At 44.1% G+C, this 129,338-nt stretch overlaps 1 protein-coding gene and 1 long non-coding RNA gene across 9 annotated transcripts; one reads left to right on the top strand and one right to left on the bottom strand.

Moving 5' to 3' along the window:
- Window positions 1-19,451: 19,451 nt before the first annotated feature.
- LOC116471240 (uncharacterized) lies at window positions 19,452-88,888 on the bottom strand. 8 transcript variants are annotated; one of them, XR_009214195.1, is made up of 7 exons: window positions 88,618-88,699; window positions 85,261-85,383; window positions 83,389-83,497; window positions 81,211-81,341; window positions 56,921-57,077; window positions 38,390-40,251; window positions 19,452-22,224 (listed from the first exon to the last, which is right to left on the bottom strand). It is a non-coding gene; the product is annotated as an uncharacterized LOC116471240 (long non-coding RNA). The 8 variants fall into 8 exon arrangements; XR_009214193.1 differs by having other exon boundaries at window positions 83,389-85,383; window positions 88,618-88,888; XR_009214197.1 differs by having other exon boundaries at window positions 81,211-81,328; window positions 83,389-85,383; window positions 88,618-88,888.
- A 505-nt stretch (window positions 88,889-89,393) lies between these two features.
- CBLN1 (cerebellin 1 precursor) lies at window positions 89,394-92,930 on the top strand. The gene is made up of 3 exons (XM_032157296.2): window positions 89,394-89,659; window positions 89,819-89,938; window positions 91,262-92,930. Exons 1-3 carry the CDS (start codon window positions 89,396-89,398, stop codon window positions 91,457-91,459), a joined length of 582 nt encoding a protein of 193 aa, XP_032013187.1. The 5' UTR covers window positions 89,394-89,395; the 3' UTR covers window positions 91,460-92,930.
- The last annotated feature ends 36,408 nt before the right edge of the window (window positions 92,931-129,338 follow it).

Below are 129,338 nucleotides of genomic sequence, written 5' to 3'. Positions count from 1 at the left end.
CTTAAAACAAGAGAAAGATTTTACAGTTTTTGTGGGTCGGGAATCTGGGTGTGCTTTAGCTGGGTTCTCTGGCTCAGGCAACAATCAAGGTGGTGGCCAGGTTGCAGTCATCTGAAGGTTTGACTGGGGAAGGATCTGCTTCCACACCCCTCACGTGATTGATGGCAGGATTGGGTTCCTTGCAGGCCATTGAACAGAGAACATCACTTCTTTGTCACAAGAAACCCTTTGTTCCTTGTGACATGTGCCTCTTCATAGGTTAGCTCATGACATGCAACTTGCTTCATCAGCACAGGAAGGGGGAAGAACCAGAGAGAGAATGAGAGCAAGGCAGAAGTCAGTCTAACCTTGGAAATGACATCCACCATTTTTGCCATATTAGAGTATGATTTTTTGGAAGCAAGTCACTATGTCAGCTTCACCCAAAATGAAGGGATTACACAGGGTGCTAATACTGAGGACAGCATTTATAGCAGCCATTTTAGAAGCAGCCTACCATAGGAACACATTCAAACTTCAGTCCATTTTCTTGCTTTCTCTATTTTTTGCTTTCTACTGGGCTCTTTCTCATCTCCTCTGCATATCTGTGCAGCCTCAGAGTTGGCCAGCAGAGTCTGGCTAGATTGGGCACTTTCTGGTTTCTGCTATGCAACCACGCAGGTTTAGCCAGAAACATTTGCCCCAGTCATGACTGCAACCTCAGTCTAAAGGACTTTTTGGCCCTCCTGCTTTTCTGCCTTGGCAACTTTTACTTAAACCAACATGGCTGCCAAGAGTGGATGTTGCCCAGTGCTCTAAGTCAAGTAAGCTCCCTTTAACTGCAGCAGAGAAACTGCCTCTCCTCCCAGTGTGCCCCACCCTGGAGGAGCCTCCCTACTGACTTAGCTAGGAGCAGGAGATGGGAGCAGCCTTAGGCTAGAATGCCACAGATTCTCACTGTTGTTACCCAGATTTCTGCAGTTCTCAAGCATAAATGGTGCTCCAACTGTTGTATGCCTTCAGTTGATTTCTGGAGTGCTGTATGATGATTTTGACCAAATTTTTTGAGCTTTATAGTTGCTTTTTGGGGAGAGCTTGGCCATAGACAATGCCCCTTGCTAATGCCCTTTTAATACATTTTGTAATACCTTGTTTGCCATTTGGAAATGAAATCCATATAAAACTTATTTGCATGCATACATTTTAAAAAATTGCTATAATCCTCTAAACTAATATAAAAAGAAAATTTTAACAATACAGTCTCCTTTTGGGTGTATTTCAATATTGTAATGTCTGGTCACAACTAAAATAATTGATAATAATTTAGTCATTCCACAGTCTATCATCATGTTTATTATTAATACTTACAACTTTATTTGCCAATTTAAAAATATTGTAGCAAATTTGGGTTATGATTTTCCCCTAAATAGAGTCTTAGGATCTCTATTTTAATGTTAATGCTGGTTAGTTGTGTTGACCAGAAAAATAAAACTCTGTAGTACATTTAAAGAGTTTTATTCTGAGCCAATATGAGTGACCATGGCCCAGGGAACAGTCTCGAAAGATCCTCAGAACATGTGCCTGAGGTGGTTGGGTTACAGTTTGGTTTTATACATTTTAGGAAGGCAGAAGTTATAGGCAAAGGCATAAATCAATATATGTAAGATATGTAATGGTTCAGCCCAGAAAGGTGGGACATATATATATATATATTTGTTTGTTTGTTTGTTTTGTTTGAGACAGAGCCTCGCTGGGTCACCCAGGCTGGAGTAAAGTGGTGCGATCTTGGCTCACTGCAACCTCTGCCTCCTGGGTTCAAGCAATTCTCCTGCCTCAGCCTCCTGAATAGCTGGGACTACAGGTGCATGCCACCATGCCTGGCTAATTTTCTGTATTTTTAGTAGAGATAGGGTTTCACCATGCTGGCCAGGCTGGTCTTGAACTTCTGACCTCGTGATTTGCCCGCCTCGGCCTCCCATAGTGCTGAAATTATAGCTATAGTGTTGAGATTACAGGTGTGAGCCACGGCGCCTGGCAGGTAGGATATCTTTTTTTTTTTTTTTTTTTTTGAGGTGGACTGTTGCTCTGTCGCCCAGGCTGGTGTGCAGTGGCGCGATCTCGGCTTACTGCAAGCTCCGCCTCCTGGGTTCACGCCATTCTCCTGCCTCAGCCTCCCGAGTAGCTGGGACTACAGGCACCTGCCACCACTCCCGGCTAATATTTTTTTATTTTTAATAGAGACGGGGTTTCACCAGGCAGGTGGGACATCTTGAAGTGGAGTGGGGTGGTGCTTACAGGTCACAGATGGATTTTCTAATTAGCGATAGGTTGAAAGAGTTAAGCTAAAGACTTGAAGTCAGTAGAAAGAAATGCTTGAGTTAAGATAAAGGGGGTTGTGGAAGCCAAGGTTCTTGTCATGTAGATGAAGCCTCCAGGTAGCAGGCTTCAGAGAGAATAGATGGTAAATGTCTCTTCTAGACCTTAAAAGGTATCTGACTCTTAGCTAATTTCTTCTAGATCTGAGATAGGCCTGGCTGCATTAACGGAGGTTCTTTACAGATGCAAGCTTTCCCCTACAAAAGACAGCTTTGCAGGGCCATTTCAAAATATGTCAAAAAAAAATCTCTTGGGATAAAATAGTTTCATTTCCTTCAGGGTCTTCTATCTGTCATGTGATGCTATACCAGTGTCAGGTTGGAATTTGGTATCTTATTGCCAAAGAATCTGTTTTGTGAAACTTGGGATCTCTATTTTAATGTTAATTCTGGTCAGTTGTGCCTAAACTCCATAGGGGAGGGACTATACTGAGGCGTATTCAATCTTCCTTCTTATCAAGGCCAGGAATTCAATTTTTCAGGTTTCTCTTGTCCCAGAGAGGTCTGTACAGTCAATTAGGGGGACTTAGGATTTTATTTTTGGCTTACAAAGGTAATTCCCCAAATTTCCTAAATGTCTCTTAGGGAATGGTACAACCCCACTGAAAACTAACAGCATAATCAAAACTGTCTAGACTCTATTTCTGCAGTTCTTGTAGGGGGGCAAGTTCTGTTTTGAAAGTTTTCCATGGCTGAAAGTTTATCTTCCAAGGTCTATTTTTTCCCTGAACATTCATGCAAACAAATCAACTTTGAAAGAGAAACACACTTTCCTCAAAGGATATTAACCTTGGGCTGGAAAGCTTTATTATATTTTTTCTGACTGGAACACCTCAGAGACACTGGTGGTGGAAGGGAAACAGAAGCCCAGGTTAGTTTCCCAATGGGAAGGAGAGGCAGAGTGGGTCTGAAGTGACTTGGCCCAGGGACTAGAAGGCACTTTTGCTGGGCTCCTGGCCTTGTGGGATAAGGGTGTATTTAGAAGGCATCAAAGTCAAACCATGATGTTAGTTATGTCTCCAAGAGTAGATACTTTCTTCCAATGATCTGGGCTCTTTAATCTTTCAGATACTCTCCCATTTCACAAATGGCTCCTACTATTAAACTTGAGAAATACCCCTGGCTTTTCTTATTTTTCCTTCTTTCTAATTTCCAAATTCAAACTGAAGTAGAAACTCTTTTACGGCCTAGTCTCTCCAAGAAATATTTTCTAATTTTTATCCTGAAATCCTTTCCTTCTACTGAATGTACAATGCACATTGATAAGAGAAAAACTTCAGCTGAATTAAATTTAGAAGAGTTTAATTGAGCAATGAATGATTTGTGAATCAGGCAGCCTCCCAAGCCAGAGTAGGCTCTGAGACTCCAGCACAGCCACATGGCAGAAGAAGATTTATGAACAGATAAAGGAAAGCAACATAGAGAAAACAGAAGTGAAATACAGAAACAGCTGGATTGGTTACAGGTTGACATTTGCCTTATTTGAATATGGTTTGGACAGTTGGCTACATTTGATTGCCAAAACTCAGTAACTGGCACAAGTGTAGGCTACGGTCTATTTACACTTCCATTTGTTACAGTTCATGATGTACAGAAAAACCTTTAGGCCAAAACTTAAAATATGTAAGGAGGGAGCTTTAGGATAACTTGACTTAACAACATTGATATTTATTAATGTCTACCTTATACTTAATTGCATTCCATTCATGTTATTATTCATGAGGCTTTGAGAGTAAAGACCACACCTGGTTCATTTCCACATCATCTGGGGTGTCAGGCACAGGGTCTGCCACATAGCAGGTGCTTGACAACTATTTTTTGCTATAATAAACAAATGGTAAATCAATGTGTAAATGAATGACTGAATTATTCAAATGAAACATTGAGTAGATAAAACCAGTGAGGGCATCAATCATTGAGTTAAGGTTAGAATGAATCACTGTATCAATATCTGTACTAGTCAAAGCATTTTTAGATGCAGAGAACAGAAGCCTACTCAGACTAGCCCAAGTAAAAATAGCACTAGGAGATGGCAGGCTATTGCTTACCAACTCAACACAGTGTTTCTCTGCTGAGAAGGAAGGAAGTTTCCACAAGGACATAGAAGTAATGATACCATGTGAACTGGGCTGGAAAGCCCACACCCAAAATGTCCACTAGAAAATTTTACTGATAATCTTAGAACCCAAGGCTCCAGGGTACACAGCTGGACCTCAGGGCACTAGAACCAGAAACAGAACAGATGGGAGCCAAGGCTGAGGGCTCCACGTCCCTCTCATTCCTGTCGATCCGTCTGTCTAGCCGTTGTGCCTTCTCTCCTTGTATTCTGACTTTCTGCTTTTGTCTGTGTCACAATCAGGGTCTTCTAGATCATTTTACCTACATCCTTTTCTTTACAAGACATTTCAGCGTAGGCGCCTACCACTGTAACAGTGAAAAGGAGGTCTAGCATGACAAACTCTATTTTGCTTCTAATCTCCCTCCTTATGCGATGATTATCTTTTAGGTTACCTGCTTTTGCTTGCTTCTGTATGTAGGCTAAGCCAAGTATGGGAGCAATTTTAGCTTATAGTTTACCTTTAAAGCAAGGATGACAATAGCCCCTTCCCAAAACTAACCCCTGAGAAGATAAGGAGGGTGTACACATGGTTAATACTGTTGTGTTAAAGATTTACAGGAGCACTGTGACCTAACCAAGACAGCGAAAGTTACCCTTGCTGGTGCACAGATGTCTGTGGTCATCAGTCGCCTTTTGACCACCACCCTCTCCTTCCCCTCTTCCCATAACATTAAAGGAACCCCAAATTCATATGAGCTTAAGATGTCTTTAGGACACTAGTCCGTCATCTTCTTGGTTTGCTGGCTCTCTAAAATAAAGTCACTTTCCTTGCCCCAAGACCTTGTCTCTTGACTTATTGGCTATTGTGCTGCGAGTGGTATGAGCTTTGGACTTGATGACACCAAAAATTGCATTTTTTCTTGGTTCAAATCCTCCCCCAATACTCCCTGAAAAGAAAGAAATCTAAAGGACTCAGTCCACTCTCTTTGGCTCAGACCTGATTTTCCTCGGGGCAGCTGTTATCCCAATCTTATCAAGGGTGGTGGGGGTGGGCTCAGGCCAGCAGGGCACAGTCACATGGTCTGTTCCCATTCAGCAGGCCTGTAGGTAGGGGAGGCACAAATACAGCCAGCGAGTGAATGAATGAGTGAATGAACAAGACGTGGGGGTGACTCTCAGGCTTCTTCACCCAAGGTTGCTCTTTCCCAAATCTGCAGTAGAGACCAGCAGCTACATGTTTAGGAAGCATTGCCCCTGTCTCCACAGAAGGCAGCTGGAGGCCTTGTCGGGGGCTCGGGTGTGGATTGGGTTACCAGAATTCTACTCTTGCAAATACAAATCATTAGCTCTCTCTTTCATCTTTTAGAGACAGGGTCTTGCTCTGTCACCCAGGTTGGAATTCAGTGGTGCAATGATAACTCACTACATCCTTGAACTTCTGGGCTCAGGAGATGTTCCCACCTCAGCCTCCTGAGTATCTGGGTCTACAAGCATGTGCTACCATGCTCAGCTAATTTGTGTACTCCTGGCCTCAAGTGATCCACCGATCCACCCACCTCAGCCTCCCAAAGTGTTGGGATTACAGGCATGAGCCACTGTACTTGGCCTTTCTCTGTTATTTTAAAAGATACCAAAGGCCAGGCCCACAATGCCCCAGATGGTCATCTGGTACTGTTAGACATAGTTAGACAGGCATGAGTGGGGCAGGAGCGGGCTCTCCCCAAAGCACTAGGGATGTTGGGTGATGGTTTGGCAATCATCACGTTGCGTCTCTACAAGTGATAAATTGGCAGCTGGCACCAGGGAGAGGCCATTTCTTGATGGTCCACCTCTGTTGCACCAAAGTGTTAATTGAATGCAGGTACCAGGGAGAAGCAACTTCCTGGGCACATGCATTAAGAGATAAAATGGTGGAGTATAACCTTCCAGGGGCACACCACAGGAAAAGGGAAGAAAGCCTCAGATGGGCATGCATACAACTTCCTAGACACACTACGTGTGCTCACCTCCCAAGGGTAAGGAGGGCACAGCGCACATGGGCAGCCCATCCTAAGGGAAGAATCATGGGAAAGGGGTGCAGGATGCTGGAGGTTGGCAATATGAAGACTTTTCATGTCTATTGTGCTAGGCCATGGGTCTCAAATTCAAATGTCAGGCAGGTGACATAGAGGAGTGAAGCTGGCTGAGTATAAGGCAGTAGGGAGTGTGTGGAGTGGGGTGAACTGTCAATTACATGCCCTTCCTAAAAGGGTGGCTGTCACTTGGTGTCAGGTGGTTGTGGCCATGTGGGAAGGTGAGCCCAGTGTGGCTAGATCTTCTGATTTTTTTTTGAGAAGCTAGAAATTTTGATTTGTATGTGACACTTGTTGGAAACAGTGTTAGTTCATTTTGTGTTGTTATGAAGGATACTTGAGGTGGAGTAACTTATGAAGAGGTTTATTTGGCTCACAGTTCTGCAGGCTGTACAAGAAGCATGGCACTGGCATCTGCTTGGCTTCTGGTAAGTCCTCAGGAAGTTTGTATTCATGGTAGAAGGAGAAGGGGAAACCAGTGTGTCCCATGGTGAGAGAAGGAGAGTCAGAGAGGAGGTGTCAGGCTCTTTTAAACACCCAGCTCTCATGTGAATTAATAGAGTGAGAACACATTCATTAACTCAGGGGTGGCACCAAACCATTCATGAGAGATCCACCCCCATGTCCCAAACACCTTTCACCAGGTGAAACATTGGAAATCACATTTCAACCTGAGATTTGGCGGGGACAAATGTCCAAACTGTAACAGGAACAAATTTGAAAAGAAATGTTGGCCGAGAGCGATGACACATGCCTATAGTACCAGCACTTTGGGAGGCTGAGGTGGGAGAATTACTTGAGGCCAGGAGTTATGAGGCCAGCCTGGGCAACATAATGAAACCCTTGTAGCTACAAAAAAATACAAAAAATTAAAAATTAGCTGGGTGTGATGGTGTGCACCGATAGTCCCAGCTACTCAGGAGGCTGAAGCAGGAGGCTGAACCCAGGAGTTCAAGGTTATAGTGAGCTATGATTGTGACACTGCACTCCAGCCTGGGCAATGGTGAGACCTTGTTGTAAAAAAAAAAAAAAAAAGACATGCTAATTTATTATTATTATTATTTGGACAAAACTCATGTGATCATGCTCAGGCCGATCTGCAGTCTCTGCCTCGTTCAACCCTCACCACAGTTAGGAGGCACATCAGGCCAAGTGACTGCAGATGAAATTGAAGCACAGAGATGTGGAGGCCACTTATTCAAGTCTACTCGGCTGGGAATAAGAACAGTCAGGACTTGAACCCAGTTCTCCTGGCCCCAGTCCAGTGGGGTTCCACAAGAGAAGAGTCTGAGAAACAGGGCTCAGGCAGCAGTCATCGCTCAAGGATGAGGGGGCCTTGAAAGTGAAGAAAGGTCTGAACACATCTCCAGCCCTGGGTGTTGATGGCAGTGAAATCCACAGGATTTTTCACCTTGGTGCTGCACAATTCCTGAAGAGATGGGGCAGATGTCTTGTTCTTATTTTGTCCTACTTTCTGCTGTTTTAATATCCAGTATCATTGCAGTAAACAAAAACCATCTAAAGAATATATAATTTTATTAGTGAGAACTGGCTTCCCTGTGGCTGATCTAAGTTCCAGAGACAAGCCATTGGTCCCCCTGTCTTAGCAGGGCATCTCAGGTGAGTGGCTCTGACTCTTGGAATGCCACATCTGCCCTATTTTCTAGGACATTCCAAGCAAATGTCTCAATTAGGCCGCAGGATGGATGTGCTGTGGAGTGTGCTGTGATTTACATATTCAGAGCCCTGCAGTCTCTTACGCCCTAGTAATGTCCTTCCTTGGCTCTGCAGGGCCCTTGAGGAGACTACTGGCTTCCCGGGGGCACAGGACTTGGGGCTGGATGCCTGTGAGGGTGATGTTAAAGACCAGGCAAGTAGCAATGTGGAACTGTGGAGATCAGGCTGATCCAGGAGCCAGGGATATTCTATGAGGCCTAATGGGCTCTGTGTCCATTTGCTGGATGACCCTGGGCTTGCTACATGCCCTCTTTAGTCTTGCCCTTCTGCTATGAAGTGAAAAGGATTCGATTAGGGGTTGCAAACTGGTGCAGGTTGTCTTAGTTTGTTCTCACGCTGCTAATAAAGACATGCCCAAGACTGGGTAATTTATAAAGGAAAGAGGTTTAATTGACTCACAGTTCCACATAGCTGGGGAGGCCTCACAGTCATGGCGGAACATGAATGAGGAGCAAAGTCACTTCTTACATGGATGGTGGCAGGCAAGAGAGCTGGTGCAGGGGAACTCCCACGTGCAAAAACATCAGATCTCCTGAGACTTAGTCACTACCAGGAGAATAGTATGGGGGAACCGCCCCCATAATTCAATTATCTCCACCTGGCCCCACCCTTGACACATGGGGATTATTACAATTCAAGCTGAAATTTGGGTGGGGACCCAGCCCAACCATATTAAAGTGATATTTAGCCCACACATGTATTTTATTCAACCTGCAAAATGTTTTAGAAATCAGGGAATTACACACACACACACACACACACACACACTCTCAGATTTCTGATTTGTTAAATAGTCTGATATGACTGGGCCTGGATAGCACTGGCTCCCTTGAGCAGTGGGGGTGCCATCTGTTGCTATAATCCCACCTGGCCAGCTTCACCTATCTATGGAATCTGCTTGTCCCTTGAAGACATTTGTGTTTGTGACCCCTGGATTAGGTAATAATCCCACCCACTTTACTGTTACAAAGTTATATCTCCCTATCTTTGATCTGGAGAAGTAGAGATTCTTATCTCATTTTATAGGTTTGGAGCCCAAGGCTTCAAGACACGAGATCACCCAGGCTGTCAGTTACTATGTGGTGCAGCTGCACTCACACCTGTCTGAGCTCAAGCCTCATCTCCTTCCAGGCTCTCATTAGGTGGGGGATTTATCTCCAGTGCATACCTGAGCTGACTGAGGCTAAGGGTCCTACTAGGTCTCATTGCCAGTGAAACCCTGACACTTCACTGCTTGCCACTGGGAGGAGAGAGGGAAAGGCTAAGGGGTTGGGAACGCCTGGAAAGTTCTCTGGTGCACCTGTTGTTGCGTTCCACAGGGGGACTAGAAGGGAGAGGGAGGCCTTTGGGATGAGGGATTTACAGAGAGGCTGGGCAGGGCAGTGGGCAGAGTGCAGGGCTGGGCATCAGGGGATTCACCGACTCTGTTCCTTTCCTTGGGGCCTCCCGATCTCATGACTATAGGGAGGCCAGTTTTTCATAGACCTCATTTTCCTCATCTGTAAAACGGCATTGACATCACCCTTGCTTCTCTTGTGGAGGTGCTCATGAGACAACTGAGGGCTTTGCAAAGTTGCAGAAACTCAAGGCACGTGATAGCATCATGATGACACAGCCTCAGATTTAAGAGCCCAGGCTCTGTAGGCAAATCCACCATGTGCCAGCTGTGTGCCCTCAGGCAGGTTGCTTAACCTTTCTGGTCTAAGTTTTGTGTCCTGTAAAATAAAGTCAATAATAATCCCTATTCCGAGCAACTGTGAGCATCCAGTGAGATATCTCTACCAGGTGCCAGGCACTCAGTAGGTGCTTCATATAGAACATGGACAAACACATGGGCCTATGATGACCAAGGGTGGGAGTGATGCTGAAATGCACAGAATGAAGGCCCTGGGAAGGCCAGACCAGGGGGACCGGTGCAGAGGGATAAGCACAGAAACAACTTCAGCAAAGTCCAGGCAATGTCCTCGCCCTGGTTCCTCCTCCTGCAGGTCATCAACACCACAGCTGGAGCAGGGAGGCAAGAATCCATGAGGCAGTGCTTTGGGGCTGGGCATAGACTCTCGGAGGGTTTGTTCTGCTGTCCAGGATGATAACTCAGGGCTCATTTCCCTCTATTACCAGTCTCCTAGAGAAAGCCCAGCCTGGTAGGCTAGAAGTCTGGCCCAGTGGGTAGACAGAGGGTGACTGACCCTAGATTCTGGGCAACTTGATCAAGTGGGGGTGGTTTAGTCTGGCCACCTTAACCTAGTCCTGCTCCATACTGGTGGCCTGGTTGGCAAGTTCCAGCCCGGTTATAATCATTGTAATTTAAGTAGTAATAACCCCTAACCCTCTGCTGCCCTCAGGGGAGTGGCCTCTTATGGCAGCGCACACTGCAGGAAGGGATGCCGGAGGCATCTGTTTTATAGGAAGCCATCCTGCGGAACCAGCCTTGCAATTCTTTCCTTGAAAAAAAAGCCCTGGGTGTGAAGTCTTTGTGCATAGAGGTGGGGAGAGGAGGCTGAGCTGACCCCTGCTCATAGGTGTCCCAGCTTTCTTGTTGTTTGACCCTAGGATATGAGAGTTGGGTTGAGAGTGAGGGTTGGGGCTGGGATTAAGGCTGCCAGGCCCTGGAGGAAACATCTGGGGTGTGATACGAGGCTGATACTGGTTCTTGGGTGCTGTGGTCTCATCCACTGCCAACCAGGCACTATGCTAGATGTTTCCATATATTTTCTCATTTAATTCTCCCAACGAACTGGCAAAAGAGGTATTATAATCCCCACATGATAGCTGGAGAAATCAAGTGTCAAGGAGGTAAATTTGCTGACTGAGGTCCCACCAGTGGCAGGGAGTAGAGTCCCCATTTCTCTTGCTTCTCAGGAAACTGTAATTCTTTTCCTCATTGCATAGCTGAAGAGACTGCAGCCCAAGAGGGGAAGCAATGGTGCCACAATCAATCAGTGGAGGGTCAAGAATTTAAGCAAGCCCCCAGGTCTCGAATCCACAGCCCTTTCTAGTTAGCCCAATGGGGAAGGCCCTCATGATGGAACTGCCAGCTCCTTTGAAAAGCTTCACATAGGTGTTTTGCCACTTCTTGTCCCCAGAGCCATCTCCTCTATGCAGTCCTGCCAAAAAAGAGGCCAACTTTTCTGTCCTCTGGCAGGGGCTAATGGAGTGTAACAGGCACGTGCATGAACTCGGAGGCCAAGTCACTAAGACTTGAATCCCAGCTCTGCCACTGGCCATCTGTGACAAGTACAGAAATAACAACAATAAAACCCTTTCTGCCTCCCTCTCCTCCTCTGTAAAATGGGATAAAAAGATATGACAAATCTCATAGATCATTGTTTAGGGTTCAGAAATCAGGCTATAGGTGTGAAGTGCTTACAGCAGTGCCTGGCATATGAAATTGCCAGCTGCCATTGTTTTGGTGCATGTGAACGGTGGTGTGGAGCTGCAGGGAGAACATGGGGGGCTGAGTTCCCACCCCCAAGCCCCTCCACTCCCTGAGTCTGAGTTTCCCTGCTGCTGCTCAGTTTCTTAGCACCCACTCGCCTCCAATTCCGAATCTGCAATTTTGCTGTGCCAGAGGAGTTTCTCAGTGACCCAGCACAAGCATTCATCTTTTCAATGCATGGGACACACAGCATCACACGGGTCTCCCTCTGTAGCGCGTGAGCCCACGTGCTCAGCTCCCCCTGGTATTCCATGGCTGCACTTATTTCACCTCCTCCCTCCCACGTGCTCAGCTTCCCCTGATATTCCATGGCTGCACTTATTTCACCTCCTCCCTCTCACCTGTTCCCACAAAGCATCACTGAGACCCCGTGGGTGCCAGGCCCTGCACCAGAGATAGACGCTGCCCTGCAGGAGCTCTCATCCGGGGATGATTTTGCCCCCTCCAACCTCCAGCAGTTAGCAATGTCTGGAAACATTTTTGGTTTGGTGGGTGCTACTGGCATCTGTGGAGCTCTGCTTACTTGGAATGCGACCTGGAGGGAGCTCCTACCTGTCTTTTTTGTGCTGCCCTGGCCCTCCCTACCCCAAGGCTCTGTGGCTCTCAGTCCCCAGCTTTCTTCACCTAGAAAGATCACCTGGGACATGGGAGCCTAAGACACAGCTCGTGGTTATGGCCCTTCCTTTCTTTACTGTGAAGAAGTGTCTCTCTGCTTTGCAAGCTAGTAGTGTTGTTAATAGTTCCCACATGCTTACTGTGTTCAAAACCTTTACGTGGAGTAATCCTCACCACCACCCTGGGAGGTAGGTGTTATGATTAACCCAAATTTTGCAGGTAAGGTAATTGAGGAAGAGAAGTTAAAAATTGTGTCTCTGGTGACACGGGCAATAAGGGAGCCGTGGTGTGCACTCCAGACAGGGATGTCGCTAAACACCCTGCCAGGCACGGGGCAGCCTCCATGACAAAAAATTATTCAGCCAAAATTGTCCATAGTGCCGAAGTTGGGAAATTCTAGTCTGTTGGACAACACAGACATGTGGCTGAATGGTTAAATTAAACGAGAAGCCTACGGCAGAAGTAGGGACAGAATTATTTCGAGGTCCAGAAGTGTGGGGAATAACCGCATCAGAGGGAAGCAAAGGCAGTGCCCATGGGGCAAGTGAAAACATCCCTGTCTCCTCTGTGTCTCAAATATGTTCCCAAGCTTCAGTTGATTTTGTAGAGCCTGTAAATACAGCCCTTCTGACAGTTGAAGCCCCATCTGCTCTGGTAATTTCATTTGTACTCCTGGATCCAGCCATGCCTGAATTCTTGTGCTCTCTGTTCATGTGGCAGCTCTAGGTTTCTTTATTCCTTAGACTTGTTTGAGTTTAGTTCTAATAAATAGACAAACATTATGCTAGTAACACACTCACATATCTTGGGCAGAGTTTGCTTCTCCCCTAAGTACCTGATGGCCCCCCAACTCATATCTGCTCTCTTCCTCCTTCCTATGGTGTATTATTTATCCTATGGTTGGTGGCTTCCATTAGGGCTGCAGAAGTGGCAGCTGCCATCCCTGCAGCATCAAAATATCCAAGCATCAATTGCGTGATTGAAGTGTTCCATCAGCCCGGACTGGGGATGTCATGATCAGATGTGGTTCGTGGAACAGCTGCCCGTGCAGGGCTGGCAGTTAATTAAAAGCCCCACGCACTTAGTGATTAACTAATCACAGCATGGTGGCAGTCGGTGATGAGGCGGTGACTTCTCTGCTGGAGTCAGCTGAGAAGCTCCAAATGTCTGCCTTCCGGCGGCCGGCCCCAGCAGGGGGCTTTGGGAGCCCCAGTGTAGGCGTCCCAGCAGTTTGCCTAGCAGATTCCCAGCTGTGCCTCTTGTTTAAAGCTTACAGGAGAGAGAGTGAAAGGGGACTCTGGTGGGAGGAGGAAGGCGTGGCCAACACTGCAAGGGCAGGGCAGGGTGGGGCTGCAGAGGAAGGGAGGGGGCGCTTTCAGCATTTGGGGACCACTGTGCAGGCAGAGGCTGAGCCTGATGAGATGTCAGGAAGGTGGCAAGAAGGGAGGGAGTTGGCCATAGGTCCTGGGTGGAGTCTTGGGTTGAGCTCAGGGTTGGGAGAGAGGACACAGCCCTCTTCATCTTAAGGCAGTGTGGTCCGAAGTTTAAGGGTGTGCTAGAACCAGACTGCCCGAGTGCACAATACGGCTCTGCCTCTTACTGCCCGTATGACCATGGACACAATTTTTAACCTCTCTTCCTCAGTTTCCTTACCTGCAACATTTGGGTTAATAATAACACCTAGCTCCCAGGTGGTGGTGAGGGTTAATCCACCTGAAGTTTTGAACACAGTAAGCATGTGGGAAATAGTAAAGACACTATTAGCTTGCAGAGCAGAGAGACACTTCTGCCCAGGAAAGAAAGGAAGGGCCAGAAGCCTGAGCTGTGATTTTGGCTTCAGTGTCCCAGGGGCTCCTTCCAGATGAAGAAAGGTGGGGACTGAGAGCCATGGGACCTTGAGGCAGGGAGGGCTGGGGTGTCTGAAAGGCAGGTGGGAGCTGCCCCCATGTTGCATTCTAGGCAGAGCTGCAGGAAGCAGCTCAGGCTCTGCGTCTCCATGAAGGACCCTGGGCTGGCACCCCTGGAGCCATGCGGGTTGGGTAGCTGGCTGCCCCTTTCCCACTCTGTCCTGCCCTCGAACCCAGTTCTCCGGCTCCTGATTCTGATTAAGTGCCACCCTACATGATTGGGAGTAGCTGTGACTTCAGCGTCACGAATGCTGCCACCCCGCCTCGCCCCCCGCCAATTCCCCATGGTCCAACAGGAAAAGTTCATACGAGGCTTGTGGGCGTGTGGCCAGCTGGGTCTGAACTCCTCCAAGTCTCTCTTTGCTGGGGCTGGCTGGGCCACTGGGCAGGCACTGGGGTTGCAAGCCCCAGCCACTGGCCCTGACTCACTTGGACCAAACACATTTGTTGGAAGGAGCTGGAGTAGCTCTCAGAGCAGCAGGAAAATGTGGAAATCTGGGTCTTGGGGAGCCTGAGCTGGGGGCAGAGCCATGTGTCATCTGCCTCCACTGGCTGTGCCATCTGTGTGTCCCTCTGCTCGAATTTTGGTGGGGGACATAGCTGACCAGCTTGGCTGCTGGTCACAGGATACCCCTCTGTCAGGGGAGGGCAGGACCCTTGACAAGGGACTCAGAATGTATCCCATGAGGAAGGGTGGTTCCCCAAATCAGGATTGGGGTGCTAGCATCAGAAGAGAAAAGTGGATACTGAGGCATCCCCTCAACTGAGCTAGGTCCAGGTTTCTGGAAGGGACACGTTGTGGGGTCCAGAGCCCCAGGAAGATGCCCTCCCTCTGCCTTTACATCTGTCCAGGCCCTTCTTTAAGGGGCTGGGTCACAGCAGGGCAATGGTCAGCAGGTGCATGTCCTTTCCTGTCCTTCCTACGTCTACCACCAAGGGCCCGAGTATCTGGACCATTTTCCACATTCTGAGGAATGTTGAAGGTGGGCGGACACAGTGTCCTGCTATCAGAAGACGAGGAGGGACACCACCGCTCTCACTGCCGTGTGACCTTGGCACGCCCTCTGAAGTCTCTGAACTCTTGTCTCCTCACTGGGGATAAGGAGACTGCGTAGACAGGGAATGCTTTGGAAAGTGTGAAGTGTGTGGGTTTGGTGACACCTTAGCAGGGAGTTGCTTTTGTCAGCCCCACTCCCCACAGTGTCCTCCCTCTCCTTCCTTTCCAGCCGTTCACCCTGGGGGCAGGACCCTGTCCCTGCATTCCTGCTGAGGCGGCTGCTCTGGGAGCTGCCCCAGCACCTTGTCACTTCGTCGCCCAGCGAGAAGACCTGGCTGAGAAGTCAGCAGAACTGGCGGCATGCAGGGTGCCTGCAGGCAGAGGCCAGGTGGCCACGGGTGAGGGTGTGGGGGCATCTGGGGAATGGCTGATGTGATGATGGCTGTGGAGGGCAGGCAGGTCCTCGACACCTCGGACAACCTGGTCCCCACAGTCTTGGTGCTGCACAGAGGACATTCAGGGCACGTTCCCTACAGAAGAGTCTCAGGGATGGATCTCTCAGCCAGAATTGCTGGAAATAAATACACATCCTGGGCTCAGAGACCGTCACTGATTTGGTGGAGAGCTGTTGGTTTTAAAGATTGATCACTCACCGGATCATACAGATAAGTACCTCATCTTAATAACTTTGGGCTGCTGCAACAAAAATGCCACAGGCAAGGTGGCTTACACAACATATTTCTCACAGTTCTGAAGGCTGGAAGTCTGAGGTCAGGGTTCCAGTGTGGTAGGTTCTGGTAAAGGCTGTCTTCCTGGGGTGCAGACGGCCGCCTTCTCCTTTTGTCCTCACCTGGCAGAGAGAGGACGAATGCTCTCTGTTTTTTTTGTTTTTTTTTTTTTGAGATGAAGTTTTGCTCTGTTGCCCAGGCTGGAATGCAGTGGTGTGATCTCGGCTCACTGCAACCTCTGCCTCCCAGGTTCAAGTGATTCTCCTGCCTCAGCCTCCTGAGTAGCTGGCACTACAGGTGCACACCACCACGACTGGCTAATTTTTGTGTTTTTAGTAGAGACAGGGTTTCACCATGTTGGCCAGGATGGTCTCGATCTCCTGACTTTGTGATCCACCTGCCTTAGCCTCTTTGGCTCTTAGCCTCTTTGTCTCTTTTTATAAGGACACTAATCCCACTCACAAGGGCTCCACACTCATGACCTCATCCCCTCCCACAGGCCCCACTTCCTGATCACATTATGGGGTTAGGATTTCAACATGGATTTTTGGGAGGACAAACATTCAGTTTGTGACATGACTCTACACTTTACATAACGTGTTCATGCCTACTTTCTTATTTGGCTTTATCTGCATTTCACAGGTGAGAAACTTAAAGCCACCAAGGCCAAGAGGCTTGCCCAAGTGCACATGGCAGTGACTTACGCTTGGTAGAAGTTTCTGTCTTCACTTACAGGGTGAGGTGATCCAGAGCTGGCCCTCAGCTGTACTGGACACCATGTGGCCTATGAAAGACCAGCTGGGAAGGGGAGGGAGGTCTTATGTTGGGCTTCCAGAAATCCACCCAGGGAGGACTTGTGTGAAAGTAATTCACTGAGAAGTGTTCCAGGAAAGACCAGCAGGGACTGGAGAACGATCTGCGTGAGAGACAAGCCTTGCCCTGTGGAAAAGGAAGCCATGGTGGCTGCTGTTACGGGGCATATGGCCTTGTGTCCTGCTGGGACCCAAAACTCAAACAGAAGAGAGCAGGTCGGTGGGCCAGGGCTGGCCCAAGCCCCCTTTATCCTAGGCTCCACTGTCCTCAGTTCATGGCTTCTTCCTATGCGGTGGCATGTGCACTGGCCATCGTGCCTGCTTTCCCAGACAGCAGGAATGAGGGAGGGAGAGGAAAGGGGGCACTGCTCTTCATAAGGACACTTCTCTGAAGCTGTACATGATGTTTTGACTCTGGGTTTTTGGCCAGATCTAAGGTCACAGGCAGCCACAGCCAGCAAAGGAAGCTAGGAAATGAGGGCTTTGTTCCCAGCAGCCTGTGTCTAGCTAGAAAACGTGGATTCTGTTAGTGAAGGAGGAAAAGAGAAGGATGAAGGGGCACAAGTTGCAGCCATTGTCACAGCCAGAGAATGCAAAAATTGGACTTGACCCAGTCTGATTTCCCCATTTGCCCAGCAGCCCTGCATCTGCCCAGAACTTTCTCTGTGGGGTCAATGTGGAGCCCATCTTCAAAAGAGGTGGGCGCAGCTGGACCCTAGGAGTTCTGGGTCCAGTGAGGCCCTGTCCTGTGGAGCCAGTCTCCCCTCTAGGAGCAGCAAAGGATGGTGGTATAGACAGAGCTCCCTGGAAGCTTCTTGGGGGTGGGCAGCAGGGGGAGCTGTACTGGACTAAGCCCTTAGCTGGGAGCTTGGCTTTTGAATTCCTGGTTCACCTCTAGTTTGCTAGATGGCCTTGGGCAGGTCTCTTAACTTCTCACATTCCTCAGGCTCAGCCCCATCCTTTGTAAAATGAAGATGATATGGGGAATTCAAAGCTGGACATGGGTGAGACAAGAAGCTCCCAACTCATGCATAAAATTGAAGAGAGCACCAAAAAAAAACCTCAGTAATGAAGATAAATAATCAAGATGAAGAAATCATGCAGTATTTTTTATTGTGGTAAAGTACACATAACATAAAATTAGCCATTGTAACCATTTTAAAGTGAACAGTTGAGTGGCAGTAAGTGTATTTCCATTCTGCAGCCATCACCACCACCCATCTCCCCAGCTCTTTCTCTCCCCTATTAAAAAACTCCACATTCCCCCTCCTCCCCAGCAACCACCATTCTACTTTCTGTTGTTATGAATTTTACGACTTTAGGTATCTCATAGCAGTGGAATCACACAGGATTTGTCCAGCTGTATTGTAGCCTGTGTCAGGACGTCCTTCCTTTTTAAGGCTGCTTATTATTCCATTGTGTGGATAGACCACATTTTGTTGATCCTTTCGTCCGATTATGGGCACTTAGGTTGCTGACACATCTTGGCTGTTGTGAATAACACTGCCAGGAACATAGGTGAACGTGTATCTGTTTGAGTACTCACTTTCGTTAATGTAATATTTTGTAAAAATATTACATTGATTTTGTAAAAAATCAAAATTTATACAAAAAATCCACAATGAATAAATATCATTTTTTTTGAGAAAGGGTATTGCTTTGTCACCCAGGCTACAGTGCAGTGGCACAAATATGGCTCACTGTAGCCTCATCCTCCCAGGTTCAAGTGATTCTCCCGCCTCAGCCTCCCAAGTAGCTGGGACTACAAGTGTGTGCTACTACACCCAGCTAATTTTTGTATTTTTTTTTTTTTTTGTAGAAATGAGATTTCATTATGTTTCTCAGGAAGGTCGTCTTGAACCCCTGGGCTCAAGTGATCTGCTGGCCTCGGCCTAGCAAAATGCTGGGATTACAGACATAAGCCACTGTGCCTGGCCTCAACATTTTAGATAAAGACAAGATCAGTAACCGTGGTCACTGTACTGAGCCATATCAGAGCACAGGCAGTGGAGGATGGGCAGTACTTGCTGTGCATGATCCTGTTATTACGCCCCTTTTGAGGCTGAGCCTGAGGTGGGCCCTCCTCTCCTTACCCTCAGCTTGGCCCTCCCTCCAGAGATTGAAGTGAGCCTGCCAGGCCTGGGAGCCTCATCTTCCCTAGCCTCACTGGGCCAATTTAGGAACTAGGGCCAAGGAGGAGGTTCAAGGTTGCACAGTGAAGCTGGGGTTCCCTCTCCCCTTGGACAGATCCATCTTCACTAGCCCATCAGATAACAGCACCTCCCAGGCAGCTGAACTGTGGCAACAGCCACTGTGTCTTCCCTCCCTTTGAGTTGCTTTGCCAAGTGACAAAGCAAGAGATGTGCGTCCCCACTCAGAGTTGGTTTGCAGAGATTGGTTTGGGGCCAATGAGACAGGTGATGATGCTCTCGTCGGTTACCCTTTAGGTGGCCTGGGGCTGTGTGCAGGGGATCGAGTGTGGGGACACCTGCTTGTGAGCCTGAAGTCCAACCAGGAGGAATATGCCTGCTTCTGAGCTCACAGCCCCAAAGAGATGAAAACCAATTCAATCCCCCAAAGAGAACTGCCTCCTTTAGTCATTGAACACTTGGTGCACTCCTACTGGATGCCAGGCACTGAGGCGGGGGGGGGGGGGGGGGGGGGGGGGGGGGGGGGGGAATGAGGGTTGATGATAAGGAGTTGGCCGTGGTCCTGACTTTAAGAAGCGTGTGGCTCAGTAGAAGTTTTGCCCATTCGTCAGGAATTGAGATGTCTGGGGAAATGTGTACGGAGGGCAAACCAGGGAGTGGTGAGAAGCCAGCTCGGCGCATCCTTGGCTGGGGGTGTGTGTGTGTGATATGTGAGTGGAGTGGGTGGTAGGTGTTTGTGTAACGCATGTATGTTAGTTTGTGTGCACATGTATGAGTGCGTTTGCATGTGTGAATGTGTGAGAATGTGCATGTGTGTGTGTGCGAGTGTGTGATTGTGTGTTCACATGTGCCAGAATGTGCAGGTGTGTGTGAGTGTAAATGTGTGTGGGCATGTGTATGAGTGTGCCCGTGCACTTGTGTGTGTGTATGCGTGTAAATGTGCATGTGTGCATTGTGTGTGTGTGCCTGTGTGTATGTATGAGTGTGCGCGTCTGTGCTGTTGCATGTGTGCATGTGTGTATGAGTGTGTGCGTTGTTGGGGGGGGCGGGGTGCTGGCTGTGGAAGGGCCACCCTTGCCTTGGGCTGCCCTAGAGGAGACAGCGGCTCCGAGGCACGGACCTTGCCTGCTATCTTGAGACGGACCAGCAGATGGCGGAATTGCAACGGGAAAGTCCGGGACCTCGCGTGCTGGGGAGTCGGAGGAGGGATGAGAGGGAATGAGAGGGAGGAGGGAGAGCATCTGAATCTGTTGGAGCTGCCATGACAAAATACCATAGACTTGGGGGCTTAAGCAACAGAAATTTATTTATCACAATTCTGGAGGCTAGGAGTCAAGATCAAGGTGCCGGTGAAGCAAGGCTTCCCTCTGAGTCCCCTTCTCTGGCGTGTGGGTGGCTGCTGCCTCGCTGTGGTAGTCCCTGCATGGGGAGGGACCCCTTTTCCTCTTCTCATAAGGGCCCCAGTCCCATCGGCTCAGGGTCCCATCTTTACAACCTCATTTAACCTCAGTTACCTCCTAAAGAGCCTGTCTCCAAACACAGTCACATTGGGGGTTAGGAAGGCATTGGCGGGGAATTCAAACATTCGGTCAATAGCATGGGGAGAGGAGAAAGAGACAGGGAGAGAGAGGGAGAGGGGAAGGAGAGGGAAGAGAAGATGGGGCAGACCCTGTGGCACTGGTACAGGTCCGGACGCCTGGTGTGGGCAGCCTGGCCGTGACTCCACTGCGAGGCTGAGAAGCTCCTTTTCACTTTGAGTAGCTCATCCTCACCTCTAAAGGAGGTGAGGGCCCACCTGCACCTTTTCAAGTAGCAACAAACTTGCAGAGAGCAGCTTTCCAGTGCCTCCCTGCTTTTACACTGAGTGACGCAGCAGCCTGGGAGGGGCACTGCCACTGTCTCCATCTGCAGACAAGGTTGGGGAAGTGAAGTGGCTGCCCACAGCCCCACAGCTTCGTGTGGTCTAAGCGGTAGGGCGGGAGCTCTGAGGGGGTGGAAGGTACAATACAGACCTGAAGGAAACTCAGAACTCCTTGGCACAGACCATGTTGACAAGCTGGGCCCCCACTGGGGGTCCTTCCTGAAGTCTCCCCAAAACCTCTGAGAAAGGGCTGGCTTGATGGGTGTCCGTTGCAGTGAGCACAGGTCCTGGAAGCCGGCCCGGAGACGGAGGGTGCAAGAAAGCACTCCCTGGACACACGGTTACCCGACAAAGCTGCCCAAGATGCGGGCCTCTGTCCAGCCTGGGCGCGTTGGATGGAGAAGCCCATCCAGCTCTTGGCTCTCACTGTCGGGTATGCAGGGCCGAATGCAGGGAGGAGAATCTACTCCTCCTCTCTCAGACACACGAGGGACGCCTAAATCTAATAAGTTAATCTAGACTCCTAGAAACAAGATTAAATTTTCAAATAAAGGCAGGCTCTGACAGCTAAGGCATAAATCTTTTATTTAAAATAGAGACTAAACCCATTCAAATGCGATCAGCGATGACAGATGCAGGTAGAAACAAGCTCTGATGGGATGGATGCAGTGCGGGTTTGTCTGCTCCTGATGACAGATCGCCAAGGGTGACCTTAAGGACAGGGTATAACTGTCAGCAAACAGTGGTGCCTCTGCATCCATTTCCATATGGCTTGCTGGCCCAAGGTGGTGCTGGGGGCAGGGATGTCCTAAGGAAAGTGCCCATGCAGGTGGGAAGGAGCCACCTTGGATGTCTTGGTCCCACTCCTGCCAGGTCAGCTGTCACAAGAGGGCAGAGGAGAGGGGCTCGCCACGTTTGGAGGTGCCTGAGCACCAGCAAAGGAGCTGGAGATGTGGGGAGCTGTCAGGAATAGGTCGGATGTGGTTGAGGCAATAGGAGCCACATGGCAGTATTTCCTGGAGCCGCCAGGGCAGAGGGTAAACTCTGCACGGACCAAACCCAGATGGGCCATTTACTGCCTTGGCTGTTTATGGTGGATGCTTCCAAGTGCCAGACATTGTGTTTCCTGCATGATCTCATTCAATCCTCGCATCAAGCCCTTTTTACAGATGGCAGGCTGGGGCTCAGAAGGGTTAAGTGCCATGCCCAGAGGTACATAGCCAGTTAGCGACAGAGCTGAGATGCAGCACCAGGCTGCTGGTTCCAGTGTACACGCTCCTCCCTTTGACACTCTAGGGCTCCCAGGCACCAAGAGACACCAGCAGCTGCATTTGTTCTAACTCAGGCCAAGCGATTTCTCCTAAATATTGCCCCTTTTTGGAAGTGTTCAGATGCTTGCTGCCAGAATGCTTCACAACGGCACAAACTCGAAGACACCACCATGAACATACATCCTGTGAGGACGAGGGTTCCCCAACGGGTAGTCTATGAATCTGCATTCAGGAAACATGTAATAAGATGCTGCAAACCAAATGAAACTCCCACAGACACAATGCTTTTATTAAGTAAATCTGGGAAACATTGCCTACTCTAGCCCCTTCTAGAGAGTCACGAAGCATGTTAGAATATTAAAGGCTCTGAGAAGTCCTGCAGAAAAAAGAACCCCATCAAACCTTATTTAGTCCAGCATTTCCCCAACTAATTTGAACATGAATATGTTTTTGTTTCCCTTGCTGGACATCATATCATGTCAACCTGTATTCCAAGGAACACACTTGGGAAAACGTTGATCTGAGATTTTCATCTCAAGTTGGCCTGTAACTTCCTGCTTCTCCAGAATGTGTATTATGGTACATGATATTTCACCTTAAAACCTTGAAGCTATTTACAGATGCCCATAGGAATCAAAATTGATGTTGGTGGTTGTCAGTCTCTTTAGAATAAGTCTCCCTGAGTAATTTGATGGAAGTTGTAGATTTTTTCCTGTGGGGAAAGGAGATGCACTCACATCCATATATGCAGACTGATGAATTCAGATTCAGGTGTTCTTCGGTTACCCTGAGGTCATGAACCCCTGTCTTAAGTCACTGTCAGTTAATGTCCTTGGCGTCATTGGCAGCCAAGCACTGGGCCCTGCTGGGGTGAGCCTGTGGGGGCAGGGATGCTGAGAGGGTCTGAGTAAAGGGGTCAAATCCACTCCTAGCCTTCTGACAAAGGAAGGCAGGAGATTCATGCCAATCACACATGTTCAGTGGACTGGCACCTTCCAGCTGCCCGCAGTGTGGGCCAGGGTGCTTTGAGCAGGTTGGTGAGCAGAGACCCCCCCGAAGGTCTGAAAGACCATCCCACATCCTGTGGGGACCTCAGGGCTCCCATGCCTCTCTGAGCCCTCCACAGTCTAGTGCCTAAGAATTCTGCTGCTGATGCTGGCCCAGCACCCATTCCCTGCCCCCCTTCTTCTAGGAAGGGCACCCCAGTTGTCCTTAGGGAACCACCATGCCCCAGACCTAGCTCGTGTACATTGTATGGATTGGACCTCATATCAGACTCATGGGTGGGCTCATGACCCAGGCCTGGACAATCAGAGGATACCACGGTTTTGGTCACAGTGGTTGGTTCAGGGATAGGAATGGGATGGAGCCAAGACAATTAGTGCCAAAAAATACACTGTGGGATTTTACTAAGAAAGAGAAGTTCTCCTGGGGCTGTTGATAAAAAGAGGTATCTGGAGCTTCTGGTGGCCACCTTGACTCATGAAGGGAGCTACCTGGGATGATCAGAGGTGGGAGGGAGGGGGTGGGTATCCCAATGAGACTGTTGGAGTCTGCATCCAGCTGTGCCTGACAGTGGATCCAGACCCTGGTGCACTTATAGGAGTCAATACATTTCCTTTCTTGCTTAAGACTGTGTGAGCTAGATTTCTGTCACTTGCAGCTGAAACAATCCTAATGCCCCTGTGTCAAAAACACATTCCCAGGCCTGTGAAGGTAGCTTAATTAGAATTCCAGTAATATGACATATACCTGTATCTGTATCTTTCTGGGGAATCTCATGATCTAACAGCTCTTGCTTGAAAAAGTTTCCTCTGACGTTCTACCATGGAGTGTGCAAGAAGCCCAATTGGGAAATCCAAGATTATCCACAGGTAAAGATGGCTCAGGCTGAATGCATCAGCAAGCCCAGGAGTCAAGGTATTTTACATGATTTGTCTTTAATCTATTCCTGCTCTTAAACTCTCAGATGGGACTCACAGTTTCTGATTGTGGCAATTTCTCAGCTTTGGACAGGAGGGAGACAGAGTTCTGTGGTTCTGTGATCAGTAAGACCCATTTCCTCATCTTTCTGCACTCCCAGTCCTCCATGTATGAGCCAAAGTGATGTGTGCCAATTTTAGGCTTGGCTTATACAAATCTCCCTGGGTTTATTTATTCATGATTTTTTCCTCTGGATTGACACAGATAAATACAATGACCTTAGAAGCCATGTCAGAGGTGGCAGAGCAACAAAGAGCAAGGGGCTTGGGCGCCAGAGTGTGCCTCAAGACAAGTGCCAGGCAAGCCTTTTGACAGGCAGCAATCCCTGTTTGGGGCTTTACACAAGTCAGAAAAAATGTCTATTGTGTTACACCACTGATTTTGGGGTTTGTCTGTGATAGTCGTCTCCTTAACAGTGAATTTTTATAAATTCCAGATAACTTTCCCACCTATTGATTCATCTGAGCCTTTTATGAACTCTGGGTGGCAGTCTGGGAGTGGCACTTTATGGATGACAGTGCTTGTCCTGTTTATGTCCTTGGTGGGAGGCTAGAAAATGGTTCTAAACAGAAGGCAATTTGATACACATGTAAAGAGATGACCATGATGTGTCCTTCCTTAGCTCTGACTTCCCTCCCATCATTCAGGCACTTTGGTGGATATGTATCTTCCCTGGGACTCAGCACCCATCTTCCCACCCTCTGCCCCCATCCCACCTACAGGGAAGACTGAGGGCTCTGCCTCTGTCCGCGGTGCTGAAATGGGTGGTAGTTACAGAGCAGAGTAGCTGAACGGGCCAGAACTTAAACACTAGACAGAACAGGGCTTTCTGTCTAAACATGTGTTTCCTTGAGTGGTCTTTCTACCTCTCCAAATGTTAATTTTTTGGTCTGTAGAAAGGGAATATTATACCTTCTTCATGGGACTGTTCTGAACATCAAATAATGTGGAGAAACTATTGATGTAGTTGTGTTCTTTTCCATCCTCTGTCCTCCTTTTTAATACTGAACCTTGTCTTCTACCAAAAGTAGCCTTCAAGGGCTAGACCTCTCATTCCCAGAGGCTTGAGTGAATTAAGAGAAAAACCGAATTGACTCTAGAGAGATTGTGTCTCATGAATCTAGCTGCCATAGGCTACAGGGGGTTATAGGATATCCTAAGAGTTTAAAGGGAATCTGAAGCTTGAGGGAAAGTATGGGTTTCTTTGTTCCTCAGTTTCTCCTTCTTTTGTAAAATGATGGGTAGTGCGTGGTGGCTTAGGGGCTTCCAATCCTGCAGAACGAGAACATCTTTTAGTATTCTTGCAACCCATTGATCCCCATCTTTGTAAAAATTTTGTTAGCTAAACACACTGCACTTATTAAAGAATAACAAATTCATTTCCCCAATTTTATTAACAAAAGACATTTAGAAATGATTGTGCAATAAAAACAGTATTAAGCTTCCCAGTTTAATGAGGTGGCTGATGCTTTAGTTAGTCTGTATGGCCTCATTATCAGCTAATGCATTGATTCCCTTAGGTTTTCTGAATTTTTGCCAAGAATTCACAGACCCCAGTGCTACTCCTGTGAACCTCAGCACAGAAGTCATTATTTCTGTGGGCTCTCAGGATCCTTCCAGCTTTGACCCGATCCTGTTGAGCTCTGATGTACTAAGCGGGGTAGATTGGAACCACAGAAACCTCCCCTGGTATGCAGTTTAATCCACACCTGGGAGATGTAATTCATAATCCCCATGATTGCCTTCACAGTGAATGGAGGATCTGGAGTAGTAAGAGGCATTCTGAGTGTGTATGTGTGGCTGGAGACTTAGTTTATTAATGAAAAATATGACAGCCAAGGGAAATAGTCAATTGGCCCCATTTCTGTCCACACACTCTCCCAGTTGCACATGGCATGTGAAGCCAATTTGAAATCAGAAGGATGCTTGGTGGGCACAAAACTGGAGTTAGGAAGTTATCTGGATGGTCTTAATGACATTGTCTGCAAACTATGATGGCTGTTGGGAACTAACTTCCCAGAGTTAGATCCACTCAGGCCCATTGAGGCACCAAGACCCCACTGTGCCCCAGATGATGCTGGAAGCAATCGGCTAACGCTTTGCCTCTGGGATCTGAGATGCTCAGGCTGCTGCCCTTGTTACCTGCATTCAGGTTTGGGGGACAGCTGAGTCTGCTCCTGCAGTGGGGTGGGCACCTGGGCTGGTCTTCCCGCACTGGCACAGGGGACGGCAAGCCCCTTCCTCGTGCTGCCAGCCTCCTTTTAGGATAGCTTGTTGGTTTGTTTTTGCCTCACAAGTGCCACCTTCAAGTTTGGATGACAGCCATGGACAACTAAACCATATTAGTCCTGGTGCAGTGACAGAGGACAGGCATTTACAGTGAAGGGCTGATCAAGCCTGTTCATCCCATCGCCACCTGAGGAGATGGGGAGATTGCCATGAGACGTGAGGATCCAAGGAGGGGGACATCAAGGCTGACTGAGAGGATACTGCCTGTTGCCAGCAGGTGATGTCTGCATCTTAAACTCAGGTTGTCTCGCCATGCCCTGGACCTTCAGCGAGGACTTGCTTCATGTCGCCTCATTTCACAAAGGATGTGTGATAATTTACACAAGGGACACACAAAACAGGACAAAGCAAATAGATGAGTAAACTAGGGCAAGAATAAATTAAGAGTCTTCGCAGTGGCCTGAAAATTTGGGTCTGAGCCTCCTAGTGGAGGAAAACATGATTGGTCCCAGAATGACAATGCAGTGTGGTAGAGGATTACAAAGAGCCTTTCTGTGGGCACATGGAGAAAAGCTCTTGACTTGGCCAAGAGGGAGAGGAGGAGGTGATACCCAAAACATGATGCTGTCTCTTTCAGGGATCTTTGGCACAAAAATGACTGACTTTTACTGGACAGAGCCTGAAGGCTGGGGCTGCCTAATGAGTGGCCACTTCCTAGTGAGAAATTTTCAGTATAATAATTGTATTAATTATTGATGCATTACAAATCACCCCAAAACTTAATGGCTTCAATAAAAAAATGAACATTTGTGATCTCGCACGGTTTTTGCAGGTCAGGAATTCACGAGCTTAGCTAGGTGGTTCTGACTCACACTCTCTCATGAGCTTGCAGAGAAGATGTTGGTGGGAGCTGCTGTCACTTAGGGGTTATCTGGGGTGGGGGAGTCTTCCTCCAAGCTGCCTCGCTCACAGAGCAGGTAAGTTAATGCTGGCTGTGGGTAGGAGGTCTCGGGTGCTCACCATGCAGACTTTTCCATGGGGATGCCTGAGTGTCCTCATGACATGACAGCAGCCCTCCCCCACAGCGAGTGACCCAAGAGACTCAGGCGAAAGTCACAGCATCTTTCAGGACCTAGCCTTGGAAGTCACATTCTGCCATCCCCACAATCTCCTGTTAGTACACAGATCAACCCTATTCTGGTTGAATAGCAGGCGTGAATACCAGGAAGAAGGGATCACAGGGGTCATTTTGGAGGCTGGCACAATTAAAGTGTTAATAATAATAAATGATTTAAATGATAAAGATAACAACCACAGCCAATATGCAGTGGGAACCTAGGCATTGATCTAACTCTTTTACTTGTATGATCCTCATTGAATCCTCTCAATGACTTATGGTTTGGGTACTATTATCAACCCTACAATATGGAGGGGAAACAAGAGCTCAGAGAGGTTGTGTGAGTGGCCCAAAATCACACAGCAAATAAGTGGTGTGAGTCTAAATTTGAACTGATGTTTTTATGAGTCCAGAGCCCATTCTTTTGACTGCAACCCTATACTCCCTCCCTAAGGTACGTTTCTTTTCAACTCTAGAGGCACAGCTCCTCTAGCCCTCTCTTCAGAAAGCCAAGCCAGAGGGCACTGGGAACTAGAGCAGGAGAAGCCACTCCCCTAGGCTGGCCGGCCCCGAACCTAGCTTTGCAGGCCTTGGCAACGCAGAAGATTTACTCACCTCCTGAGGAAGTCTCAGGCTTTGCTTCTTTACTGACTTATGAGCTGTGTAAGTGAAGTGTGTGTCTGACCTTTTCAGTTACTTCTCCTCACGATCACTATAGCTGCTGCAGAGAAATGAACTTCCTTCATGCTTTCCCAGCTGCTGGCATGGGACCCCACCTTCCTGCATCCTGATGGCTGCCATGGCCCGGGTGCTCAGCAGAGGCAGGACAAGACCGCCTAGGCTCAGGACTCAGGATCTCCCAGGAGGGTCGAAACTGACAGGGCCACATGGGGTCCATCGAGGCCACTTAACTTTAAATCTGCTCCCAAGACCCCACTCTCCTCTCCAACTCCCACCCCCAGCCCCTGGTCCAGGTCTTCCCCAGGGAACCTGCCCCACCACCATCCCAAGCTGCTGTCTCCCAGAGAAGGCAAATCTCCCTTGCCTCGGGGGGTCAGCGCCCCCTGTGTCCTCTCAGGCCTCACCTCCTCGTGTCCCTCTGCTCAGAATGAATTCTCTCTCCTTGCTGTTCACATTGTGTGGTATTGTTCCCTCCTCTACTGTGGCCCCCTTTACTTTCAGCTGTGCTTACCTGCAGGCTTTCTTCCTTTTTAAAAAGACAAATTGCCATGGTATGTATCTGGAGAAACTGTAGAACCCTCCTCATCTTCTTTGTGCATTGCTCAGTACATTTCTAGTCTCTACCCAATGATCTGTTAAGGTGAGAATGTTAATTTATCCTGGTGGGAGTATGCCAACATCACCCCAAGATAAAGATGCTGGCACTCTGAGATGCACTTAGAATAAAACCCCAAATCCTTGCCATGGCTGACAAAGCACTGCAGGGTTTGGCCCTAGCCCACCTTGACCTTGCCTTCCATCACCCTCCCCCTGGCCCACTGAACTCCAGCCACACAGCCATGACCCTGACCCTGCTCCTGCCCAGGGCCTTTGCTCTGCCACTCCCTCTGCCAGAGCACACACCCTGCTTCTCTGCAGCCTGGTTCCTTCCCACCACTTCTGTCCAGCTCAGCCTTCCCTGACTTCTCCGTCTTGCTCCACAATGCCCAGCATCTCTCCATTGTAATATCCCACTGTCTTTTCCTCACTGCACTAAACAATTTCAGAAATCCCTCTTTTAAAAATGAGTTTCACTTTATTATCTTTTTTTTCCTTTAGAGATAGGGTCTCCTTTCTCCCAGGCTAAGTGCAGTGGCATGATCACAGCTCACTGCATCCTCCAGTTTCTGGGCTCAAGTTGTCCTCCCACCTCAGCCTCCAGAATAGCTGGGACTATAGGAGCACATCACCACGCCTGGCCAATTTATTTCTAATTTTTTTGGATGTGTGTGTAGAGACAGGGTCTTGCTATGTTGGCCAAGCTGGCCTCGAACTCCTGAGCTCAAGAGATCCTCCTGCCTTGGCCTCCCAAAGTGCTAGGATTACAGGTGTGAGCCACCTCGCCTGGCCTATTATCTTTAACCTCCAGCAGGACATAAGCTCTAAATGGACTGGGATCTTGCCCATCTTGCTGGCTGCTGTGTCCTCAAAGCCTCAAAGAGTGCAGGGCATGTAGGAAGTTCTTTATGTTTGCTGAATGAATAACAAGTGGTCACACACAAAGTACTCACATGCAAACCTCTTTCCCCTGTTTGGGAGTCTCCATCCTAGCCCCTAGTGTCTTGCCTCTAGCATGGAACACATAGTGAATGAAATGAATTAAGTCACTTGCCCACTGGCTTATCTTCTTTTTAAGGGGACAGACCAAATCAGGTGTTTCTCCAACCCTCTAGCATCTTGAAGAGCCACTGCTTAAAGCGCTTGTTCAATTGAATAGAATCCTTTGAAACTGTTGTGTCACCAACTTTGCTAATTGAAGGAAAGGGGTCTGCCTGGTCCTTCCAATGTGACTTGTTGGAGAAGCTAACACCTGGAGTTCTCATTCTCAGGTGTGGGTTCCGGATCCTGTGAGTGCAAAGGCCACACCTTACACAGCAGACGTGTTGATAGAAAACGGGGCGCATCTGCCTAAGATGCCAGGTGTCAGAGGAGCGGCACAATATCCTTCTGACACTTGAAAATTGCAAATTTGAAAGGTTCCTTCTCACTTGTCAGCTGTCCAGGCCTCCCCTGAACAGATGGATTCCAGGCCTCGCCCTCCGAGGCTGAGCGTCCCACTGCCCAGGACCAGCCAGCAGGCATTGTTAAGATCCCACAGGGGGCAAAGAAGCTCAGGTGTCCTAGGCACTCGAGTCTTAGTGTTTTATCAGGATTATTTCAGTTACAAGTGGTTTTAAAAAGGGATTATATTACCTTAACCACTGAAAAAATGTTGGGTAGAAGTTGCTTGAGGCATAGCTGGATCAGAGCAAAAGACTGGATCTCTCTTTACTTAGTTTATTCTTCTTATGGGGAGAGGCAGATTGGGGGACAAGGTGGCCCCTGGAAGCTTCAGACTCACTTGTTTAATTTAATTATCCAATAATCATCCACTCATTCCATTCCAGTCATTCCTTTTTTTTTCCCCCTGAGATGCAGTCTCACTCTGTCACCCAGGCTGGAGTGCAGTGGCGTGATCTTGGCTCACTGCAACCTCCACCTCCTGGGTTCAAGCGATTCTCCTGCCTCAGCCTCCCAAGTAGCTGGGACTACAGGCATGTGCCAGCACGCCCAGCTAATTTTGGTATTTTTAGTAGATATGGGGTTTTGCCATGTTGGCCAGGTTGGTCTCAAACTCCTGACCTCAAGTAATCTGTCCACCTCGACCTCCCAAAGGGCTGGGGTTACAGGCATGAGCCACCGTGCCCGGCCTCCAGCCATTCCTTTTATTTCTGGTCCTCAAATAAAGCAGGCACACTCCTACCTTAGGATGTTGGCACTAGCCAGTCTATGTGTCTGGAAATTCCTAACGCCCACTCCTGCATAGCTACATACCTCATTCCCTGACCTCCTGCACAGCTTTGCTCACACTTACCTTCTCAGTGAGGCTGATCCTGATCTCCCTATTTAAAATTAGAACTCCTCTCCTCAGCCCACCCAGTCCTTCTTACCATGATCGATTTCCACTCCCTCATAGCAATTATTGGCATTTTTTTCTTTGAGATGGAGTCTTGCTCTTATTGCCCAAATTGGAGTGCAATGGTGTGACTTTGGCTCACTGCAACCTCTGCCTCCAGGGTTCAAGTGATTCTCCTGCCTCAGCCTCCCGAGTAGCTGGGACTACGCCTGCCTAATTTTTTGTATTTTTAGTAGAGACGGTGTTTCACCATGTTGGTCAGGCCGGTCTCGAACTCCTAACCTCAGGTGATCCGCCCACCTCAGCCTCCCAAAGTGCTGGGATTACAGGCGTAAGCCACCTCACCTAGCCGCAATTATTGCCTTCTAATGTTCTCCATATGGCACTTATTAATTATCTCTATTGCCCTATCACCCACTAGAATGTCTGTTGTGTTCACTGATACATCCCAAGAACCTGGAGGGCCCTGTCACATAGTAGTCGCTCAATTTGTTAGATGAATGAATGAAGCAGAAAGGAATTAATTCAACATCCAGACATTGGAAATTCTGCAGTGAACAAAAAGTACCACTCCCGCCCGCACACAAAAAAAATCCTCCATAGTTTTGGACCTTACTTTTTGGTGGGGATGGAAGACGATAAATGAGATTTTAAAGAAGCACTAAATATAGGGCGTTGCAGGTGGCAGTGGGGGCTGGGCAGGAAACACAGCAGATGCACAGTCAAGATAAGCCCAGTCCCTGCTGTACGCCGAGAACCCAGCAAGGATGGAGACTGCTCTTCTTCTGTCATTTTAAGTTTATTCTTTTTGGAAGCAGCAGAGGACAAGCACACTGCTAATGATGGTAATAAAGCTTCTCCCAGATTTATTGACAAGTTGCGTTTGTTTTATTTTCATTCGCTTCTCAATTTGGGAGTGGGCGTGGGCAGCCTCCTGCCAACCCACCATTCCCTTGCCACTTCCCACTCTCATGATTTAAATAAAGAAATATGCAGATTGGCTGGGAGCTGCTGGTGTTTGGAAACCCCTCTTGGAGCCAGCTGCTGCGTGGAGAAGAAGCAACCCAGACCAATAAGCGGGTATTGATTCATATTGGCATTAACCTCTTTTTGTATTGACACAAGTATCTTATCAAAATTTGCCTGGGGGGAATATCCATCTTCATACTGACTTAAAATAGAAGATACTAGAGGGAGGGAATTCTATCTATATAGTATAGACCTCTGCATACAAATGCATAATCAATATTTCATCATCAAATTATGATCTGGCTTTCAATGTTTTGCAGAGAGAACCTGGAGATGAGTCATAAAGTGCAATAATAGATTGAAATGCAAAGGCTTTTTTTTTTTTTTCATTTTAATAAGAGTTGGGGATGCTCCATGGCCATTCTGTGTAGGCGGCAGGAAAAGACCCGTCTGGCTGCAGGAGAGATATCGTGGAAACGTTTGTAGACAAGAAGCTGCCTACACTTTCCCATTGCTTGAGAATTAACTATATAAATTAACATAGTTATTATTCAGCCACATTGCTGTGCCCCACCTGGGCCCTCTCTGATCCCTTCTGTCGCTTCACTGTACCAGTGCCTCCAGTGGTCAGCAGGTGCCATTCTTGGGGAAGTGCTTGGTGATTAAGTCCCCTGGGGACAGCGCTTAGCCAGAGACTGAGGAGTGGGGGATTAGGAAAGCCCAGCTCCCTTGCCTCAGGGGCAATGCTGAGCCGTCACTGACATCCCACAGTTCCCCCTGGGGATCAGGTGGAAGCTACTCCCAGGTGAAACAAAAACCAGGCGGCTCCGTTTAGATGATTGATTCTCTGTGCTTGGCTCCCTGGCCCCCTTGTCCCATTTCTGCCACTCTGTTATTGTCCCCTGGGAGCATTTCCTTAATACAACACATGCACTTGAAGCCTTGTCTCCAGGTCTGCCTCTATAAAATCCCACTCAATATGCACCATTCAGTCTTCAAGTGTTTGTTGGCTCTCTACCATGTACCATGCACTATGGTTGGAACTAGGGATGGAGCAGTAACAGCAGTAGGTATGGCTCACATCTCTGTGTCAATTTTGGTGTGTTTGGCTATAAAAGAGAGAAATTAAACAGTATCTTATCATCTCACTTTGGCGGGAAGTCAGAGGGCCCTGGGACTGGTTGCTATAGCTGCTCAGTGATGTAATTAGGGTCCTAGTTCTTTCCATCTCTCTGCTTGGCTGTGTTTGGGGTTGGTTTCGTCTTCAGGCTGGGTGCGAGTGGCTGTAGCACTTCCAGGCATCGCATCCAGACACGGTGACACCCTAAGGAAGGAGAGAGGCCTCTTCCGGTGGCTCTCTCAAGCAAGACACTTTGCTTGAAGCCCCTGCCTCCCCAGCAGAAATACCTTTGTCTCACTGGCCTCATTGAAATGGGTCCCGTGTCCCTGCCCAAGCCATTCTGGCAAGGGGATGGAATTACCTTGGACTAGTCAGGTCTTGTCTGGACCTCTGAATCAGGGTGGTTTCTCCTGAGGCTCAAGGGAGGTTCGAGGGGAACAAAAACTGAGTACAACTGAGATTCTGTTGGAAGGAAGACAAGAACTTCATCCTGTGCTTTCTCCATCACCCTGCCCTCTTGGTCTCCTTCATGGCACTCCAGTCGTGCTACAATCAGACATGCATTCCTCTGTGTGATTCTGTCTCCTTTACTACATGGTAACTCCCTGAGGGCAGCACCCTGACTGTTCTGCTCAGCAGTGGTGAATATGATCATGATTATGATTAGCACAATGCCATGCAAATAAATATGCTCAATAAATACTTGATGAATAAATGAATGGTAATATGAAGGGAATGAATGAATGAATGAATGAATGAATGAATGAATCAACGTGTGCAGTTTAAAGAGAAGACATGAAGAAAAGGTGGAAGTGGAGCTCACCATCCCCTCATGTGGGTGGTGTCCTGTGAGGATGGCTACAGCAAGGGGCCCCTCCTTGCCAAGGCAGCTCAAGGATAGAACAGGAGGGGGCTTCCTTCTTCCCAAGGTAGCAAGGGTGGCAGCTCTGGGTCAGAGAGACTAAGGATCATGCTTTGGCTCTGATGTCAGCTGTGTGGCTTTAGGCATGACTCCTCTCTGCATCTTGCCATCTGCTCTAGAGATATTGTGAAGATTCAGTCATTGGACAATTTATTAAGCACCTATTGTATGAAGATGCTGGGGTGCATGTAGGAAAAGTACAGGGTGTTGTGGAAATACTTATGGGATCCAGCTGCAGGCTTCAAGGTTGGTGCTCAAGCTGAGGTCTGAAGGATGCACAGGAATCAGGAGGTGACTGGGGTGGAAACGAGGGGCAGGGAAGAAAGTAGGCCCCGAAGCTCTGAGACAGGACCCAGGCTTCTTTGAGGAAAATGAGGCCTAAGCTTGGGGTAAGGAGGGGGGCATGGTATGAGAGGAAGCAGTGGGGCCAGCTGGGGCCAGACCAAGGAGGCTGCGGAGGCCACAGCACACCTTCTACTGTGTGTTTTATTTTCTTATATTTAATTTAATTTATTTTATTATTTTATTTTATGTTTTAGATAAGGTCTTGCTCTGTCATCCAGGCTGAAGTGCAGTGGCACGATCCTAGCTCACTGCAGCCTTGAACTCCTGTGATCCTCTCACCTCTGCCTCCCGAGGTGCTGGGACTACAGGTGCACCCACCACACCTGGCGCTGTAATTTACTACATGTAGTGGACCCCACAAAAGGTATCTGGGTGGAATGGCAGCCTGATGAGATTCAGCTGTCAAATGGAGGAGATGCTCAGCCACGTGGGACCAGGTGGGGGGCTGCTGTGTTTTCCCAGCAAGAGTTAAGGTGGCTTGAACTGGTGCAGTGGCAACGGTGAAGGAGAGGCATGGGCTGATTCGAGAGATGCTGGGAGGCAGATCTCGTAAGCCAAGGAGAGTCAGAGATCCTGCCCTTGTTGGCTTCAAGGACACTCGTTCTCGCCTGCTTACTGAAAAGTACAAACCAGGTCCTCCCCATCAAGGAGGATAAACCCAAGAGTTTGCAGAGGGAAGCTTTCTTTCACTCTGAGCCCAGGGAATGAGAGGAGGATCAGGCATAATGCAGTTAAGAAATACTATGTAATCAATCGCACTGGCTTAAATAAAATGCAATGTCCAAACGCGTTGCCTAGCATTTTCCCACATCAAACAGAGGCCCAGGTGAATCACCAGCATCATTAGAGTAGTGTTATTTGAAGCTGGAAAGGGGATCCTCATTTTTGGTGGATGGGAAGATTGGTGGGGAGCAAATATAAGAATTGTTTAGGGGCCTAAGTTCTAGGAAAACTAACACACTTGTGAGAAGGGGCTGTAATGCCATAGAAAGTGTCTAACATTTGGATTTGGAAGGCCTGTCTTTGAATCCCAGACTGCTATACATTAGCTGTGTGATCTTGGCTGGTCACTTAGCCTCTCTGATTCTTTTCCTCATCTAGAAAAGGGAGCTCATCACAGTTGCTTCAGAGGCTACTGTGGAAATAAAAGGAAATAATGATAGATAAAGTGCTTTGTCAGCTGCAAAGAAATATCAAATATTGGAGATTATTAAGAAAGTATATTTTAAGCAAAAAAAGTGTAATTGGGTGATATTATTGAATTGATGTTATTTTGGGTTGTTAGGATAATGTCTTTATCCTTAGGAGAAGCATACTGAAATATTTAGGAGGGAAATGTCAAAACATTCACATGGTTCGGAATAAAACAAAATTGTACAGCTCAATGCACGATCTGTCTACCTATCTATTTATATCTATATTTTGAAAAAATGTGGCAAAACATTAACCATTGGTGAATTTAGTGGAAGGATATTAGTGTTCATTAAGCTATTTTTAATGTTTCGGTAGACTTGAAAACTTCCATAATAAAAATCAGAGGGGAAATCACTTCCAGGTGGACAGCAGGTGTAAATAGGGAGGGAAAACAATGCCTCAGAAGGTGACAAAGGGCAGTATCTTCATGGCCTTGGGTAAAGGTGGCATTTGGTAGGGAGGAAACACCCAGCCTCTCTCCCTGGCTTTCCTATCTCCTCCTGGTGCCTTCCTTTGGCTGAAGTAAATGATAAGTCTAAGTGCAGAGCCCAGTGATGAAATCCAGGATTGGCCTCCAAGGGCATGGAGCCAGGAAGAGGGTAGAATGGGACAGAGAATGGACCCAAAGGGATACCTGGATAAAAACCAGCACCTCTTCTTTTGCAGGGCATGGCAGACAGAAGCTCAAATGCCAGATAATCATTTTCCCAGCCTCCAGATGCAAACCTGGCCAACCTTTCTCCTGCAAAGTAAAGTCTGTGGCTGGGGCAGGGAAGTCTTTTCCTTTCTAACTAGAGAACAATGCGTGACAGGAAGCTGTCCCTCCTTCCCTGATTTAGGATATAATTGTGTGAGGATATGATACCAGGAGCTGCTGCAGCCACCCTGCCACCAAGAGGATGGCAGAGTGGCCACCAAGAACCCTGACATTGTTGAGCAACACAGCCTGGACCACCTGCTGCCAGACTTCCCAACACATGAGAAAAAGTCTCCAGTGTTGGGGTTCCCTTGTGGTTGGGCATCTTGTCTCTTGCTGCCAATAAGATCTTAACTGATGCACAGGTCATAATCAAAGTGACCTCCCTGTCTCTTTTCTCTTAGTCACACCCTTTCCCCAACATGCTAGATTTTCTACTGTGATAGTAACAAGAAAAAAACCAACAACAACGAAGACAAGGAAATGGGAGCCAGACACGGTGGCTCACGCCTGTAAAACCAGCACTTTGGGAGGCCAAGCTGGGCTGATCAGATCGCTGAGTCCAGGAGTTCAAGACCAGCCTGTGCAACATGTCAAAACTGTCTACAAAAAATATAAAAATTAGCCAGTGTGGTGGCATGCACCTGTAGTCCTAGCTACTTGGAAGGCTGAGGTGGGAGGTGGGAGGATCGCTTTAGCCTGGGAGAACTACTTTAGGTGGAGGCTGCAGTGAAGGGAGATCACACCACTGCAGTCCAGCCTGGAAATGGGCCCTGAGGAAGAGAAAAGCATTGCAGTGCCATCTATCGTATCAGAGGTGGGAAATGCAGAAGCACACGCCACAGTTTGCATTTCCATACAGGGTGCTGAGCTGATGGATGGAGGAGGCAAGGCTTCACCTGTGGAGCACATGCAGTGGTGTTTGCCCAGACTCCCCGATCCCCAGCATCAGCTCTGCACACCCGTCTCGCAGCTTCTGAGTGCTATGCTGCTAAGAGCTCCCCACCCCAGGACCGCAGGGGCCGCTTTTTCTTGGGCTCTGGGGCCACATCACTCTCACCAAGAGCCCAGGTAGCCAATGACTAACCCATGTAGAGAAACATGCTTCACAGCTCCTTTGCATCAGGCTCTGAGGTGTAATTTATGCTGCAAAGCCCCTCAAAGGATCAGGCTGAGTCTGGGGTTTCACCCCAATTGCTTCTCCACTCTTACTCATCTGTCCTGGGAGAGCTCTGTAGGAGATACAGGTGTAAAGTCACATGCAGTGGCAAACAAAAGACTCCATGAGGCCTTTGTCCAGAGAGCCTTGGCCACGGCAGTTTGATCCCTGCATAGATCACCGAAAATCCCCCTGCAGGCTTTACAAAGCCCACTATTGTCTGACTCTTTCAAGGATTTACCTCATTTGCAAGTGGCTTTTCTCGCCACAATGTCATTAATGTGTGGAGAGACCTGGAAGCTGGCATTTATGGCATTTACGTGAAAGTGATGTCTAAATCCTCAGGCTCGGGCAAGGCAGAAATAGCCAAGAAGCCGATAGCAGAAAGGGGACATTTGCCTGGAAACAGACTTATTTATCTTCTCCCACTAAAGCTGCTCTCTTAGCAATGAAGTCTTTGCCCTCTGCTGACCCCAGGACATGCCAAGACCTTGAGCTTGGTAGAATGTGCTGCCAACACTGCTTCCCTTATTACCCATTTCAGTCACTAATCTGGGACTACATCAGTGGTTCCTAACCCTGGCTGCACTTCAGATTCACCTGGGAGCTTTTCCAAAATACACTGCCCCTCCTTCCTCAGGAATCTCTGGCACAGGTATGAGATCCTGGCAGGTATGAGAGAAAGGAAAATAAGAGAATCTGCCTGGTAACCATCAGGGGCAAGGAATTAACATATTATCTAAAACTATGTTAAAAGGTCAGAGTCCAGCACAGTGGTGCATGCTTGTAATCCTAGCGCTTTGGGAGGCTGAAGCAGGAGGATCACTTGAGCCCAGGAGATCAAGGCTGCAGTGAGCCATGACCACACCACTGTACTCCAGCCTGGGCAACAGAGTGAGAATCTCAGGCATCAGTATTATTCTAGCACCCCAGTTGACTTCCATGAGCAGCAAGGGCTGAGAACCGCTGCTTCACAGAAGGGAGCATGTCCTGGGGGATCCAGGAAGGTCTTCCCAGGTCTGATCATGTTGGTTACCTTCATTTCCCGACAAAGGGCTGCTAGATCCTCCTGTGGCTCTCTTCGATCATCCTTGTGTTTTGTAAAATATTGCTTTCTTTAAACATTCAAGTATGTGGCTCCTCTAAAACTGAACATTTCTGAAGATCATCATGAACTGTTGGTAACTGTAAAATCCAAGGAGGCAGAGTCAGAGGAACAGGTATCTGGAGCTATGGGTGGCTGCTGCTCCCAGCATCAAAAGCGTTCATCTGAAGTCATCCCGTGGGTGGAACCTTCTGCTCCCCCATGGAGGGCTGTAGAGTGTGTTAGAGTAAGTGAGGCTGAAGTGTGAGGTTAGGCACTCTGTGTACACACTTTCATCATAGAGCATGTTAGCTTTTGTAAAGTGCTTACTAGATCACGAACATTGCTTTTTTTTTCTTTTAAAATCAGAGTTTATCACTTGACAAAAGATGTAATTTTCCAACACACACTCAGAAGTACCACTGTGAGTAATAATTTGGCCCTTATAAGTTATTATCATTTTCCTGTTATTTTCACCTGTGTTCAAGGGGAGAAGCAAAGCTTGATCTTCAAATGAATAACATAAACTTCACTTAATTACCCAGAAAGATTTGCTTTTTTTTTCCAGTCTAAACATTTTAATGCCCACCATCAAAGGCAGAGGGTATCTGAGGGAGAGAATTTCACATCAACTTTACCATCCCACTTCATGAAATTCTGACTATTTATTTATTTATTTATTTATTTATTTATTTATTTATTTATTTTTCAGAAAGGGTCTCGCTCTGTTGCTCAGGCTGGAGTACAGTGGCGTGATCACGGCTCACTGCAGCCTTGATCGCCTGGGCTCAAGTGATCCTCCTGCCTCAGCCTCCCAGAGTGCTAGGATTACAGCATGTACCACTGTGCTGGGCTCTGACCTTTTAACATAGTCTTAGAGAACATGTTAATTCCTTCCCCCTGATGGTTACCAGGCAGATTCTCTTATTTTCCTTTCTCTCATACCTGCTGGTTAGGAAAGACATTATGTCTCTATTAAAATTCTTTATTTGACTTAGTATACAACATCCCATTTTGGGTGTATATAGAAAATTGAGATTATTTGTTTGACCTCATGCAGGAAAAATAATCATTTAATGAATGGTATTTGCCATTTTAAAAAGGTTTTTTGGGGGCGGTGATAAATAGATGCAACGTTTATCTACTGCTCAATACCAGGTCACTTAGCCTCCTGATCCCTACAAATATTTCATTCTGAGCTGTGGTTATGCACTGAAGAGAAATGTCACCACTTCCAGCTTACACAACTGCCATCTGCGGCTTGGCCTTTGCCCATTGCTTTGTGGTTTTGCTACCTATGCACCATCCTTCTTCTCCAGCAGGGGGTCTCAGCCCTGACTGCCCATGAACAGCACTTGAGGCTTAAAAAAGATGGGTGTGCCAGCCCTAGGCCCAGAGATTCTGATTCCATTGGCCTAGGATGGGGCCTAGGCACAGGTATATTACAGCTGACCCCCAAGGGAATTTAATATGCAGGTGGCTTTGGAAGCACGATTGTTGACCGTCAGGTCTTCCTGATAGCTGGCAACACTGCGTCCTCTGCCGGGTATCCCCAGCACCTGCGATGGAGTCTGGCACAGGATGGACACTCACAAGTCTGCTGTGAATGATGCACCGACTGTACCTGGAATGAACTTGGAATCCCGGTACTATCATGCCACAGTATCACCCTCTTCTGATGTATTCCTCAGATGCTGTGAATTAACCAAGAAGCCAGACTGTCAATTCTAAAGAAGCAGGGCTGCTGGAACACGAATTCGTCATGGTTCACCCTTGGCCCATGTTCCATTACTTGCTAATATTCAAAGACAATGCTATAGCATTTAGCCAGTAAAAACAAAAAAGAAAAGAAAAAAAAAACCAAGTCAGTATATTGAAAAGGAATATATGTTATTAGAAATGCATAGCAATAGATTGTAGACACATGAAGCAAAACAGCACAAATACCAATGCTACCTAATCACTCCAGAGAATGCTGTGCAGAACAAACATCCCTTTCTTCCATGTGGTTTAAAAAAATAGCTACCTAAATACAAAATTTTAAAATAGTTACCTGAATACAAAAGCAAAAACCCAACTGTCAATTTTTCATTTTATTTTTGGCTGGTTGGCTGATTGATTGATCCACTCATTCATTCATTTGATTTGGGCATACTGAGCCTCCTTGTACTGGGCACTGTTCCAGGTGATGGGATACCGCAGTGAACTCAAGTGACCTGGGCCTAGTCTCATGGAATTTACATTCAAACATGGGAGGTAGGTAAGAAACAAGTAAGCAGACAGCACAGAACTCAGGCAATAATGAGTGTAGTGGGATCAAATCACAGTGGCCAGGGAGCAGGTGCAGCCCTGATGGTCATGGAGGGTGTCTCTGAGGATGTGGCCTGGGAGCTTAGGTCTGGATTTCTGAGGGCAGGAGACAGCAAATGCATGGGTGCAGAGGCAGGAATGAGCTGGAAATGTGAGCAACAGAAAGTCCAGGGGCTAGAACTTGGCAGGAGAAGGAGGAGTGGTATGAAATGGGAGGCAGGAGCTGGATAGCGTAGGGGTCTGCATGCCATGGTAAGGACTATGTATGGGGACAGTAAAAATGGCAAATGATGCCATCAGTTTCCACTTTAACAGAATTGCTACCACGCAAGAGGTCTGTAACGGGAAAACGGGCTAAGTGAGTTCTCTAGCCTTGGGGAAGCCATTCCATTATTGGGTCAAGCCTCACAAAATCACTTGAGTAAAAAAATAATTCTAAGAATTTTCTTTTCTTCTTGAGTGTTGGAATGGGAGTGGGGGATATTGAGTCTATTTTTCCCCCAGATATCCATATAGCCTTTTAATTTTTTTTTCTTTTATTAGACAGGGTTTTGCTCTATCACCTAGGCCGGAGTGCAGTGGCGTGATCTGGACTCACTGCAGCCTCGACTTCCTGGACTCAAGCGATCCTCCCACCTCAGTCTCCTGAGTAGCTGGGACTACAGGCATGCACCACCATGCCTGGCTAATTTTTGTATTTTTGTAGAGATGAGTTTCACCATGTTGCCCAGGTCTCAAACTCCTGCACTCAAGTGATTTTCCCACCTCAGCCTCCCAAAGTGCTGGGATTATAGGCATGAGCCACTGTGCTCGGACCCCCTGTCTTTTTATTTTCTTCATTTAAACCTCTGTTCAAATGTCATTTCCCCAAAGAGGGCTTCCTCTCTGCTTCTGGTGGTCTTCATGGTCTCTACTACTACAATATATTATATTGTGTATCTATTTGTTCATTTCATACTTCCCCCTCCCCACTGGAAGGTAAATCCCTGAGGTCAAAGGCTTCACTTATTTTGTTTTCTGCTGTACCCAGTACAATCCTTGTACTCAGCACATGGTAAGTGCTCAACAAATATCTGTTGAATGAATTAGTTGGAATAAATGCCATTGGATTTTCCTGCATTTATTTGGGCACAAAGAACTTGGGAGAGCCCTTGTGTTGCTGTGCTTCTGTTTCCCAAGCACATTTGTGTCCTTTCTAATCTTTCTGCCTTAATCACTTTAAATGCACCGACAAGCACAATTGACCAATTAATAGCGCTTATGCTCTTGTTACATCATTTGTAATCCATGATGCTCTTTCTATTCATAATGGCCTTTCAATTTTTCATGACTCAAAACGGATGACATGCATAATGAATACAAACAGCAAATTGATTAAATGCAATGCATATTCTACTGCTTGCTGGGCTTATGCCTGTTATTAATGACAGAAATCCAGTAAATTCTCATGAAAACACTGATGACATACAACCTTTAATGCAAGATGCTGGGGCACTAGGGGTCCTAAATTTTCCTAATTACTGAGGAATAGCAGAGATTAATTTCCCAGATGGCAACCTTTGTAAATAAGAACATCGGCATGGCTGCTTTGTCCAAGTTCTTTTTGCTGAGCACAAAACTCATCATGCAACCCATTTTTACTTCATCAGACTATTTGCGTTGTGTTTCAGAAAAAAAATACACTTGAGAGATCGCCTTATGAGCAAAGTATAAAGGATGCCACTTGTGCAAAATCAAATTTATTGTCTGCTCAGGGATTGCATGTTTTTTTGGAATCCTAATACACTGTGATACAGAAGCCACATAGCTTCAGTTCGTGTATTGAGTATTAAAGCATCACAAAAATGATAACACAAAACAAGAAAGAAGATATGGATGGGAGTCTGCAATGGACAATACGGTAAAGGACATGCTTTTAAAAGACCTGCCTGGCTAAATGTGCAGTCTTGGTTTCAGATTGCCAAAGAATGAGCTGGTTTGCAATAAAAGGCTGTGTGAATCAACCTTCTTTTCCCCATTAGTGGGAAACCTTCTGGGAAGCATGCATTTTCTTTGACACACTGGGGCACATGATAACTGGTTTACCCAGGTTGGCACTGGAAAACAACAAGCTCTTGTCTGATGGGTCTATTAAGAGGGAATGGAGTGGATAGGAGCATTTGTCAAGGCCCACCCACGCTCAGAAAGCAACGATCACAGCATGCTGACCACTGCTCCTGCACTCTTCCTCCTGAAGCAGAAATGGGCCACTCTGCAGAAAGAAGGTGGGGTGAGAGAATGGGCAGCTGTGGTCTGGTCCACTCCCCAACAGCTCTTCAGATAACACCTTGACAGGTCTGCCTCCATGATTATTCAGACTGTGAGTCAGTGGAATTCCAAACCCAGGGAAAGCAGAGCTCTGCCAAATTTGTGGCCTGCACCCTGCCAATTTGCAGCCCAGAGTGGTTTTGATGATACCTAGTCTAGGCTTAGTAGATTCACTTCTACCTCTGAAAGTGTGCACATCATCTGGGGTTGGAAACTCCAGAAGTGACCCCGAACAAGTGAGTGGTGTATTGGGAGACACAGAGAGCCTGGGTAGTGAGGGAGAAGTTAGACAGGGAAGGGAAGGTGGCCACACAATATAGGATGCATTATTAAGTCAGCTATCACAGTGGGTGACGGCAGTTGAATCTCACAGGGTAACTCTGGAAAACTGCAAAGTACATGCCTTGGAATTACTTTAGCCAAGGGGTGAGGGAGCTGGGGTATTTATACCCATATAACCAGCAGTCATTGCTTAAGAAAGTCCCCAGAGATATTAATTCCCAGGCACTTTCACCTTTCCATGCCTATGGACAAATTGGAGCCTAGGGGCCATGTGTCTGACAAAGATGCAGTGGATGTGAGTGGAGCACCCATACAGACTGCTTCAAAGTCACCCAAGGACTTAGGATTCCTTCCAAGATATACAAAACCCACACCCCCACCCCAAACTTCTGAAGGCATCACCATTACTCATGATCAAAATGTCTGATTAATGTACACAGTGCATTAAACACACTTTTGAATGTGATTTGAAGGGAAATGACATTAACAGACTCTACTTGCTGAATTTTCCACTCTATGGAGATGGCAAGACAGACTTCTTGCTAACATTTAGGAAACACACATGCCCTCCTCCCCCACTGTCATATGTCTATGTGAGAGAATAAAGAATTCACAACTAGTTCTAAAAAAAAGAAACTAGGAAGAGAAATACAGACTACAGAGTAAGAGAAAGCAATAGTGTTAACAGAGACAGACAGAAAGGAAAGAGAATTTCATTTATTAAAATTGGGAAAAAAAACCCAAAAATTATTGGTACCTTTAACATGTTCCCTAGATGAAGCCTGAGGTACTCTGCTGGAACTTTCTGATTGTAATATGGAATCTGGTTGTTAAACAGCCTCATTTTGTACTGGAATTCATCTTTTAAAGCCAAAGAATTCCTTAGCATCTCCATTTCTTTTGATACTTTAGTTGCAAAAATGTTTTCTTAGTGCATAACAATGATAATAATTAGTATTTATTTCATGCTTACTATGTGTGAATTGTTTTGCATGTATTAACTCATTTAGTACTCACAATAAACCCATTAGTTTCCCCATTTCACGGGGAAAGAAGCTGAGGCTCAGAGAGGTTCAATGACTAGCCCAAGGTCACTCAGCAAGTGGAGCTAGGATTTAAATCCAGAGGGTCTGACTGCAGAACCCCCAATTTTTACATCTCCATATTATCTTTCTTTCTTGTGCCCTAATTACTTACCTTAATAGGCACATGTTTTTACAAACATAAATCCTTCCTTAATTGTTTCTATCCCAAGGATGTGATGGCTTGACATTTTACGCTGAGGTAAGTGCAATATTTTCACATGAACAACATCCTAAAACAGAGCTCATTCAAGGAGGAGAGAGGCCCCAGCTTCCCAAGGATGACGTCTGGTTTCTCCACCAGCATGCCCGGGTCTCTCGCCAGGAAAGCCTTGAGAGTTTTATCCCACACCCATTTTAGAGTCACATGCTCTCTAAATCTAGGGAAAGTCACTGTGGGTTACAGGAAATCAATTTTGTTTACTTCTCTTTGCTACCAGATGAGCCTACTCAATCACTGGACTCCATATTGAGTAAAAATATGAAACATGCAAATGGCACTCCATTCTTGTTACCTTTTTACTAAATAAAAGAAGGAAGTCTAAGTGATCATAGATAGAACCATTGCTTAGAAAGCACTTGAGTGACTGTTTAGATTCACATTTATTATGGTGTGATCTGAGTCTAAAAAATAATTGACTTTTTTTTTCCAGTAAGGCTTATAAATACAGACCCAGAGAGGCCTCTCATTCTCCTAACCATCTTTCCAGGCGGCGATGAGAGGGAAAAAGCTCATGCCTATGCTAAAAGCCTATGGTTTGCTTTTCCACGATGTTTCTATTACTGTGTAAGTGTGTATGTGGCATCAGTACATATGCACATAAGTGCCATTTGCTAAATTTAAAAGAAAGATGGTTTTCCCACTTCTAACACTTAAGGACTTAGAAAAGATAATGCTTTAAGAGGCAGCAAAATCCACGACTACACACAGATAAAAGATCCTCTTATTTTTCTAAATATTTAGAGAATTAGTCTACAGAAGGACTACAATAGAAACTACCAAAGTGAGATGAGATAAAATGATAAAAGTGCACCTAGGGAACCATTTAGGTATGCGAGAGTGTCTATGGAATGTGTGTATGTGTGCGTGTGTGTCCCCATTTACACACACACAAGAGAATGAATAATTTTAAGCAAAAGCATTCACGAATTTTATCATTCTGTCTTGACTCGTCCTTTCCACATGTTCAGGTTCAGTAATAACGGCAGCTTTGAAAGTGTCAGGACCAGATCAGTCAGGAGGATTCATTTAGAAATTGTGACTGGTCACAATGTGCCTTTATTTAGCCAACCCTCATAATAAGCGATTTCTATTACACGGGGCTGCTGTGCGATGAGGTGGAGAGCGCGTAACTGAGGCTCTCTAGTCAGACACCCACAGAGCCTGTGCCGTCCACACGCTCACCACAGCTCCTGCTTCGGCATGGGGGAGGCAGGCGGAGGGATGAGCAATATGTATTTCAGATGCCGTTTTGGTTTGGGGGCTGTCAAGTCTCCTGATGCTGGACAGGACTGGGCTATATTGAAAATTACACTAATTAAGAGATTTGGATTTTTGACCCATCTTTGTTTCTGTAAACACCTTGTGAGTCTATCTAGCCTCAAATACCCAGCTAGAAACAAATATACAGAGATGATATGAGATTGTGCATAGAAGTCCCTCAAAGATGGCATTACACAGACTAAGACTACTCAGTAAAAAAAGTCCATGTAAATTTCAAACAGCCATTAGCTGAGTCATATATTTACAAAATATAGTCAACCATCTGGCTAAGCTTTCTTAACTTCTTGAAAATCTGGACAATGAGATGCTAAGACAATAATAATGACCCAGAGAGATTGATGAGAAATTGAAAATTCTGCAAACACAAATAAAAAATATAAGCATAAAAATGGAAACAAATGCAAAATCAAAAGTCTGTCTCTAACAAATTGACAAAATTCTGCAAGCCACAGATGCTCATAATTGTAACACTAAATAAAACAAGGATGTTAAATTAGAAAATAACTCAGTAAGGTTAGAAAACATATTTATGGTATTAAAGTGTCCCGGGTAATAGCAACATAACAGAGAGAAGAGGAGATCTTGGGCTGGGCACGGTGGCTCATGCCTGTAATCGCAGCACTTTGGGAGGCCGAGGCGGGTGGATCACCTGAGCTCAGGAGTTCGTGACCAGCCTGGCCAACGTGGACAAATCACATCTCTACTAAAAACATACAAAAATTAGCTGGGCATGGTGGTGGGTGCCTGTAATCCCAGCTACTTGGGAGGTTGAGGCAGGAGAATCATTTGAACCTGGGAGGCGGAGGTTGCAGTGAGCCGAGATCGCACCGCTGCAGCCCAGCCTGGGTGACAGAGCGAGACTCTGTCTCAAAAAAAAAAAAAAAAAGAAAAAAGGAGATCTTAAATATTATGATGGGAAAATCTCTAGAATCAACTTTGTGGTGAGGAGGGGGCCGTTCAGAGATATAATTTAAAGTTGAATCATGGACAACCGAAGGTTTAGACTGAAGGAAAAATAGAGGTACCAAGCGCAAAACCTTGCTAAACACAACCCTGTGAGATAAATAGGGAGATAGGCATCATTGTTATATAGAAGATGTTGAAGGAAAATTAGAAGGGTTCTTTGTCCCCTCAATATTCAACTGATTTCCAAAAATGCAAGCTATTAAAGTATGACATAACTTCATAAAAGAGGGTAATTTTTACTTCTTGGGAAAGTCAGAAGAATAAAATGCAGAAAGATTTATAAAATAAAGTTTTATTTTTACTTTATTTAATTTCACTATATTTTATTTTGCTTAAACTAACGCTTATATTACACTTACCGTGTATATCAGGCACCATTTAAAATACGTTGTAAACATTAACCGATTTAATCTTCTTAACAACCCTAGAATGTACTATTATTAAACCCTTTTACACGTGAGAAAACAGGCTTGGAGAGATTCAGTGACTTGCCCAAGGCCATACAGCTAGTAAAAGGTGGAGCTGTGGCCGTGTGCGGTAGCTCATGCCTGCAATCCCAGCACTTTGGGAGGCCAAGGTGGGTGGATCACAAGGTCAGGAGTTTGAGACCAGCCTGGCCAATATGGTGAAACCCCGTCTCTACTAAAAATACAAAAATTAGCCAGGTGTGGTGGCAGATGCCTATAATCCCAGCTACACAGGAGGCTGAGGCAGGAGAATTGCTTGAACTGGGGAGGGGGAGCTTGCAGTGAGCCGAGATCACACCTCTGCACTCCAGCCTGGGTAACAGAGCGAGACTCTGCGTTAAAAAAAAAACAACGTGGAGCTGTACACAGGCCACCGGGCTCTACAGTACTTGGAATCACTACGCTATGCTGCCTTTATAAGCAGAGGAATTAAAAAGTGACATATTTTGATGATCTTGCTCTAATTTCTTAGCTTCTGAACTTTTGAAAGATTAAGTGAATACATGATACAATTCTACACTCTTTAGAACAGGAAAAAATTTGAGGAAATTTGATCTTAAAATATATCCATTTGTCTTTATAATTATACATGGAAGCTTAAGAATCCTTTAAAAGAGTAAATTGGTATTTCATACATACACGTAAAAAAGAGACTAGATGGATTGGAAAGATGTATTTTTCTGTTATTCCACAATAAGTTTTACATTGAGATCAGATTAGAAAATGACCAGGATAAATGGCCAAGAATAAAATTCCCCCAAGTGTTGCATATACATTCTACCAGAAAATGTGTGACAACATTTTTAAGAAGTGTTTCCTGTCACAAAGGCAGAAGTGGGTGCTAATGTTAACAGCTCTCAAAAAGCTGTGGCCTATAAAGAATAATGTCCTGAAGGGTAAATTGCATTTCCCTACAAAGGTTTTAATTAAAAAGCACTCTTACCTTCAGTCCTGACTCTTTAAACTTGCAATTTTACCAATAAGACAATAGTATTAATTCACTAATTCATTCAACAAACATTTATAGAGTTCCAATTTAGCACTGAGACTATCCCAAAGTGAATGAGACACAGTTTCCACTTCTCAACAAGTCCATTTAGAGAATATGAACTTGGACAATTAATTAACAAAACCATGAGCTAAGTGTTATAGAGGCTCCAATAACACAAGCAGCAGGATCTTTTTAAAAATGTGCAATGTGCTCCTGGCTCAATATGGTGGAATGAGCACATGCATTATTTCTTGTCCTAACTAAAACCCCACTCAAATGAGAGTAAATCCCAAATTTCCACTTCTAGCCAAAATGGAATAATAGGAACTTGCTTTATCCTCCCACCTAACCTCACTCCCCCCATCCCAGTACAAAATATATTAAACAATAGTACGCAAGACACTGGACTTCAGCCAACAATCAGTGATCCTTGAGAGAAGGGAAGCAAACGAGATGGGCCCAGTGATTTTTGAGCTTACTGCCTGGAGAGAAGTTCCAGGCTACAGCATGAGAGGGCAAATCCAGGCACAGCCTGGTGGGCTCCTCACATTGAGTAGATGAAGCTGAGTCTGAGGACACCTAGGCAGCTAGAGTTTACAGAGAAGAGTACTGGAGAGAAGGCTTCACAAAGAGAAAATGTCAAAGATCTAAAGATAGTCCTTCTGGCTGGGCATGGTGGCTCACACCTGTAATCTCAGCATTTTGGGAGGCCGAGGCAGGTGGATCACTTGAGGTCAGGAGTTCAAGATCAGCCTGGGCCAACATGGAGAAACCTCTATTGAAAAAATACAAAAAATTAGCCAGGCGTGGTGGCTTGCACCTATAGGCCCAGCTACTTGGGAGGCTGAGGCAGAAGAATTGCTTGAACCTGGGAGGAGGAGGTTGCAGTGAGTTGAGATCGTACCGCTGCACTCCAGCCTGGGTGACAGAGTGAGACTCCATCTCAAAATAAATAAATAAATAAACAAAAATTAAAAAAAAATAAGGATAGTCCTTCTTGAGTATTCAGCTGAGTGCTGAAAAGTGTATGCATGTGAAGAAACTACCTAAGGTTAGGTGGAAACCCACACAAAAAGACTGAAGAACAGTGCCTGCTACTTACACAGACCCAGAAATAGAGTCTATTCCTGCTAGTCAGACTGGGAAACCTTACGATTCTCTGACATAGACAGAGCAGTTTGCCTCAATCGTAGGGAATACCTAAACCAAGCACTGCTTTGGTATCACCTAACAAATCTTAAAAGTGAGGACAAAGGATAAAACTGCTTCTAAGCAATGAAACTGTGTCTCAGATTAAAGCTTAAGAATATTGATAGGAATAAAAAAAATGTCCAGTACCAATACAGTAAAATACACAATATCTGGTACCCAGTTAACAATTAACCAGCACACAAAAAGCAGGAAAATAGGACTGTAAGAGGATATCAAATCAATCAATCAAAATAGACCCCAAATTAATGCAGAATTAGCAGTTATAACTGCATTTCAAATGCTCAAAAAGTTAAGTAGATACATGGAAGATATTTTTTAAAGGCTAAAATCAAATTTCTACAGATGAAAAAACAATGTCTAAGATAAGAATTACATTGGATGGAAATGATGGCAAATTAGAGACTGCAGAAGAAAAGATCAGTGAACTTGAAGACATAGCTATAAAAATATTTAAAATGGAAGACAAAGGAAAAGATAATTTATAAAATGAGTAGAGCATCAGTGAGTTGTGGGCTTAACTTCAAGTAGCCTGTACTTAACAAACTGGAGTCCCTGAAATAAAAAGAGGGCAGGATAGAAAAAAAATTAGAAGACATAATGGATATAAAATGTCCAAATGTGATAGAAAAAATAAAACCAGAGATCCATGAAATTCAATAAACCCCAAGGGAAAGAAATATGAAGAAAATTACAGCAAGGTAGATCATAATCAACTTTCTGTAAAAAAGTGATGAACAGAAAATCTTAAAAGCAGCTTCAGATAAGAAGGCACGTTATATGGAGAGAATCAAGGCAGGGATTATTGTATAATATATTTCTAGACAGAAATAATGCATGTGAGAAGATAGTGATGCAACATTTTTAAAGTACTAAAAGGAAAAAAACTGTCAAACTAGAATTTTATATTTAGTAAAATAGCTTTTAAAAGTGAAGGGGGAATAAAGACTTTTTCAGACACACAAAACTTAAAAGAATTCATCACTGGCAGATTTCACCACAAAATTAAAAAAAAGTCCTCTAAGGATTATGAAAATAACACCAGATGGTAACAGGAATCTCTACAAAGGCTGAAGAGTATTTGGAAATGGGTGTGTATGTACTTATGTGTACGTATACCCATGTACATATATATACATATGTGTGTGCATGTTTTACTTCTAACTTAAAAATCTCTTTAAAACACAATTAACTATTTAAATAAAAATAATAACAATGTGGAGTTTATAAAATCTGTAGAGGTTAAATGTTTTCCAATAATTTCAAAAAAGATTGGAAGAGGAAAAATCAAAATACACTATTGCAAGATTATTACACCATATGTGAGCATAAAATCACTTGAAGGTAAACTGTGATAAACTAAATATATGTACTATAAGTCCTAAAGTAATAATTAAAATAACAAAACAAAAATTATAACTTATAAGCCAACAAAGAACACAAAAAGAAATTGTAAAAATTATTCATTTAATCCAAAATCAGGCAGGAAAAGAGAAAAAAAAAAGAAGAGATGGGACAAAACCCTCCCACAAAATTAGCATATAAACCTAATCACATCACATATCACATTAAATATAAATGGTCTAAATGCCCCAATTAAAAAGAAGAGATTGTCAAATTAGATTAAAAAGGAAGACCCAACCATATGTTGCCTACACGAAACACATTTCAAGTGTGATGGCACAAACAGGTTAAAAGTAAAAGGATAAAAAAAAATACCATGCCTGATGCCAATCAAGGAAAGCTACAGTAATATCAAACAAAAGATGTTTCAGATCAAAGAGTATTACCCGGGATGAAAAATGTCATTTCATAATGATAAAGAGTCATTTCATCAAAAAGACATAAATAATCACAAATCATGTCTATGCACCAACTAACAAAGCTTCAGTAGACACAAAATAGAAACTGGTATAACTGCAAGAAGAAACTGCAAATCCAAAAATATAGTCAGATATTTTAACACTTCTGTCTCAATAATATATAGAACAAACAGAACGAAAATCAATAAGAAAATAGAAGATCTGAACGATATTATCAAGTAACTTTTAAAATGAACATTTATAGAACATTTCACTTGCAAAACAGCAGAATACACATTCTTTTCAATAACACATGGACATCTATAACAATAGATCATACAGTGGTCCATAAGTCTTATTAAACTGAAAATAATTAAAGTCACACAAAGTACATTATCTGACCACAGTGGAATTAAATTAAAAAATGGCAACAGAAAGATCTCTGGAAAATCTTCAAATATTTGGAAACAAAACAACATACTTCTAGATAACTCATGGGTCAAAGATGAATTCAAAAGGGAATTTAGAAAGTATTTTTAATTGAATGAAAATTAAAATACAATATATCAGAATTTGGAGGATGCCACTAAAACAAGTTTTAGGGAAAATTTTATAGTACCAGCTTATATTAGAAAAGAAAAAAAGTATTAGTTTTTCCCTTAAAAAACTAAAAAAAAAAAGAGCAAATCAAACTTTAAGTAGAAGGAAATAACAAAGATAGGAACAGAAAACAATGACATAGAAAAAAGAAAAACAATAGAAAAAAATTAATGAAACGAAAAGCTGGTTCTTTGAGAAGATCAATAAAATTGGTAAACCTTTAGCCAGACTTATTAGGAAAAAAAGGAAGACAGAAATTGCTGACAGCAGAATTGAGAGAAGTGGCATCACTGTTCAGTCCCCAGATGCCGAAAATATAAAAACGAGGATGTTGTGAAGAACTTTATACCGAAAAATTCAACAACTTAAATGAACAAATTCTTGAAAGACATAAATTACCAAAGCTTACTCAAGAAGAATTAGATAACCTTGTAGCCCTTTAACTATAAAAGAAATTGAATTTGCAATAAAAAAAAAAAAACCCTTTCCACAAAGAAAACTCTGGGCCAAATGGCTTCAGAGGTGAATTATATCAAGTATTAAAGAAGAAATAATACCAATTCTACACAACTCTTCCATGAAATTGGAAAGGAAGAAATATTTTCCAATTTGTTCTATGAGGTCAGCAATGCCCTAATACTAAAACTGGACAAAGACAGTACAAGCAAGAAGACAGACCAATATCCTCATGAACCTAGAAAAATTCTAAACAAAATTTTAGCAAATTGAATCCAGCAATACGCCAAAAAGAATAATATATCATGGTAAAGCACAGTTTATCTCAGGAATGCAAAATAGGTTTAACATTCAAAAATCAATCAATGATCAATATAATCCACTATATTGCTAAACTATAAAGAAAAACCATATGATCATCTTAATAGATGCAGAAAAGGCATCAGAAAAAATCTAACATACCTTCCTAGAAAGGCTCTCAATAAAGTAGGAATTAAAGGGAACATCCTCAATATTATAAAGGGCATATACAAAAAACCATACAGCTAATATCATACTTAATGGTGTAATACTCAAGACTGAATATTTATCACTTAAACCTGAATTTCCCTCCCTAGAATAAGACAGAAATAAGACAAGGATGTCTGCTCTCACCACTTCTATTCAATATTGCACCAGAATTCCTAGCCAGTGTAGTAAGTGAAATAAATAAAAGGCCAGATTGTAAAAGAAGAAGTAAAGTTTTGTTTATTTACATATGACATGATTGTCAACTAGAAAATCCAATGAAGTGTACAAAAATGCTGTAATAAGTGAGTTGATCAAGGTGTAGAATACAAGATCATTCTACAAAGATGAGATGCATTTCTATATGCTAAAATGAATAATCAGAAAATGATATTTGAAAAAAGATACCATTTACAACAGTATCAAAATATATGAAATACTAAGAAACTACGGAAAATAACTGAGTTGGCATCTTTTTGAAAATCCAAAATACTTGGGCATAAAATCTTATGTATTATTGTGAAATTTCAGAACCACAAAAATAAAAATCCTGAAAATTTCCATGGGAGTAAACAGATAACCTATAAAGAACTGAGAATCAGACTGACAAGAGCCTTCTCAATGGTCAAAACATAATGAAGTTAGAGGAAAAGGTTAGGATAATAATATTAATTAAAGTCTCATCTGACATAGCAAAAATTTGATAGATATTGGTTTAAGGTGGCCAACTACTAAATAAAGGTGTAAGCATATTATTTATAAATGTGGAGCTAACCACCAGAAGCCTTATCAATAGAATGGGTTAAAACTGGCTGCCTTTGGAAGTACGATGAGAGGAGAAAAAAGATGGGGTAGGAAATAAATTTAATAGGGAATCATTTAATAACCCTATTGGTATTACTTGATTAACTATATGCATGATTTCAATGTGTTTAAAAAAAAAACCTCAGTGGGTGCATGGTGACATCAGAGCCCAGAACAAATTAAATGGATCCTTGAGTAACATGGCTGTAGTTTACACATGGCCATGAACGTCTATATTACACCTAGCAGCTGGCTGTTTTCTTCCCAATATAAGCTTCAATTCGACTGAATTTATTGTGCTGTCTCCTTCCTGCCCCCCACCTCGCCCTGTCTCTCTCTGTCTCTCATGGTGACAAAGAGCCTTGTTGCTCTGTGACTCTGATGGAACAATGCTTATGTGTGAAGCCAGATGGTGTGGGGACAAGGTAGTCGGGCAAAGTATGTGCCCTGGATACACAGATGATGACCTCACACCAACAAGAACAGGCAGACACCCAAAATTCTGTATGATTGAGTCATTCTAAGTTGATGCAAGATTTTAATCAGTATGACCCAGAGTCTCATGGGAAAAGTTGTTCCTTTTTCAATTCTCTTTCAATCCTATTTATATCAAGGAGAAAAATGTTAGTTTGGTAGCCTTTTAAACAAGAACTCTTGTTAAAAGATTTCATTCTCAGACCTCTGGCTCAGAGTGTTTCACTAATATTTGATTGTTGTATTTGTGTTTGTTTTCATGGTTACTGTCTATTTTATATATGAAAAGTGAAACTGGTTTTCCAGCTGTGGCTAGTGACAAAGGCTAAATTTATCCTTTTAAATAAATTTACAAACAATAAGTAGGTAGTTTAAGAATAATATTAAGCATATTCTTAGGAGGATATTAATATTAGAAGAATATTAAGCATATTAATAGGAGGAAAGTTGTTATGACAACATTTGTCAAGATGGTTTGCAAATAACTGAAGTTTGGGGAAGAGCAGTCTGGTAAAAGCCCTGACCTGGTTTACCTTTATCAAAATTTGTTTTTATTTATTTTATATGTGTATATTTAGGGGATGCAAGTGCAGATTGCTTATGTGTGTATATTGCGTAGTGGTGAAGTCTGAGCCCCAGTGTACCCATCATCTGTACTGGCTTGCCTTCTTCATATGGCTCCTGGCAGGACTGTGAAACAGGAAGGGAAGAATGTCCTCATTTAGGTTGGACATTGGCAGCATTTTCTGGGCAAGAAACTCTGAATTTGCTCATGCTTTTTAATAATCTCCCAATTAAGTGTAACTGTTTTGAGATATATCCCAATTTGAAGTATACCATAAAACCTAGAATACAGCCTTGGGAGTTGTAGGCCCATAGTTTCTGAAAAGTAGATGGCAGGGAAAGTGCTGAGCTGTTTCTTTTCCTTCCCAATTATACCAGAAAAAAAAAAACTCAAAAAATAAAAACGAAAAAACCCTCCCACATATAATGAATGTGCTCACCCTCTCCACATACATGTTGCCTCAAACTTCAAGCCTTCAATCCACATAAATTTGTGAAAGAAAAGATTCACACCAAAGCTGCTTTATCATCCTAGTCTGCTGGAAATGGATTTCAGTAGCGACGACCACGCCCTCCCCACATGAGGCTCCCCTACAACTGAGGGATGGACAGCAAGGAGTCAGCATAGAGTCTCAGCTCCAAACCTCAAATGAATCTGGTTATTTCTCTAATAACCAATGTATAATAAGTTTACAATGATAATTACAGCATATTTACAAGGAAATTTGGAGAAAAAAAGAATAAGATTGAAAAATATAAATCTAGGTCAAAAAGAGTGGTGACAAAAGACACCATAAACAAATTGAAAAGACAGGCCATAGTCTGGGAGACTGACATATGTAACAGATACAGGATCACAATACAGTGTGTATATGTGTATATACATATGTGTGTGTGTGTATTTGTGTGTATGTATATATACACATGCATACACACATAACTCCTACAAATTAATTAGACAATTAATAACCCAATAGAAAAATGGTCAAAGTGTTTGAATAAGCAAATAATAGGGAGGAAATACCAATAGCCAATAAACATATGACAAGTGGTTCGATCTCATTAGTAATAAGAGAAATGTACATTAACTCTATTTTGGAGAGTGATTTGACCCTATCTAAAATGTGCACATTCTGTAACCCAGAAATTTCATCTGTAGGTATAAACCTAGAGAGGCACTCATGTGCGTAAGAAGTCATGCACCACAGTGGCATTTTTAATAGTGAAAAATTGGAACACAAATGCCCCTGAATAGGAGAAAAGCTACATAAATTACAGCATAGGCACAACATGAAATATTATGAAACAATGAGGTAGATCTATATGAATTAACATGGAAATATCATCAAGAAATATTAGTAAAAAGCCAGCTGCAGACACATTCAATGTTATGCCTATATAGGAGAAAAAGCCTTTTAAAAACAATGCTATCTAGTTGCTTAGTGCTATAGATTCACAGCACTGTGCTTAAATATATAAAAATATTTCAGAGGATTCAGACTAAACTGGTAAATGTTACTGGGAAGGTGGAGGGTATTGAGGAGAGGAGGGGGAATAGAAACTTGTATGGCGGTAGAGGTCCAAGGTGATTTTTAACTTATCTGTAATGTTTTAATTTTTTCAAGGGGCTGATATTTATGTATTATTTGAGTAATTTAAGGAATACTTGAGTAATTTATATAATGCAACAAAAAGTTGATAAAAAAATGACACTAATGATCTAAGAAGGACCGAGAGAAGGGGATAGAGAAGTCAGCCCAGCAGCATAAGATCTGTTACTGTTAGTTTACTGAAATTTGCGAGAACATGAGTTGTCATAAATTCATCATGTGGAAAGCCATCCACGTTGGGCTCCCCTCCCATTTGTAAATGAATTGCCTCTGTGACTGTCCAAGGCTCACAGGCTCCTGGGGCCCATGCCTCCCTCAACAGTAGGAAGGGTTGAGACCTCACTAATAAGACTCAAAGCTACAGTCTAAGAACCCTTGGTCAGAAGAAACTCAAAGAGATAATACACATGCAGTGTAAAGGAATCTTTCTCTGCTTCTTTATTAGATTGTTGTATCCACATATTGCAATTTAGCAGCCAAAATAAAATTCTCTAATGTGGTCTCATGGCAATAATATTGTAAAACAATACAAAATGGCAATAACTCACCAGTTTCTGAAGGTGGAGGTCTGAAATCGACAATGCTTTTCTCAAAAACCACAACTTGGTAAAAGGCACAGCTATTAGAAAACACATTCTCTTTGTAAATGCCTTGAAATTCGTGTCCTTTTAATTGCCCAGAATTCGTGTCACTTGTGTGAAAAAGCTATAAACATACACAATCATAAAAACACACTTAGACATCCTGAACAAAATCAATGCCATATTATTTTAGTTTATTATTCCTTATAGAATTCACACTGGTCTTCCTACTTTGGTATTTATTTATACCGAAGAAGCAAAAGAACATAAACGCCACTCTTGGGACAGCACTAATGCTAGAATTGAGTAGAATGCATATAGCTTCTGCCTTAATTTAAAAAACTAAAGCAGTCTTTACAAATCAACCTCACATAATATAGGACAAAGCTGAAGGTCACTGTATTATTCATTTAAAAAGGCACTGATAAGGATTAAAATTAAGGTTCATGAGGTTTGAAGGACTGTTAGCTTGCATAAATGGCTTCTTCCTTTCTAACAGCGGATGATGGGGGGGCGGGGGTGTGGAGGGGGGAGTTGATGATAAATAGTATAAAAAAGGATATACTTTTTTCTTCCCCCCAGGGCTTTGTTATTCATCTCTCATTGGAACCTCTAAGCTCTTTATTCAAGAGGTCCTCTGATATTCACAACTTTGCTGCTCTTATGAAAAATTAATGATTGCTTTCTCTTCAACAGAAAACTGCCTTATTTTGCAGAAGATTAACAAAGAGGATACGGTGCAGAATTGAGTTCCTCAGCAGGAGAAGCTTCTCTCACACCAACCCATTTATGGCTGGGGGAAAATACCCCGTTAGTTCAAGGATAGCAAATAAATAGATGGTGTGCATCCTGGTACAGATGGTAGAACAAGGACTACATCCTTCACAAAAGGGATGTGCCAACAAAAACAGCCTGCCCCCAACAGCAAGCTGACCCAATGCCCTGCTCGCTGACTCCTTTATGCCGGCACCGAGTGCCATGCTGCGTTTGCAAGCTATTGTTCAGCAGGCAGATTTTCTGCTGGGGGTTAACAGGTGAGAGCAGTGATCCCATATGCAACAGCAAGAGCAAAATAGAGAGGATGCTTTTAGTTAAGCTGCCAATGCTTAGCAAACACTTCTGAAAATATCACAGCTCAATATTGCATCATTCATGAATGGAAGAGCTGCAGGGTGGGGGGTGCTTGTTTCAAAATGATTTACCAAAGTAAGGAGACAGTGCAGAAATGCAAAAATAAAATAATGTGGCTCATGTTCTGGCATAAGTATGCATCAGCTTTCATTTTAACATCTAGTTGTGGCCATCAAAGTAATTTCTGGTGAAATTCTGCTTTCACTATTTAAGTCCCACATTGTTATATCATTTCACATGTTAATTTCAATCAATCTTTAATGACCACATGTCCCCCAGACTCCCTAAAGCCAGAGAGGTTATATTAATTATTGGTTCGTTAGTAAGGGACCGGGCCTCAAACTCAGCTCTTCCCACCCTGAGCCCAGCACTCCGGGGAAGCTGTGGAAGGGCATTCACACGCCCTGATCCCAGCATCCAGCCAGCCAGGGGCTGGGGGCAGAGCACATGAAAAACGTTTGGAAAGAACAAAGGGGCCCCTTTCTTTCAGACCTGTTAAAATGGCTATTATAAAAAAAGATGGAAGACAAGTGTTAGCATGGCTGTGGAGAAAAGGGAACCCTTGTGCACTGTTGGTAGGAAGGTAAATTAGCACAGCCGTGATGGAAAACAACATGGAAGTTTCTCAGAAAACTAAAAATAGAACTACCATGGGGCCCAGCAATCCCACTTCTGGGTAGAGATCCAAAGGAGCTGAACTCAGTGTGCCACAGAGATACTTGCACTTCCATGCTCACTGCAGAATTCACAGTGCTGAGTTATGGAAGCAACCGAGGTGTTCGTCATTGGATGAATGTATAAAGAAAACGTGCGTGTACAAGATGGAATACTATTCAGCCTTTAAAAAGAGGGACATTCTGTTATTTTTGACAACAGAGATGAACTTGGAGGACATTACACTAAATGAAATAAGCTGGGCACAGGACAAATGCCACATGATCTAACTTGTGATTCTCACATGTGGAATCTAAAACCTCAAGCTCACAGAAGCAGAGGGTACAATGGTGGTCCCCAGAGGCTGGGAAAGGGGGTTGGAGGGAAAAAGGTGAGAGATGAGGGTGCAAAATCTTAGGAGGAATAAACTTTACTGAGCTATTGCATAGAATGGTGACTACAATAAGTAATAATGCATTGTATATTTCCAAATTGTTAAAAGAGGAGACTTTAAGTTTTGTCACCACAAAAAAAGATAAGTATGTGAGGTGATGGATTTGTTAACATGATTTGATCAATCATTCCACATTGCACACATACATCAAAACGTCACATTGTGCCCCACAAATACATAATTATTTGTCAGTTAAAACAAAGAATGAAGATGGCACACCTGACGCTAAGCACCTAGAAATGACTGAATTCCACCAACATGTGTTTGGCATGGACATGGCCTTGGCCTTCACGGAGCTTCACGGACTCCTGGGGCAGGTGGGGCCAAACACATTCTCACTCTGATAACTCTACCATCACACTTGTGATGGGCCAGACTTTTGGAGCTGTGGTTCAAGGACATACCTTTTGTCAGTTTTTTTGTCGTTTTTAACTTGTTTTTTAAGTGTTTGTAGTAAGAAAGCACTGAGCTTGGGTGGCTGAAAGCGTGTGATGGAGAATCTATAAATGATAGTTTTGTATGGATCAATTGTGCTCGTCATTGTCTGTATTCGTCTATTTTTCGGTGTCACTAATGACATATGAAATTACAGTTAGAGACGTCAGCTGCTCTTTGACTTGAATATACTTTCCAGAGAGCACTAAATCTACAGTGTTTCTCCTCATTTGTATGAATCTTAAGGTAGTTGAGGGACAATGACTGCCGGGCCCTGTAGAGTGTTTTCTCTATGCCAAGCACTACTCCAGGACCCTCTGATGTGTTACCACTCAGTTAATCTTCACAGAAGTCCCATGACACTTGCACTATTATTTTACAGATACCCCATTTTGCAGATTAAGAAACTGAGAAGCAAAAAATTAAAGTGGTTTGCCTAAGGTTTCCAGCTAATAGGTGGGAGAGCTGGGATTTAAAGCTGGTAGACTGCCTCCAGTCTGCTATGACTTCTGCCTGAAGACAGATGATATCTAAAATAATTTTTAAACATATGAAATTCATTTTCAGTATAATTATAGACAGCAGATCCAAATAACTAGAAAAATCCAGGAAAAAGAGCCATGAATATACACTTTCAAAGAGTGTGCAATGAAGAGCAAAATCAATTCTTGCATAAGCTATCACAAGGATTTTACCACTGTCAACATTTTATCGTTAGATATCAAAAAATCATTACCACCACAACAAAACATTCACAATGATATAAAAATGGACTTTGCTCCTTAAGGAAATGCTATAAATATGCACAAGAAAATATTTTTCTCTGAGAAATGGCAATCAGCCAATAAATCAGCAAGCCACACACGAATCTCCTCTCTTTTCCTAGAATTTAACACATGAAGATTTAACAAGGCTTGTAACCAGTTCAACAAGAATGAGAGAAGCCTGTTACAAGCCATCATTAAATCTAAAACTTAAAACTTCTGCATGACAAAATACATCATAAAAAGTTTAAAAGACAAGCTATACATAGGGAGTAAATATTTGCAACATGCCTAGTAAGAGAAGATTGTTAACCAGAAATGATAAAGAACTCCTACAAGTCAGTAAGATAAGCAACTCAAAAGAAAGAAGCATAAATAATAGGTTCAAGGATTTCACAGAAAAGGAAATTCAAATGGCCAATCAACATGGAAGGATGTTGAACGTCACTAGCAATTACGGAAACTCAAAACAGAACCACAATAAGCTACTTACTTCAGATGTGCAAAATGTTTAAGTTGGTTGGTATCAGATGTTGGTGTAAGTATGGGGAAATGAGTGCTTTCATATGCTGCTGGTGGGAGTCTACATCATAGCCAAGTTGGAGGTACTTTAGAAGTACCTAGTAATATTGAAGATGAGCGAATTCTATAATCTTAAGATTATCTGCACAGAGAAATACTTGCACAGAGGCACTGGGGGATATGTACAAGGACGTTCACTACAACATAATTTGAAATAATGAAAAACTGACACAACCTAAATATCCACCAGCAAGAAATGAATAAACTGTGGTGTGTTCCTAGGATATAATAGTTATAGATGACTCTAGATGTAAATTATCAAAATGCACACAGCTCAAAAATGACGAGTGGAAAGAAGTTGCAGAACAACATACAGTGTGATATCATTTATATAAATGTTTTTTAAAAATTCCCACATCAACAATATTATGTGTTTCTAAGGATATGTGAATATACATGTAAAAGTTTGCAAAATGGGCTGAAAGCATACACACCAAGTTCAGAATAGTGTCTATTTCTGGAGACTAAGGAGAGTTACTGTGATTAACGTGATGGACAAGGTGGGGGAGGGTTAAGTCAATAATGTGCTTTTTTTTTTTTTTAAAAAAGGGAAGAATTAATCCATACAGTTTTAAAAATATTATATACATAGGAAAAAAGACTGACTCAAATAGGCCAGTGATTAATTCCTGTTGGTGAAGATTTCTTGGATTTTTCTTTCCTCTTCTTTTTAAAAATAGTTTTATACATTTTCAAGTTTCCAAAATAAAAAAATACAATGAAAAAAATCAATAGAAATATAACTTGTAGATTTCAACTAAATCTGCAATGTCATGTTCTAACTCTTGTGATTAGCTTTTCTTTATTTTTATCTTACACAGTTATGCTCTTAAGTAAGGACAAATTAGAGTCAGAACACTTTGGTCCTCCATTTCCTTCAATAAAAAGGAACATAATGTATTTGGATAACTGTTTTTGGTTTAACAGAGCTTTGACATTAGAGAGGCATATGTTTCACAGATTATGGATGGCATTGTTTAAAAGACTCCAAATTCACAAGTGGCAGCCAGAATCCTATAAAGATGTTGTATCTTTGGATTTAAATAACAGTTGCAACTAAGAGTTAAATAACTCTGTGCCACTCTTCTGGTCATATCTAAAAAGCACAATAGTATAGTGGTTTAGAGCTGAGCTGTCTAATACATGTAACAATGTGTTCTCATTTAAATAAAAATGAATTAAAACTAAATACAATTAAAAACTGAGTTCCTGGTCAGGTGCAGTGGCTCACACCTATAATCCCAGCACTTTGGGAGGCCAAGGCAGGCAGATAAACTTGAGGCTGGGAGTTCAAGACCAGCCTGGCCAACATGGTGAAACCTTGTCTCTACTAAAAATATAAAAAATAAATATAAAATAAAATAAAATAAAATAAAGTAGGCAGGGATGGTGGCGCACACCTGTAATCTCAGCTACTTGGGAGGCTGAGGCATGAGAATCATTTGAGACCGGGAGGCAGAGGTTGTAGTCCGCCGAGAGAGCACCACTGCACTCTAGCCTGGGCAACAGAGCAAAACTCTGTTTCAAAAAAAAAAAAAAAAGTTCCTCAGTTCCTCAGTCGAACTAGCCACATGTCAAGTCCTCAATAGCTATTTGTGGCTAGAGGCGACCAGATTGGACAGCACAGATACGGAATATTTCTTTCATCACTGAAATTTCTATTGGACAGCATTGGCTGAAAGCATGGACTCTAGAGACTCTAGAGCCAGACTCCCTGGATCCTGATCCCAACCCTACCACTTGTGAACTACCTGGTTGTAAGCAATTTTGAAATCCATCTGTCTCTCAAAGGCTTCACCTCTAATATTAGGAAAATTGTGAAACCATCCTCACTGGGTGGCTGTAGGGATTAAAGGACTTAATTGATATATGCAAAGCTTATATTAACATAATAAACATCATATAAACTGCAAGCGCTTATTATATCTGTCAGCTGTCTACCTGATGGAAGGAAGTACCACATGGCCCTCATCATCTCTTACTTCCAGAGCCACTGGGACATGGCAGAGGAAGAAGGAATGCTCTGGTCACCACGAGAAAATCCTTGTTCTCCTGGGCCTGATGGCTGCTGTATTGAGAACAAACCACAGGGCACAGAGCAGGGGACACAGGGACAACAGTGAGGAGGCCACTGTGATAATCCCAGCAGCAGGTGATGTCCCTGGGCCATGATGGTGGCAGTGAGGTGGTAAGAAGGGGTCAGGTTTTGGAGTTGAATTTATATCCTGACAGACCAGCTGTGGAATATGAGAGAGAGGAGTGAGAATCTGTAGGTGTCTATTAAACACTCGTTGCCTGTCCTTATTTGGTACTTAGAGCCAGAAGCCCAATACAGAGACTTGTATTTGTCACCAGGAGGTCATCACTGGGCAGGATATACCAAGTAAGAATGACACAGTGGAGAAAAATATGTCAACACATTTTCTTATATAAAAAGGGAAAGGATAAATCATATATTTAAATGGTTATTTATAGGAAAAGAGAGGGAAATGAGGGGATGCTGGACTTTGAATAGCTCTTGTTTTGTCATTTTGACTTTGCAATCATGCAAATATTATTTAATTTAAAAATGAATTATTAAAAATTTAAAGCAAAATAAAGCAAGTGAATCTAACTATATAAACAGTTGGTGGTATAGCTACACACAGAGGAACGATTCTAAGTAATTCTATAACACAATAATTTGACTGTACATCCTTAGTGGGTTATATCTGAAGGACAAAGAGAAAAAAAATTGAAATGTTTTCATTAGCCATATTGTTATCACAGTTTTTGTATAATTACTCTGAGGCTGATTGTGTGTTGTGTGGGATACAGCAAATTAGTAATTACATTGGAATTATTTAGAATTGGGATTTTCAGCATAGGAGAAGGGAGAATATGGGTATGAGGTCCATGAAGTAAAGTAAAAACATGGTTGTCCTGAATTTGAATTGAACATATCAGAATGGATTAATCATTTTTGTTTAAAAACTTGTGTTTTCTATCTTTGTCCACTGTAAATAATAACCAGCCCAGAAGCAGTGAGCACACTTACTGCTCAGAACGTGGTCTCTAAATAATATTTCCCATTAAAAGGAACCAGGATTCCTAAGAGAAATGGCTGATTCCAGGTCTGGGGTAGGATATATATAAGATGAACCTGGAACATACCAGAAAGCAAGGAAGCTATCAAAGACAATTAGGGCCATGTCAAAAGTAGTCCAGAGCTGACTTGATCAGGCTTCCACTGGTCAAAGATTGAACAATTTAAATATCGTAAAATACAATAACTGCAATCACCATATAAAACATTTAACACATAAACTCTTAATAATATTAATTATAACAGTAACAAGCACACCTTTGGAAGATGCCAGGAAACACCTCATTATTCGAAAACTGGTATGCACAGGGAAAAATAAAGCACATATCCTACCTATTCTGTATAAACTTTACCCCATGGTAGCCAAATGGGTGAAGGGGAAAATTTTCTCTTTACAGAATATTTAAGTTGACACATGAAGAGAAAAATAATAGAATGAGAATATTTATTACAGATTGCCATTTTTGCAACCTGTAATAAATGAACAGACATAGGCAATAATCATCAATAGCTGTTAATGCCACAAAAATAGAGATTACAAGACATTATGAACTTGCTGATGGAGATATAAAACATAATCCATGAAACAATCTTTCTGTCCCCTTCTAAAGGCAACAAAACAACAAAACCCCTGTGTCTTAGAAAGCCAATTCATAAGAAATAGAGGAGACACAGGAACAGGTTAAATGGCACCATAAAGAAGCAATCAGAGAATTTCTGATATTTTATAAAACAAACATCCATGTTTCTTTAACACAGCAACAATGCCAATGAAAACAACAAAATAGGAAAAAAAGTGGGGGAGAAAAAAGGAAGGGAAGGAAAGGAGGAGAGGGGAGAGGAGAGGAGGGGGGGATGGGGGAGGTGAGGGGAGGGGAGAAATGGGGAGAGGAAGGGAGGGGCAGGAAGGGAAGGGAAGGGAGAGAAGAGAGACATGATGGGAGGTTAAAAGAGACTTAAGGAACATAGCAGTGAATTAATATACCAGGACAATTTAGATCCCAATTCAAACAAACAACAACAACAAAAAAATTGAAAAAAATAACACAAGCAGGAAACTGTAAACACTGAATGTATACCTGGTGATATGAAGTCCTATTATTAATTTTTAATTTGTTCTTTCTTCATTAATGTTTTTAGGAGTGATATTATATGGTTATGTTTGGGCTATGTTTTGTTTTTTTTTTTTTTGAGTCAGTGTCTAGCTTTGTCTCCCAGGCTGGAGTGCAGTGGTGCGATCTTGGCTCACCACAACCTCTGCCTCCCAGGTTCAAGCGACTTTCCTGCCTCAGCCTCCTGAGTACCTGGGATTACAGGCGCCCACCACCACGCCCAGCTAACTTTTTGTATTTTTTAGTAGAGACAAGGTTTCACCATGTTGGTCAGGCTGGCCTCGAACTCCTGACCTCAGGTGATCCACCTGCCTCGGCCTCCCAAGGTGCTGGAATTACAGGCTTGAGCCACCATGCCCAGCCTATGGTTATGTTTTTTAAAGAGTCTTTTTATTTTTGAGATGGGGCTGGAATATTTACAGATGAAATTATGAAATGTCTGGGATTTGTTTCCAAATAATCCATTATGTGTGTAAAGGTGGGCAGGGCGAAGAGGCAGGTAAGATTATAAAGGGAAAAAAATTGACTCAGGAGTTGATAGTTATTGAAGTGGATAATGGGTATGTAATTATTTTTCCTTATAATTTTGTTCCTGCTGTGATAGCTGCCTACTCTGATTAGGATTCCTCCTGGATCCCTCCCCTCCTCTCACCCCCACATCCAATCCATTGGCAGGTCCTGAAAACTCTACATTTAGAGAATGTCCCAGGCCTTCTCCACTCCCTTTCCCCAGCTACTACCCTAGTCTCAGCTGGATCATATCAGTAACCTCTAACCAGACTTCTTGCCCCATTCCTGTCACAAGGTACAAAGCGAGTATAAAGAGAATAACTTCATTTGAACTTGAAGGATGAGAGGTTTGCCAGATCGGCTGGGGTGGAGGCATTCCAGGCCAGGGGAGCATGATGTATAAATGCATGGTGGTGTCTATCAGCACCATGTGGTTGGTGCAGAGAGGGCAAGCAGCTCCGTGTGACTGGAGTTCAAGAAGCAATGAGATATAAGGCTGGAGAGCAAGACACAGGATGAGGGACAAAATGCCTTGAATGCCACGTTATGTTTCCCTGTTAATCCAAGGGCAATAGTCACTTATTGAGGAATTATCTACAGAAACTGACATGATAAGATTCGCACATTCAAAAAAGAACTTTGGGGGCAATTCAGGGGAGGCTGGGCTGAATTTGGAACTTAGAGGCCAATTAGATTACTGCAATCCCTCAGGTGAGACAAAATAAGTGACTGCACTAGCAAGACGGCAGCAGGAATAGAGAGGTAGGCAAGGTATTTGTTGGGTAAATCAGTGGGATTTGGTGATTGACTGGATGTCCAGTCAGCGAGCAAGGAATCTAGCTCCTGGTGGGATGTAAAGTCATTAACGAGGATATTGCAGTGAGAAGGAGATCAGAGTTTTGAGGGAAAGGGATACAATGAGTTAAGTATTGCACGTGTTGGTTGGTGGGAAATCCAGGTGGAGGTATCCAGCAGGCAGCTGGGTATTTGAATCAGGCTGAATAAGAGGATCTACATGACAAACGTTTATTTTTACACACAGCATGTAGTCCAAAGGAAGATATTAAAAGAAACTGAGTTTAGCAAATTCCACAGCAAAATGGCAACAACAAAGAAGCAATTTTAAGTAGTAAGTGTGGAAGCACTTGAGTAGTTTTAAAAGTAGGCACCTGCACTGGTGTTTTAACAATCTTTCAACTTCCTTCCCACCTTCTTTACTCTGTTCCTACTTTGTTTCCTCCCTTCCTTCTTTCCCCTCTTTATGCATTTTATTTTTTATATTTTATTTATGATTTTATTTTTAAGAGATGAAGTATTGCTCTGTTACCCAGGCTGGAGTGCAGTGTCTTGATCATAGCTCCCTGCAGCCAAGTACTCCTGTGTTGAAGTGATCCTCCCACCTCAGCCTCCCAAGTAGCTGGGACCACGACAGGCTAATTTTTGTATTTTCTGTAGAAACAGGGTCTCGCTATTTTGCCTAGGCTGGTCTTGAACTACTGGCCTCAAGTGATCCTCCTGCCTTGGCCTCCCAAAGTGCTGGGATTAAAGGCATGAGCCACCACACCTGACCTCTTTCTGTATTTTAAGATATTTATGAAAGAGTTTACCATATGCCAGATGTGGTACAGCAGACATAATGATGAATAAAAACTGGATCCGAATACAACGGATTTGACATATGCCCTCACAGACCTCCGTCTTGTAGGAAAGATAGACATTAAACAAATGCTCAGAAAATAATTGCTTAATTACCAACTGTGGAAATCTTAAGGACAGGTGCATGGCAAAGTTATCCACACACAAGGGACCTTAAGGAAAGTTTCACTCATAAAGTGTTGATTTAACAGAGAATGATGAGTAGGAGATTTTACTAAGCGAAGGGGATTGGAAGAGCCTTCCAGGCAGAGATTTAGCATGTTCAAGAGCTCAGGGGCAGGGGAAAGCAGCGAAGAATTGGAAGAAGGCCGATTGGACTGGGGGTCAGAGACAAAGGGGAGCTTATTATAAATAAGATGAGCTGGAGAGGCAAGTGGGGTCAGCCCATGCAAGACCTTCTAGGCTATAGGAAAAGTGTTGTCTTTCTTGAATGGTAAATAGGAAGCTATTGAACAATTTTAAGTAAGGAGTTATATGATCAGATTTGCATTTTAATAATGTAACTCTGCTGTGTAAAGAACTGATGGAAGGGCTTCAGAATGGATGATGGGAAACCAACTGGAAGGCTACTACAGTGACCTAGGAGAGATGATGGTGGTTGGATAAAGTGGCAATGAAGATATAAAGAAGTAGATGGATTCATTCCATAGTGTATGTGTGTGTATGTGTTTTTTAAGGGGGTAACATCTGTGGTGAATAGGCTATGGGTGAAGGAGACAGCTGCCAAGGGTAGGCATTTGTATTCATCCAGCATGGATATTGGCCATAGTTGCAATGGAGACAAAGGTTTAGGGTCTTGTAGGAAAGCTATGGAAAAGAAGGATGGAAGAACTCAGTCAAATGGCTATGTGTCACCCTGGAACAAATTCCTTGCCCTCCAGGAACTTAGAATCTGCTAAGATAAGCCTGGTACGCAAAAGCCAGCTCATTTACAGTACTTGGGATCAGATGAGTACAGGCTATTATGAGGTATACTGACACCATGTGATCTAGGAGTCAAGAGAGAAGAGCCAGGATGGGCCAGGTCAGGGATTTCTTCCTGAGGGACAAAGCACAGAGAGGCAGCTTTCAAAATCCTTGCAACACATCCCTAAAATCCATATAGAAAATTCTATGTGTTTGGTGTAATACTGGGAACAAGTTTTTCTTTTTCTTTTTCTTTTTTTTTTTTGAGACAGAGTCTCACTCTGTCACCCAGGCTGGAGTCCAGTGGCGCGATCTCGGCTCACTGCAAGCTCCTCCTCCTGAGTTCACGCCATTCTCCTGCCACAGCCTCCTGAGTAGCTGGGACTACAGGCGCACACCACCACGCCTGGCTAATTTTTTTGTATTTTTAGTAGAGACGGGGTTTCACCGTGTTAGCCAGGGAAACAAGTATTTCTTATGTTCACATTAAATATCAGTTATATTCATTTCATGACACTCTTTCTAACAAAAGCATACACATTCTGCTCCTGGCAAACAACTGATGGCTACAAATGCCAAAAATAGTACCTAGGAATTTCAAATATTTATTGTTAGTTGATTCCTCCATCCTTTTAAAAAAAATAAGAAAGCAAATTCCTATTTTGGTAGGACAGTGGTAAATCAGAAATGTACAATTAACACTTAAGTAAATAGATAGAAGTGGCTCTAGAGTCCCCTGCGAGTGGCTGTCATGATACACCACCCAAGTTTACAGCTTTGCAAATGGGTGTTGTTCTCCCAGAATGAGATACAAAGTGCACTTTCTGTCTTGGGCTTGAAGACCCAAGGGCTGCCTGGACCTTGAAGGAGAAGTAGAGTATATACTGTTCCAAAACCACATCCTCAGCAATCCCTGAGGACACAGCTTGTGATCATGTGGTTAGAAAAATCTTGTTTTCTGGCATATTGTTAATATTGAGGGGGGGCCAAGGGAAGTGGGCACACAGAAAGGGTGACTTTTGCCCTTTGCTGTGTACTTCTCCATCATTTGCATTTTAAAAATAATTCTATTACTATAATGTTTTAAAAAAAGAAAGATGAACATTCTTTTATCTAAATAACACATGATTACCTCAATTCTCCTAGTTGAGGTTTATGGGAAAACAATCAGTTTCCATATTCTGTAAAGGAACCCACCACCTATGCAAAGACAAAGGATGAAGCTTTCTCCTCGGTATCCTTTTCCAAAGTAAATGGTTATTTTAGCACAAGTTACCAGATGCTTTGAAAGAATCAGGGGTTACAGTGCGTGAATCCTTGGGGAGACCTATAGCTACTGGTAATTGTGTAGGGCTCAATTTTATGACCGTTCTTCTATCTACCTTATTTAGGAGGCTAGATATTAATGAAGAGGAGGCAGAGATGAGCAGCAGGAGATCTCGTGTGCTGACACAAATCCTAGAGAGGATTTCTACATGGAGACTTGCAAAGGGAGATTCTTGACATTGTGTTTGTGCAGGTCACATGTCACATCCTCTTTTCCCAAGCCCAGGAAGGAAAAAAATGAATTTTTGGCTGGCATTTGCTAACCTTTAATGGTACAAATTGTTGAACCACATGATAGAGCATTCTAAATAGCAAACGAGGGGAAAATAGCAGCTTGTTAAATTCAACAGGAGAAGGACACTTTAAGATCACATCGATCTTGTGGGCTCAGGTACTTAAAATGTGAAGTGACATCCCCAAAGGAGATATTGAATAAAATGAATAGAAAAATGTTGGTGACATATGATGAAGCCCCATGGGCAGCCTGTCTTCTACTTGTTCCTCCAGATCCACTCTCTGCCCTTCTTCAACATACTCTGCTCATTTTGAGGAGTGGGGCTCCCTGGCCCTCTGGCTTCTGCATGGGGCTTGTGGGAAGCCTCAGCAGGGGACCATAGGGAAGGAAGGGAGAATTGGAGCACTTATTCCCTACCGAGGAGTTGCCCAGTGCTGGCTGTGTCTTTCTAATGCAGTCACAGCTCCTGCCAGGGACCTCTCCACACATACAACCCTGTGTCTGTCTCCAGGTCTGGTAACTGCCCCGCTCCTTGCCCCTTCAGGCTGGGATGGTAAAAGCTCCCCAGTGTTACTGGCCCTGGAGTGCAGCTGTTCCTGGTAGCTTCCCTGCATCCTGCCCATCCTTTATAAATGTTCCCTTTATTCAATTCTCCTCAAGTTACTCAATTTGAGCATGCCGTGTTTTTCCTGCTAAGTCTAAGTCTCAGACATGCCATCAAAGGAAGCTCTTAACCAGTATTCTGAAAGAAAGTTCTAGTGGACATCGGTCACTCTTTTTGCACCTTCTGTCACCCCAGCATCTGAGCTGAATCTGGGGATTTCCCACCTCAAGAGTATATGTATGTATGTATGAATTTATTGGTGGGGTGGGAAGAGGATCTCACTCTGTTGCCCAGGCTGGAGTGCAGTGGCACCATCACAGCTCACTGCAGCTTCAACATCCTGGGCTCAAGTGATCCTCCTGCTTCAGCCTCCCCAGTAGCTGGGACCACAGGTGCACACCACCATGCCTAAGTTTTTTTTCTTTTTATTCTTTCTATAGAGATGGGGGTCTCACTTTGTTGTCCAGGCTGGTCTTAAATTCCTGGCCTCAAGTGATCTCCTTGCTTCAGCCCCCTAAAGTGCTGGGATTACAGGTGTGGGCCACGATGCCCGTGCCCAGCCACCTCATGAGTCTTGCTGGGGGGCAGAGACCAACAACTCCACAGAAGCCAGATGCTTGCTTTCCCAGCCTCTCTTGCAGCTAGGGCTCGGGCATGTGATCCAGGCTCAGCCAATCAGATGGCACTGACTCTTGGCATGACATGGGGTAAGGAGGGGCTGAAGGGAATCCATTTGGGCTGGGGTGGCAGCTGCACCGGGAGCGACATCAGTTTCCAGAGGGAGCAGCAGAATCTGGCATCAGGCTTGGGGTGTGGTAGGTGCAACCAGACTCTGCACCCAGCAGCAGTGGCAGAATGGGTTCTCTGTGGAGAGTCTGTGTATTGCTGCTTCCTCTGAGGCCACCAACATCTGCCTCCATGAGCCTCTCAGAGCCTGTGAGCAGCTCAACAGCCTTTAATTTTTTCCTTTCCCGTTTGAATGAGCTAGGGTTTTTTCACTGCTTGAAACTAAGAGCCGTGCCTGACATGAAAACCAAGACACATCTTTTTGACCCAAAGATTCTGGCATCCTAAAATACCCATCTCATTTTAAGTTAAAAATAAGTCCACGTTTGAGCATCTACTGTTTCAGTTACTGTGCTAGGTGTTACAAAGCTAACTAAGAGTGACAAGTAAATAACTATCATCACCATGATAAACAGAGAATGGAACCCTGGTTTTTGGAATACAGACACAAAATGATTAATTCTGCCTGGAAGCGTTTTGGAACATTTCAGAGAGGTAGTGAGCTGGGCCAAGAGAAGAGCATAGGCAAGGAATGGTGGTGTGAAGTTGCCTGATGTGTCCTGAGAAGAAAGATGGGCTAAGAAGGACTGGGGTAGGGCAGAGAAGGGGGTCACTGGAGGTGAGGCTGGGAAAGTGAGCCAAGGCTCAAATGCAAACTGTCTGAACTTCATTTTCTGTGCAAGCAGGAGAAGCCACTGACATATGTTTGGAAGATGGACTGAAGGGGGAGAAAAATGGAAGCAAGAAACCACAAGAGGCTATAACCACAGCCAAGTCCATGAGATTGAAAAGGAAGGTAGGTTATTTGAAAAACATTTAAATAGATGTGAGGGGTAGGACGGGCACAGTGGCTCATGCCTGTAGTCCCAGCACTTTGGGAGGCCGAGCTGGGCAGATCACGAGGTCAGGAGATCAAGATCATCCTGGCTAACATGGTGAAACCCCATCTCCACTAAAAATACAAAAATTTAGCCGGGTGTGGTGGCACGTGCCTGTAGTCCCAGCTACTCGGGAGGCTGAGGCAGGAGAATCGCTTGAACCCAGGAGGCAGAGGTTGCAGTGAGCCGAGATTGTGCCACTGCACCCTAGCCTAGGCAACAGAGCAAGACTCTGTCTCAAAAAAAAAAAAAAAAAAAAAAAGAGAGAGAAAGAGAGAGAGAGATGTGAGGAGCTGCTGCACTGCTGGGTGTGGAGAGCCGAGGAGGATTCAAAGATGGTCCTGAAGTCCCAGCTGGAAGAAGTAGGCGGCAGCAATGTTTTTAATATTGTATTCATCATGTAGCACAAGTTTGGGGTGGAGAAAGAAAAATGGCATTGGCTTTAGGCATGCCCAGATCCCAGATCTTTCCTCATCTTAGGCGTTTGCTAATACATGCATTTTCTAAGCTGATGTCTTGCGTTTAATCACTGCTCCATTCAAAAGAGAGAAGGAGGTTGTTTCAAACCTAGTTGATATCATTTGACTTCCCTGCTATTCACGGGGCTATTTTATTTGAAACAGGTATACCACGGCCTTAAATTGCAAGATAATCCAGGATGTTCCTAGGTTGGCAGTTAGGAACATACAATTCTTTGGAAGGGCTAAAAGTCAGCTCTTTAAATTCTCTCCATATGAACCTTCTCTCCACCTCAGGGCTGATCCACTTATTTAGTCCACTGCCAGTACCACACTAGAACCTGGGTGGTCACTGGACCCCAGAAACAACAGTAGCCTTCTCTCTGTTCTGTCTGTTGTTGACTATCTCTATTCTGTTCCTGACCCTGATTTCTCCTGCCAAGCTCAATTTTGAGAGCTGACAACGGCAAGCCATGGCTTCCCAAAACATTATTTTTAGGTCAACTTATAAATTTAACATATTTGGCTCCGCTTTCTGTGGTATTAAGCCTACTTCTTTTTTTTTTTTGAGACGGAGTCTCGCTCTGTCACTCAGGCTGGAGTGCAGTGGCGCAATCTCGGCTCACTGCAAGCTCCGCCTCCCGAGTTCACGCCATTCTCCTGCCTCAGCCTCTCCGAGTAGCTGGGACTACAGGCGCCCGCCACCACGCCCGGCTAATTTTTTGTATTTTTTTTTAGTAGAGACGGGGTTTCACCGTGGTCTCGATCTCCTGACCTCGGGATCCACCCGCCTCGGCCTCCCAAAGTGCTGGGATTACAAGCGTGAGCCACCGCGCCCGGCCTTAAGCCTACTTCTTGATAGCATTTGCCTTTGTTGTAAATAGCAAAGTTCTTCTAGTTGGCTTTTTGCTAAGAAGTGTGTGGATGTGGCGTGTGATGACATCTTTAGCCTGGATTCTAGAAAGGCACTACCATTGTGCATTTGGCTAAAGGAAACACATTTTACCCGTGAATGCCTTCCATTTACAAATGCTCAGCTAGCACACAAAGCTAAGGCCATGCAATAAGTACTATCCTACAATGTTACTCATTTCTGAAAGCACAAAATGACGACTGGTATAGCTTTGGAGAAGTTTTCTGGAAACCAAATAAAGGAACAGCTCTTTGTTATTCCACACCTAAAAAGTCAGAAGACGCACAGTCTTTTATTCATGTTTGAACAAGCTTCCTTCTTGAAAATCATCTATAAAGTGATGTGATTCTCTACTAGACCAGGAACTCCTTGAGGACAGAATGAGGTTCTAATCCATATTCTAAATCCACACCACCTGGCACAATGCATGTTGCATGGTTAGGGTAAACTAAGAGTTGGTTGAATTAATCAATAACACACAGCAAGAGAATTCACAAAGAGAGGGGAGTAATCCCCCCAGCCTCAATTACTCGGCAAGTGCAATCGCTGGGCACTGGTAGTGCCTGAGACAGAGCTGAATGTAATGTGAACATTTCAAATGAACAGGAAAACTAGACTCATGGATAAGCAGTGTAGTCATCAAGACAATACTGTCTTGGAGGTTTTTCTGAAGTTATAACCATGCTACATAAGCAATAAATTATGAAGGCTGAGCATGTGAATAAAATTTAATGTTGTCATAAATTTTATAACAAAGTTAATCTGCACATTTAATGACATGCATAATTGTTAGTATGCAGCACTGTAATCAGACATTGATAATAAGCAGTTCACACTAGTGACTGTAAGAGTCTTTACTTGTGTTCAGCAAGCCAACTGCTTGGTATATTTTTCTCCCTTCTTAGTCGTTAGTTTTCCATACCTACAATAACTATCAGTGGTGATGGGCTTCTCTGACCATGTGAATAATTTAATCCTCAATGCACAGACACAGAAACCCTTGCTGAAGACAGTGTGGAGCAGAGAAGGCTGTCTCTACTCCTTCCACCTGAAACACCTCTGCAAGATGGATTTGGGAGGTCTGCCTACAGCCCTTGGACCTAACCACTTCAGTGTGTTCCAGTGAACGTCTGGACCTTGGCCTGAAAGATTTTTCCGAAACTAAAGAAAATTTCTCTGACCTAAAGACCTTAACCTCCACCCCAGAAGCTCTCACCAAGGACTACAGGGAATTGGTGGGGAAAATCCTCATCCCTTACCCCTCAAGGCACAGGGCAGTAATGCTGAGGCTTGTGCGCCACACTTGCTCCCAGAGGTCCTCAGCGGGCTACCTGCGGTGGTGAATGACCTCCTAACATGCCCCTTAACAGCCTTCCTTTCCTTGCCTCACTTCTCCACTCTCCTACCAGCACTGCAGGGGTCACATCCCAAATATACCACTGGCACTTGAATCCTGGTCTTCAGGTCTGTTTCTGGAAAAACCCAAGTAAGACATTGCCCCAGTAATGGGGCTGGATGTCTGAGGCTTCCTCAAGCACCTACTTCAAAGCTCTTACTGCTCTGCACACATGCACATACACACACATGCATACAACCAGTCACATCTAAGCTCCCCGAATACCAGCCTGTTGAAGGTAGCAGAGAGCTGCTGCACTATAAGCCGAGGCTGCTCCCAAGAGCCGCTCCATCACTGAATTGGCGCCCCAGCAAGATGAAGGAATGTAATCACTGGAAGGATGGAGAATGTTCTCTGAATCACTGACAAGTTGGAAGGGGTGGAGGGCAAGAGTCCACCTGGTGGAGAGATGGAAAGAGCGAGAGAGCCTGGACTGAAAATGCCATTGCTTAGAAAAGGCTGCTCCAGATGCCATATCTACAGCAATTGTACAGCCCAAGCATCTCTGAGCAATAGGTCTCTGGTAGTCTTGATGTCTAGACCAACAATTCCCAGTTCATTCTTCTCAGGGAAGGAGCCAGGATAGTCCAGAGACTCTCATTCTGCTGTTAGATTAAAAGGGTTAGGCACAACAGCCTTGGCAAAGTCACAAGAGCATATTCACACTAACGTGTAAATGACTCACAACTCCTTTTCTATTTTTAGGTCGAGGAGGTGCTTTAGAATATAAGGGGGAACTAAAGAATATTCCTGTTACATATAAGGCAGAGAAAAGGGAAACCAGTGGTGACAAGACAAATCATCTCTTTGACATTTGGCTGGCTCTACCTATTACAGCTCTGGATGTGAGGTGGGAACAAAAAGATGCTGTGTAAAGAAGTATCTTATGCCATCCCTGCTGTAGTGAGGTGCAGTTTAGAGGGGCCACTGATCAAGCAGAGACCCAGAGAGTGTTTCGTTCCAAGCCAGAAACAGAAATGTATAAAACACAGCCTTTGCAGCATCAGAAATGAGTAGTGGTAGTGGAGAACTACCCAAAACAGGAAAGAGGACCACGTGAGGTAGTGTCAAGACCCTACGTCCCAGTGCCTCTGCTCATGACTGTAATTTTGGGTAGGTCACTTAAAGTCTCTGGACCTCAGTTTTGCCATCTGTGAAATAGGGATGATACTATCCAGCATATAATTGGTTATGAGGCTCATGTAGGGCCTGCCTGGGATGATGTGCTGCTAATGGTTAAGAACACAACTTCTGGGGTCCGACTGAACAGGCTGAAATCCCTGCTTAACATGTTCCAGCAGAGCCCTGGGCGATCTATTTAACTTTTGTTTTCTCACCTGTAAGCTGAGACAAAAGTACCCACTTTATATCTGGATACTGAGGGCTTACCCTGTTGTTAAACTTGTTTAGTAAATGTTGAACTGTCATGAGGCCTAACATTTAGTTCTAGTTATTAGATAAAACATTTGCTTTGAATGGTATTTGAATTGCCAGGTTCTAGATTATGCTGGTTGACAAACTCTTCGTATTTTATAAAGAGGCTAAAATTGGTATGCTATCACAGAGCAGATGTGCCATTTTCAAGGTATATTAAACCATGATTCACTGTAACATTGTTCCTACTGGCAACGAATTCAGAGCAGGCTGGACTTTATTTGGTGAAGAAACATTGAGTGGAAGAGAAAGGACATTATTTTATGTATTTACATTTTCAAATTACTGTGGCTTAAACCTGTTCAGCCATCATTACCCACCTTCAGTCTGCTAAATAAATGATTCAGTACATTTCTAATTTACAGAATTTTTTAACAAAAGAAAATGTAATTTGACGGGGACTGTTGTGGGGTTGGAGTAGGGGGGAGGGACAGCATTAGGAGATATACCTAATGCTAAATGACGAGTTAATGGGTGCAGCACAACAACAAGGCACATGGATACATATGTAACAAACCTGCACATTGTGCACATGTACCCTAAAACTTAAAGTATAATAATAATAAAAAAATAGAATAAAATAAAAAAAGAAAATGTAATTTGATAGCCAAATCAACATTAAACATTACACACTTAAAAAACCACAGGCAAAGACACAAACATGATGACACTAACTTTTGTTAAAGTATGCTTACCTATGGTTTCCTCTGAGGCACGTTCTTTCATGCTAAGCTTCCAACATAATATGAAAACGAAGGAGATGCATTTTGCAAAGCAAAACATACCTTAAGCAAAATATTATACTTCTCAAATTAACACTGTCACAAAGTTTTAGAATTTAATAAGTTCACTAATTTAAAAGTTTGGATGTCTGAGTCCTTCTATCCCAAAACAAGATCTTGGAGGGACTTCCACAGCCATGTAATACCATGGTCAATGACCCTTTCTGAAATTATTAATCTGAATATACCATATAAGGATAAATCTATCTTTTTGAAAATATTTAGGAAAATGAGCTTGGTATTTATAAAATGAAGCTCTCTTTGGGTGGTATCCTAAGACATGTCAAGCCAATCAGCCTGTAACTGTGAAAAAAACATTGGTAGGTATAAAAGTGGAGTGGGAGAGGAGTGACTTAACTTTGTTAAGTGATGGGAAAGAAACAGTAACAGCATATCTCAATAAAATGTGATTTAAAAATATTTAAAATACTAAATCACTGAACTGACAAAGAAATATAAATCATTCAGAAATAAACTCATTAGGTCATCAAATCCTGTTAAATCTGCAATTGGGAAGAGCAAGGTGTACAATCCATACATTTAAACTCACGGGCTCACTTTGCACAACGTCAATTTACTCCTTAATATGTTATTAATACACATTTTCCAAAAGGATGTATTAGTAAATTGTACACATTTACTTCTTGGCAATATCATATAACCTGGTACAACATAAGCATTCTTCTTATAGTTAAGAAATGTGGATGGTATGAAAATTAGAAAAATAAATGCCCTATTATGTTGTGGTCAGGTTTAAGGCATGTGAATTTTATCTTCATACAAAAGATTAAAATCTAGATATTAAAATGTAGTGCAGTATCAGTGATGCTGCCTCAGTTCCCAAAATGTCACATCACAAAAATATCCCATAATTGCCTGTAGTTTATTCCTTGGCTTTCCTCTTTTCTCTCTGCATCTTTGTAACAATTTTTTAAAAGTGGAAATATAATTGTAGAAATGATTACAAGGTGTGGAAAAGCATAACAGGAATGTCAAGAATCTGTTTCTGGCAGTAATATATATGGAACATTGTTCAGGACAAAAGAGGAGAAGGAAGAAAAAAAGGAGAGGGGTTTATCATCTCTAAGAATTTTCAAACTAAACCTCATTGCTTCATAGGAAAAAACGATTCCATATTTAAAGTTAAGTTACAGCTAACTACTAGCTAAAGCATGACATCACCAGCATTGGAGTCAGCGGAAGTGTGTTTTTGAAGGACAATATTGCAGGAGAATCTGGACAGGTTTTTAGAGCCAGGAGAGAGAAAATAATTCTACCTCTGTCAGTTGAAGGACCTTAGGCAAATCAGTTTACCTCTGCTAGACTACACTCCAAAATTTGGACATTCAAAAATTTGATATTAATAACCACATGAAAGTCTCATGTTGAGGTGAATATGTATTTGTTGGTGAAAGATATGTTGGTTTTTAAACAGACAGCACTCTGCAATTGTAGGCTATTGTTTTGTGTTGCCAGTTGTCAAATTCTATCCAGCTATGCACACTTGTGTGGCCTCCTAATGGTGTTTTTCCAATGGCTAAAGGTTTATGAATAAGACAGTTTTCCTAATGGAATTAACCTGACGCTTTTCTTAAACATGTAACCTTGAGTTCACCTTACAAAACAATGCTTTGATTACAGCAATGCATATAATAAAGGTTACCCTAGTTTCTTAGACACTAGACATCATTCACAAAAAAGAGAACTGCTTTTGAAAGGGATGTATTTGCACTGGAAAGAATAGTTTTCTACTTCTAATTATAAATGATTTATTGGTGAAAGCAAAACAACAGCCTGTCTGAGAAGCCTTTCTATGAGCATCCTCACGTGTGATTTGCAAGGTTGAAGAAGAGGGAAAAATGCCTCAATTGTACCAATGGTGAGAAAACACCAAAAGTACAAAGCAGGTTTCAAAAAACCATACTCATAACAAAGGACAATAATAAAGCAATGTGTTGACATATACTCTATAAGTCTTCCTCCATAAATAGTTTATAGAAATTTTGTAATTTCTGTAAATGCATCCTATAATAATTTTGCATCTTGCTTTTTTTTTTTTTACATTTAATATCAAGTAGATTTCTAAAGGGCAATTATTTGAAAATTATCTCAAATACATGGGGAAATATACATCAAATGAAAAAATGCAGTGGGTGATAGAGATATATCATGAAGCACCTCAAATATTTCTCATCTCATTGGAGAAAAACAAACATGTTCTCATTTAGAATGAGTGGGAGTTACCAAACTGATTTAGGCCTCTATATTTAACTTCTAGTCAAAAAAGGTAGTTCTATCTAGCAACAATATTATGGCGAACAAAAGAAAAAATTAACTCTCTAAATTTGCAGTAGGGTCTTTTCTTCGGAAGTACCAAATCCCATCTATCACCAGCTCCATGCTTCAGGCCTAAAATGGATCCCCCTGAAGCAATGACAGAATTTTTGCCAAGTGACTAGGATATAAACACCATTTTAGTTGCACAGCGAGACATATGATCTAAAGAAAACTGGTTCAAAAACAGGCAAGTGGGTTTCTACAGAATAAATGAGAGCCCCATCAATGGCTTCATCTTCAGGGCTTTGTGTCTGTGCTTGTGTGGTGGCTCTTTGTTTCATCTGTGGATAATGGTGGCACAAAGTTTTCATAATTCCTTACATTAATGAACTGCTATAAATTTGTTTTTGGTATTCTAGAGAGTCCTAACTTCAGCTTCTGGGCAATGCTGAGGAGGCACCCTATATTCTAGACTTACCTTTTGCAAGGTGTACCCTCAGCATTGTGGGCGATCTCCATGGGAGAATATTCTATTTAAAGAACTACTATCCCAGCATAAAACAAAAAATCATTTATGAAGATGCAGGAGACTCAGAAAGCTCTCAATTATGTTTGCACAAGCACAATGTCACAGCCTCCTTTCCCCACTCCACAAGGGGGTCAGGAAGAGAGTACTCAGCTGTGAGAAAAGACATACAGAAGAATTCACGTGGTCATGAGAGCGAGGACATGGCTGATCCTCCAAGGAGGATATGTCATACACTTCATGAGCCCAAGAGTGTGCTGTAGGGTCTGAAGGGCAAGATGCTGGTTCACTGACGTAAAGGAGAGGGAAAAAAGCTTCAACCAACTAGAAAAACAGTCTCTATGCATGCTATTTTTGATTTCAAACACAGGTATCAATTCCTTCTCTCAGAGAGTCCATTTTAAAATAGGATATATTTTTAAAGGAATATTTAAAGGACACATTAAAATTTATTTAAAAAACTTTTCAAAAGAAACAAAAGGTATGAATTTTATTTAATCCTTGAGGAAATGGTTCTTTTCTCATCCACATAAATCATTCGTTTTGTTTTTCTTTATCTCCTTTATTAATCTACATTAGAAAAATAAACTTTTCATACACTAAGAACAAGGAAACCACTCTCAATTGACAAAATGTACCAATGCAACACAATGATTACTTTCACCTTTAATTTACAGGCAGCCAGATTCAAAATCCTTATAGTTGCTTAAACTTAAAAATGACAATGACAACCTAAAAGGTATAATGTTGATTGGAACATTTAATTGGAAAATTGATGATTTTCCATTTCCAATTAAATCTCTAGATAGAAATGAAAAAATTAAAAATCATATTTAAGAAAAGCCAAATCTTGGGTTGTGAGGTATCCTTTTAAGGATGTTTCAGCAGAAAAAAACAAAGGCTCTCACAATTGTGTAGCTGCCTGGATTAGGTGGGTACCCTGATCAAAGAGATGGGGGATGATTTGGCTTTAGTATTCTAATGATAAAGTTTATAATGAGAAAAACATGTTGCTACAAAATCCAGTCTCTTCCTCAGATGCCTTCCACAGAGGGCAGGAAGCTTTGTCAGTTTTGTTTGCTGATGATGCCTGGTTCCGCCAACAAATAACACCTGTCACATGGTGGGTAGTCAATATACATTTGTTGAATAAATACGAAAAAAAGAAATGTACAGTATGTTTGTGAAGCCAATTGTGTGTGCATTGCTATTGAGGTACACAAAGAGTCTTTGTTTTAAATTTGAGAATGAGGACTTTCAATGGAATATATCTATAAAAATGAAAGAAAGACATTATTGTCTGGACTTTTGTACAGCAAGAGAAGAAAAACCACTAGCAAAGAGCCAACTCACCTGATAGGCCTGGATCAAGCATGCAGCTGTGGAGAACACCCCTGGGACTCTAACTCCAGCACTCTACAAGCTGGGTACTTGGGCAGGACAGCAGCAGCACTCACGAACTGGGCAGCACCTGTTGGTGAGGGCTGATCACATGGATTCTCTCATTCCAGCCTTACAATCAGTCCTTCAGGTACATACTTTTTCTGACTTTGCTGATGAGGAAACTATGCACAGAGGTTATACAGCTTAACAAAGGGTTCTCACCTAATGAGCAATGAAATGGGATTTTAGCCCTTCTTTGCATCTAGTCTTAGAGCCAATACCCAAGAAGCACTGTACTGTATGCATCGTCTGAGAAACTTACTCTTCCTGGGCCTCAGTCTTTAAAAGGTGGGCAGTTGACTTAATAAGAATTAAGGATCAATGATTAAGGTTCAAGGCACTCCAAAATTCTGGTCTTTATTGAAAAGGCTACAGAAGTCTCACCTTAATAATACACTATAATCTTGATATTCTTGGTTAATTAAACATTGGAAACCAATTTCATAGTAATTGAGGTCAGAAAAAAGTACTCATGACATTTTAGAATATGATGACAAAGCCACAGATAAATTTCAATGCACCTGTAATTACTTAAAACTGTTATAGCATGCAATGTGTTACCACAACAGCCAGAGAAATACTAATTTACTCAGCCTATTCTTCTAGACCAGTAAATACTAGGATTAAATAGATATTTTCATTGAATGTATTCTACCCCTCACTGCCATTTATAGATAGCTTACTTGTCAAAGATTACTTTCTAATTGTTTTATGTTTCCTAACGAACCTGCAATACTTTGGCAAGGACCTCAAACAATAGTAGACAGTAGGTGTAAAATAGATGGCTACACTGAATGGATGACTAAAAGGATGCCTCCTAAGTACCCATATCTTGAAATACACTTTATTGTGCCTTGCTTTCAATTTGTGATTTTAAAATCTAGAAATCACCTATTTTATGTAATAACAATAAAATCCTTCTTTGTTGAAAACATGCACAAATAAAGTTTACATGCTCAAAACATTAAATAGCAGTAATGGTCAAGCTTTCCAATAATAAAATACATTTTGGTAAGGTTTTCATTTTACAAAAACTCAAAATAGCTTTATGAGTTCACAAAATAATATGATATTTCTCAAGATATTAACATATTCTTATACTGGAAGAGCATAGAATAAAATTTACTTGGAGATTGAGCATTTGCTTCTTTAAGAAATACTTCTTTTAGTATTTCTACTTTAATATTATGAAAGCTACATAATTACATTCAGATTCATTAACTATTCCAGTAGTTAATTTTTAAAACTTATGATGAATAGTTTTGTTTAAAATATATAACATTGGTAATATGCAAATCTGAATTTGTAATAAAGAAGGGTTTGCATTCCTGATTTTTTTTTCTGATACAACCAATGACGAAATAACTAATGGTTCCACAGAGGATAAAATGTCTCAAATCTGTTGGTTCTGAAGGTGAAGTGAGATTTTTGTACTGATACCGTGCATCACTGAGATGCCAGGAGGAAATGGAATTAAACTCAGATAGTTCAAATGGAGAGATTTTAATGAAGGGACAACCTACAGAGGTGTTGGCAGGGTCGGGGGGAACCAGCGAGATATGCTTAGAACCCACTGACCAGCAAACCTCCCCCTGAAGATGGAGAAGGAGGAAGGAGTGTTACTGGAGTGAGAGCTTGAGCCCAGGGGAGGAGGATGGGCCGCTGAGCAGGAGGCACCATCCTGAAAGAAGAATCCTCTGCCAGAGGCTTTTCAGGGTCATTTCTTCACACTCTCTGCAGGGAAGCAGGGAGACAGCAGGAAGAAATATCCTAACCTCACTCTCTTCCCTCTACCGGTGCCTTCCATTGGCCAAATCACCCAGAGGCCAGTTGGTGGCGATCAGCATCCTGGCGGCAAGAGGAGGGAATAGGAGGGCAGAGACTGGCTCAGGGGTGGTGGAGCATGCACATTAGGGGCTCAGTTGTTCAAGTAGCTGTCACTGATGCCTGATGAGGGTGGGAAGACCGAGCATGCTCCTCTGACCTAATTTCTAAGAAATCTACCAGAAATAACATTTGGGGATTTTTCCATTTAATGAATTTTTAAAAAAATACCCGCCCTCTCAGCCCCATTTCTCATTTATTTACCTCTCTTGAAGTGGCATTTAAATTTCTTCTTTCATTTTCCTTTTGGTAACAAAGAAGTCTGTGGCTCAACAGATGTTTCTCTAAGACCCCATCCTATTAGGTCTCTGAGCTGTGGGAAGTATTTATACAATTGCCAGCGAATACAAGATCCAGGAATTTCCCTAAGATCCCTAACAAAATTGGTGATAAGTAGTTCTACATGTTAATCCAGCCACCCACGGATGACAGCACTTACCATTTCTTTGATAAATGCCAAATGCATTTGAAGTACATACCTGAAATATTTGTTTAAATGCTTTCTAATCTATTAATTTTATAAATGTGTGAGTCTGTTTTGTATACCTTCTGATTACAGGATAAATGTAAATAAATCCAAAGAGTAATCAAAGCTACCACTTTCAAGAAGCCTTCTTTGTAGAACCGGAAGAGTCTTAAATAGGCTTTTCAGGTATACATCTCTTATTATCGCTGAACTCCAAGTCCTGCAAGGCAGGCGTCATGTATGGGTCACCTTTACAGTAGGTACAGGCCCTAAAACAGTGACATGCACATTGCAGGCACTCCATAAATGTTTGCTGAATTGGCTAAACCTTGGTTTGTCCCCATAATCAACCACCACAAACAGCACACAGATAATTACTTCTTGGAAAGATTCCAACTAGTGTTTGATGTTACCTATGTGGTTTTTCTCTCAAGATCTCAAGAGCAGCTCTGTAGGATTACATTATTTTCTATTTTTTTTTTCCTTTGACCTTAATGTCATCTACTTCAATAACGGCTTCATACAAAATTCCTACCAGCACACAGCACAGCAGATTCAAGGCCTTGTTTTAAAAATGGTGCCAGCTTCTCTTAATTTGGAAGATATATTGTCTCTCCTGAACATGGGTTAAGAAAATGCATAATTGGGTATTAACATAAGAGCTGAAGATACTTTAAATGCACTGTCGCATTTTTATAAGATAAAAAAAATTTTAAGAATCAAAATGTTATCAACAGACCTGTCCTTCATTAAAAAGTAAAACTGCATTTTCCTACATTTTATGAAAGTGTCCAATTACGAACAATTTTGAAATGTAACTTTTAAAAACGTAAACAGCAAAAATGTTGTATTTAGAATAAATCTGGACAGGCAAAAAAAAAAAAAAAATACCCAGAAGACAGAGTTTTTGGTGAAAGTTAAGATAGTTCATCTTTGAACAACTTAGAATCTTTCCTGCATTTTATAGTCTAGTTCCAGGCATTAATTTGAAATAACCTTGAAATCCTAAATCTAACACCCTTCGGAACAAAGTAGCTTTTCTCTTCTGCTTTATGAGCAAATGGACTAAATACTAGGGAATGGTACTGTCTGGGCCTTTGAACCAAGACTGAAAGAGATGAAATCCTATATGATATGTATAAACATTAGAGAATCCATTTTGATTTAATAAAAGGATGAATGTGTTCTATATCCTGTGAGAAAATGGTTCCCTTTTCCTGAAAATGTTATCTCATTCCAACAATAGAGGGTTGGTTTTTTTCCAGGGTGTGGTGTCGGGGGTGGACAGAGTTGCCATGAATATGGCATCTATCAAGACTGCTGTTATATTCATTTCTCAAAATGCACTGAAGTAGGAAATTCAGAATGCAGTTAGAGAAAATAAATGTTTGCCTTCAAAATATAAGGCCACATTTAAAGCAGAAGGTAAAGTATAGAACAGTTAACAGTATAAATTCTTTATCTGCAATTTTGGAATTCCCTAAATCTCTGTAACACATCACTTTTAAAAGCCTCAGAGAAGTGGTTCTATAATAATTTACCAATAATTCAACCTCTCAAAAGTCTTAGCAAGTTAAACCTTATAATCTTACATTTTAGAAATGACCCACCTTGATCCTTTTATTCTTCAGAATATCTCTCTCAAATTTTCATTTGTTTTTCATTAATTGATGAATAATGAGACATTTTAGGTACCTGTCCACAAAGAAATGAAATTTTCACTTTCCAGGAACCTAACAAATGAAAAGATAGAAATCAATTCCAACAGAATATTACCAAAGAAATCTTTTAGAATGGACTGTTAAAATTATTTATTTATATTTATCTGGCTCTACTATTCGTGGTACATTTACACTTCAAAGCTAAACCTCAAATAACATCATAGTGAGTGGTTGACTTCATGTTTAACTGAGACCTTGAAGACTGAAAAAGACCATGACAAACACACATCTATTGTCTTGGCTACTGTATCCGTCTTCATCACCATTCTGATAGTCTGCAATGTATTGCAGCTCACCCTTTGGGAAGGACTGAAGTAGACATCTGTTTGTTCTGCTTGCTCAGCATTCCTACCCTAATTTTCCTTTGGAGAACCCCTTTATTCTAGACCACGTGAAGCTAATGCCAAACCCCATTCCAAGGGATGCACCTGAATCCAACCTCCATCATCTAAACAGTGCCTTCTCCACGTTCAGAGAAGAGCAGGTGACTCAAACTGCTCTCATAAGAACAGACCTGGTACTTCTGCTGCAAATATTGAAGAGCAAGTACTCTTTTTCCTTGCTAGGACTAAGCTGGTAGTACCTTCTACGAGGCTATCGTATGGAAACAACTTGTCTGAAAATGAAGCCACAACTAGAAAACAGATCCTGGTAACCCGGATTGATGGATCCAGCCCTACCTTATATGGCAGGATCTAACCCGAGGCTTTTTGCATCAACCAATAAAGTCCTTAAGCCAGTTTGAGTTGGTTTTGTCACTTGCAGCTAAAAGAATTCTGACTCTAACAATGTGACAATAGCAAAAATAAACATAACTGCTTTTGACGTTTCTAATGGATTTTCCTCCCTATATACATGATTTCATTTAATCCTCACAATTCAGAAAAGCACATATCTATTAACATTAAATTAATATTCATTATTTTGAACACATACTATGTGGATAAGGGATGAGGAAAGCCAAGGCAGTAATCAATGTGAAATCTTGCTTATACGGGAGGGACGTGGAGGTTACATATCTCAGGGCACTTAACAGATATCAAATGAAAGAATAAACTGTGTGGGAGAGGCAGGAGGTGATTCTTCATCAGTTCCTGGATGAAAAATTAGGAGATAATGAACTCCGAACAGGCAGCCTCATGAGAATGGCTCAAGCAACAGGACATAGAGAGGGAGTTAGGTTAGACATGGGGTTCTTGGGAGTTTTCACCTCTGGGTGGGTGCAGCTGTTGTCAGTGGGAAAGAGAAAAAGGAAGGGGCTGAGTTTGGAAGGCAGGGAGGGAGAAGACAGTGTGAGTCAGTGAAAAAGGGCCCTTAGAATGACAAGTCTGGACCAGAGAGAGGCTAAGACTGGAAATACAAGTTGGGTAACCACTGGCATACAGATGGCAGTTCAGGCTTGGGCACTGCCCACCAGAGCCTCAGCATGAAGAGGGGGAGGCTGGCCACCACCTCCCTCTGAGTAATCGTAATCCTGCTTGTGAGCTCCTGAAAACAGGCTCTTTCACTCGCCCCAGCTCTTGCTCTTGATTGCAACCCGGCATTCAAGAGGCACCCCGTAAATACCTGTGGAGTGACCGACAACACAGCGCCAGGGCACTGAAAAGACCCCAGGGCGCCAGGAACTGGTTCTACAAGGGTGTCCCTCTCGGTCCCCTCCAGCGCGCCGCCAGAGCTGCCAGTCTTGGCCGCTACACCGGATGCAGCCTCATTATTCAGCTCTCACCTCTTAAATTAGTTCATGCCCTCACATTAGTTGTAATCACAGCTTGCAACGCTTTCTGGGGATGTCTCAGAAAGATCTGAGTTGAAAAAATATTTTTTTGTCATTTTAATTTAAAGTAAAATTGCTGCTTCTTCCCCGCCCCTTCCTTTCCTCCTGGCCCACCCAGCGACCCCAGCCGGCCGTGCTCAACGGGGGCCGGCGGGGGTCAGAGGTGAGATTTTCTCCACATAATTCCTTAAACAGCTATCAACTAAGTCTCAAAGAAAAAAAAAAGAGATCTAGAAGCAGAGACGTGGCTGCTGGCGATCCCAAAGCTAGTGTACGCGCATGGGGGAAAGCGTACCCTGGGGGCGGCCGGCAGGCCGGGCCAGAGGCTAGCCCCGAGGCCGAGGGCAGGAGCGCTCTGCCGGCGCCCCGCGTCTCTCCAGCTCCCGAGGCTGCGCTGGCTCCGCTGAGCACGCCGAGATCAAGGTCGCCCGGTGGGGACCGGAGCGCCAGGAGCCGGTGGGAAGCGTTCCAGCCGGCCTCTGCCAGGGATCCGGCGCCGCGTTTCTGCTTTGGACTTGACGGACAGGTCCGCCCGCCCTCCCGCCGCCCTACAACCAGCCCGCGTTCATCCTTCAGGGCTATGTCTCCCGCACCCGGGCTGAAACGCCTGGAGCGCGCCCTTCCTCTCCCCATCTTCGCAGCTCTCCTTTCTCCCTGCCACTTGGCAAAGCTGCATTTTGACTTTCACGTTTTGGACTACGTGTGTGTAGTTCCAAGTCCATGCGTGGCACGAAAATCCATTTAGGGTAAAAATTATTCTCGAAAAATCACCCATCTCAGGATTTGGTGCCTACACTCAAGGCTAGGAGGTGCAGGTACGGGTGCGTAAAGCATGCCGTAAGGGTGCACAGTAAATAAAAAGTACGGATGCAAAATGTAAATTTTAAGTGCAAAACAGAAAAGCAGTACTCGTTGCCGCCCCGCACGCTGGATTTTAAGGGTCACGAAGGTGGGCCTCGGCTGCTTTTGCTCAGCCCCGCGTCCTCAGCGCCCGGCCCAGTACCCCGTACTCCATAGGGGTTCAATAATCTCTCCTGAATAAGTGACCAAATTAACAAATGAATGAATGACCGCTGGATCCAACCTCCGCGGCCCGCAGAGCAGTCGCTGCGGGAGGCGGGAGAGAGCGAGAGGCCAAGCTCCACCATTGCGGCCGCCAGCTGGGGCAGAGGGACACGGAGACACCCGGCGCCCCGGCTCCGCACCGAGTCCCCGCCTTGAGTGCCGGCCCAACAGCTCCCGGGCACCACGTGCGCCCCCCGGAACCGCGCAGGCCCCGCCCCGCCGCGCGCGCACGCGCCCCGCAGCCCGGCCGCCCGGACCTTGCGCCAGGCTCGCCCAGCGCGCCGGCTGCCCTCGCGCCCGCGCCCGCTGGGGGGCGCTCCCCTCCCACCCGGCGCGCCCACAGGCTGGCGGGCGACTCGCAGCCTCCAACGATTCCACTCCGGACCCCGGTGCGCGCCGCCTCCTACCTGAGGGCCGACGAGCGGGGGCGGGCAGGAGGGCCGAGGGAGGCGGAACAGGATCCAGGCGCGAGGCGGTAGGGGAGAAAGCGAGCGGCCGAGGCGACACTCCGTGCGCGGACGCGGGCGCGCGCCCGCGCTCCCCGCCCGCGCTCCCTTCGTCGACTCCCGGCTAGAGCCCAACCCTGCTGCCGCGCGCCGCCCGCCTCGCCGCGCCTAATAACAACGGCGCCCGGGGTCAGGTGGCCGAGCGCGGACAGCGCCGCCATTGGCTCAGTGGGGAGCGCGGCGTGTCAGGATTGGCTGGGGGGCGTGGCCTCGACCGGGGCGGGGGCAGGGCCTCAGAGGGAGGCGGGCCGGGAGGTGGCGGGGGCGGGGCCAGGCCGAGGTCCGCGCCTTTGTGCCCGGCGCGCGCTCTCCGCCCGCTCCGGCTGCAGCGCCGGCTGCATCAATAATTCAGAGCGGCGGCGGCGGCGGCAGCGGCGGGTGCGGGCAGGAGGCGGCGGCAGCAGCAGGTCCGGGCAGCAGCGGGACCGAGCAGCAGCGGCTATGCATCCAAGTGCGGCTGGGCAGCCGCGGCACCCCTGAGGCCCGGGCGGGGCTCCGGGAACACAGCGCGGAGGGGACGCTAGTCCCGGAGTGAGAGGAAGAGGTGGTGTCCAGAGCGGCGGCAGCGGAGCTGCGCACAGAGCTGAGGAGGGGGCTTCTGAGCGGGACTGGGACGGGGGGGGGGCGGCTGGCGCGATCAGCCCCGGGGGTGGGGGGCGGGGTGGGCCCCGGCGGCGCAATGCTGGGCGTAGTGGAGCTGCTGCTGCTGGGGGCTGCGTGGCTGGCGGGCCCGGCCCGCGGGCAGAATGAGACGGAGCCCATCGTGCTGGAGGGCAAGTGCCTGGTGGTGTGCGACTCCAACCCCACCTCCGACCCCACGGGCACAGCCCTGGGCATCTCTGTGCGCTCCGGCAGCGCCAAGGTGGCTTTCTCTGCCATCAGGAGCACCAACCACGAGCCGTCCGAGATGAGTAATCGCACCATGATCATCTACTTCGACCAGGTGAGTGCTCCTTCCTCCCGCGGCGTGCAGATTGGGCTGGTGAGGGAGGGGTGGATGGAAGACCGATGCCCGGTCCTCTCCAAGGGCTCTGCGGAGGCGCGGGGACGATAGTCCGGGACCGATTCCTGCCCACTCCCCTTCGTTCCCGTCTCGTTGTAGGTACTAGTGAACATTGGGAACAACTTTGATTCAGAACGCAGCACTTTCATCGCCCCGCGCAAAGGGATCTACAGTTTTAACTTCCACGTGGTAAAAGTCTACAACAGACAGACCATCCAGGTCAGCCGACGCCTCGGGCCGGGCCCTGGCCCCGTAGGGGGGTTACTGGCCGCAGGGGTGCTCGGGCTGTCCGGAGGTGGTAGGCAGAAGTGGCAGCTGCATGTACTTCGGGCTGCTTGGAGGGACAGATAGCGGGGCCTCTCAGTTCTGTGGCTTCAACTGTCTTCTGCTTTCCCTGTCTCTGGCTCTTGGGATCCAGCCCATCCCCCGAGAGACAGAATTTTCTGCTTCTGCCTTCCGGGCCCCTCCGAAGGGTTCCCTGGATTGCAGGGACTTCCTTGTAACGGCTGTTGTTAGCGCCCCATACAGCTGCCGCTTGGGGAGCCTTCCCGGACTCCCCAGGAAGCACCGTCGACAGTACACCCCACCCCTTGCCCCGGCTCAGAAGCCTGCGATGCGGCTTGTGTGCTTGTCTTCAGCACCACGGACGGGGCCCCCGTTTTCTCCCACTTGTCCCCCAATCCCCACCCTGTGCGGACTCTGGGTTTTTGAGCTAGCTGCATTTAGCCCCGGAGGGTGAGGGGTGGAGAGAGAAGGGAGGGAGGGGACGTAGTGCTACTCTCTCCTGGCTCCAGCCGTGTCCCAGCAATCACTCGCCGGCTCTCCGGGCCCCCAAAGATATCCAGGTTTCCCTTGGCCGCCGAGAGAGGAGGGACGCACAGCTGGGGAGAGGGCGCGAGGCCCTTGGCTGACGGTGCCACCACAGGGACAAAACCGGGCGGTGGCGGGCGCGGCTGGATGGGGGCGGGAATTGAGCCCGTGGTTTGGGGAGGAAAATATGTTGTGCCGCTCGGTGCGAGATTTCTAATCAGAAATCACAGTGGCTTCTCCACTGTGTCCTGGCAGCTGGGTCCAGGGGGAATCAGGGGCTTTTTGTTTGTTTTTGTTTTTCCGGTAGCGCCAGAGGGAGCCTGAGTTGCTGGGGTTTTTTTGTTTGTTGTTTGTTTTTTGAGGCTGAGGGGAAACGAGAGAGAGGTCAAAGGTCTCAGGGCGCTAGAGCCACCTCATGGGTTTATTAAATTGGATCACGGAGCACAGTCGAGATTCGCTTGGCGCGCTCATTTGAGAACTGGAATAAGAGCAACTCCCGTTTTGGGGACAGACCCTTCCTGTCACCCAGATGTATGGTCTTTCGCCCCACTGGAGCCTCAGCAGTAAGCTGCAAAGCCCCTTTTCCTCCATTCGCCCCCTCCCCCCGACCCCCCACCTCTCCGTGCTTCCAGGCCTTACAGGCTGTTAGCCAAGCAGGGAGGAGGTTCGCTCCACCGCGGCTTCGGTGCCCGCCTAGGTTGCGCCTCTGAAGCGGGCCTTTCTCTTTCTCAGGTGAGCCTCATGCTAAACGGGTGGCCAGTGATTTCAGCCTTCGCTGGTGACCAGGACGTGACCCGGGAGGCCGCCAGCAACGGAGTCCTAATCCAAATGGAGAAAGGCGACCGAGCATACCTCAAGCTGGAGCGGGGAAACTTGATGGGGGGCTGGAAGTACTCGACCTTCTCCGGATTCCTCGTGTTTCCTCTCTGACTGGCTCATAGCCGGAAGGGAGGCAGGGAGAGGGCGAAGGCAGGAAGGGGAGTGAGAAAGAGGCTGAAATTAAGAGGGCGAGAAAGCAGCACGACTTGAAACTTCCTACATGTTCTGTAACTGTATCTGGGAAAAAGGTGCGCGCCAGCGGTGGGACAACTTTGTCCGTTTCCTTATTAGGAGAAATAAATTTCGCTTAGCTCTGCGCACTCCCATTTCCAAAAATAAACTCGCCTCCCCCATTCCATTTGCAGTAATCAAGAAAGAGACTGCCTTGTCATTGTTTCTTATCCCCCAACTTCATGTTTCCTGCAATTTATTTAAAGAAACTTTGTATTTCACCACATAATCTGAAATCTTTCTCCCTAGCCCCCTCTGAATCCTTCTGCCTACTGAAATTTGATATATTACCCGCCCCCAACCTTTTTTTTTTTTTCAGTTTGGAAAGGGGTAAGGTTTTTTTGTTGTTGTTTTGTTTTGGATGGGGAAGGTAGTTTTAATTTGGCAAGTGTTGCTCTTCTTAAAACACTGCTCAAGTTAATTAGCTGAAGATACTTAGTATCCTCGGCTGCTTGTTAGCAGAGAAAGGACACCTTAGTGGTGACTGGTTTAAAAAATATAAATATATATCATTTGTACACGAAGAACTCTTCCCAGTGGAAACTGGCTGTGTTTCCGTATTTCTATGTCCTATTCGGAGTGATCGTGAAATCTAAGGCTGCTTGATGTTCTGATGCTTGTCAATGCCGTCGTGCTCTGTGGCTCCACGAAACGCCAAGGAACTTCTTCCGGACGCTTCCTCTTCCTCTGTAACATACGTGTGAATAGCCAAGGTTTAATTTTGCTTTAATAAAGTCGAAGTGGGACTTTTATTTTTCTGAAACAGCTTTCTAAAATCCGCATCTTCCCCAGCTGCGAGGTTGGGGGTCTGGGGTGCCAAAGGGCGAGGTTCCGAAAGGCAGGAGACTTGGGGGAACGCAACCATAGAAAGGCCTGGGCGCGAGGGCTTCCTCGCAAAGCCGGCCTTGCGCTCCTTCCTGAGCCAGGCCGGGAACCAGCACTGCATTCGCCTGTGTTCACAGCTTTGGCGCAAACGTAAGAAATGTGGCCGAAATCTTGCTAGGCCAGGCGCGGCCGCCGGCCCAGGACCGAAGTTTGATTTTTTTCTTTGCATTCCAAATGCATCAGGAATAGTCCCAGTTTGAGGACCCAAACCACCCTCCCTGGAGCGGCAGACTCCTCACGCCTTCTGTCCCTGGATGTCTCCCACCGCGTCCGACCCGCAGTTCCCGAATCAGCGTATGTTTTATACACCGCCTCTGAATCCGGAGTCCACCCGCCGCATACTCGGGCGCCCAGGACCTATGATTCCGCTCATTCACAGGACTTTATTCAAGAGGTTCGTCCAGGAGTTTTGATTGTATCAGAACATAATGTGAAAGCAAAATTGAAATAAATGACTTCGTTTTAAGTCTGGAAGGCTGACCCAGTTGCTTCGGCAGCGGGGAGGTCGGGAGCCGGAGCGAGTGGGCAGCCTAGGGCGAAGGGCCGGGAGCTGGGAGCTGCAGCCTGGTGGTCCCCTGCAGTTGTGGTACCTTTCAGAGAAACTTTTTCCTGGCCCAATATTCAGGAATGAATTTTATTTCCTCTAGGGGCGTGGGGAAAAGGGAGAGTTAATAATAGCACAATAAGCAACGTTTCTCGGATTTATCCCAGCGGCTGGTTCGAGTTAGAAATTCACGGAGCACGGGGCCTCTGTTGAAACCGGGGCCCGTTTCTTCTCCACATGCAATCTGGTAAGCCGCGGAGCAGCTCTAGCGGGCGCCTTTCCAGCCGAGTGGCTCCGGGACCCGCAGAGATAGGTAGGGACTTCGCGAGTGAGGAGTGGACCCGAGTACTTTTCTGTTTCTGCCCAACAGGCCCTTCTACCCTGTCAGGCCCCAGGGAAGTGGGAATGAGAAGAAATAAGGGGCCTTAAAGGGGTTTAAAGAAAAACTGTGCTTTTAATAAAGAGACGCGCTTTCTCCGAAGTCTCCTGGTTGGGAAGGAGAGGTCGGAGACAGTTGGAGCCTTTGGCAGCGAAACTAGCTCTACCCAGCAGCTCTGCCGTTGCAGGGCCAGCCCTCCGGGCTTGTGGAGACCCTATAGTCAGTAGGGTGCGTGTAAGCTTGAGGCTGTAGGGCCGCGAAGGTTGGAGAGCCACCGCTCAAGGAAGCTGCCCCTGAACGCTTTGGAGCTCCCCGGGCTGCAGGTGGGTGGGTCACCTCTCTTCCTAAGGGCGAGAGCCACTAGGGTTCTCGTCTCCGTGGCTGCTTGTTCTGTGGGTCTACCAGGCTGTGTCCCGGTGGAGTGACTTTGGCAAGTCCGCTCTCAGGTCCTAAATTTGCCCATTTATATAAAGACAGGGAGAAATCTAAACACCTCTCAGAGTTCCTCCAGCTCTGTGGATCCAGCCCTCCTCTGCTCCCAGACCGGGAGTCTGCAGATTCTTTTGCCTGGGTGAGTGAGTCCTGGCTGCAGCCTGTGCGTACCTGGCTGCCAAGTCGCAGCTCCTGAGTGCTAGGCCTAGGGCTAGGGTGCAGGCCAGGGGAAGCCTGTGCATCCTGGAACTGGGACTCACTCCTGAGCCCTAGCTCTGGAGCCTGGAAAGTGAGTACAGTGGAAGCGAATTGTCCCCAAATTCGAAGAAGAGGGGTTGATTTTCCTTTGATTCTGCTGTAGTTCAGCAGACCTCCTTCCTGGGAAAGGATCCTTGCCTCCCACGATGTCCGAACCTAGTATTGGAGAACCTTCTTAATTGGGCTGTAGCCTCCCTCTTCTTTCTCCACCTGCTGACCCCCTCCCTTGCCATCTGATGATTCCACCTCCCATTGTGGTCTTTATGCCTCCACACCTGCTGTTCCTAATTGAAGTTGAAGCACCCCTTCTCTCCTCCACTTTGCAAAATCCTATCCTGCTGAGGACCCAAGAAGTCCAGCTGAAAGGCTGCCTCCCCTGGGAAGATGTTCTACCCACACAATACAGGCATTGCTTCCCCGAGGTTCAACACCCCTTCCGCACCTTCCAACCAGGCCTTGTTTTGTGCTGGTTGGGAAGGGAGACATCTGGGGCTGAGCTTGTCTCTTACTCTGTGTGGGTTCCATGGGGTAGAGACAGCCCACACAGCCCTTAGCATGCTAACCTGGTGTCCCTGCCCCAGAGGGCCTGGGGAGATGTGGGGCTCTCTCTCTCTCAAACTGCCCTCACCGTCAGGCCTGAGCCTCTCAGTGGCCTGAGTGGGGCAGTGGATAGCTCTCCCCAGGGACCTAGAGGTTCGAGGCCTTAGGGTCCTGGCACGTGTGGTTGGGCCTCCTCCCTCACCTCTGGGGTGAAGGTGAGGTGAGTGTTACTTCTGCTAGAGGCAGGGGAGCCACCTTCTGAGCGTTGGGCTTCAGCTGGGAGGGAACCAGAGACTTGGAGACTGAGAGATGGAAAAGGAGGGGCACTAGGTAGAGACTACCTGCCTTCCCCCAGCCAGAGGCTAGGAAGGGGACTGATTTGGAAACCCACACCTCACAGTGGCATCCTTTCATGCTTAGAATCCTTTGGGCCCTTCCGGATCTGGGCTCCGCCTCTTGCTTTCATCTCAAACCCCTTCATAGCAAAGCCTGTAGGGGTTCCAAAGCCACCCCTTCATTCAGCCTTACCCTGGTCCCGAAGGCTGCTTCCCAGCCCAGGTCACCTTGGTCATCTCCTCCGGAAGCCTTTCATGCCTTTCTGCTCTGGCCTCCCACTTTGGAGTGTGGCCTCTCTTACCAGCCTGCCTCCTCCCTCCCCGCACCCCGCCAGTTCTCCCAGGGCAGAGGCTGTTTCTTATTCTTCGCAGCGTTTCCGGCACCCAGCAGGGCTTAAAGGTACTGTGAGGGGAACTCAGGGAGGCTTCTAGGACCCAACAAGCTCAGACCTGGCTTCTCCGCCCAGGTTCTCCACACCGCGCTAAGCGCCCCGGGAGCCACGCAGGCGAGGAGCCGAGGGTGATCACTGTGGTGTCTGCTGTCTGCGGAGCAGCGCTGGGTTGCGCTGGGCCCCGCGCCGGCCCCCCAGCTTGCTTGCTCCCCGGCCGCCGCTTCCACCATTAGCCGAGCTGGGAGCGTGCCTTCCAAACTGCGCTGGAGCGCTAATGCTCAGGGCCCGGGCGCATCCGCTCTTAATGAGAACATAATTACCCAGATGAAGAGGGAGCCTCACCCCTCTCCTTAATTGTTGCCTTAATGGGGTGGTGGTGGGGGATAGTGCGGGGCGGAGGTAAGGCGTGGGACTCTCCCACAGATTGCAGGTTGGGTCCTGGGGCGGGGCGGACCCAGTGGAAGGCGAAAGACCCTGAACTGCGGACATGTGCCCTGCACTTGGCCTCTGGCTTCATATGAGACCTTAGAATACTCTCCCCGAATCCTAACCTTACTTTTTTTCAACTCACAAATGCGAGGGGTGGGCTAGAAGACGTCTAGTGTTACTTCCAGGAGGTCTTACTTTTCTGATCAGTGTCGGTGAGTTTAAGCCTTCTTCCTGGTGTCCAGCCACCCATCTCCCGCAGGGGCTGGGCCTAGTCACCTCCACAGGCTTTCAAACAAAACGTTGAAACCTAATACTGACTCTGGGTGGTGAAGTGGGCGGAGGGAGGGGGGCAGTGGTGTCCCGGAACCGAAGGTCAAGCATAGAGGGAAAAAGCTCAGGCACAGCTCCCTTTGAGCTAATTCCACGGAGAAAAAAAAAAAAAAAAGGCGGGGGCGGGGTGGGGTTGCCCAGGGGCGATTACAAAGATCTCTCAATCTCTTTGCATAGCGGATACATACACACTCAGCGTCCTCGCATTTCAAATGGGAGCCTCAGCGTCCTCGCATTTCAAATGGGAACAATAATGCCTTTAAAACAGGGTAGTCGTGAAGACTATGCTAAAAGGTCCAGAAAGTGCCCACCACTGCCTGACACATAGTAGGTGCCGAATAAATCCAGCAATACTAAGGAGCGATCGACACCTGGCGTATCCCGCAATCACAGAAACAGGACATATGGGAACATATGGGAACATCTGGGTAATCCCAGCGGCATCAAACAGATGCGAAAACTGAAACCAGAGAGCAAGCGAACCTGAATGGCTGATGTAGGAAAAGGACCCTGTGTTCTTTCTTGTTCTTGCACACTCATCTCCCTCACCCACATCAACCACAAGAATAGGAGATTTTACCCCCTAAATATCTTTCCTCTTCATCCCTTCGCTTGTATATTTGCATCGGCCACTGTGGATGAATGTTCTCTGCATATCTGCAGGCTCTCCCATCAGACCAAGAGCTCTGTTGGTATGTCTGTGTCCCTTCAGAGGGTGAGCCCTCCAGGGTGGGAACTGTGTCTTCCTCATCTTGCCTGGCCCTGTGCTTCCTACACAGTGCCTGGCACAGAGCAGGTGGCCTGTGATCGCGTCATGAGCTAACCCAAACTGTGTCTGGCACAGTTGCAAGATATGGACACAGCCAATGAAAGGGCCTTTCAGGGGACTTGCTGGACCTCTCAGCCCCTCCCCTCTTCCCACCCCCTATATCACTAACAGGAACAATGCTGAAATGGAAGTGCTCCCAGATCCTGGGCAGAGGCAGAAACCTTTCTAGGTACCTGCACTTGCTTTTATCTCTTCTTCACATTTCAATCTAAGCCCAGCCTGTCCCCAGCAAGTCCCAGCTGTGATCCTGAGAAGGTAGTGAGCAGGGACAATGAGAAAGAGGCCAGAATCAGATGTATGGGCTGGCATTTGGATTTGTTGCTAGGTCTTCTTGCTGGGAAAATGCTTTGCTGTGCATAGATGAGGCTGCCTGCACTTCAGGAGGCGGCAAGGAAACACAACGCTGCTGATGTCAGGAAGGAGAGTCTCGTGATTCTAAGCAGAGGTTTTCCGGTTGTGTGGCCACAGCCCAGAGCCTAGGGAGATCTTTGTTCATCTTGCTAAGCTCCAAAGACTTCAAGGAAGGGGTGCAAGGTGAGGGATCAGGGTGCCTCATCTGAGCAGACTCCAACCTGACCTCAGTGCTCTATTTGAGCACATTCCTATACCCTGTACCTCATTGGCAAAGCCCTCCCTGACCCCTACTCATCAGCTTGTCCTCTGCTGACCACCTGAACTCTCCTATTCAGGTCACGCCCCAACCACATCTGTGCTGCATGCTAACCTCCAAGAGGATCAGGCCCTCATCTGCAGGCTCCCTGCAGTGTGCCCAATGCTTAGCTCAGTGCTAGGGGTGGTAAATGCTCTATCAATGTTCCTTGAATGCGTGAGAAAGTGAACACATGACTGTGTGAACAGATGGATGGAGGGATTACTGGTTGCATTGTGAATGCATCTGCCTGGCCCACCGGACTGGGAACTCCACAAAGGTATCTGTCTTCTCTGCTTTGTTTATAGCTGTGTCCTCAGTGCCTAGCACAGTGTTTGGAACACAGTCAGCATGAACAGCATTTCTCCAATGAATGAATGAGGAATTATATGTATAATACTTTGGAAGTGGGACTCATGGGACTGTGAGATTCTAGGGTGCAGGTTTGGCACTGTGCTCCTCTCTAAATCCTCACTGTTCCCTTGAATGTTTATTTTGGAACAGAATTGCATTGTACCTGTTGTCTGGAGTCAACTCTATAGCACAAGTTGTTTTTGTATGCTGTTTGTCCCCATGCCCAACATACTGTGAGCACCTTAAAGGGCAGGGACCATATTTTATTTTCCTTAAAGGACAGGGATACTCTCCTTTTTCCACCAGCATTTAATAATGGGATTTTGTATTGGTTGATTGGTTGTTTAATCCAGAATCAAGCCATTCAGCCTGTGGCAATGAATGGGCATTGCCGCCTTAGTGATAGTGGTAGGTAACAAAGATCAGAGAGTGCTAACCAGCAGGCTTTCCCATGGTACTGGCACATTGGCCAGATGTAAAAAGTAGCCATACAGGGTCTTGGCCAATGGTAATTCCTTGTTCATGGATGGCCATAAGTCACTGGGTTTTTGTTCTGGCTGGAAGCAGAATCAACTCTGAAATCCCATCATAGCTTTGGGTTCTCCTGCAGATCATGGAGGTGGAGTGGGCTTGGCTGGTTTCTTCTAAATAAAATCAAAGACTCCGCCAACCCCCTATATTTCTCAGACCGAGTGTCCAGTTGGGAGTTCGGCCTGATAAAGGGTCTCTGGAATGCTCTGCTAGCCGCAGCAACCTGCTTACTCAGGTGAGGCTCAAGAGCCTTTTCTTCCATCATCAGAAATTACTGCACACTTTCAGGGAAACTTTCAAAGAGGGAAGAGGGAATTACTAACAGAGGAGCGGCAACTGGGCATTTTCTTCCTCCTCATTTAAAAGGAAGCTGTGTGCTCTGCCCAGATCTTGAATTGGAAAGACTCTCCTTTGTATTCTGAGAGACTCAAAAATAAACTCCCCAATGTGTACTTCTGCTGAGAAGTTCAGATGATTTTATAATGACCGAGTGGCTCCAAATATGGCATTAAAATGCAGCTGATGAGGAGCCTGCTATTTTACTAACTCATCTTGATCAAAGTTGGTCAATTTAGGTCTCAGCAAATGTTCCAAATGCTCTCTCTCTTTCTCTCTTTTTGGAGTTCATTTCAGGTAGATGGATTACTTACTTATTCTGAAGGTGCTGAGGGAGAGGGCACGTTAGCAATACCAATTGAGCTGTGGGTGCGAACTCACAGCTCATCCTCACATGGCATCTGGGTGTCTGGTGCATTTTCTTCCTCCCACTCTGGGCTCTTGATGCCTCCCAAGTGGGGACTTACTTGGCAGGTTCACAAGCATGTGGGCCTCAATAACCTCCTGCATCAAAGTGAGTGACAGTGGTGCTCTTTGAGGCTGTGAAGTTTTGCAGCTGTTTTCCTTGATTGCCTAAATATGTCCCTGTCTCTGTCGTGAAAAGTTGGGATCCAGGCTGAGCAGAAACAAGTCTGTTCCCCGAGGAGTGACACCACACAGCCTCTAGGGTCCCATGCTAGCTTGAAGTCTATGCAATGCAAGACTCCACAGACAGCAATAAGGGTCTTTGTGTCTGCGTTTCCAGCTTAAAGTTGTCACTAGCATCCTGCCTTATAGCCCCAGCCCACAGAAAAAGCCATTGATGGCTAGCTCTTAGAGATCTGATGGGAGTCTTCTTTGTTTTTGTTTTTTTTGGGGGAGTGGTAGGGGGTGGGATGCGGGGGTGAAGTCTAGTTCTGTTGCCCACCGGAGTGCAGTGTCTTGATCTCGGCTCACTGCAGCTTCTGCCTCTAGGTTCCAATGACCTTCCTGCTTCAGCCTGGGGACTACAGGCATGAGCCACCACACCTGGCTACTTTTTTTTTTTTTTTTTTTTTTTTTTAGTACAGATGGGGTTTCAATGTGTTGGCCAGGCTAGTCTCAAACTCCTGACCTCAAGCAATCTACCTGCCTCAAGGTGCTGGGATTACATGCTTGAGCCTGGCTGTGAGCCTTCTTTGGACTCTTCTTAACCCATTTTTTCCTCACTTGCCAAAGTGAGCTTCTCAAAATGTAAACTAAGCCAAGTGACTCTTCTGCTTAAAATTATCCAACGTAAACGAAAACTCCTTATAGTAGCCTCCAAGCCTTCCATGATGGGGCCTCCGCTGACTTCTGAGACATCATCCTCTGTGGTTTTTCTCTATTGCAAATTAGCTCATTCTGGATTTCTGTTAGTTCCTAGAATATGCTAAGCTGTGTCCTGTCCCAGAATCTTCACCTGTTGATCCTTTATGGGCAAGGGATACTCTTCCATCTCCCACTTATTGCTGTGGCCATTTTCTTCTCTTCTTTTGTATCTGAGCTAAAAAGTCACCTTTGCAGTGAGGGGCCATCCTGATCACTCTGTCTAATATTGAGACACCTCTTCTTTACCAACTGAGCTCTATCATACCGCCTTGCTTTATTTTCCTTATGGCAGTTGTGACCCTGGAAAATGCTCATTTATCTGTTCACTTGTTTACTGCCTCTTTGCCTCCCTGGGGATAGGAACCTTGCTGTCTTGTGCCTTACTTTATTCCCAGTGATTGGGAGAGAGCCTAGAATAGTAGGGGCTTGATTCATGTATGAATAATGGAATGGCAAACCAGCCATACAGTCCTGGTCCCCAGAGCTCAGGGCTTCTGCTCCATCAGAGCAGAGCCATCTCCTCATTAGTCCCTCTCCTCAGGAACTCAGGAGAAGTTGAGGTCCATGGGAGCCGTTAAACATGTCACCCACCAGAAACCATCTTCATATTGAGGGGAAGTGCATCAGGAGCTGTGAGCTCAAAGATGGGGCTGGAAAACTGGTCTCTTAGCCACATGCCCAATAAACGGGCCTTTTCCTTGTTAATATCTCCTGTTAAAATTGCATAATTCAGCTCGAGCATGTGATTGCGCTAGGGAAAACTGAAGTTAGCTGTGAATTATTGAATTTTTTCTTGCAGAAGTTATCCTGCAACTGGGAAACAGAGAACAAGAAGCAGAGGGGCTTTCGTCTGGGGCAGAGGTGAAAAGCAGTCTGGATGTCATTCCTGGAGCTGTTGCTCAACACGGAGAAGAAGTGGGTGGTGAGGTGAGGACTCAGGGATGAGAGTGAGGCCTGAAGAGTCATGCACAAGACAGAAGCAGCTTCGTGACTCTCCCCAAGATGGGAGAAGGGAGCAGTGGGGGCAGAAATAGCAGCAATGTGAGTCTAAAGCTGCAGAGAAAAGATACTTATCCTCAGACTGTAAAATATCCACCACAGAAATACCTAGGTGGCTTGGAGTTGTCAATCAAAACATTGGTTTGACAATGCTGACCTCAGAATCTCTGCGTGCCTGCCCAGCAGCAGCTCTGCTCTGCAGGTCCTGTGGAAAAACCAGGCGGGGAGCCTGCCTCACCCACAGTCCAGCACAAGAGAGCGTAGTACAGAGAAGGATAAGAAAGTAACGTTAGGGGCTTGGCTGTCTATTTCACTTGCATTAAGCCACTCCCACACCATTGTAAGTGCCTCATGATCTAAGTCAATTTTCATGACCTTTATGGATTTCACCTCTGTTGTATGGCAGAGTAGCAAGCACTGATTAAGAGAATAGGCTTTGAAGCAGAGCTGGTTTTGAAGACTGACTTTATAACTGTACTCAGGACTCTTGTGGTTTTGGATGACTGAAACTCAACTCAAACTGGCTTTAGTACCACCCTCCCAAAAGAATTTACTCACTCCCAGAACCAAATAATCCAAGGGGTGTTGAATTCAGGTATGGCTGAATCCAGATGCTTAAATACGTCATCAGAAATCAGCCCTTTTTCACACATGCAGGCCTATTTCTAGGTCCCTAATTGTGACAATTTGACTCCAGCAATAACAGGCTCACATTCTCCTTGCCTAGTTTCCTCATTAGGAAAAGAGCACTTTTCTTCCCTACAGTGCTAGCAAAAATTCCACAGCTGATGGATATTCAACTAACTCTAAGTCATGTGCATTCCCAGAACCAATCTCTATGGTCGCAGAAAAAGCAATGAGCTAATTGGCCAAGCATGCAGCCAGGTGGGGGTGGAGACGAAGTTGGGAAGAGGTAGTCTTATCTGGGAGCAGCTGTTACTAAAGAAGGGGGAATGCATGTGAGGTTGGCTACTTCCTGGCTGTGTGACTTTAGTTGGAGAGCTTAACATCTCTGAGCTTTGGTTTGCTCATCTGTTAAAATGAATTGAGCAATAATGTCTAGTTCTATTAGGATTGATAAGTCATTACCTATGAAAATGGGAACTAGAATTTCCACAGGGGTTCAAAAGCAAATGTCTGTACTTTACTGAATGGTGTAATATAATTTTGAGCATGTCTTGGTCTTTGTTAGAATTGTGAGATGGCCTCCTGAAGCATGCTCCAAAGGCTCTTCTTTGCTTACAGCTGTATGCCAGCTATGGCTGGATCCCGTACCATTAGTCAGCTGGTATTTCTTTGCATTGCTGTGGAGCCAACTGATAGTGAGATGGGCAGCTCCTTCCCAGAGTTAGTGCACAGTAAATAGTAGAGTTGTTATTACTATTGCTCCCAAGGCAATTTTGCCTATGCTTATGCACCCTGGCATTGTTATTTAATTATATCACAAATGTGTCTTTTTTTCTGCAGAAGAGCACAAGCTCCTTGTGGCCTAATAATGCTTATTCATGCATACAGATCATCTGGAGATCTCATTAAGAGGAAGATTCTCATTCCTTTGATATGGGCTAGGGCCCGAGATTTCCCGATTCTAACAAGCTCCCATGTTACGAGTTTGCACACCACGCTTGAGTTGTGATGGCATAGGACCACATATAGACCACAGTTATTTCCAAATACCAGTCCACAGATGAGTTATGGCAGACCTGGAAGGTTTTTTTCTTTTAGAAGAGAATTTACTGGTGGCTCATATAACAGAAAAGTAAGTATGAAAGACTAAGATCACTGCAGACATAACTTGATCATTCATGCCTGGTCTCTGTCTATGTCATGCACTCAGTTCCCTTCACTCCTCACAGTCACAACACAGCTGCAGAAGCTCCAACCCTTTCATTGTCTCTGCTTTAAGTCCTCCATCTCAAAAGTCTTTGAAAAGTTCTCATGTTCATGCACCCTGGTATTGTTATTTGATTATGTCACAAATGTGTCTTTTTTCCACAGAAGAAAAGGAATCTTTTGTTGAAGAAATTGTAAAGGAATCTTATGCCAATCTCTAAAACCATTTCTATGGAAAGGCAATGCAGGTTTGAACTGGTGGTCTAAGTCATTTCCCCCTCATCAAGTTAGAGAGTGGAGTCCACTTCATTTAAGCCTCAAGGATTGTGTGTGTGTGTGTGTGTGTGTGTGTGTGTAGAAGAAGGAGGAAGATTTCCAAATGAAAGTTGAAAAATAGCACAGAAAGTTAAAGGGCCACCCAGCCTCAATCCTAACCCTAGACTCTGATACCCAACTCTTCACTCCACATATTCACTCACATGGCTAACATGCATCTCAGATATACCATGTTTAAAATGGAGCCCCTGTTCTTCTGTCTCCAAAGCTGCTCCTGTCAAAGTCTTTTCTTTCTCAGTTAATGGTAACCCCATGCTTCTGGTAGCCCAAACCAGACACTCTGGCATGATCCTGAACTCATCTTACTCCTTTAAACTTGATATCAATCCCTCCCCAAAGTCATATCTGCTTTACCTTTAAAATAAACCCAAAAGTCAGCTGATCCAGGCCACCATCACCTCCCCCTTGGACAATGGCAGTCACCTCATTTGTCTCGTGGCCTGCTGTCTTGTTGTCCTACATCTATTCTGCCCACCGCAGCCACAGCATGTGAGTCAGATCATGGCACTCCTCTGCTAAACTTCCAAATGGGTTTCCTGCTCATTTACAATAAAATTTAAGCTATTTGTCATGGCCCTTTTTGATCTGTCCTGCATCCCACTCTACCTTGCTAAATCTCTGGCCTCATCTACTCTTCAGCCAGTAGCTTCAGCCAGTAGCTTGTGTGAAGTGCACCTGCTGGTTCCTGCTCCCAATATTCTGATCCAGTAGCTCTCGGCTGGGTCCGGACCCTCTGCAGTTTTACAAGTCCTATGTGTGAATTTTGATTTGCAGCCCAGTTTTGTAAACAATTGCTCCCAATACCTGGCGTGGGTGATGGCATAGAGGTAGTGAATCAACATCTGCTGTAGTAGTGAATCAGCATCTCATCTTTCCCTCTGATTGTGTGTCGTTTTCAGGGTGGAGTGGAATGTGGGAGGGAAATGGGGTTACTTATTATTTCCCATAGTGAAATCTGATTATACAAATGATGTTACTTCTGTAATACTGAGGAGTTCATCTGAGAAGTGTAATTAGCATCAGTGTGTTTTGCAGGAGAAAGGGGCTTCCTGCCTGTATTGGCTAACACGTTCACCTCTCCATAGGATGCCTGGGAGGCAGGCCATGTGGTTACTGCATCCTTTACTTTCTGCCTTAATGGTGACAGCCCATTGCTGCACACTGTGTTTCTGCCTGGCTTCTGCACAGATGATGAGGGTGGCTTCACAAAGGCCCTTATGCAAACTGTACCTGCTGGAGAGCCTGCCCACCTGACTCTTGTCATTTTGATTTGGCCCTTCACACTGCCAAAGCCACCTTGTCTGCTGTCCCTCCCTGCCCAATGCCACTCTTGGATCTGCTTGCCCCCTTGAATGTGAGCATCCTCCTTCTTGCCTTTCTCACACCCATTCCTGGGCTATGCATCCCTGATCCCTCTCCTGGTCTAGGAGGCCCCTGTCCTTTCTCTACCACCACCTTGAGCTTCCCTGTGACAGGCACTGAGCTCCTTGCTGCCCTCTTTTTTTTTTTGTTAGAATCTTGGCTTAATTTCCAAGTGTAAGAAAACCTGACATAGATCATCAAAGGCCATAGTCCATGATTTGAGCCTCAACTGGGAGTTCTATGAGGACTCTGGTTGCAAAGAACAGAAATTGGCTATTTTAGGCAATAAGAAATTTCTTCCTATGCCCTTGGGCAGCACACAGCATTGAAGTGAATGCTAAAGAAGTGGGCTCAGGAAAAGACAGGGAGCAGAAGGACACCTCTGAGCTGTGGGTTCTAGGGGACAGGAATGATGACAGTGCCTTTGGGATCCCACCTTCAAGATGTATCAACGATAGTGATTTTTATTCTTGTGTCACTAAGCTCAACATTTAATGTCACTGGAGAGAGGACTCTTCATTTTTCACTTGAGAAAACTGAGGCCCACACACAAAAAATAAATAACTCGCTGAAAGCTACACAGCTGATCAGGGCAGAGCTGGGATACAAACCCAGATAGCTTCATCTAGGGGCAGACTGGGCATCTTGATTGCCCAAAACTGTAGACAGCAGAGCCAAGTAAGTTCCTCTGGTTGAAGTGATGGCTGAAAATGTGGGCTCTTGAGGCATAGCCTGTCTGGGTTTGTATTCCAGCTCTGCTGATCAGCTGTGTAGCTTTCAGTAAGTTATTTATTCTTTTGTGTGGGCCTCAGTTTTCTCCTCTGAAAATGGAGATAATAATAATGGCCACGTCATCAGATGGTGGTGAGGCTTAATTAAAGGAATATGTGAGACACTTAAAATGGTGCAAGGCACACAGTAGGCACCCAGCAAATGTTAGTTATTATTCTTAATTTTTTTTATTTCTGTAGGTTATTGGGGAACAGGTGGTGTTTGGTTACATGAGTAAGTGCTTTAGTGGCGATTTGTGAGATTTTGGTGCACCCATCACCCGAGCAGTATACACTGAACCCGATTTGTAGCCTTTTATGCCTCACTCCCTTCCCACCTTTTTCTCCTGTGTCCCCAAAGTCCATTGTGTCATTCTTATGCCTTTGCATGCTTATAGCTTAGCCCCCACTCGTGAGTGAGAACATACAATGTTTGATTTTCCATTCCTGGGTTACTTCACTTAGAATAATAGTCTTCAATTTCATCCAGGTTGCTATGAATGTCATTAATTCATTCATTTTTATAGCTGAGTACTATTCCATTGTATATATGTACCATAGTTTCTTTATCCACTTGCTGTGTGATGGGCATTTGGGTTGGTTCCACATTTTTGCAATTGTGAATTGTGCTGCTTTAAACATGTACATGCAAGCATCTTTTTCGTATAATGACTTCTTTTCCTCGGGTAGACACCCAACAGTGGGATTGCTGGATCAAATGGTAGTTCTACTTTTAGTTATTTAAGGAATATACACACTGTTTTCCATAGTGATTGTACTAGTTTACATTCCCATCAGCAATGTAGAAGTGTTCCCTGTTCACCGCATCCATGCCAACATCTACCATTTTTTGATTTTTTGATTATGGCCATTCTTGCAGGAGTAAGTTGGTATCACATTGTGCTTTTGATTTGTGTTTCCCTGATCATTAGTGATGTTGAGCATTTTTCATATGTTTTTTGGCCATTTGTAGTAAAAGTTAGTTATTATTCATAAGACTAACAAAAGGTGTGCACATGTGGTGATATGCTGGGTGACCAATAAGGCAAGTGCTTTCTCCATGGGATTTGTGTATGTCTTGACCCTCATGCCCTGGCTCTGTGGGGTTCGTTACCCTCTCCCCCTGCATGAGTAATGTTTGGTCAGAAGGAAGGAAGTCTCAGGACATACCTGGCCCATAGGTCCCATGAATGAAGAGGGACAAGGCAGTATAAATACTGATCAGGAGCATGGGCTTTAGAGGCATCTAGGTCTTGTTCAAAGCTTGTCTCTGTTACAAACAGTTGTGTGACCTGGGTAAGTTGTAGAGTATTTCTGAGCCAGATATGAAAAAGGATAATAAAATCCTACTTGTCAGAGTTCTTAGGAGGACCCATGTATTTATATAAAGACAGCCATTTTTAATGATCGCCATTCTAACGTCAGGAAACAACAGATGCTGGAGAGGATGTGGAGAAATAGAGGCGCTTTTACACTGTTGGTGGGAGTGTAAATTAGTTCAACCATTGTGGAAGACAGTGTGGTGATTCCTCAAGGATCTAGAACTAGAAATGCCATTTGACCCAGCAATCCCATTACTGGGTATATACCAAAGGACTATAAATCATGCTGCTATAAAGACACATGCACACATATGTTTATTGTGGCACTATTCACAATAGCAAAGACTTGGAACCAACCCAAATGTCCATCAATAATAGACTGGATAAAGAAAATGTGGTGCATATATGCCATGGAATACTATGCAGCCATAAAAAGGATGGGTTCATATCCTTTGCAGGGACATGAATGAAGCTGGAAACCATCATTCTCAGCAAACTATCATAAGAACAGAAAACCAAACACCGCAGGTTCTCACTTATAAGTGGGAGTTGAACAATGAGAACACATGGACATAGGGAGGGAAACATCACACACTAGGGCATGTCAGGGGGTGGGGGGCTAGGGGAGGGATAACATTAGGAGAAATACCTAATTTAGGTGACGGGTTGATGGGTGTAGCAAACACCATGACACAGGTATACCTATGTAACGAAACTGCACGTTCTGCACATGTACTCCAGAACTTAAATTATAATTAAAAAAAAAAGAAAAAAGGAACAAAAAAGCAGCTATTGAACCCTTACAATGAGCCAGACATTGTTCCAGGGGTCTAGACTACAGCATGAACCAGACACTGTCCCTGCTCTCAAGCTAGTAGGTACACCTTAATTCAATAATAATATTGTGTTACATAATCACAAAGAGTTATAAATACTATGGAGCAAATGCCTACATGAAGAACAATGAGCTCTCAGGGAGGGTGATGTTGAGCTGAGATTTGAAGTTAGGAATTAGCTAGGCCAAGATTGGGTGGGGACAGAATATTCCAGGCAGAAAGAATAGCATGGGCAACACCCCAAGGGTAGAAAATATCATGAATCTGTGGAAACACTGGAAAGACTGAGGAAGGGATAGTGTTGCCCCAAAAGTAAGGGCGGGAAAGAGGTCAGGATGAGGCTGGAGAGCTGCAGGAGTCAGATCGTGGAAGTCCTGGCAGGCCAGGGTGAGGATTTAGGCCTTCATTCTGAGAGGAATGGGCCCGTGTGGGAAGATTTAAAGCAGAGGAGTGCTACGATTGTACAGAACGCCATGGGGGCTGTGGGGAAGGGGATGGCCTGGACGGGGACAAGAATGGAAGCAGGCAGATACTGGTGAGGCTGTGACAGCCACCAGGCTCAGGGATAAAGGCAGGTGGACTAGGGCCGTGACAGTGAGGTTAGAGAACACTAGATGGATTTGAAAGCTATCTAGGAGCTAAATCCTGAGGATTTAGTGATGGATTAGGATGCAGCGCAGGGAGAGAGGCATGGGGGGTGGTCTCTGTTTTCTCTGAGATTTCTGGTTATGCTATGCACTGCCACTCCTCAAGAGAAGAACTAAATGGTGGGAGGGGTAGTGAGGTCAGTGAGGACATGTGGAATTCGAGGTTCCTTTGAGGTATTACATGTCAATGGCAAACAGACAGCAAGATATCAGTGTCTGGAGGCCAGAGAACAGGTCTGAACTGAAGGAATAGACTTCAGCCTCACCAGCGTTAAGGTGGGTCAAGAAGCCTTGGCAGAGATGAGCTGGCTGAGGGGAACACCAAGACAATTGAGTCTTAGCCCGTGTTATTGTGTTACAAAGACTTCAGTGGTTGCTCTGTGTGTGTGTGTATGTGTGTGCATGTGTGTATGTGTATATATGTGTGTGCATGTGTGTATGTGTATATTTGTGTGTGTGTATGTATGTGTGTCTATGTGTATGTGTGTGCATGTGTGTATGCATGTGTATATGTATGTATTTGTGTATGTATATATGTATGTGTATATGTATATATGTGTGTATGTGCATGTGAGTGTGCATGTATGTGTTGTGTGAATGTGTGTGTGTATGTGTGTTCCTGTAGCCAAGTCTATCCTCTTGAGACTGCTGCTATGATCGGCTGCTGATACTAAATATAGTTTATTTGATTAGCTCCTCTGGTCACCTAATGAAGGTCAAGTGCCTACAGTATGGTGGGGTGGTGAGGGGAGAGAAGACAGGGGAAGACTGAGGCACAGAGGTGAACTTATTAAGCTCCTCTTACCTGCACCTCCACACACAAACAATTCAGGCCTGACACTTTGATTGAACTTAATTTCTTTCTTTCTAATGCCTTCCCTGGAAGAATTACGAGCCCAGCTTCCCTGACAGCACCAGGGGGAGGATGATATTGGCAATGGCATAAAAGCCGAGGAGAGAGAGAAGAGCAAAAGATGGAGCATTTATCCTGAGCAGAGTCCTGGAGCACCAGCCACCCTCTGAGTGAGACAGACAGAAACCAAGGGCTTTAAAAATAGAACCTCTTAACTGCTTCAGGGGGTGGGGAAAACAATCCCAACTAAAGCTTGCATTCCTGATTCTAGGCAACTGATCGACATTGAGGCAGAGAGGGTCCCTGAGCCCCAGAGAGGAGGTGGAGAGCAGTTGGGCAAAAGGGGAAGGAGCTTAACTGGATTCTGGTCCTGGAGCTTCATCTTGGAATGGGACAAAGTGATCCCTGGCCTCTGAAGGGAAGGTGTCAGTCCACATGGGACACCCAAGTCCCCTAATGGAGACAGCAGTGTCCTTGGAGTTGGTGACAGGAAGTGGGATGGGCTATTTCAGGAAGAGACCAGGACATCTGCGTGCAAGCACAGGTTGTTGTCTTTAAAGCAGTTCTCAGAAAATGCAATCCCCTTTTCTCAAACGATGGCAGGGATGGTGCTGTGGCAGAGGTTTAGGAACTGCTGGGGATAGATGTGCAAATGTGGTCAGTGCCACAGTAGACAGAGCTACCAAGTTCCACGGGATCTTGGGGGAGGAAGAGGACTTCAGGGAGGAAGTAATTTTGTTTTCAATACACTTTATTTTTTAAAACAGTTGTAGGTTTACAGAAAAATTGAGAAGATAACACAGAAAGTTTCCATATAGAAACACAGAGAGTTTCCCTCTCACCCAGCTTCCCCTGTTATTTACATCTTACATTAGTATGGTACATTTGTTGCAATTAATGAGCCAATTTTAATAATCATAAATTATGATTAAAGTCCATGCTTTTTCAGGTTTCCTTAGTTTTTATCTAATGTCTTTTTCTGTTCCAGGATCCCATCCAGGACACTAGATTATATTTAGTCAGCACGTCTCCTTAGGCTCCTCTTGGCTATAATGGTTTCTCAGAACTTCCCTTTGGATGACCTTGACAGTTCCAAGGAGTACTGTCAAGTGTTTTGTAGGATACCCCTCTATGAGAATTTATCTAGTATTTTCTCATGATTATAGACGAGTGACGAACTTTTGGGAGGAAGACCGCAGAAGTAAAGTGCTTTTTCAACACATCTATTTATGGTACATGCTATCAGTGTGACTTATCACTGTTGATACTGACCTTCGTCACCTGGCTAGGTAGTGTTTTTCAGGTTTCTCCACTGTAAAGTTAATCTCCACCTCCTTCCCTCCTTTCTATACTGTATTCTTTGGCAGGGAGTCACTATGTCCAGCATATATTTAAGGAGTGAAGAATTATTCTTCCTCTTGTTAGGAGCCAAGCACATAAATTATTTTGAATTCTCTTGCAAGAAAGATTTGTCTCTTCTCTTTATTCAATCATTTATTTATATCAGTACGGATTCATGGATATTTATTTTATACATTAGATTATAAGGCAGTACTTTTTTATTTCGTTGCTCAAATTCTTCCAGTTTGGGGCATTAGGAATTCTTTCAGTTAGCTGCTGTGTCCACTTAACATACCCCTTTCAATGTAGTTTTGGTTTTTTTTTTTTTTAACTTTCTCACTTTTTGGCACATCAAGACACTCCAGGATCATTTTAAACATTTCCTACTCCTGTCCTGGAATCAGCCATTTCTCAGAGGAGCCCTGGTTTCTTTTTTTTTGTTATTAGAAACCAAGATCTGGGCACTGGGTATTTTCATTGTCATGGGGTGTCATTGCTTGTAGGACCTCTTAGCTGACAGAGAAAGAAAACATGTGTATATTAGCCCTTGTATATACATATATCAACAAGTATTTCAGTGCATAAATATCTATATTTATACTAGGCTAAAGATGAGTTGATACTGATGTCTCTTACCACATGGATCATTCTAGCCTCCTCTCCTTTCTTTTCTGTAAGTTCTCATTCTAACAGCAAGAAACCTAGCTCCAACCATCCACCATTCATTTACTTAATTGTTCAATTCTGGTATACATGTACAGTGGTTTCAGAATTGTTAACCTGTGCTCATGTAGGAAATAACTTTTTCAACTACGGTACAAAGCTTATGTGAAGTTCCTTTTGCCCTTAGTCTTACAGACTCTGCTCATTTCCAAAGTTACTTAGGTCAGCACCTTTTCTCCCACTCCTTTCACTGAGATTGCTTCATACACTTATATTACACATAAAATTCTCTCGTCACATCTGCATTCTTTCCAGGGATTTCCAAAACTCCTAATTTTTAAAATGTGCATACATTAAGGAACAGTCCTACCAACAGTGTACAAGGGTTCTCTTTTCTCTACATCTTTACTGACACTGGTTATCTTTTGTCCTGTTGATAATAGCCATTCTAAGATATGAGGTGATACCTTGCGGTTTTGATTTGCATTTTCTCGATGACTAGTGTCATTGAGCACCTTTTCAGATACCTGACGGCCATTTGTTTGTCCTCATTTGAGAAATGTCCGTTTAGATCTTTTGCCCATTTTAAAATTGGGTTATTTATTTTCTTGCTTTGGAGTTGATTGAGTTTCTTATGTACTTTGAATATTAACCTCTTATCAGATGTATGGCTTACAAATATTTTCTCTCATTCTGTAGGTTGTCTCTTAACTCTGTTGATTATTTTCTTTGCTGTGCAGAAGCATTTTAGTTTGATGCAATCCCATTTTTCTATGTTTGCTTTTGTTACTTGTGCTATTTGGGCTATACTTAAAAGAATAATTGCCCAGACCAATGTCTTGGAGCTTTTGCCTATGTTTTCTTCTAGTAGTTTTATAATTTCAGGTCTTATATTTAAGTCTTTAATCCATTTTGAATTGATTTTTGTTTATGCTGTGAGATAAGGGCCCAATTTCATTCTTTTGCATGTAGATATTCAGTTTTTTCAGAACCATTTATTGGAGAAATGATCATTTTCCTATTGTGTGTTCTTGGAACCCTTTTAGGAGATCAGTTAACCATAAATGTATAGATTTATTTCTGGGCTTTCTGTTCTGTTCCATTTGTCTATGTATCTGGTTTGATTACTATAGCTTTGTAGTATATTTTGAAGTTAGATAATGTGATACCTCCAATGTTGTTTTATTCTTGCCCAAGATTACTTTGGCTATTTGGAAAATTTTTTCATTTCATATGAATTTTAGGATTGTTCTTTCTATCTCTATGAAAAATGCCATTGAAATTTTCGTAGGAATTACATTAAATTTGTAGATTACTTTGGGTTGTATGGACATTTTAACAATATTAATTCTTTCAATCTATGAACACAGGATATTGTTCTATTTGTGTGTTCTTCAGTTTTTTTCATAACTGTCTGATAGTTTTCAGTGTATAGATTTTTCACCTCCTGGGTTAAATTTATTCCTAAATATTTTATTGTTTTGTAAGCTATTCCAAATGGGATTGTTTTCTTTATTTATTTTTCAGTTAGCTCATTTTATGTGGAGAAATACAACTGAATTTTGTATGTTGACTTTGTATCTTGCTACTTTACTGAATTCATGTGTTAGTTCTAACCATATGTTAGTGGATCTTTAGGGTTTTCCCTATGTAAGATCATGTTATCTGCAAACAGTAGACAATTTTACTTCTTTCTTTCTGATTTGGATGCTTTTTATTTCTTTTTCTTGTCTGATTACTCTGGGTAAGAAATCCAGCACTATATTGCATAGAAGTGGTGAGAGTGGGCATCCTTGCCTTGTTCCTCATCTTACAGGAAAAGCTTTCAGCTTTTCACCACTGAGTATGATGTTAGCTGTGGCTTGTCATATATGGTCTTCATTGTGTTGAAGTACATTTCTTCTATTCCTAATTTTCTCAGAGTTTTTATCATCAAAGGATGTTGGATTTTGTCAAATGTTTTTCTGCATCTGCTGAGGTGATTGTGATTTTTATCCTTCATTCTGTTAATGTGTTATATCACATTTATTGATTTACACATTTGAACCATCCTTGCATACCAGGGATAAATCTCACTTGATCATGGCGAATGATGCTTTTAATGTGCTGTTGCATTCTTTTTGCTGTTATTTTGTTAAAAACTTTTGCATCTATGTTCATTAGGGACATTGGCCTGTAATTTTCTTTCCTTGTGGTGTCTTTGTCTGGCTTTGGTATCATTTGGTACCCATTTTTGTACCCATTTACTTTTTAAAAAGTGACTTGAAAGCATTATTTTATTTTTGACAAATAACAATTGTATATTTATGAAGTACAGTGTGGTATTTCAATACATATATACATTGCAGAAAGATCAAATCAGCCTGATTATCATATCAATCACCTCAAATAGTTATTTCTTTGTGTTGAGAATATTTAAAATTATCTCTTTCAGCTATTGAGATACACAATAGGTTATAATTTTACTTTTAATCTATATGTGTGTGTTGGTTTGGTTTTCTTTTTTTAAAAAAATTCTGCTTTGACATTTTTGTCTTTTAATCAGTGTACTTAAAACAATCATATTTGAAGTATCTATTGATATCTATCTACTTAGTAAATGTTTTTTATTCATTGTACTTGTTCTTCTTTTTTTCCTTCTCTGGTTTTAATTGGCATTGTATATTATTTTATTTTCTCTCCCCTTTTTTCATATCAGTTAAACTTCTTTTTCAAATTTTTTAGTTGTTGTACTAAAGTTTGCAATATATCTTCACAAATAATCTAAGTGTATTTTCAAAAAACACTATAATACTTCACAGGTAGTACAGGTACTTTATAATAGAATTTGTCCAATTCCTCCCACCTATCTCTTATAAAATTGCTGTGATTAATTTCAATTATGTTTATGTTATAATCATCACGTAGTATTTCTCTGTATTGTTTCTCTGTATTGTTTCTCTGTATTGTTACTATTATTGCTTTGAGAAAATATTTATTTATTAGATTAAGAAAAATAAAAGGTTTTATTTTATCTTTATTTATGTCTTTTCTGATACTTTTCCTTTTATCATGTAAATCTGCATTTCTGACCTATGTACTGTTCCTTCTTTCTGAAGAATCTCTCTTAGCATCTGTTACAGGGCATGTCTGCTGGTCATGAATTTCCTGTTTTTGTTTGTCTGCCAAAGTCTCCATTTTTCTCTTCACTCTTGGAGGATTATTTTGCTGGATGTAGAAGTCTAGGTTGATGTTTTTTTGTTTTGTTTTGTTTTGTTTTCAACACTTTAAATATTTTACTCCACTCTCTTGTTGGTTGCATAGTTTCTGATGAGAAGTCCACTGTAATTCTCATCTGTGCTCTTCTATAGGTAGGGGCAAAGGTGTTTGTCTTTCTTTGGCTTCTTTCAAGAGTGTCTCTTTCTCTTTATTTTTTTTCTGAAGTTTGAATATGATATTCCTAGGTGTAGAATGTTTGGCATTTATCCTGCATGATGTTCCTCTGAGCTTCCAAGATCTGTAGTTTGGTGCATGTCGTTAATTTTGGAAAGTTCTTGGTGGTTATTGCTTTAGGTATTTTTCTGCTCCATCCTCTTTGCTCCTTCTAATTTGAATTATGTTAAAACTCTTGAAATTGTTCCACAGTTTTGGGTATTGTATTCTGTTTTTTCACCATTATTTTAGCTCTTTGTATTCTAACCCGTAAAACTTCTATGGACACATCTTCAAATGAATGAATTCTTTCCTCTTCCATGTACAGGCTACTGATGAGCCCATTAGAGACATTCTTTATTTCTATTACAGTGGTTTTGATTTCTAGCATCTCCTTTTGATTTCTTCTAAGAGTTATCATCTCTCTGTTTACATTCCTTATCTGTTCTTGTATGTTATCTACTTTTTTATGAGAGATCTTAATGTATTAATTGTAGTTATTTAAAATTTCTTATCTGATAATTCCAAAATCTGTGTCATACCTAAGTCTGATACTAATGCTTGATTTATCTCTTCAGAATGTGTTTTTTCTGTCTTTTAATGTGTCTTGTAATTTTTTGTTGAAAGCCAGATATGAAATCTAGGGAAATAGGAACCAAGACACAAGTAGGCCTTTAGTGTAAAGTTTTATATTAATCTGGCTAAGTATTGGTGTATGTTTAATGTTTTCTGTAGCCATAAGTATTAGGGACTTCAAATTCCTCTTGTATCCTTGGCTTTTTTTTTTTTTTTTTTTGTCTCTCCTCATGTTTTTGAGTTTTCCCAAAATTTACTTCTTAAATAAACATAATCTGAGCCTCTCAGCCCTTTCAGCTACATTCCACTGCTATTATACTGCCACTCTGTTATTGTGGTAGTATGCTGTGGATAAGGGGAGGGATTCTATAATCTTATGATTAAATCTTAGTGTTTTAGTCGGCCTTGGCCTCTGGGCTGTGACCTTCACAAGTATTTCTTATTGCAACTCCTTCCTCCACCCTTAGGTGAGACAGGAAGGCTAGAAGGGGCTGAGATTTGGTAATTGCTCTTCTATTTATGTGAGATAAGGTTCTAGTAAAGTCTTTTTCACTGGAGAGTAGGCCTTTGCTGTGGAGGGTAGAGTGAGCATATTTCAAAATGGTTAATTCCCCCCACCCACAAAAAAACACAAGGGACTTTTTTTTGGCTCTTCATGTGAGAATCTGGTGGGGTTCCTGGAGGTAAAACCCAAGAAAGTGTGGGAGTATTTCTGGCCCCATGATTTTCTCACTCTTATGCTAGTCCCCACTCAACCTCCAGCAGTTCACCAAAACTACCATTTAAGTGTCCTACTAGTTTATACTCCAGTGGCTTCTGCTCCAAGTAAGCTGATCTTGACTGTTTCTCTGTATTTGCTTAGCTCTTCGGATTTCTGCCTTGCAGACTTAATTCTCTCATAAGTTCAAGAAAAGCCATTAATTTTTGGTTTGCTAGCCTTTTTGTTGTTGTAAGGATGAGAATGATGACTTCCAAGCCCTTTATATGTAAGAACTAAAACCAAAAGTCCAGGAGGTGACTTTTGAGCTGGGTCCTGAAGGACAAGTATGACTTCTCCAATAGAAAAGATCACCCTTACCACCCCTTGGGGCCTGCCATCATCATGGAAGTGTCCACAACAATGGGGGCTGAGAATACTGGCAATGCCCTTCAGGTCTCTGGTTCCCAGGCCTGTCCTTTTCCCTTTTGGATTTCCTCACCTCCAGAGGGTGATCCAGAGCTCCCATCCAGACCAGTCTTCCTTGAACAATGCCTCTATCTATTTTTCCTCTTCTGACTCTGAGGTTATCACTCACGAATTTACCCATGAAAGAGTCATTTCAGTGTGGACATTGATTGTATTTTGACAATCCAGCCATACATATGTTCTACCTTTTGTAGAAGCTCCCAATTTTCCATTAGTGATGAACCCCTATTCCTAGGCAACAATCTGTGTGCTTCAGATGAAACCAATTCCTTCTCTGCATCCAGGCATGTGACTCTGGCTAGGCTAATCAAAGCCTTGAATTTATCTGAACATAGTGATTGGTTCATAAATGTTCCCATTATCCCACTGGAGCCAATGAGATGTGACAAGAGCTACTAGCAAGCATTATGAGATCAGAAGAGAGGAGCTTGATGACAATCACACTAATTATGGAGGAAAATGACTTGAGTAATACAGAGGAAAACCAAATCCTAGTGACATTATTTAAGCTTCTGCTTCCAGTTGTTCCTGAAAACTCTTCTACTTGTGAACTTTTCACTTACAGGATCCTCATGTTACAGGATTCCCTTTTGTTCAAGTCATGTGGGCTGGTTTTACTTCTGCTGTCTACCAAATAAAAGTTCTGAGTGCAAGAGAAATCTGTGGTCAATAAACTCTATTATGCCAGAGAACAGTGCCTAAATGCAGTAGATGACCCTTTAATGGAAGAATTTCAAACCTCATAAGGGGAGATACAATTCACCAACTACGTGCCCACATCCTGGTGACTGTATCCCACTATGTGGCACCAGGGTGTGTGCTGATTTGCCGAGGCTCTTTTTCCTTCTTCATACCTGCCGTTTACCCACAGTTTCCCGGGAAGTTTTCTTAGTATCTGATTCTAGGTGGGCCATTCTTGCATGGGATTTTGAGATTCTAAAATACTTTCTTGAAGATGATTCTGCCTTTTTCTGTCATTTTTTACCCTCAGCTTCTTCAGACATAGATCCCCATTTAGTGTGGGGTTTAGCCTACCTCTGCAGCTTTTCCTCTGAGGGAGCCAACCAGAGCCATTTATGCTCACAGGACGGCCAGGGGTCCCGCAGTGTGTGAAACAATGGGTTGGTGGGGGATCCTGCCTCATTCAAGTCAGATCATGAGAGGGGGATCAAGCAAGTGTATGTACAGACTTTCAGAATTCCTGCTGGCAACTTGGAGATCGCTTAACCCACAGTTTGGCAAACTTTGGGCCAAATCCAGCCTACTACCTATTTTTGTAAATGGTTGAAAAAAATTAAAAGAAGAATACTTTTTCATGACAGGTGACAATTATATGAAAATCGTTTTTCAATGTTCATAAATGAAGTTTTATTGGAACACAGTTATGCTCCAATAAGTATCATTAACATATTGTCTATGCCTACTTTCATACTACAACAGCAAAGTCTCATGAGTAGTTGCAGTAGAGACCATATGGCCTGCAAAGCCAAAAATATTTACTATCAGGTTAGTTATAGAAAAAATTTGCCAAATTTTGGTTAAATAAATGAACTATAGATACAAGTGGCAACATGGATAAATCTCAAAAACATAATGTTGAATGATAAAATCAAGTTTCAAAATGAAGAGTATAATGATAGTATTTACCTAAGATTAAAAATATGTAATCTGAGAATTTTTTTTATTTTTTATTTTTTGGGGTACATGATAGGTGTATATATTTGTGGGGTACATGAGATGTTTTGATTCAGACATGCAATGTAAAATAATCACATCATGGAGAATGGGGCATCCATCTCTTCAACCATTTATCCTTTGTGTTACAAAAAATCCAATTACACTCTTTTAGTTATTTAAAAATGTACAACTAAGTTATTACCGACTATAGTCACCCAGTTATGTGATCGAATAATATGTTGTATTCATTTTTTCTATTTTTTTGTACCCATTAACCATCCCTACCTCACCCCAAATCCTCCACTACCCTTCCCAGCCTCTGGTAACCATCATTTTACTCTCTACCTCCATGAGTTCAATTTTTCTGATTTTTAGATTCCACAAATAAGTGAGAACATGCAATATTGGTCTTTCTGTGCCTAGCTTATTTCACCTAACATAATGATCTTCACTTCCATCCATGTTATTGCAAATGACAGGCTCTCATTCTCTTCCATGGCTGAATAGTACTCCATTGTGTATATGTACCACATTTTCTTTATCCATTCAGCTGTTGATGGACACTTAGATTGCATCCAAATATTAGCTGTTGTGAACAGTGTTGCAACAATCATGGGAGTCCAGATTGATTTGAGATTATGTATGACAGATATATATGTTATATGACATATTAACATCATAAAAAGTATAGAAACATGAATAGGAATAATACATACCAACTTTAAGGAGTAGTTGCCTCTGGGGAGGAGAATGGGATCTGAAAGCATACAAAACCAGCCTAACATAGTTCTATGACATTTTATATCTTGAAAGAAAAAAGATTTGAAACAAATATTGCAAAGTACTAAGATTTGTTAAGCCAAAGGTAGATACACAAGTGTTCATTATGTTAGTTTAATTTTTTTATTCTGCAGGTTTGAAATATATTTTAAAAATATTTTTAAGGAAAATATAGTGAACACATCAAACCTGTAGCTTCATGTATATTACAAGGCAAGTAAAAGAGGGACTGGTTTAAGGTTAATATAATAAAAATATTTGGCTTATGTAGTGAGCTGAATAGTGTCCTCTGAAAAGATATGCCCAAGTCCTAACCCCTAGGAGCTGTGAATGTGGAAATGGGATTTTTACAGTTGTAATTAAGTTAAACTCAAGATGATAAACTGGATTTAGGGTGGGCCCCAACTGCAATGACTTGTGTTCTTATAAGAGGAGGAGAGGATGCAGAAACATATGGGGAGGATTGTGTGCTCTGTGCCAGTTACTGTATGAGGCATTTTGAATACAGTCTCTTCTCTGGAAATCTGAATTAAATGGGTAATAACAGTAAACTATATAGTATAAGCTAAGCATAGTATATATGACATACAGAAGACTGAGCTCTTAATCCCATATGACTGACATCTTTATGAAAGAGGGCAAGAGGCAGGGGAGACAAAGCCGTGAGAAGATGGGGACAGAGACTGAGCTGATGCTGCCACAAGCCAAGGAACTCCAGGAACCACCAGAAGCTGGAGGAGGCAGAGGAGGAATCGTCCCTCGAAACTTCAGAGAGTGCCTGGCCCTGCCAACACCTTGGTTTCAGCCTTTACGACTCCCGAACTATGAGAGAATAAATTGTTGTTGTTTTAAGACACCTCAGTGATGGTAATTTGCTACAGCAATTCTAGGAAATGAATCCAGGAGATAACAGTTCAATCAGCATGAGTGTGGCAAACATTCTGTAGCAAGTACTTTAGTGACCAACTTTTGGGAACACTGATTTATCCAATGATTTTGTTTTAGAGATAGAAGAGGAGGCAACGAGATGAGCCTGGTGCAGGGGTACACAGCTGGGTGGTGGCAGAACTAGGATTTCAGTTCATGAACAATGATCCATTGACTTGCTATTTTTTTCTCTCTGCTGGATAAATGCATACCAGGTCTCCCACTGCCACCACCTCGTAAAGTGGGGGAGAAATTCCTCCATCAACACCCGAATTGCCTTCTAAATAGAGAGTATAGGTGCATTCCAGTGTCTCTCAGTGGCAACCCGACACCTACCATTCCACAAGAGCAGTTTTGCTGCCTGACAACTCTTTCCATTCCTACCTAAATGTGTCCTGGGCAGTGGATAAATCAACCCCCCATCCAAGGCAGGACATGGCATCAAACCTCTTCTCTCTGTCTTAGCTCAGGCTGCCACACGAAATACCACAGACTGGGTGGCTTAAACAACAGAAATGTATTTCTTACAGTCTTGGAGGCCAGAAGTCAAGATCAAGGTGTCTGTAGATTTGGTTTCTTCTGAAGCCTCTCTCCTTGGCTTGCAGGTGGTTACCTTCTTCCTGTGTCCTCACATGGCCTTTTCTCTGTGCGTGCACATGTCTTCTTCTTCTTATAAGGCCATTAGTCGTATTAGATTAGGACTCAACCCTCGTAACCTCATTTAACCTTAATTACCTCCCCCAAAGCCCCATCTCCAAATACAGTCACATTGGGGATTATGTGTCCCCCCCACCAAATTCAATAAGAATTTTTTTTGGGGGGACAAAATTCAGTCCATAACACCACCTTTCAGCCAGTCTCAGCAATTTCTCTTAATTTCAGATGGATTTTAATTGCCTTAGGGGAATGATAATTAGTTCTAGTGTTGAAAATGTTGCTCAGCAGACATTGGTTAAGCACCTTTTCTGTACCACCTGCTGCACTGAGCCAGCAGGACTGCATCTATCCCGAAAGGAAATCCCAGCCTAGAGCACAAATGAAAATAGGGCTGGGAAGTTTGTTCTCATGGACCCTCCTCTTCCCTCTCAAGCCCGTTCCTCTCCTGTTGTCCTCTCATCATCCAGTATCCCCCATCCAGGCCTCCTGTCTCCCCAAAATACCCCTCTGTACTTAACTGATGCACCCCACAACTGCCCATCCTAGGCTGCCCTTAACGACCTATCCTTGGGGAAAGTGAGCCTGTAAACAAGTCCACACTGAAATATTAGTGATGGGTAGCTGTTTAGGGAGCTCCCTCTCCCAGGGGCCCAGTTCAGGAGCCAAATGAACAAAACCCTCCTGGTGGAATTTGAGGCATTGAAGAGGGGCTGCTTCCAAGGTCCTTTCTGTTGTTCTTCTCATTGCACCAAGAAGGTGTTATTCTTACTTGCAGATTCTGGAAGGGGTAGCCACTGGAGAGGCAGAAACATAGCTTAATAGAAGGTCACCAGTAAAGATCTGGGCCTTGGCCAGGCACGGTGGCTCATACCTTGTAATCCCAGCACTTTGGGAGGCTGAGGCAGGCAGATCACGAGGTCAGGAGTCTGAGACCAGCCTGGCTAACATGGTGAAACCCTGTCTCTACTAGAAATACAAAAATTAGCTGGGCATGGTGGCATATGCCTGTAATCCTAGCTTCTTGGGAGGTTGAGGCAGGAGGATTGCTCGAACCTGCGAGGCAGAGGTTGCAATGAGCCGAGATCACACCACTGCACTCCAGCCTGGGCAACAGAGCGAGACTCTCAGAAGAAAAAAAAAAAAAAGACCCAGGCTTTAATGCTGATGTTGGCCCTGATGTGTTACATAACCTTGGGCAAATCCCTTCCCTTTTCCAGGCCTCAGTTTCCCTACTGGCACAGCTGAAGGGATAAGCCTCCAGGGACACTGAGAATGAATGCTGTAACAGGCAGACAAGTGTTTTAGATGGGAAATGCCATAAAATAAATTCAAGGTGTTATTATTTTAAGGCATGAAATCAGAACTTATAAAGCCAAGCATAAAAATGTCCTGGTGGATATATTTTCATTCTGGAGAAAATTAATGGCTACATCTTGGGCTTGAATTTCTCATAGAGTCAGTCTCAGGCTGTCAGAGTTAGAAAGTCCCTTAGAGAGATGAACTCCTACCCCTCCTGATGGGGACTCTGAGGCTCAAAGAAGGAATGGACTTACTCAGGGTCACACAAGTTAGGGACTCGGTTGGGATTGGGACTGGGTAGTCCTGGTGTCTCCTTCTCCATTCCACTCGTCCTTTTCATGGAGATGGCAGAGAGTGGATGGCTAAAACTTATGAACCACCTTTGAGTAATACTTAAGGCTTGTGAGACCACCTTAGCATTTGGGCACATCTCTCCCTGATGAAGGCTTCTGATCTGCAGGCCCAGTGGCCTCTCAGAGGATATTTTTGCCGCAGTTGCTGATCTCAGCTTCTCAGTGCTATAGACTGGCTCGACCCAGAAATTCTGCTGCTGGTCTCTATTCCCCCACTGGGATAGCTCCTGTACAGTTTGGCTTGGTCTAGTTTGAGTGCAGAGGTAATTGCAATATATTGAGGTTTGGTATTGTAATAAAAATAGGGGCCATTACAGCTACCATTTATGTCATTAGTATTTAGTGGTGGTGTGTTGCAGCTTTTTTACTGCTCATAAAACTGTCACTGCTTGCAGATATGTCACGGCGCTGATATAAATTTAAAGGGTTGGAAATCCATAAGTCATAAAAACTAGATAGTAAATAGCAACAGAACAGGATGGACAAGAACAGTTGCATTAGGCATGCAAATGCTTATGGATTTGCATGTCTAGTGCTTGTATTAGCATAATGAGAAGCACATTTACATTACAGATGGACTTGATTAACCAGGCCCTTGTAAATAAAGTCCACTCAGCCTCAATAGAGGGTTTTTGGGCATCAGAGAAGAAATTGTTACAAGACCCAAAGGGCAGGTAGAGTCATTTCTTGATTCCTCTCTGGTAATATTGACTTGGAAGAGAAGTCTTCAGAGTCACTGATGATGTTCAGATGGGAATGGATTTGGACTAATTTGACGTAATCATAATGACCAACGTGTTGAGCGCTTACTATGAACTAGCCACTATTTAAATATTCCACATATATTAGCTCACTTAATACAACAGCACTATTATTATTCCACTTTTACAGACTAAGGAAACTAAGGTGCAGAGAAAATAAGAGGATTTATCAAAGTCCAATTATCAAGGAGTGGCAGAACTAGGATTCAAACCTGGACAGCCTGGCCCCAAATCTCACCAGTACACCAGCTACCTCTTATTCACGCAGTCCATGCATGCATGCAACTAATACTTATTAAACATTGACTGCATGCGGGCTTCATGCTACTGTCAAGGATATAAAGATAAGTAAGTTAAATGCTCTCTTCTTAAGAAGCTCATGCAGTCAAGTGGAGAAATTGAGACGAAAGCAAAAATTCCCACCGTACTCTCAGGGAGCTCAAGGAAAGACACTTAGCCTCTAGGAGAAGTGAGTCAAAGAAGACTACTCCAAAGAGATCCCCCTTAAACTGAGAATTGAAGGATATGTAGGAGCCAGCAGGTGAAAAACAAGAGAATTAGAACACTTGCTTAGGGAACAGCAAATGCAGAGTCATGGAAATGGAGCATTGAGTGTGTTCTCAGATCCCAATTCACTCCACACTGGAGCATGGGGTCCATATAAATGAGAAGCAGGAGAAGCAGAAGATGGTCATGAGGACCTTGTAGGATGTGGGAAGCCTTGTGGCGGCCAACTGATCCCTTGGTCCTATGGCCTTCTCCAAACAGAAACCTCTTTCCAAATTAGGCACTTGGATTTACAGCTCAAATACCAACTCTCTATTGCAAAATCCAGAACCAAATCCTACTCTAAAGCCCTGTGCCTTTTTCATAGTTTCACAGATTCATAAACTCCAGAATTGGTGAGGGCATTGTGGCCATTCAGACCCCCCTTGCAAGATGCATGAATCCTGACATAAGCACCTCATAACTGGTGGGTTGTTTAGTTTCTGCCTGAGGACTTCCATCTAAAGTTGGGCAGGAGGGGAATGTAAACTGGCTCATTCCTGTAGCCCAGTTGAATGAGAGGTCCAAAGAATCCCCAATATTTCAGGGTGCTCTCCATTAAAATGCATCTGTCCCATGAGCTCTCCTTGTACTAATATCTCCCGACAGTAAATATACTACTTGTTCCAGGTGCATTTGAATGGAAGCCTCCCGTAAATGATTTTTTTAAATAGTCCCAGACAAAATATAGCAAACAACATGGGGAATTCCTGAGAGTCGACATCCTCTCTGAATCACCCTAGGGAGTCAAGGTGGGCACAGTTTCTTTGTAGGTGCTTTGGTTCTCCTTTGTCCCTCCAGATAACATGCAATGTAGATTGTTTTAGGCTGAATCTTCAGCAGGGCCAGCAATACTGGTCATCTTCTCCACCATTTAGAACTTTTCATTTGTCTTGGTCATGGTTCTGGGGTCTTCAGCAGGCAGAAGTTGTCATCTTGATGTGGGCAACAGGTGCCAGGTAAGGATGCTGGTTCTGAGATTGGAAGCCTTATTTGAGGGTCAGAAGGAAGGCCTTTGGGAATAGTAAGCCATAATCAATAAGCATCAGAGAGAAATGTGACAGAAATTCCACAGTGGGGCTTTATAATAGCAAAAGCAGAAGGTATGCTGGAGGATCCATGGATTACGGATTCATGCATCATGAAAGGGCCAGCCTGAATGGCCATGACATCCTGACAAATTCTGGGAGTTAATGACAAATCTACGAAATGATGTAAAAGGTACAGGATTTTGGAATAGGCAGAAATTTGCAACACAGAATTGTTATCTAAAAATGCAAATCTTAGTGCTTAATCTGGAAAGAGGCTTCTGTTTGGAGAAGACCATAGGTTGGCCTCTCCCATGTCTTCCCACATCCTACAAGTACCTCCGGACTAGGTCCTGTTTATCCTTCTGCCTCTCACCTCCCACCCATCCCCACCCACTCACCCCTGGTGAACTCTGTCCAGAGTCCTGGTTTTCATTTTCTTCTTCAGTAAAGCCCATCAGGATAAAGCTTGCCACATTCTTGGCTGGTTCTGCCCTCAGTCAACCAGGATCTGCTCAGAAATTCCTTTTCATAGCTGGTAGGAAAGCTGGTTTTGGGACCAAAAGCCTCAAGAAACAATTCCTGCCCAGTCCTCTGGGCAACACAGCCACTGGCTGCTAGAGTTGACTTCCCTGGGATCTCAGGGCTTCCAAGCCTAAATCTCTGACAGCTGGATCTCCCCAGCAGCAGAGCACTGTCTCCTTTCACGTGCTTCCTCCCTCTGCTCCAGGCCATCAGCACAGCAACAAAGCTGGACCTGTGTAGTGTGGACTTTGAGCTAGAACCAAAGCTGGGGGTTTCCTAGGTTCTCTGTTTCTCGAAGGTGGTCTATTTCATGACTGTACAGTGTGTGACAGTGTAACAGTGTGCCAGGTGACATTTTACTAGTGTACACATATATGTGCATATTTATCTTTTGTGGGTGTATGTGCATCAGGCTGTAAGTACATGTCTGTCTATATGGATGTATATCTTGCTGCATGTATATGCATGCATGTTAGTCTGTGAATCTCTACAGATTTATATATGTGTATATGGGTACTTACATCTGTGAACATGTGTTCCTATGTGTATTCTTACATACCTGTGTGTGCACATGTGTCTGTGCATATGCACATCTGGAAATGCTGACAAGTGTGCAGGAGGTGCTTGTGGCAGGACTAAGAGCTGACACTGTAATCTCTTCCTGGGAATTTCAGAGCCTCTGAGGACAACATTTCCTGACAGGAGGCAGAGGCCTGAGTTGCCAGCTAGGCTATAAATCCTTTTATGTTGCCCAAGGCCATTGTCCCAGACACTGGTCCTGGCCTGGCAGTCTAGGAGATGGCAGGATCTGCAGGAAGGTATGGTAAGAGCTAAGAGGGCTGCCACCACTGAGCAGGCGTATTAGTCCATTTTGTGTTGCTATAAAGGAATACCTGAGACCGGGTAATTTACAAGGAAAAGAGATTTATTTGGCTGTTAGTTCTGCAGGTTGTATAAGAAGTGTGGTGCTGGCATCTGCTTGGCTTCTGCTGAGGGCCTCAGGAAGATTTTATTCATGGCCAAAGGCAAGCAAAGCTGATGTGTCGCATGGTGAGAGACGGAGCAAGAGAGGGAGCGGAGGGGGTGCCAGACTCTTTTAAACAACCAGCTCTCACATGAACTAACTGACGATGAACTCACTCATGTCTCTGGGGAGGGTATCAAGCCATTCATGAGGGATCCAGCCCCATGATCCAAGCACCTCCCACCTGGCCCCACTTTCAGCACTGGGATCCCATTTCAGCATGGGTGTTGGAAGAAACACATATCCAAATATCAGCAGGGGAACGAGGCTTCCCTCTCCCTATGAAATAGGAGCCCAGGGGCGGGAGTGGGGGAATCCTAGTGATAGCACACCCACATTGAGCCAAGTTTTACATGTATGCACCCATTTGATTCCCACAACAGCTTCCGGTGGATTATCAGTCCCAATTTCCGGAAGAGGACACGAAGGCACAGTGAGTACAAGTAACCTGCCAGGATTGGATGGCAGACAGGAGAGCTCTGGCTGTGCCCTTAGGCATGAAGCTCCTCTGGGATGAGCCACACAGCTCTGAGATTTCTTTTTCCCAGTGACCAGAGGTCATTTCTGGTTGAAAGGTCAACCCAGCAAAGTTTTTGTTTTTTGCCTTTCTTCCCTTCCATCCTCATTCTTCTCTTTGCTCTGAAGGTGTCCACACTGCATCCATCAACACCTGGAGCTTCTTAACAGGGGCCACTGCTGCATTTAGAACTTGTCTAACCAGTGCCTCTGCAGACCCTGATATTTCATCTTCATCACAATTGTATGTGGTTGCTTGCCAATCTCTTACTGACCTGCTCTCTGCTTCCCAAGCTGTTTCCATATTGAGCAAATTAATCAGTGGTAAGGTGAGTGTGGCTACTAATGACACTAAATGTCTCACTTCCCCAGGACAGACCACAGAAGTGATAAGTGCACTTCAAGTTAATATCTCTTTAGACTCAAAGAAGGGACATGTAACCTGCCCAGGTTACATGGCTAGTGAGTGGTATATTGGCCTTGAACTCAAGTCTTGTGGTTTCAAACCCAGTACTTTTCTCACTTAATCAACTTCTGATTTACAGTTAATCCTAAAGAAGTGTGATGATGGTGGGAGCCTCTGGCCAAGACTGATCATTGGTGGAGATAGTTTGGTTGTACTATAGGTCTCTATCTGTGAGTAGAGCTGACTTTCTTGAGATGTGGGAACAGAAGCCCTCCTGAATGGGTTCAACATGACAACTTGCCTTCACCTCTCCTAGGTACTTGTCTAAGGTAATAAAAACTCCAACCTGATATGTGACCTTTTGCCCAAATCTAAGATGACCACAAGTGTCAGCTGCCCATGTATCGATATTCTTTTAAGGATAAGATGCAGTAAATGGGGGGATAAAAGATAACTTTTTTTGTAATATCTTGGTTAAATATTTGGTGTAGATCCCCCTTTCTGGAAAACTCCAGCCAGAGAGCAAGTCCGAGATTGGGAGAAAGTGAAAAGCAGGTAAGACTTAGTTATCATATACATATAGACTGACTCTCTATAGATCCTACTTACTGCCCTGGGAAGCTTTGCGGTAGCACTGCTTGTCATGTTATAAGTAATCATGGGTTCTGAACCTCCTGGTTAAAAGTGTCCTTGATGCATTTTATGGGTGGAACATCTTAAAGTGCATGACAGAGCAGCAAGAATCCACAAACCCCAAGCTTGAGGAGAGGAAGCCAGGGGCATCTTCCAGCAATGGACTCTCTGCCTCTCCTGTGGCCCCAGGATCCCTACCAGGTTTTAAAGGGCTCAAGGACACCAGATGGCCTGCTGTACAGTCAGCCTTAAGCTTTTCCCATCTCCAAGAAACTCATGAGCTGCTTAAAATGAGTTTCCAAATGTGTGGTTAGGCTGGATTTATGTCTGGGTTGCTGCATATTAAATGCTGATTATTAAAAACATTTGCATGGCACTTTAACAACGATAGATTATATATCTGTTACCTAAGTCTCAGTGAAGGCTTTATTAATTCATTATTATTTTATCAACATACAATAAACTGTTCTATTAAATCTAAATTAGACAGATATTTGGGGAGGGATCATCTAAAAGGACCTCAGCCCAGACTGTCCCCAGGGAAGGACTTAATGAAGTTTCAAACAGTTAAAAACCCTCAGTTCATAAATAAACCATGGGTATTTAAAAACCTGCAAAATACTAGAATAAGATGTTGAGATTCAACAAAGGAAGTATGAAAGAACACTCATGGAATTCCCTTCCTTGCAACTCACAGATGGAACCTCTACCTTTAGACAATATTTATTGTGCACCTGGGAATACGTGACACCCCTGGGAATGAACTCTACCCTTGGCCCAAAATTCACTAAGGAAATGGGTAGAGTGACAACTTTGAAACAATTTTCTCCTTCTTTCAAATAATCCACTTTTGACTTAAAAAAATATTTTGGTGTGACAGATAAGGGATGAAAAAGTGAGATTATGTCCTAATAAGAGAGATGACAATTTTTTGATAATCCTGTATGGTAAATTACCATTATTTGAAAGCTAGATCTCATTCTATGTACTCCAGAAGCAGGACTGGTGACATCATTTGCAGTGCCCAGTGCAAAATAAAATGCAGAACCCCTTGTTTAATAAATAGTTAAGAATTTTTAAATGGCAAAAGCAGAGCATTCAACCAAGCACAGGGCCCTTCTAAAGGTGGGGCCTGATGTAACTGCACAAGTTAATGGTCATGAAGTTTGGCCTTATTTGGTGGCATAGAAAGCAAAGGCCCTGAGTTGGGGAAGTGCTGGTGTCCCACTGGACCATGGGGAGTGGAGAAGTTAGAAGGAATCACTGTAGAAGGAACAGCGAGGCTATAGGTTAGGCAGAGCCAAACCATAAAAGGCCTAAGAGCCAGGGTAAGGGACAAGGAAGTTATGCAAAGTTTTAGAGCAGAGTGTGATGACCTTAGAATTTCAAGCTTGCTGATGGTCTAGGGCCAACGACTGCCTCAGGTGGAAAGGTTTCCTCTCATTGCAAAGACTTGTGCTTGTAAACTTACTTTTTCTGGGGCACTAATCAGTGCCAATACTTGGCTTTTTTTTCTTTGCAGCCTGAGTTCCCAACAAACCCTGTACAGTTTTCTGGGTGGTGACCAACTATAATGGGCTTCAGGCTTTCTTAATTTGCCTTCCACTGAATGAAGAGCCTGAGAAACAGATTTGGGCATGATATAGTTTGGCTGTGTCCCCACCCAAATCTCATCTTGAATTGTAACTCCCACAATTTCCACGTGTTGTGGGAGGAACCCAGTGGGAGGTGATTGAATTATGGGGGTAGGTCTTTTCTGTACTGTTTTCATAATAGTGAATGAGTCTCATGAGATCTGATGGTTTCAAAAACGGGAGTTTCCCTGCACGAGGTCTCTCTTTGCCTGCTGCCATCCATGTAAGATGTGACTTGCTCCTCCTTGCCTTCTGCCATGATTGTGAGACTTCTCCATCCACTTGCAACTGTAAGTCCATTACACC

The sequence above is a fragment of the Hylobates moloch genome, unplaced genomic scaffold, assembly GCF_009828535.3.
Source record: "Hylobates moloch isolate HMO894 unplaced genomic scaffold, HMol_V3 SCAFFOLD_6, whole genome shotgun sequence".
Lineage (NCBI taxonomy): Eukaryota > Metazoa > Chordata > Mammalia > Primates > Hylobatidae > Hylobates > Hylobates moloch.
This window is presented reverse-complemented; position numbering and strand designations above follow the sequence as displayed.

Excerpts from the sequence above, each read along its gene's own strand:
- CBLN1 (XM_032157296.2), top strand. The coding sequence starts at position 89,396 with ATGCTGGGCGTAGTGGAGCTGCTGCTGCTGGGGGCTGCGTGGCTGGCG. Across the intron at positions 89,660-89,818 it reads TGATCATCTACTTCGACCAG|GTACTAGTGAACATTGGGAA; the intron begins GTGAGTGCTCCT and ends GTCTCGTTGTAG. Across the intron at positions 89,939-91,261 it reads ACAACAGACAGACCATCCAG|GTGAGCCTCATGCTAAACGG; the intron begins GTCAGCCGACGC and ends TCTCTTTCTCAG.